Source organism: Nerophis lumbriciformis, linkage group LG21 (assembly GCF_033978685.3).
Source record: "Nerophis lumbriciformis linkage group LG21, RoL_Nlum_v2.1, whole genome shotgun sequence".
Taxonomy (NCBI): domain Eukaryota; kingdom Metazoa; phylum Chordata; class Actinopteri; order Syngnathiformes; family Syngnathidae; genus Nerophis; species Nerophis lumbriciformis.
Genome location: NC_084568.2, coordinates 101,192 through 211,396, shown reverse-complemented (window position 1 = coordinate 211,396; position 110,205 = coordinate 101,192). Strand labels below are relative to the sequence as shown.

At 39.2% G+C, this 110,205-nt stretch overlaps 2 protein-coding genes across 7 annotated transcripts; both read right to left on the bottom strand.

The window, feature by feature from the left end:
* Positions 1–4,140: 4,140 nt before the first annotated feature.
* eya3 (EYA transcriptional coactivator and phosphatase 3) lies at positions 4,141–44,129 on the bottom strand. 5 transcript variants are annotated; one of them, XM_061983300.2, is made up of 19 exons: positions 43,962–44,129; positions 35,885–35,987; positions 32,400–32,449; positions 32,205–32,299; positions 29,598–29,678; positions 28,070–28,124; positions 27,889–27,998; positions 27,541–27,678; positions 27,314–27,399; positions 21,169–21,346; positions 20,922–21,091; positions 20,768–20,851; positions 20,609–20,698; positions 16,965–17,023; positions 16,704–16,864; positions 14,555–14,669; positions 7,671–7,792; positions 6,156–6,256; positions 4,141–4,514 (listed from the first exon to the last, which is right to left on the bottom strand). In XM_061983300.2, exons 2-19 carry the CDS (start codon positions 35,930–35,932, stop codon positions 4,434–4,436), a joined length of 1,824 nt encoding a protein of 607 aa, XP_061839284.1. In that variant the 5' UTR covers positions 35,933–35,987; positions 43,962–44,129; the 3' UTR covers positions 4,141–4,433. The 5 variants fall into 5 exon arrangements, with proteins under 5 accessions (XP_061839284.1, XP_061839285.1, XP_061839286.1 ...); XM_061983301.2 differs by having other exon boundaries at positions 35,885–35,984; XM_061983302.2 differs by lacking the exon at positions 43,962–44,129 and adding an exon at positions 43,411–43,880.
* A 3,195-nt stretch (positions 44,130–47,324) lies between these two features.
* Positions 47,325–86,526, bottom strand: LOC133621278 (serine/threonine-protein kinase Sgk1). 2 transcript variants are annotated; one of them, XM_061983305.1, is made up of 13 exons: positions 86,438–86,526; positions 57,922–57,997; positions 57,340–57,415; positions 53,773–53,813; positions 53,644–53,701; positions 53,497–53,580; positions 53,282–53,413; positions 51,797–51,909; positions 51,567–51,690; positions 51,409–51,504; positions 51,181–51,336; positions 51,007–51,096; positions 47,325–48,475 (listed from the first exon to the last, which is right to left on the bottom strand). In XM_061983305.1, the coding sequence occupies exons 1-13, from the start codon at positions 86,523–86,525 to the stop codon at positions 48,311–48,313; spliced, it is 1,299 nt and encodes a 432-aa protein (XP_061839289.1). In that variant the 5' UTR covers position 86,526; the 3' UTR covers positions 47,325–48,310. The 2 variants fall into 2 exon arrangements, with proteins under 2 accessions (XP_061839289.1, XP_061839290.1); XM_061983306.2 differs by lacking the exon at positions 86,438–86,526 and adding an exon at positions 64,160–64,420.
* Between the last annotated feature and the right edge of the window lie 23,679 nt (positions 86,527–110,205).

Sequence of the window (110,205 nt, the reverse complement as noted above, 5' to 3'; positions counted from 1 at the left end):
ATATATATATATCCTGAAAATATGCAAACAAAACTGTGTTTAGATAATTGATACTTCAAACTTGCATAAATAAATATTAAGGAATATAACATAACTTGGCTTCTGAGAGCTTCAAAATGTAATGAATAAAATGTTAAAGTTGTTGATAAACAAGCAATTATTTTAATAATTAAATATGGTCATTTTAAATGAATTATTATGATCATTTAAAATTCAAATTATTATTTATTTCAAATAAAAAAAATTTTTTTTTAAATTAATATATATATTTATTTTTAGGTAAGATAAACATAATAATACAATTTATCTCTAGTCTGGATGATTTAGTTCTTGTCACCCTGTTGTCATAAAGAAAAGGCTGTCCTCACTCAGGTCCGCATGGAGCTGGAGGGGGCGTGGCCTCCAGCTCCGGCTGAAAATCGGGAGATTTTCGGGAGAATATTTGTCCCGGGAGGTTTTCGGGAGAGGCGCTGAATTTCGGGAGTCTCCCGGAAACTTCGTGAGGGTTGGCAAGTATGAAAAGAGGGTTACAATCTTTGGCCAGAGCGTGATGGAGACTGTACAAGAGTATTGCTCTCCTCAATTGAGCCAAATTGAATTCTGTCTTGTTTAATTTCTGACTTCTTGACTTGTTTAATAGATGTCATCAGTGTTTGAACCTGACATCACTAGGCACGTATTACCTACTGATTGTCTCCAAGCCAGCATGACGTGGCAGTGGCTAATGAACAGTAACACAGAGCACACCACATCATTTCTTGAGTATATTTGAAAACAAAAAGGGATTGCCACTCCGAGGTCGCCGACTTCTTAGCACAACAAAAAGTTCTGTCAAATACACTGTTTTAAGAATGAAAAAAGAAGGAATAGGATAACATAATACACGACAAAAAGAAAGGTACACATTTCCCTTTGAGATTATTATGCATACAGATGGGGGGGGGGGGGGGGGTTAAAGGCACAATATAAATATGCAAACGTCACACAAAAACACACAAATAGAACATTCTGAACGGTCCAAAAAGCTGCGAGTGTGTACGGACGACATCTTCAGGCTCATGAGAAGGTTCACCCTTTCTTCTCCAACCACAGCTAACTATTGCACGCCTTAAGTACCGCTTCAATCCTTAAAAGCAGGGGCGGGGGTGGGGGGTCCTAAACTGTATTTGGAAAAATCCAAAAAGTTGCAAGGACATACAGTACAGGCCAAAGGTTTGGACACGCCTTCTCGTTCAATACGTTTTCTTTATGTTCATGACTATTTACATTGTAGATTGTCACATCAAAACTATGAATGAACACATGTGGAGTTATGTACTTAACACTCTTGGCATTCTCTCCATGAGCTTCAAGAGGTAGTCACCCGAAATGGTTTTCACTCCACAGGTGTGTTTGAAGCTCATGAGAGAATGCCAAGCAAAGGGTGGCTATTTTGAAGAAACTAGAATAAGTTACCTTGCGTAATGACAATAAAGCTGATTCTGATTCTGATTCTAAGTTCAGTTATTTCACCTTCTTTTGTTTAGTACATAACTCCACATAGTTTTGATGTGACAATCTACAATGTAAATAGTCCTGTACTGTATTTATAGTCCTCCTTTTGTGACAAAAAACTATGTTATATAACCTCCTGAGAACTGACGTTGTTTTTGCTCTTTTTCTTCTGTTAGCAGTTTATATTTCGGGGGGAAAAAAATTCCATGTTGTAGAAAATGAGGCCCGTCAAGAGATAACGCATACGACTAATCACAAAAATGATTGCATTAATAATGTATGAACACAGAATAATCACAACATTAATGCGCCTTCACCTTAAACATAAGTGAAGCAAGGCAGACTTATTTATTCTACTTTTGACCTCATTTTTCTTGTATTCCTCCATGATTTTTTTCCCATGTTAAAAAAACCCCCCCCCATTGAATGTCCAATTCTTTCAAATGTGTCCGATTCACTGGAAGTTCATCCAAAACACCAAAGCCAAACAGGACATAAGTCCTTCTTTTTTCAAATTTTGGGTTCATTTTTTTAATATTGCTAACATCTTTCACTCAACTTCAGTCCTAAACATCCATCCATTTTCTACCACTCGTCCCTCTCGGGGTACTGAAGCCTATCAACAAAACTACCAAATATCTAATGTTTTTATTTATTTTTTGCCATTTTAACCCTTGATCAAATGATATCAGTTTTTAATATTACTATACATTTGCATAACAAGAGTTATTTTACTAATTTAAATCTGACATTTTCTGATCAAAAGGGTCAAAATAATAATATTAAAAAATACTTACATGTTTGATATTTATGTTTAGAAATGAAGTTTATTTGGAAATTTGATCAAAAAAGTAAAAAAAAACATTTTCATGCCCTTCAAAAACAAGGACTTTAACGTAAAGTTTGGCTTAGAAGATAATTAGAGCACGTAAAAACGTCTCAGGTTGCTACACAGTCAGAATAAAAGGTGTGATTATTCAACGTTTACACATAATTACGCCAGCCAATTTTTTGCAATGGGGTCAATACGTACATCAGTGCAAAGATGAATGAGACGGGACTTCAGATAAAACAAAGTTAAGAGCAAATAAATGACATATATTCAAGTGAAACATATTCCTGTATTGTATTTGTGTCAAAATATTGGGGTCTTTAAAAAAAAAGAATTTTTTTTAAAGCAAATGTAACTTAATGTAATTTCTGGACTCGACATGCTTTATACAACGCTGCTGCTAATTTAAGCATTTTCCGGGTTCACGAGCTTCAAATGGCACCAATTAATATAGAAATCTTAACAATGCCGAAGCCGTCACTGTGGACCATTAAAATCAAACGCGCTCACACAATCATTCAGTCGGCCATTTAGCACATTATGGACTCACCTTCATCGTGGAGAAGAAATGCACAAATCACAGTCCGAAGACGATTGCGTCGTGTTACAGGCATTGTATTTTGTAAATGTGTAAATAAACACAAGCGTGTAATGTAAATATTTCATGTTTCAATGACGACTTATAGACTTGTGTGGCCAATATACAGTACAGGCCAAAAGTTTGGACACACCTTCTCATTTCAATGGGTTTTCTTTATTTTCATGACTATTTACATTGTAGATTGTCACATCAAAACTATGAATGAACACATGTGGAGTTATGTACTTAACAAAAAAAGGTGAAATAACTGAAAATATGTTTTATATTCTAGTTTCTTCAAAATAGCCACCCTTTACTCCGATGACTGTTTTGCACATTCTTGGCATTCTCTTGATGAGCTTCAAGAGGTAGTCACCTGAAATGGTTTTCACTTCACAGGTGTCATAGTTGTGATGCCTTCAGTGACAATCTACAAGGTAAATAGTCATGAAAACAAAGAAAAGGCATTGAAATGAGAAGGTGTGTCTTAACTTTGTATGGACAAACCTGGTGGGTACAGTACGGTGCACTCTAGACCCCTTCTATAAATAATCACCATTAATCGGAATTGAATCAAAATTCAGAAGTGTGATAAATCTGATTCTTAAAAATAATAGTAATGGCTTGACAGCTCAATGCCAAATACATATGTCCACCAGCTCTCAGGAGGGTATATTTGAAGAAAACGTCTATTACTTTTGTCGGTGACTGAATAAAAAAAAAACTAGTCTTAAGACACCCCCGTTTTAAGTCATGTACCCAAAGTACGACGATCCGAGCACATTTATGTTTGCATTTTTTTTTTTGGACATTCCTTTGTTTTGGAGGTATAAATAAGTCATGTGACTCGCTAAGGATCGAGTTCCAGTTCAGCCGATTTTGTCCGTTGTGACGAAAGAAAAGAGAAGAAGGATGACGCCAACTAAGTGTCTACTTGTACGCGAATGGAGTCAGGCTGGGGGGGCTTATTAAAAAAAAGAAAGAAAGAAAATACAAAATGAATATTTACAAGGGTCACATTCGTCCCTACGCAACAGCAACAATTCAACATGGAAACACTCTTGAAGGACACTTGGGCTTGTGCTATATGGAAGCCAAAGGGCCAACAGGTGAGTATTGGAGGATTCCCATTTCTGTTACTCTGAAAACCTTTTAATGACTAATACTATCCATTAGAAGTACTACTTCCTCATTTCAAACCAAAGCTCCTTTATGAATGACAAGGCAAAATGAGTGCAAACAGAACGAGTGCAAATTTTTTGGGGGGGATGAAAAACAAAAACCTGCACACTTTTAGTAAAGGCCCTTTGGTAATTGCAATTTTACGAGATGTTCCTTTACGTATTCTTCTGGAGGAGGACCAGGTTTATCTGTGGCGAGATTAGCTGCCAAAGAATAGAGAGTGCTCCCTCCGTACCTTTGATCATCACATGGTACGTCACGCAGGGTGATCAGTGTCCCTCCACAAACAATGACTGGTAAGTACATCCACGCCCACCCGCATTCTAATGTGCCGCCCCTCCTCCTTTACAAGAAGTCCAGTTCCAGAGCTTGGTGCAGGGACACAAGGTCGCCATGAGTGGAGATCCGCCAGAAAGGCATGTTGTGCTACACAAGAAGACAAACATTTAGTCACACTTGCTCTTTTCCTCAGCAATCATTTGACTCATTATTGTGCAGCCCTTTGAGACACTCATGATTAAGGGCTATATAATTAAACTTTGATTGATTATAAAATGATTTGCAGCACATGTTTTTTTTTATTTTCTTGAAGTCATATGTACTTCACTTTTTATTCTCATTAGTTATGCTGTACCATTTTTTATTATCTGCATAATGTTTTACTCGTATATTATCCTTTATTCTCTACTCATGGTTTTTACTATCTTACATGTTTTATTTTTTACTTTCCAGCGTTCCTCAAAGGTCTAATGACCTCGTGGGGCTGTGATAGTGCTTTTTCACCTGGCTCCTCTGTACTCAGCCATGCATTCATCTGTATGCGTGATTGGGCATTATTTTTAAGCCTGTAAAGCACCTACGAGGACAAAGCTACGAATAATGGGAGACCGGGCTTTCTGCTCCGCCGCTCTCAGCCTGTGGAACGCTCTCCCTGACCACCTGAGGGCACCACAGACTGTGGATGCTTTTAAAAAAGGCTTAAAAACCCTTCTTTTTAAAAAAGCTTCTTTTTTTTTAGATATATGCATACTAGTTCTAGCTATTTGGCTGTTCTAGTTTTTATTTTTATTTAATTTTTATTATCTTTTTATTTTATTTTTTTAATACACTGTAGCACTTTGAGGTTGTTTACTCAATGTAAAGTGCTTTTTACAAATAAAATCTATTATTATAATTATCATTATTTGTGTTGCATTTTTTTATGTATGAAAAGCGCTTTAAAAATAAAGTTTGACTGATTATTGATCAAATTATGACTAAGGTGAAGTTTAAGTTAAGTATGTGATTGCCATTGCCGATTAATGCCGATCACAGACGCCGAATTGCCTTCTGGCTGACATTGTAGTTCTGTTTAGTCCGCTGACAGCTAATTATAAGTCTCCATACACAGTGTGGAGCCGCTCCCCTAAGGTATCAATAATCACCTCCATAGTGGCAGACAAACTGCATTTCTTAGGACGAGGCTAAAAAAGAGCGAGCCAGAAGCAGGCATGCTAATAGCAAAGCTAACTGCTAAGCTGGCTTAAAACAGCACAAGTAAATAAGTGCTTTATAAAGTTTAAGAAGTGCAGATGAAAGTGTGTTGCAGCAGAAAGTAAGCAGCTATTAACAGGAAATTAACAAGTAGATTATAAGTCTATAGCACAAGGAATCTGCAGAGATACTGCACGGGGGGGGGGCAAATCTTTTTTTAAATGTATTTTTTTAATATTTCCACTTGCAATTTCTCTGCTAATATAAATGTTTTTAAATACAGATGAACACACTGTCATGTATTTGAATGTGAATACATAACATATAGCATCAATAAATTATTAGAGCATTTAAGATAGCTAACAATTAGCGCGCTATTTGCCAGCTCGCTAGCTATTAAAAAGTGATTAATCAACAATGTTGACACGTACAAAAGTTCGATATTTCATTGATCCCGGAGGAAATTTGTGAAAAAAACAAAAATAAAATGCAAAGTGTCAAAAGTGCTGTGTCTTTCATTTAAGTTAAAGAGTTTTGTTTGACTTCGGGACTAAACTGTACCATTTTCAAGTGTAAATGTCATTAGGCGTCTACCTGTTTCGCCGCAAACTCCTCATCGCGTCCGTCACCGATGACAACATACGTCACTTTCTTCCCGAAGCGAGAGACGATCCTCTCGAAGCAACTTTCTTTACCTGCAAGACAAAACAGAGCACCAATAATCCCACTGGACATGAGCCGCCTTGCACACCTTCATGTTGCAAACCATGTCGGTTTTGGGATGGGTATGGTCATGGTGTTGGCTTATTTCCAACATGCATACAATTACAATATCATACATCATATATAGAGATGTCCGATAATATCGGACTGCCGATATTATCGGCCGATAAATACTTTAAAATGTGATATTGGAAATTATCGGTATCGGTTTCAAAAATTAAAATGTATGACTTTTTAAAACGCAGCTGTGTACACGGACGTAGGGAGACTGCCTTTGCGTGCCAGCCCAGTCACATAATATCTACGACTTTTCACACACACAAGTGAATGCCAAGCATACTTGGTCAACAGCCATACAGTCACACTGAGGGTGGCCGTATAAACAACTTTAACACTGTTACAAATATGCTTCACACGGTGAACCCACACCAAACAAGAATGACAAACACATTTCGGGAGAACATCCGCACCGTGACACAACATAAACACAACAGAACAAATACCCAGAACCCCTTGCTGGACAAACTCTTCCGGGACGGTACAATATACCCCCCACCAGATCATTATTAAGAAAAAATGACCGACAGGAAGGCGAGAAACACTTTTTATTTCAACAGACTCTCGTGGCGTACCCGCCGTCAAAACTCTGCAGTTCCTATCGTCACAATAAAAGCGCTGCTTCATCCTACCTGCGCTAACAAAATAAGAGTCTCAGAAAGCTAGCGTGCGCAAGCTATGGAGTTTTCCGCCAATGTATTTCTTGTAAAGTGTATAAAAAGGAGTATGGAAGCTGGACAAAGAAGATGGCAAAAAGCAAGCACTTTCATGTGGTATTAGACAGAAGGGAGGACTTTTTTTCTCCTCCATTTGAGAATGTGGACGTTATCATCACTACTGTCTGATTCTAATCAATGCAAGTTATTACAATCGGTAATACACCAATTTATATTCTTGTCTTCATGAAAGAAAGGAATGTTGAACATGCTTGTATTATCATTAAACACCTTTAACTTGTTGACAAAAACATCTCTTAATAAATCAATCAATATAAATGATATATATGAATGAGGTAGATCCCCTCCACTTGGTCAATTGAAAAGTGTTGGCACCACTGAATAAGAGTATCTGATTTTTCAATAAGGTTCAAGGTGTTTACCAGAATTCTTCCTTGTACTTTGTGAACACTAAGTTTGAACAGTTTTTAAACTGCATCACATTAGAACTTTGATTTCTTTGCTTAGTCCATTCCATAATTTAATTCCATTGAGGTGCAGCACGACCCCAACACTAACGTTATCTTGGTTGGAAAAAAAAATAAAAAAATAAACAGTGATCAGCTTTTTCTGCAAGGTCATTAAGGAGGAACCTTTCATTTGTGTACGGTACCTATTTTTGTGGCGCTGTAGATGTTCTCTATAGGGAAGACATCTCCCAGACCGTAGAGCAGCACTTTAGCCAGAGCTGGAACGAGCTGAGTGGTGGTGACCAAGACATTAATACACTTTCCCCTGGAAGTGAAACAAACCATTTCATAGATTAGTCAAGTGTGAGGTAAATTATATTTATATAGTGCTTTTTCTCTAGTGACTCAAAGCACTTTACATAGAGAAGACCATTCATCTGGCACTGGGAGCCAAGTGGATGAAGTGTCTTGCCCATGGACACAACGGCAGTGGCTCGGCTAGCGGACGCTGGACTCGAACCAGGAACAATTTTCTGGCCAGCCGCTCTACCATCTGTGCCCCGCCACCCAAATTAGCGTAGAAAGAACTTTATTGATCCTTTGGACGTGTGCCCTCGGGTAAATCTAGGTTCCAATAGCAGCAAAATACAGTATAGAGCAGGGGTGGCACACTTGTTTTCATCAAGGGCCACATTGCAGTTAGGGCTTCAATAGCTAGTCACCTGGAATGGTTTTCACTTCACAGGTGTGCTTGAAGCTCATTCAGAGAATGCCAAGAGTGTGCAAAGCAGTAATCAGAGCAAATAGTGGCTATTTTGAAGAAACTCGAATATAAAATATGTTTGTTAAGTACATAACTCCACATGTGTTCATTCATTATTGTGATGCCTTCAGTGACAATCTACAATGTAAATAGTCATGAAAATAAAGAAAACCCATTGAACGAGAAGGTGTGTCCAAACTTTTGGCCTGTACTGTATGTTCTTTTAAAAATGAGGAAATACTTTTATAGAATGTGCTTTTTTTGAAGATGAATGTGCCTATAGGTCATACTTGCCAACCCTCCCGAATTTTCCGGGAGACTCCCGAAATTCAGTGCCTCTCCCGAAAACCTCCCGGGACAAATATTCTCCCGAAAATCTCACGGTTTTTAGCCGGAGCTGGAGGCCACGCCCCCTCCAGCTCCATGCGGACCTGAGTGAGGACAGCCTTTTTTTCATGACGGGAGGACAACAGGGTGACAAGAACTAAATCATCCAGACTAGAGATACATTGTATTATGTTTATCTTACCTAAAAATAAATATATTTATTAATTAAAAAAAACAAAAAACTAAATACATTTTTACTATATTTTGCTAAAAACATCAAAATTAATTGTATTTGTATTTTTTCTGACTCCTTATTACATCCAGCCATAGAATTATACATTAAAATAAACATGTTTGAAATAATAAATTTTAAATTATCATAATAATTAATTTAAAATGACCATATCTAATTATTAAAATAATTGCTTGTTTATCAACAACTTTAGCATTTTATTCATTACATTTTGAAGCTCTCAGAAGCCAAGTTATGTTATATTAAGATTTATTTATGCAAGTTTGAAGTATCAATTATCTAAACACAGTTTTGTTTGCATATTTTCAGGATGTAGATATATATATATATATATATATATATATATATATATATATATATGTGTATGGAATGCTTGACTTGGTGAATTCTAGCTGTCAATATACTCCTCCCCTCTTAACCACGCCCCCACCCCACCCCCCGAAATCGGAGGTGTCAAGGTTGGCAAGTATGCTATAGGTGTTCTCATTTATCACGTTATTATTATTCTCATGGCATTCAACTGATCAGTTCTCTTAGACATTTAGCCTCTCATCCGAATAGTTTTCATCAGTTCACGCTCATAGACTTGGCGTGGACAGATCTCATTTGAGCGCTTTGTGCCAAGGTCTTAACTATTTATCCTCTAACACAGTGGTTCTCAAATGGGGGTACGCGTACCCCTGGGGGTACTTGAAGGTATGCCAAGGGGTACGTGAGATTTTTTTTTAAATATTCCAAAAATAGCAACAATTCAAAAATCCTTTATAAATATATTTATTGAATAATACTTCAACAAAATATGAATGTAAGTTCATAAACTCAGTGAAGCACAAGCTCAGGTTTCTCACTAAAAAGTCTGTCAAAAAGAAGTGTGAAAAGAAATGCAACAATGCAATATTCAGTGTTGACAGCTAGATTTTTTGTGGACATGTTCCATAAATATTGATGTTAAAGATTTCTTTTTTTGTGAAGAAATGTTTAGAATTAAGTTGATGAATCCAGATGGATCTCTATTACAATCCCCAAAGAGGGCACTTTAAGTTGATGATTACTTCTATGTGTAGAAATCTTTATTTATAATTGAATCACTTGTTTATTTTTCAACAAGTTTTTAGTTATTTTTATCTTTTTTTCCAAATAGTTCAAGAAAGACCAAATCAAATGAGCAATATTTTGCACTGTTATACAATTTAATAAATCAGAAACTGATGACATAGTGCTGTATTTTACTTCTTAATTTCTTTTTTTCAACCAAAAATGCTTTGCTCTGATTAGGGGGTACTTGAATTAAAAAAAAATTCACAGGGGGTACATCACTGGAAAAAGTTTGAGAACCACTGCTCTAACATAACATGAGGAGCGTATGTACAGAAGGAATGCTTATGTTCATCAACAAATGTTAATACATTATATCAAATTGCTCATACGCTAAATCGAATGGTAGCGTTCTGTTTTATATATTATTTGTTTATGAATCGCACCGAATGTCAATTGAATGTATCAAATTGCGAATCAAATGGTCCATCACAAAGAGGTTTACATCCCTAATAGTGGCGTTCCTCAAGGTTCCATTGTAAGTTCTCTTTTTTTCCTCATTTGGGCTATTCAACTGCTGTTGGTATTCGGATCCGTAAAAAATAAAAACAACTTGAGCGAGACTCGCATCTTTACAGTAGAGCAAGGGTGCCCATTACGTCGAATGCGAGCTACCGGTCGATCGCGGAGTGTGTGTCGGTCGATCGCCAGCCAGGCATTAAAAAAATAGACAAAAAAAATGAGCGATCATCAATCTTCACCAAGACGTCACTTTCGTCACTTGATTGACATTCACGGCACCCGAGGGTCTTGTGAGATGACGCTGGCTGCTGCCAGATCATTATTAAAGAAAAAATGACCGACAGGATGTCGAGAAACATTTTTTATTTCAACAGACTCTCGCGCCGTACCTCCCGTCAAAACTCTAAACTGCACAGTTCCTGTCTTCACAATAAAAGCGCTGCTTCCTCCGGCCTGCGTTAACAAAATAAGAGTCTCAGAAAGCTGGCGTGCACAAGCTTGCAGCTACGGAGTGTGCCGCCAATGTATTTCTTGTAAAGTGTATAAAAAGGAGTATGGAAGCTGGACAAATAAGATGGCAAAAACCAACCACTTTCATGTGGTATTAGACAGAAAGGAGGACATTTTTTTTCTTCTCCATTTGAAAATGTGGACGTTATCATCACTACTGTCTGATTCTAATCAATGCAAGTCATCACAATCAGGTAATACACCAACTTATATTCTTGTCTTCATGAAAGAAAGGAATCTATATGTGTTAAACATGCTTGTATTATCATTAAACACCCTTAATTTGTTAACAAAAACGTCTCTTTCATAAATAAATAAATATCAATTATACATATGAATGAGGTAATCCCCTTCACAAAGTAGCTCGCCTGCAGAAAAAGTGTGGGCACCCTTGCAGTAGATTCTTAAAGGGGAACATTATCACCAGACCTATGTAAGCGTCAATATATACCTTGATGTTGCAGAAAAAAGACCATATATTTTTTTAACCGATTTCCGAACTCTAAATAGGTGAATTTTGGCGAATTAAACGCCTTTCTAATATTCGCTCTCGGAGCGATGACGTCACAACGTGGCGTCACATCGGGAAGCAATCCGCCATTTTCTCAAACACTGAGTCAAATCAGCTCTGTTATTTTCCGTTTTTTCGACTGTTTTCCGTACCTTGGAGACATCATGCCTCGTCGGTGTGTTGTCGGAGGGTGTAACAACACCAACAGGGACGGATTCAAGTTGCACCAGTGGCCCAAAGATGCCAAAGTGGCAAGAAATTGGACGAAAGCTATGCTACGACAGAGATGGCAAGAATGTGTGGATATCCTGCGACACTCAAAGCAGATGCATTTCCAACCATAAAGTCAAAGAAATCTGCGGAGTGTGTGAGCAATTCAGGGACAAAGGACCTCGCTAGCACGGCAAGCAATGGCGGCAGTTTGTTCCCGCAGACGAGCGAGCTAAACCCCCTATCGACCCTAGCTTCCCTGGCCTGCTGACATCAACTCCAAAACTGGACAGATCAGCTTTCAGGAAAAGAGCGCGGGATGAGGGTATGTCTTCAGAATATATTAATTGATGAAAACTGGGCTGTCTGCACTCTCAAAGTGCATGTTGTTGCCAAATGTATTTCATATGCTGTAAACCTAGTTCATAGTTGTTAGTTTCCTTTAATGCCAAACAAACACATACCAATTGTTGGTTAGAAGAAGATCGCCAAATTCGTCCTCGCTTTCTCCCGTGTCGCTGGCTGTCGTGTCGTTTTCGTGGGTTTCGCTTGCATACGGTTCAAACCGATATGGCTCAATAGCTTCAGTTTCTTCTTCAATTTGGTTTTCGCTACCTGCCTCCACACTACAACCATCCGTTTCAATACATGCGTAATCTGTTGAATCGCTTAAGCCGCTAAAATCCGAGTCTGAATCCGAGCTAATGTCGCTATAGCTTGCTGTTCTATGCGCCATGTTTGTTTGTGTTGGCATCACTATGTGACGTCACAGGAAAATGGACGGGTGTATATAACGATGGTTAAAATCAGGCACTTTGAAGCTTTTTTTAGGGATATTGCGTGATGGGTAAAATTTTGAAAAAAACTTTGAAAAATATAATAAGCCACTGTGAACTGATTTTTAATGGTTTTAACCATTCTGAAATTGTGATAATGTTCCCCTTTAAAAACACTACAGCGCTCTCATGAGGTGATCTTTGACTAACAGCAACACGCTCCTTTAAGTCTGACAAAATAGAAAAACCAAAATCCAATGTCTATTGTAGAGGATACAGGTTCTCCGAAGTCCTTAGCTTTCTGGGAATGTGGCCTCCAAAACATTTGAGGTATTAAGGCTAGTGGCAGTAGCAGCGCAGCACGCAGAGTAAACAGGTAATGGATAAAGTAAAATAAGAGTTTGATGGCACGGAGCACAAAGGAGTTTTAAGTCTGCCCCTCACATACTCCTGCTGGCCTGATCTGCCACGGAAACAAAACTTCTCACTGCACCCGTCACCAGGAAGTCTAGAAGGAGCTTGCATTCCTAGCTCATCCAGACTCTTACAAAACTATTACCGTATTTTCCGCACTATAAGGTGCACCTAAAAACCACAAATTTTCTCAAAAGCTGACAGTGCGCCTTATAACCCGGTGCGCTTTATATATGGATAAATATTAAGATTCATTTTCATAAAGTTTAGGTCTCGCAACTACGGTAAACAGCCGCCATCTTTTTTCCCCGTAGAAGAAGCGCGCGGTGCATGCTGGGATATGTGACGTTTCATTTCCATTTGTGTGTTTATGTAAAGACCCCAAAATGGCTCCTATTAAGTGTGTTGTCTGTCTAATTATAAATAATGCAGACGAGGCGTGTTAACTGAGTTCTCAACGTTTACTCACAGCGTGCTCATAACCACATTCTAACTGCCAGCATACAACATCGCTTCTCAGGGCTACCGCGCATGCTCGTAACTATCGTTGCATGCTGGGTAGTGTAGTTGTTATATTTGCTAGCTCATAACAGCACATTGAGAGACACGCTTACGCGCTTAATTCAATACTCGCCGTCATTCCGGGTGGATTGACAAAAGACCTCCAGCCGCTAGATATTGGTGTCAACAGGGCATTCGAAGCTAGACTGCTAACTGCGTGGGAACAGTGGATGACGAAGAAGCGCGCGGTGCATGCTGGGATATGTGACGTTTCATTTCCATTTGTGTGTTTATGTAAAGACCCCAAAATGGCTCCTATTAAGTGTGTTGTCTGTCTAATTATAAATAATGCAGACAAGGCGTGTTAACTGAGTTCTCAACGTTTACTCACAGCGTGCTCATAACCACATTCTAACTGCCAGCATACAACAACGCTTCTCAGGGCTACCGCGCATGCTCGTAACTATCGTTGCATGCTGGGTAGTGTAGTTGTTATATTTGCTAGCTCATAACATCACATTAGAGACACGCTTACGCGCTTAATTCAATACTCGCCGTCATTCCGGGTGGATTGACAAAAGACCTCCAGCCGCTAGATATTGGTGTCAACAGGGCATTCGAAGCTAGACTGCTAACTGCGTGGGAACAATGGATGACAGAAGGCGAACACACCTTCACTAAGACGAGGAGGCAGCGCCAGACGACGCCAACATCTGCCAGTGGATCGTAAATTTGCCCAACTTTTCACTTCGGACACCGAAGACGAAGGATTTACGAATGAAGAATAACTTCAGAAAGTGAGCGCTATGTTTATTTTGTGTGTTGTGACATTAACGTTCGAGCAACATTATGTTGCTATTGCTCTGCACTATTTTGAATTTTACTATGTTTGTGATTGCACATTTGCGTACATTTTGGGAGTGAACAGAGTTGTTAGAACGCTGGTTTTTAATATATTATTAAAGTTTGACTGACCTATCTGACTGTTTTTTTGACATTCCCTTTAGCGCAGCGTAGGCGCGGCTTATAGTCCGGGGCGGCTTATTGGTGGACAAAGTTATGAAATATGCCATTCATTGAAGGTGCGGCTAATAATCCGGTGCGCCTTATAGTGCGGAAAATACGGTAATCCTCTCTGCTGTAAAAATGAACATATTTGATCAATATTGTCATGAACTATCTATTCCTAACACAGCGAGGTATATGGTTTGGTGTGCATGAGTGAGGGACCTTAATGAAAAACAATGAGTGTGCAAGGCCCAGACCTGGACTGGATGAGCAGCAGGGACTTGAGCGCAGTGTTGAGCCACGAGTCTGTGACGTTGTTGATGTCAGACTGCAGTCGCAAAAGCATCTCTCTCTTCATGGGACTCAACAGGCCTGCAAGAGACCAAAGCAACATTATTTATTCACAAATCAAACAGACATACTTCGTTTATCTTGGCCCCAGTCGTCATGCCGATGTTGACCAAAGTCTAATTCACTTGGCTGCTGGCTCTTTTTAATAGTCAACTAGCACAACAAACGCACTGGCCACAACATTAGGTACACGGGGATGTACTGTCACAATGTTTGTTTTTGTTGTAGTTTGCAGTGGTGAAGAACAGGGCTGTAAATCCATAAAGCAGATTCAGGGTTTGCCGTACAACAAACTACCACAGTAACTTACTCTGAACCTAACCTGTTGAGTTTTTTCATTACTCCTCCAGCTTGATAAACATGACCAAAGCGGTCAGACCTGATGTGTCTGTTTATGTGTATTACAAGTAGATGCTAAAACAGAATTCGTTCCTGAAAATTCATGAGGATTTTGAGGCCATGGTTAGTGAGATATACTAGTATTACATTAGACCAGGCCTGGGCATTTATTTTTCATTCAGGGGCCACATTTAGAGAAAAAAACATGTCTGATATATCTATCTATCTATCTATGTATATATACTGTATGTATACAGGTATATATAAATATGCACACACACACACACACCTAAGCTGTGAAAATGTGCTGTACAGTATGTGTGTTTGGGTCCTAACAAATACAAAACCTCACAATAATGTCTGATTGAATGTTAAAAATGTTATGACAGACCGCCTTAAAAAATGGGATGGAATTTTACATTTTCTACTGAATGAGACACCAAGAATGCACATGAAAATAAAGAATGTGGGATTTACAATATAACTAAGAAGCATAAAACACTGAATATTGACAACATATGAACGTCGATCCTCTTTTACTTCTCACACCCCTTCTCGATCTACATTATTTACAATCAAGCGAAACACAACAAACACGGCAAAATATGAACGTGAAGAGTAAAAAACCCCACCTACAATCTGATATAATATCACTTTTATTGCAGAACTTTGTTGTAAAAATCTCCTTCCACGTCTGTCCCTGACACCCACATTTCAGGCTCTAGAAACATTAGAAAACATGACTGCACATCATAATGGCAGCTACACTTTCCATCTTAAAGATCTAAAAAAATGATTTGGGAATGTCCGGCGGGCCAAATTGAAAAGCTCAACGGGCTGCATGTGGCCCCCGGGCCTTAGTTTGTCCAGGTCTGCATTAGACTGATAAGAAAAATATGTTTTGTTCGTCAAAAAAACAACCTTTATTTTAGATATTTTTAAAATTTAAATATACTTATTTGAATTTAAAAAACCTAGAAAAATGTACATGATTTTTTTTTCTTTCAAAAATCTATGCTATATCCTCTTAGCAAAAAAGAAGAGGTATTTATTCTGTCATACTTAAATTTCTAATATTCTTTTCAAAATAATCCTGTAACAAGAGCTGAAAATTTAGATTATTCCCATTTCAAGAATCTCCCATTTTCATACATCATATTTATGGTAAGCCAATTGGAATAACAGAGTGCATGGTTACAAAAAACGACTAAATAAATAAATAAATATGGCAATTCATATATATATATATATATATATATATATATACCGTATATAAATTGCCATAATTTATATATATTTTTGGAGAGGTGCTGCAACGAGGATTAGACAAAACTGCCCAAAGATAGGTCTGCCAAGCTTGTGGCCTCATATTCAAAAATACTTCTTTTCTGCCAAAGATAGATCAACAAAGGATTGAACAAAGGGTCTGAATACTTACATACATGTGATTATTTTTAATACGTTTGCAAAAAATGTTTTTGTTTTCTGTTTTTTTCTGTCAAGATGGGATGCTTGTACATGAATGAGAAATAAAATTAACTTATATATATATATATATATATATATATATATATATATATGCATAAAACTTGTGCATTGACTATGGCAGTCATCATCTGTCACTTCAGTCCAATTTAGTTTGACCTTTTTACTAAAACCACTACACCCATAATGGATATTAATATTCTTTTTCAAGTATAATAAAAACAAACTCACCTCCCACATTTGCCTTGTAGCCGTTGTAAATCTCTTTTAGGCGGCGGTAGCGAAAAGCCAGTTTGCGCATCCACTCCACGCCTCCCTGGACGCCAGTGGCGGCTCCTGCTGTCCCTCCACCACTGGGGCCATTAAATCCATCCGCCAAGAAATTGTAGTTACTAGTAATAAAAAACAAGGGACAAGTACAAGTCATTAGTTGGGATGACAGCATTTCCATAATATATGTTATGCTTGAGGGTCATCTGCCAAAAAATGCACCTTAGATCTTGTCCATTGTCATCAGAAGCCACATCTTCAACATGGACTTGGTCACATTCCTTTGAGAGGAAAGGGGACAATTAAAATAAACACAATTATTACAGCAACCTGATTTCAAATAAACATCACATTTCAAGCATGAACTTATAGCTAGTGATAGACATAACTTTGTTTTCCCGTTACAATAATATCTGAATGGCGGACATTTATCTATAAAAATATGGAAAAGCTGCAGATGGTGTGTTTGACTGGGAAGCAGCTGGAAGGAGATACGGTAGAAGTCCACTCTCCAAAGTAAATGCTGTACATTATAATTATATTTAAAAGAAACTACAGTAGTTGTTAGTAGTACATTTTATATTGTTTTTATACACCTTTTCGTATGTAAAAGGTATCTTCAAATGACATAACTGGGGGCGAAGCAAATTTATTTCCATGTAAGATGATTTGAGATACAAGTGTTTTGAGTTAAGAGGTTTGTCACACTTAAAATGTAAGCTACTACTGTATACAGAACTTCAATAGTTTCCATGTGGGAGAAAGTTCAGCTGCTATGAAATGGTAATAACAATAATGAAAACATTACAAATATGTGTATAATGTGTTCATTTTTAAAAACAAATCTAAAAAAAACAATACAACCCAAATACCGGTAACTTGTTTTTCAATATTTCTTTACAGCCCTAAAGCAATGAGTGCATTTAGGTAAGAGGCGGGGCTTATCAGCAAATGACCACTCATGGATTTACTGTTTACAGTTTGTCACTTAGAAACAACAATATTCATATGTAGACTTTAAAGATGACATGGTTACAGTTGGAAAGTGCAAGAAAGAGGGTTAATACCTAAACTTCACATCATTAATAAACACATGTGCACATTCACACTGTATGTACTACAATACTTCTTTATTTTAAAGGTGTAGTTGACCATTTTAGTTTTATTCTTTCAATTTGACAGATATTAACGAAGGGAATTTACACTTCAACGACTGTCGTTGGCTTTGACAGTTAGGGATGCTCGTTTGCATGACAGTTAGGGATGCTCGTTTGCATCTGAACAGTTGTTTTTTTTCTCACTACTGTAGTGCGAAACCATCCTTGCCCAGGCACACCCCCCTGGTTTTTGGAGTATACATATTTGGGGTTTTGCCACCAACCGTTGGACTAGCCCTGATCAATCTAAGTCTATGAGCACCAACTGATGAAGCCTACTCGGATGAGCGGCGAAACGTCTTCCAAGACAAACCAAGCAGTCCAGTTGCGATGGACTGAACGCCCTTAGATGTAAACCAATGTTGAAAACACAAGTTACCGTATTTTTCAGACAATAAGGCACACTTAAAATCCTTTCATTATCTCAAAAATGGACAGTGCGCCTTATAACCTGGTGCGCCTAATGTACGGAATAATTCTGATTGTGCTTACCGACCTCAAAGCTATTTTATTTTGTACATGGTGTAATGATAAGTGTGACCAGTAGATGGCAGTCACACGTGTAGACTGCAATATGACTCAAGTAAACAACACCAAAACTTTAAATGTTCCATTGAGAATATAGAACATTACACATGGCGCTCAAAAATCTGTCAAAAATGTTTTAGTACAACTTTGGTAATCTATGAAGCCACAGCGCTTGTGGATTGAGGGAGCATTACGGCAACAGTAGACAGATGAACTGTGCTTCAACATACAAGTATTATTATGGTGTGTGTGTATAAGGACCGCAAAATGGCACCTATTAGCAGACATTATCTGGCGTTTTGTCTTGCAATATTATGCAAAAACAACTTTTCCTACCTTCTGGTGCCTGCTGATCTGTATTTGGGATTTGTACAAGTCCTGAAAAATTTGCGCGAGTCCGCCATTGTAGTCCGTGCCAACCCCGTAGTCGATAAGCTTCTTCTTTTTCCTCTATCTTCTTGTTATGGGACATTCATCCTGCGCTGTTGCCATTTCTAATATAAAGTAGTGTAAAGTTCTTACTTATATCTGTCAGTAAACTCACTATGGAAGCGCTAAAAACTACCGGTGTAGTGACTTTACATTATTCACCCAAGGAACTTTAGTTATTAGAGAGTTCCGGTCGGACGGTTATTCATGGGACACATTTCCGGCGTTGTTGTTGCACTAGTGAGCCACGGATGAGGAGATGCTGCTCCGTTATTGATTGAAATAAAGTGTGAATGTCATTAAATCTCGTCTTAAGACCCACTTTTATTCTCTGGCTTTTAACACTACGTGAGTTGTGTTGTCCTCTGTGTTTTTAAAATGTTGATTTCTATTTACTGTTTTAATTGGTTTTACCCTTTGAAATTGTTTTTAATCATATTTATTTTATATTGTTTTTAATTGTGTTTAATATTGTTGTGCAGCACTTTGGAAACATTTTGTTTAAATGTGCTGTATAAATAAAGTGGATTGGATTGGATTAAAAGAGTTAGCTCCATCTTTTGACACTTCTTCCACTCCCGTCCTTGCACGCTACACCGCTACAACAAAGATGACGGGGAGAAGACGCTGTCGATTGTAGCTGAGATAGGCTCCAGCGCCCCCCGCGACCCCAAAGGGAATAAGCGGTAGAAAATGGCTGCAGGATTAGGTCTCTGCTTTTTGCAGATGATGTGGTCCTGATGGCTTCTTCCGGCCAAGATCTTCAGCTCTCACTGGATCGGTTCGCAGCCGAGTGTGAAGCGACTGGGATGAGAATCAGCACCTCCAAGTCCGAGTCCATGGTTCTCGCCCGGAAAAGGGTGGAGTGCCATCTCCGGGTTGGGGAGGAGACCCTGCTTCAAGTGGAGGAGTTCAAGTACTTCGGAGTCTTGTTCACGAGTGAGGGAAGAGTGGATGGTGAGATCGACAGGCGGATCGGTGCGGCGTCTTCAGTAATGCGGACGCTGTATCCATCCGTTGTGGTGAAGAAGGAGCTGAGCCGGAAGGCAAAGCTCTCAATTTACCGGTCGATCTACAATCCCATCCTCACCTATGGTCATGAGCTTTGGGTTATGACTGAAAGGACAAGATCACGGGTACAAGCGGCCCAAATGAGTTTCCTCCGCCGGGTGACGGGTCTCTCCCTTAGAGATAGGGTGAGAAGCTCTGCCATCCGGGGGGAGCTCAAAGTAAAGCCACTGCTCCTCCACATGGAGAGGAGCCAGATGAGGTGGTTCGGGCATCTGGTCAGGATGCCACCCGAACGCCTCCCTAGGGAGGTGTTTAGGGCACGTCCGACCGGTAGAAGGCCACGGGGAAGACCCAGGACACGTTGGGAATACTATGTCTCTTGGCTGGCCTGGGAACGCCTCGAGATCCCCCGGGAGGAGCTGGACGAAGTGGCTGGGGAGAGGGAAGTCTGGGCTTCCCTGCTTAGGCTGCTGCCCCCGCAACCCGACCTCGAATAAGCGGAAGAAGATGGATGGATGGAAAAAATTAATAATGTGACCCCTTTTATGTGCCTTATAATCCGGTGCGCCTTTTGTATGAAAATAGACTTGAATAGACCACTCATCGGCAGTGCACCTTATAATCCGGTGCACTCTATGGTACGGAAATACGGTATTTTGTTTTTTTTATTCTGGATTTTTTTGTAAAAACGAATAAACGAGTGGCATTAGATTATTATGGTTAGAACATATTCTACTGTACCTCTAAATCGTTGAAGAAAAGGTGGTTGTCGGCCAGCTCAAAGATGAACTCTTCCATCTGCAAGCCCAGGTTCAGCATGGTTGCTGGCTCCTGAATCCACACAATAATAAAGCTCATTACAATATTTTTTTAAGTTATATTCAATCATTAACAACAAACCTTGCCGAATTTTTGCGCAAAAGAGCCTGTGAGCAGTGAGTGGAATATAATAATGGTCTCGTCCAGATCCCATAAGAAGATGCGCTTAAAAAAAAAAAAAAAAAAGAATATTTAGAAAAATGAAATGAAATGACGTACCGAAGGCAGTGGTTACCTCCAGGTCAGTGTCAGCAGGTGGGGAGCTATCACACTTTTTGCCCTTTCCTTTCGCTTTTCCCACCGAGTTCCTGCGTCCGACGTCATCTTGGTCTCTAGCGCCAGCAGGATGAGCTACGCTGGTGGGCAGAGCCGCGCCTGCAGGGAGGTTCTCCGGTGGGGACGCATCTTTGAGAGAGACAGCGAGGAAAACTATTTAAGCGTCAACTGAGAAGAGATTTGAAACCTCAAGAAGTCAAAGTCACCTCTCGGGGGCAGTCCGGCTGAGGCGGCCTCCTCGGACTTGACCGCCGAGTACACTGCGCCTCCCACAGTGGCGCCGTGGTCGTCGGTGCTGGGCAGGCCGGCGGGCACGAAACTCGGAGGCAGGCTGTAGTACTGCGAGAACTGGCTTTGACCCAGAGAGTTGTAGCCGCTGAATTCCTGGGGGAAGGCGTCAACACATCCATAAACCTCATTTATGTTTAAGTTAAACCAAAAAGAGACAACTCTTTGTGCCATTTATTTCAGAATACTAAAGCTTTACCTGTTTTAACAGAGTGTAGCTCTACATTTTGCTTGGCAGAAATAGATTTGTACTGTACATTATTGAAATTGTCATACATAAACCACAGCATGCTTTATTGGACTAAGTCTGTTTTTCTGATAAGGCATTTTCCACATTGTTAGCTAAATACTTGACCAATTTTAGCAAAAACGTGTACAGTAACATACTCAGTAAATAATGCATGCATCTTAATGACAAAACGATGGCATAACTTCCACATTTTGTCATTCCACTTATTACAATCTTTTAATCTTGATGTCCGAATGTATTTTTAAAGTGAATTTGTTCGGTTTTCATGTGATTTTTTTTTCCCTCTTACCCTGTCTTTAGAGTTTTTGGAAAATGTGCTAAATAGATCAAATGTAATAATAGAATTATTACATGCAGAAATACAGTGTCTGTGATGGCGCAAAATTGGTTTCCAATACAATTATTTGTGGCGGGTACTTTTGGAAATGTAAACAGATAGCACACCCAAATTACAGTAGATCCCTGCATACATCTGCTATTTAGCATTTACGACCTTGCAAATTTGCTGATTTTTGGTGACTTTTTTTCTTTCCTAAAAAAAGAGGCATTTTCCCCCACACCCTTAATTTATAAATTTGTATTATCCATCCATCCATTTTCTACCGCTTGTCCCTTTCGGGGTCGCTGGAGCCTATCTCAGCTGCATTCGGGCGGAAGGCGGGGTACACCCTGGACAAGTCGCAACCTCATCGCAGGGATTGTAATTAATTTTTATTTTTTGAGCGATAATTTAAAAACCCAAAAAATCCAAAGGGGTCCAAAAAGGCCTACTGGTAATTCATAAACGTGTTAAAAATAAGTCAAGATTTATTTATTTATTTTTTACTTTCAACTCAGAAATCTCTTGATCAACGCCAGATCTCTCCAAAGATTATACGTTTGTACTATTTTTTTTTTACGTTTTTTGTTGGTTTAAGGGCCTTTTTGTCATAGAAAACTATGTTTTTGGTTATATCATAATAAATCGTAACAATAATGAATCAAATGTGTATATACGGCCTCAAAACCTAAAATAGGCAAACTGTGTGGATAGTATCAACCTTGCTCAAAGCACTGCTGTGATCAGAATGTGTACAAAAAAAATAAAAAATTAAAAAAAATAATGCAGGTGATTTGAAGGTATACAAATTAAAATAACTTTAGGTAAAAAAAAAGGGTGATTCGAATGTATACAAATGAAAATAACTTGGTTTAAAAAAGTAAAGAAAAAAAAAGTGGTGACTTGAACATGTATATAAATAAGACAAAATAAGGATGATTCAAATGTATACAAATAAAAGCAACTTGAGTTAAAAGAAAAAAAGGAGGTGATTCCTAAGGTACAAAAATAAATCTACATGTTGTAAAAAAAAAAGAAATAAAAGGGGCAATTCAAATGTATACGAATAATAACTTGATGTTTAACAAAAAGAAAATAAAGGGTGCTTTAAAGGTGTAAAAAATAAAAATAACTTCAGGCTTTAAAGAAAGTTGAAAAAAAGTGTGATTTGAAGGTAGAGAAAAATAACCTGAGGTTTGGAAAAAAAACAACCTAAAAAGTCAGTAGGCAAATCTAATGTAACTATTACAACCCTTCTACTAAACTGACAACACACTCTTCCTCCTATTGTGTGTCAAAAATACATTTCAATTGCCGTATCAATAACGTGTGAATTTTCACTGGCCAGAGAACGTAAGTAACCCTGTGAAGGATGGACGGGGATCTACTTCAAATGATTTGTCCCATTGACTTGTCCAGCAGCTGGCGCTGTACCACACATAGTATTAGAAAGCCTGTAGAATGGAAAATCAAGTTGCTTCTATAGTGAAGCTATTATCATATATAATCGATTTATAACTCCAAAGTTAGTGAATAAATAGATATGATCAAAATAGTATCAATCTCACTGAGATTTCCGAGCCATTTTGGGAGTTAATAAGCAAGCCAGTCACGTGATCTGTAACGTAGAGTTAGGAACCAGAGATCCCTTCCTCATCAACAACAATGCTAATCAAGCAGACTTTGTGAAAGCCAACAAGATTATCAAGAACCTTATATTTTTAAACCCAAACACAAAAAAGGATGAGCAATACGTTTTAGAAGCCGTGTGCTAAACGGATGTAGCTTTATTGAAACACTATAGCATTAGCAGGATTGCTAGGTGCTAAATATAAACCATGATAAAACAAAACATCTCACTGGGACACTCATATAATCTTATTTAGAGGAAGATTTAATCCTCACAAAGGGTTAAAAGTTTTTTTTGCCATCTCAGGGGATGTCAATGACTACCAGCCTCTTGTTCCATTGCCAAATGTGTCTACTACCAGGTGAGAGATGCATCTAGAATGTACTTTTAGCAAGTTTGAGACGAAGCAGAATCAGCCATCGGTTCAGTGTGTCAACAATAGCAGCGTAAGCTAAAACAGGCCGTTTGCGTTAGCGCTTATAATAAGAATATCATTAATATTTGGTTAATTTTCAGGTCATGACATGTGAAGGGAATATCAACAACATCTGTTGACTCCATTGATGGCTACCTATTTACAATTTGGAATACAAACAAAAAGACAAGCACGTGTTCTTGTCCTACATCAGGATTGTGAATGATAAACAGCACATCTCTTTACAATTTTTGCGCATTTCCAGTATGACTGAGGTGATAATATGGTCAGAGTGCAGAAGCGTTACTACAGTGATGTAGAATCTACAGAAATAGCCCAAGATATTCGAAGCGCGATATTCAAAATGTCCGACTGAATTTGTGGCATTTTGTAATGTTTAGACCAGATGTGTCAAAGTCGTGTTCACAGAGAGTCACATCCAAGTTAGGATTGGCCCCAGAGGGACGATTCTAACAGTGAATACTATAATTACACCATTTTTAATGCACTTTATTAGTAGATTTTTGAAAAACTAAAATGTAAAAAAGAAAAGGTAAATAGCAGTAATTTTACCTCAAAATGTAGTGTATTTTACTGTAAATGGAAAAAGTACTGCTGTGTTTATGGTAAAAAAAAGGCAGCTCAGTTGCAGGAATTTTACTGTCAAATTTACATTAGTTTTTTACTGTAAAAAAACCCTGCAATTTTACAGTAAAATTTTGGCACCTGAGCTGCCAGTTTTTTTGTTTTTTTTACCGCAAATCAACAAGTGTAGATTTTTCGATGTAGTACTGTAAATGCCAAAACGGCACCACAGTTTTACAGTAAAAAAAAGTACTGTTTTTTTTTAATTTACAGAAAAATGCTGTGAAAAACACAGTAAATTTCACAATTTGTCCATGAAATCTATTGCTACTTTTACATTGCACACTTTGATGGATAACTTGCTTTGAAATCTTTATTATTAGTATTTATTTCTATTGAAAAAATAGTTTGAATGTTTGATAATATATTTTTTGCTTAAATACACAATTTAAGTTAATATAATTTGCGATTACATGGAGTACATATTTTTTCTCTCCCCCAAAATAGAAAGAAATAATACATTTAGCAAGAAAAGTTACAGTACTTTATTGATGCATATTATTTCCAGGCTTTCAAGGGCCAAATAAAATGAAGTGGAGGCCACATCTGGCCTCCGGGCCTTGAGTTTGACACCTGTGGTTTATGACTATTACATTGTAGATTGTCACATCAAAACTATGAATGAACACATGTGGAGTTATGTACTTAACAAAAAAAAGTGAAATAACTGAAAACACATTTTATATTGTAGATTCTTCAAAATAGCCACTTTTTGCTCTGATTACCGCTTTGCACACTCTTGGCATTCTCTCCATGAGCTTAAAGAGGTAGTCACCGGAAATGGTTTTCACTAGTTTTGATGCCTTCAGTGACAATCTACAATGTAAATAGTCATGAAAATAAAGAAAACGCATCGAAATGAGAAGGTGTGTCCAAAATGTTGGCCTGTACTCTGTGCGCACGCACGCACACATATATACAAACCCCGTTTCCATATGAGTTGGGAAATTGTGTTAGATGTAAATATAAACGGAATACAATGATTTGCAAATCATTTTCAACCCATATTCAGTTGAATGCACTACAAAGACAACATATTTGATGTTCAAACTCAAACTTAATTTTGCAAATAATAATTAACTTAGAACTTCATGGCTGCAACACGTGCCAAAGTAGTTGGGAAAGGGCATGTTCACCACTGTGTTACATGGCCTTTCCTTTTAACAACACTCAGTAAAGGTTTGGGAACTGAGGAGACACATTTTTGAAGCTTCTCAGGTGGAATTCTTTCCCATTCTTGCTTGATGTACAGCTTAAGTTGTTCAACAGTCCGGGGGTCTCCGTTGTGCTATTTTAGGCTTCATAATGCGCCACACATTTTCAATGGGAGACAGGTCTGGACTACAGGCAGGCGAGTCTAGTACCCGCACTCTTTTACTATGAAGCCACGTTGATGTAACACGTGGCTTGGCATTGTCTTGCTGAAATAAGCAGGGGCGTCCATGGTAACGTTGCTTGGATGGCAACATATGTTGCTCCAAAACCTGTATGTACCTTTCAGCATTAATGGTGCCTTCACAGATGTGTAAGTTACCCATGTCTTGGGCACTAATACACCCCCATACCATCACAGATGCTGGCTTTTCAACTTTGCGCCTATAACAATCCGGATGGTTCTTTTCCTCTTTGGTCCGGAGGACACGACGTCCACAGTTTCCAGAAACAATTTGAAATGTGGATTCGTCAGACCACAGAACACTTTTCCACTTTGTATCAGTCCATCTTAGATGAGCTCAGGCCCAGCGAAGCCGACGGCGTTTCTGGGTGTTGTTGATAAATGGTTTTCGCCTTGCATAGGAGAGTTTTAACTTGCACTTACAGATGTAGCGACCAACTGTAGTTACTGACAGTGGGTTTCTGAAGTGTTCCTGAGCCCATGTGGTGATATCCTTTACACACTGATGTCGCTTATTGATGTACAGCCTGAGGGATCGAAGGTCACGGGCTTAGCTGCTTACGTGCAGTGATTTCTCCAGATTCTCTAAACCCTTTGATGATATTACGGAGCGTAGATGGTGAAATCCCTAAATTCCTTGCAATAGTTGGTTGAGAAATGTTTTTTTAAACTTTTCAACAATTTGCTCACGCATTTGTTGACAAAATGGTGACCCTCGCCCCATCCTTGTTTGTGAATCACTGAGCATTTCATGGAATCTACTTTTATACCCAATCATGGCACCCACCTGTTCCCAATTTGCCTGTTCACCTGTGGGATGTTCCAAATAAGTGTTTGATGAGCATTCCTCAACTTTATCAGTATTTATTGCCACCTTTCCCAACTTCTTTGTCACGTGTTGCTGGCATCAATTTCTAATGTTAATGATTATTTGCACAAAAAAAATGTTTATCAGTTTGAACATCAAATATGTTGTCTTTGTAGCATATTCAACTGAATATGGGCTGAAAATGATTTGCAAATCATTGTATTCCGTTTATATTTACATCTAACACAATTTCCCAACTGTATATTCCGAGCGCGATGATGTCACGTTATCGATGGGAAAATGCATTTTTAGACAATATGATTTTCCTGAGTGGCTAGGAGACACCGAGAGTAACGAGCGGTAGAAAATGGATTAGTAAGGACAGATTTTGGACGCTGGCGGGCCGTAGTTGGGGGACCCCTGGTTTAATGGATACAAAGAAACTCAATTAAGCATAGAACGTCTACTGGTGCTTTAAGTTCAAACAGAAAAACCGAAGTCCGACCAAACAAAAATAAAACAGCACAAAACCCGCTATTGGCGTCGTAACCACCTTCCTAATAACGGCCAAAAAAGCGTATAAATAAGCTCACTACTAACCTGGAGGGCCACTGTGGTGGATGCAGTTGTGGCAGCTGGAGCTGAGGGGATGTTGGAGTACACACTGGATGTTGTGAAACTTGAGCCTGCAAGAACACACACTGTCATCAGAGAGCCAGAGAGGACACAGCAACATTGACAGTGATGTCACCATAGGAGGACGCTGGAAAGTCACACTCTCCTACAGAACATTTGCTGTGTGACAGCATTGTCCTGAGCAAGCTTGCCTTGGCTGGGGTATGAGTAGTGCAGCTGACTTGGCTGGCTTGAGGTATATGTGGTGCTGAAGCTGAGAAACCCAGGCTGGCCACCAGAGGGCGCCTCTGGCGGACCTGTCTCTGTTTTTATGCCTGGCCACATAGCACCTACAGACGACAGACAGCAATGAAAGCAGAGATGGAAAGAGGCGGCAAGAGGGTTATTAGAAGGGCTTCGTGTTTTGGAGCAAGAAAACCGAAAGGAAATCCACTCCACGGGGCGAGAAGCAGAGTGATGTCGCTAAAGCGAAGTGGCGAAGTATGCAACGCTGTGTTTTAGTGGGCAAGGACAAAGATGGACAAAGAAGAAGAACTAACCAAAGGGAGGGAGGCCGTAGGTTTGTCCTGTCTGGGGGAAAGCGGAGTATCCAGTGGACTGGGCCAGCGGAGGGAAGGCCACCTGGCTGGGGTATGCCGTCACCACGGGGCTACATTACAAAAGAGTCCAGCAATGAGCACCAAAGTACATGGAGACTTTTATTTCATACTGCGTACGCACTTGCTTCCTTCATAGACTTGCTGGGTGTATCCAGGCGCTGCCGTTGTGTCTGGAGCTATTAAAAACACCACGTTAGTTCCACCTGCGTACTCCAGATAAGCAATACTTTAGGACAGGGTGTTAAACTCATTTTCACCGAGGGCCGCCTGTAACAGTGAGTGATAAATGAATATTAAGGATTTACCTCACAATTACATATGCATTTGATCATTATATATTATTAAGCATATTGCTACGAGTGCGACTGAGCAGTTGTTTCTACACCACAATCTATGGTTGTTGTTTTCATGGTTAATTACTGTACATTTGTGTCACCAAAATGTATTTCGATGCTTTTCTAAAGAAAAGGGACCACATAAAATTGCATTATTGGCTTTATTTTAACAAAAAATCTTAGGGTACATTAAACATATCTTTATTATTGCAAGTTTGTCCTTAAATAAAATAGTTAACATACAACTTGTCTTTTAGTAGTAAGTAAACAAACAAAGGCTCCTAATTAGTCTGCTGACGTATGCAGTAACATATTGTGTCATTTATACACCTATTATTTTGTACACATTATGAGGGACAAACTGCAAAAATTGATTATTAATCTACTTGTTCATTTACTGTTAATATCTGCTTACTTCCTGTTTCAACATGTTCTATCTACACTTCTGTTAAAATGTAATAATCACTTATTCTTCTGTTGTTTGGATGCTTTACATTAGTTTTGGATGATACCACAAATTTAGGTAGCGAACCGATACCAAGTAGTTACAGGATCATACATTGGTCATATTCAAAGTCCTCACATATTTCCTGAGTTTATAAACATAATATACATTTTTAAAAAACAAAAAAAGATTTTGTGACTCATAAAAAAATATGGATGTAATCATAGTAGAATCGACTAGATACGCTATTGTACTTGGTATCATTACAGTGGGTGTCAGGTGTAGATCCACCATTGGCATTTGGTATGTTTTGTTGCTTTTTACCGTAAAATCTATTGCAACTTTTACACTCTACAATTTCATGGATAACTGGCTTAGATATTTATTTTTAATTTATATAAAAAGGGTTAGGGTTAGGGTTATTAGGGTCATTAATGTTAATGAACGATAATATAATATTTGTTGCATTACCGGTATTCGGAAACATAAAACTAATAGACTAAATATTATTACAGATTACAACTACTTTCCAGGCCAAATTCAGACAAATTTAACTAATGTTCCGCTATCAACATTAACAACATTACTATTACAGATTCATGCAGAAGTACTTTCCAAACTAAATTCATACACATTTAATTATTTAATAAAATACATTATTTGGTACTAAAGATTAAATTATCATTTAATGCAGTACATGTTCTATTTTCTGTCAAAATGGAAATAATTAATATATTTAGTACTTTATTGACGCGTATTAATTCCAGGCCTTGGCGGGCCATATAAAACTATGCGGGGGGGCCAGTTCTGGCCCCTGGGCCTTCAGTTTGACACCTGTGCTCTAGGATGTCAAGAGCAATTATCCGTACCGGGATGTGCGTACGAGTTCAAGGAGTTGCCGCATGTTTGAGGCGCCGCCACTCTCTCCGCTTCAGACTGTTCCCGATCCCCTGCAATCAAAGACGTAAAAAGTCCACAATGAGCAGCTCTCCTCGGTGGTTAAAGAGGAACTGCACTTTTTGGGGAGGAATTTTGCCAATAATTCACAATCCCATGTAAGACAAGAACACGTCTTTCTTTTACTATGCATTCTAATTTGTAATATACAACAAGTACGAGGTGGCCATTCTGTATTCTGTGTCTGATGACTGACAGCGTGATCTTTGTTGTGGCGGTGTAGCGTGCAAGGACGGGAGTGGAAGAAGTGTCAAAAGATGGAGCTAACTGTTTTAATGACATTCACACTTTACTTCAATCAATAACAGAGCAGCATCTCCTCATCCGTGGCTCACTAGTGCAACAACAACACCCGGAATGTGTCCCGTGAAAAACCGTCCGACCGGAACTCTCCAATAACTAAAGTTCCTTGGGTGAATAATGTAAACTCACTACACCGGTATGTTTTAGTGCTTTCATGTCAAGTTTACTGACAGATATAAGTAAGAACTTTAGACTACTTTGTATTAGAAATGGCAACAGCGGAGGATGAATGTCCCATAACAAGACAGAGAAAAATAAGAAGCTTATCGACTACAAAGGCGGACACGCGCAAATCTTCAGGACTTATGCAGATCCCAAATACAGATCAGCAGGTACCAGAAGGTAAGAAAAGTTGCTTTTGCATACTATTGCGCAACAAAACGCCAGATAATATGTCTTACCTTATACACACACTATAATAATACAACAGCCATGTACAATACAGGCCAAAAGTTTGGACGCACCTTCTTCTCATTCAATGTGTTTTCTTTATTTTCATGACTAAAAGATCATCAGGACTCCTCTTTCTCCTATCCAGGAGATGGCAAAAAGCCGCTGCCTGACCAGGGCTCAGAAAAGTTGCAAAGACTCCTCCCACCCCCACCAAGGACTGTTTTCACTGCTGGACTCTAGAAAGAGGTTCCGCAGCCTCCGAAGCAGAACCTCTAGGTTCTGTAACAGCTTCTTCCCTCAGGCTGTAAGACTCTTGAACGCATCATAATTAAATTAAATTATCCCCTCAACTCCCCCCAAAATGGATTAACTTGCTGGAATAAAAAAGACAATATAACATACATCCATAAACGTGGATGCACGTGAAAAAGTGCAATATATTTATCTGTACAGTAATCTATTTATTTATTTATATATATTTATATATTTTTGTTTATTATATATATATATTTATATATTATTTATAATTTATATATGCACCTTATTGCTTTTTTATCCTGCACTACCATGAGCTTATGTAATGAAATTTTGTTCTTATCTGTGCTGTAAAGTTCAAATTTGAATGACAATAAAAAGGAAGTCTAAGTCTAAGTCTATTTACATTGTAGATTGTCACATCAAAACTATGAATGAACACATGTGGAGTTATGTACTTAACAAAAAAAGGTGAAATAACTGAAAACATGTTTTATATTATAATATATTATATATATTAGTGATTCCCAGAGCCCAAAAAAAAGTCTGCGGGCTATAGAGCGTTTTCTATTCAGGCTCCAGTACTCTGGAATGCACTACCGGTACCAGGGTGGACCACTCATCTATGCATCAGTTGGGGACGTCTTTGCGCTGCTGACCTGTCTCAGCTGGCCCCACTATGGACTGGACTCTCACAATATTATGTTAGATCCACTATGGACTGGACTCTCACACTATTATGTTAGATCCACTATGGACTGGACTCTCACTATTATGTTAGATCCACTATGGACTGGACTCTCACTATTATGTTAGATCCACTATGGACTGGACTCACAATATTATGTTAGATCCACTATGGACTGGACTCTCACAATATTATGCTAGATCCATTCGACGTCCATTGCACCAGTCGCCCAGGGGGCGGGGGGGCCTCCACATCTGCGGTCCCCTCCAAGGTTTCTCATTGTCATCCCATTGGGTTGAGTTTTTTCTTGCCCTAATGTGGGATCTGAGCCGAGGATGTCGTTGTGGCTTGTGCAGCCCTTTGAGACACTCGTGATTTAGGGCTATATAAGTAAACTTTGATTGATTGATTGATATTCTAGTTTCTTCAAATTAGTTTTACACACTCTTGGCATTCTCTCAATGAGCTTCAAGCACACCTGTGAAGTGAAAACCATTTCAGGTGACTACCTCTTCAAGTTGTTGTTGAAGGGAATAATGAACGTTGTGATGCTTCTGTGAAATTAATGCACTGACGCTGTATGCTTAAAATGACCAAAATATGTAAATATTACACTTTATTATGGATCTGCCTGTTACTACATTACATATATACTTACAACATGTATATAAAATGCAGATGGAGGTTTTCGGATGTTTTTAGAGCGCTTTAGATGCAGGATTGAGTGAATTGTATTACCACTATTGTTAGCTGACTTTTGCTAACGTTTATTAATGAGTTAGAATGCAAACCCCCTCCTCCCCCCAAAAAATACCGTAAATTCCCCCAGAAAGTGCAGTTCCCCTTTAAGTCTCAGTTTTCCCCATATTTTTTAACTCACCTGTGTCAAGTTGGGATATGGACAGGGTGGAGTAAGAGCTAGCCTGCTCTGATGGAGTTACTAACACACTCGGACTTCCATCATTACTCAAATGACTGCAAAGTGGAGAAACTTGGTTTTAGCCATTGTGTTGTTTTGACCCAGCAACAATTCTTTCATATGACAATGTTCAAATTAGAATTAGTAATGACAAACCTTTGGTCTTTTTCCAGTCCACGGTCCAATTCAAGCTTTGCTTTCTTTGCCTGAGCAAAAACAAACAATGTAAAAAAGGAGAATAACAGCATACGAAAAACTAAGTGACCAGGTTAGGTTACACCCGCTTAAATAAGTACCCAGTCTTTCTGAATGTAGGTCAATATTTTGTCATTGACAACTAGATGAAGCAATTCCTGAAGGAATGGCGTGTGAATGCGCCAATGCTGAAGTTGAACTGAAATGCTTTGAAAAATGTCCCATTCATTTCAATGGGAATTTCATGGACATTTTGGAATTTCGAAAATAGCGGGAATTTTTGGGAAAATGCTAAAGAAAGTGAATGTTCTTAATGAGTTTGGTTGGTTGGTGTTGGATTTTTTCAAATCGGTCAAGAAATGTTGAAGTACCGGTAGTAACATTTTTAATTGAAAAATGGTATTATGGAATACCTGGAATTTTAGCAAAAGTTCAAAAAACAACTTAGTTTTTTGTCGTGACTAAGAGGAATGTTTCAATGACAGTTGAAGTGGGTTAAAAAATGTGGAAGGAGTAGTCGACAGAAAAAAGGGTGAAAAAAAGGGTTAGAAAAAAACAGGAATTCCTGGAAGTTTTTTGAACTTGGAAAAATTTGAGTTTGAATGTTCAGGATGAGTGGAATATGTTGAAGGTGGAATGGTTTGAATCGGTTGAAAAATGTGGAAACGTTGGAAGGCTGAAAAATGGTCAATTCATTTTGAATGGGAAAAAATGTCGCGGAAAACCTGGAATTCTGGAAAATCTGGGAATCTTTTTGAATTTGTCAAGGTAAAGCCTGCGATTCCTGAATAGGCTGAACAGTTTGAAGTTCAAACTATTATACAAACATGGGGTCCGGTTGAAATATAGAGATGAGGGTTTTTAATTTGACCTGCTGATGTACTCTGTCTCAAAGTGTTAACATGTGCTCAATGTTTCCTTACCATTATTGCTATGTTGTCTATTACCATTGTTGCTATATTCATTATTCCTACATTGTTGATACAAATGATTGTTACAGTGTAGTAATTATTGTTACCTGTGGTAATGCCACTATGATACAACATTATAATCCTTGAACAAAGTAAGAGTGAAACTCATGTGAATAATCACTGAATGGAGAACCGGGGGTGGGATTAAATAAATTATCTTCTTCCCACTCCCTTTCAAACATTGTAAATTTCCAAACAAAATGAAAATAGCTAAAGTTGCACCAATTTATAAGACTGGAGACAAACACCAATTTACAAGTTATAGACCTGTTTCCTTACTTCCACAATGTTCTAAAATCATTGAAAACTGTTCAATAACAGATTAGAGAGTTTCACAAACAAAAATAAAATACTCGAAGAGAACCAGTATGGACAGAGCTAATGTTTCAACTTCAATGGCTTTAATTGAAATTACAGAAGAAATGACCAATGCAATAGATAGTAAAAATGTGCGGCAGCAGTGTTTATGGATCTAACTAAAGCATTTGACACAATTAATCACAATATTTTAATCAAAAAACTAGAACGATACGGCATCAGAGGGTTAGTCTTAAACTGGATAAGAACTTATCTAACAAACAGGAAACAATACGTGAAGCTAGGCGAACACACCTCTATAACGCTAAATATATCCTGTGGTGTACCTCAGGGATCAATACTAGGACCTAAATTATTCAATCTCTAGATAAATGACATTTGTAAAGTTAGTATTCTTTGCGGATGATACAACAGCGTTTTGTTCAGGAGAGAACACACAGAAGATAACACAAATAATAACAGAAGAAATTAACAAATTAAAAAGATGGTTTGACAAAAACAGACTATCGTTGAATCTCAGTAAAACTAAAATAATGCTATTTGGTAACAGTAGAAGAGAAAGTCAAACACAAATACAAACAGACGGAATAGAAATTGAAAGAGTAAATGAAACCAAATTTCTAAGAATAATGATTGATGATAACTTGAACTGGAAATCTCATGTAAAAAATATACAACATAAAGTAGCAAGAAACATCAATAATGAATAAAGCAAAACATGTTCTAGACCAAAAATCACTTCATATCCTCTACTGCTCACTAGTGTTACCATATCTGAGTTACTGTGTAGAAATATGGGGAAATAACTACAAAAGTACACTTCATTCATTAACGGTGCTACAAAAAAGATCACTTAGAATAATACATAATGTTGGATATAGAGAAAATACAAATCCTTTATTTATTGAATCAAAAATACTGAAATTCCACGACATGTGAATTTGCAAACAGCTAAAATTATACGTAAAGCAAACTATAACTTGCAACCCATGAATATACAACAATTCTTCTCAAAAAGAGGAAAAAATATAATCTCAGAGAAAAATGTAATTTAAAACATCTGTATGCACGTACAACACATAAGACCTTCAGTATATCAGTATGTGGAATTAAATGATGGAATGGATTAAGCAAAGCAATCAATGTACTAATATAATCCACTTCAAGAAACTCTTCAAACTTAAAGTGTTTACAAAGTACAAAGGAGAATATAGCGTAAAATCTCAAATAATATTATTGATCTCATTGACGTAAGAGACTAGACGTATAAAATTTCATGGGATTTAGCGATTAGGAGTGACAGATTGTATAGCATGTTCTATATGTTATAGTTATTTGAATGACTCTTACCATAATATGTTACGTTAACATACCAGTTGGTTATTTATGCCTCATATAACGTACACTTATTCAGCCTGTTGTTCACTATTCTTGATTTATTTTAAATTGCCTTTCAAATGTCTATTCTTGCTGTTGGCTTTTATCAAATATATTTCCCCAAAAAATGCGACTTATACTCCAGTGCGACTTATATGTTTTTTCCCTCCTTTATTATGCATTTTCGGCCGGTGCTACTTATACTCCGGAGCGACTTATACTCTGAAAAATACGGTATTTAGTTGTTTTCTTACTGTACCGAAAATGAACCGAACCGTGACCTCTAAACCGAGGTACATACCGAACCAAAATTTTTCTGTACCGTTACACCCTTAGCCAACACTGATGGGTACCGTATTTTTCGGAGTATAAGTCGCACCTGCTGAAAATGCATAATAAAGAAGGAAAAAAAACATATAAATCGCACTGGAGCCTAGCCAAACTATGAAAAAAACTGCGACTTATAGTTTGAAAAATACGGTATATATCTGATCTAAACATCCCTATTTTTTGCCAGAGTTAAACATTTTGGGACAAAAACAAAATGTCCAATGCAGGATGCTGGGTCCCAGCATGTTATCATGTGACCTGAGATTATTGTTAGTCTTTAAATGTAACATAACAAAAAACATGTAATAGCTATAACAATAAAAAAGAAAAGTGCTGTTTGGCATTTCTGTGCAGGAGCTTTTTGAGCAATGATGGGAAATATTAAGAGAAACCTGCTGGATTTGGAATCATTAGCTATTAATGTAAAATCCCTCTTGCGGGCACACTTACCGGCAGCTCCTGCGAGTCATCCATCTCTGCGGCGGAGCGACCCGACATGACGGCACGCTGTCACAGCCTACTCTCTGGACCTGGGGAGTCTGTCCGGACCCTTCTTCGCACGGTCCCAAGGGCCACAGCGGAGAAATGAAAAGTGGACTGTGAAGCGATGCCTTATGTAGGCTCTCCCCTCCTCACATAAACACACATGGACGCATCCCTCCCCTGCGGCCACGGAGGGGGCGGGGGGTTTAAAGGAAGTGGGGCGTCCTGGTAACATCTCCTGCACAAGACCTACAGGTGGAGGCAGGTGTGACTGACGTCCCCCCCCCCGCCGCTGGCCCACCACTTAACGTGCTTAGCGTGGGATTAGGGAAGCGTGCCGCCTTACATGTGACCCAACTCGTGGCGAAAGAAAACATTCTCGCTCAGGTGCAAGCTGCCGATTCAAAAGATGCCGCGAGGGATAAGATCACGATGTGGACAGAGACGGCGAAAATAGGTCAGATGGCAAATTCAACACCGCGCCGACGCGTGAGGCGAACAACACGGCACGTTCCGAGGCAAAAGTGTGCCACCGGAGAGTGGCTGGGCCCAATGGGAAGCATATGTCAATATTTATATACAGTAAGTGAACTCATAACACCTGGAGGGAAACAAGGTCACCGAAAAGATTGACACACTTTTGAAATGTTCACTAGCAGCCACTAACCAAAAAGCATATTATTTTGGTTTATACTACATTAATGCAGTCAAGATCTAGATGAAAAATGCGTACCGTATTTTTCGAAATATAAGGCGCACTTAAAATCCTTTCATTTTCTCATAACCATACTTGCCAACCCTGCCCAATTTCAGTGTCCCTCCCGAAAATCTCCCGGGGCAACCATTCTCACGAATTTCTCCCGATTTTCACCCGAACAACAATATTAAAGGCCTACTGAAATGAATTGTTTTTATTTAAACGGGGATAGCAGATCCATTCTATGTGTCATACTTGATCATTTCGCGATATTGCCATATTTTTGTTGAAAGGATTTAGTAGAGAACATTGACGATAAAGTTCGCAACTTTTGGTCGCTGATAAAAAAAAGCCTTGCCTGTAGCGGAAGTAGCGTGACGTCACAAGTTGAAAGTCTCCTCACATTGTTTACACCAGCAGCGAGAGCGATTCGGACCGAGAAAGCGGCGATTACCCCATTAATTTGAGCCAGGATGAAAGATTGGTGGATGAGGAACGTGAGAGTGAAGGACTAGAGTGTATCTTTTTTGGCTCTGACCGTAACTTAGGTACAAGGGCTCATTGGATTCCACACTCTCTCCTTTTTCTACTGTGGATCACGGATTTGTATTTTAAACCACCTGGGATACTATATGCTCTTGAAAATGAGAGTCGAGAACGCCAAATGGACATTCACAGTGACTTTTATCTCCACGACAATACATCAGCGAAGCACTTTAGCTACGGAGCTAACGTGATAGCATCGTGCAGATAGAAACAAAAGAAATAAGCCCGACTGGAAGGATAGACAGAATTAAGATCAACAATACTACCAAACTCTGGACCTGTAACCACACGGTTAATGCTGTACCGCCTGACAAAGCCTAGCAATGCTGTTGCTAACGACGCCATTGAAGCTAACTTAGCTACGGGACCTCGATAGAGCTATGCTAATAACCTTAGCTGTCCACCTACGCCAGCTCTCATCTGCTCATCAACACCGGTGCTCACCTGCGTTCCAGCGATCGACGGCGCGACGAAGGACTTCACCCGATCATCGATGCTGTCGGCGGCTAGCGTCGGCTAGCACGTCTGCTATCCAAGTCAAAGTCCTCCTGGTTGTGTTGCTGTAGCCAGACGCTAATACACCGATCCCACCTACAGCTTTCTTCTTTGCAGTCTCCATTGTTCAATAAACAAATTGCAAAAGATTCACCAACACAGATGTCTACAATACTGTGGAATTTAGCGATGAAAAAAGATGTTTAAGCTGGCGACCGACCTATTCCAAAATGTCTGATTCAACTACTGACGTCACACGCATACGTCATCATACCTAGACGTTTTCAACCGGAAGTTTCCCGGGAAATTTAAAATTGCACTTTATAAGTTAACCCGGCCGTATTGGCATGTGTTGCAATGTTAAGATTTCATCACTGAAATATAAACTCAGACTGCGTGGTCGCTAGTAGTGGCTTTCAGTAGGCCTTTAAGGGCGTGCCGTGATGGCACTGCCTTTAGCGTCCGCTTTTTCACCATACAAACAGCGTGCCGACCCAATCACACGTTGCATGCGGCTTCTGCATACACACGAAAGTGACTGCACGACATACTTGATCAACAGCCATACAGGCCACACGGAGGGTGGCCGTATAAACAACTTTAACACTGTTACAAATATGCGCCACACTGTGAACCCACACCAAACAAGAATGACAAACACATTTCGGGAGAACATCCGCACCGTAACACAACATAAACACAACAGAACAAATACCCAGAATCCCTTGCAGCACTAACTCTTACGGGCTACAATATACACCCTCGCTACCACCAAACCCCGCCCCCCCAATCTCCCGAATTCGAAGGTCTCAAGGTTGGCAAGTATGCTCACAACTCGACAATGCGCCTTATAACCCGGTGCGCCTAATCGGTGTTGGCGTTAACACACTTTTTGTGTCTTTTTACACTTTGAAATCAGAAAGGACGCGCAATTCCAGAAGCCCACACGTCCTCGGGACGCTGATTTTCTTTTCTTTCACCGCCCGGTTTGCTTGTTTTCTTTATTTGATCGATTATCACTTTCCGCCGGTGTTTTGTTTTTATTTGCCGGGTCAAATTTCCAACCCCGTTTATTGCATTTTTATTGGTCGTAAATTTTGATTCGCCGAAGGTTTTATCAATGACAAATACTGCCTCAGTTTGCACTCGGACAACTTCACCACGAGGGGCTGTCAAAAGAAAGACTTGATGGTTACACTAAGGTGAGTGTAAAGTCAACCTTTTTAACTTCATCCTGTGCCATGGCTCCAGTAAATGACTCGTTTTAGTCTTTTCCATGGAAACGTCACTTTTATCTCCCGCTGGATTGACATCGTTCGAGGATGGAGACGGGCTCCTCCACCCCAAAAACATACTTTGCAGGTCAACAAACGGGGCAAATATGTGCCCTTTGAAGTGTTAATGTACGAGGAGTGTTCAAAAGGAGTCTCTTGGAGAAGTGACTGACAAGTTAGCTAGTGACGTCATCACCGTCATTGTTTACTGAAGCAGAGATGCTGACTGTGTTATGATAAACGCTCATGCGTCGCCAGGCTCTGCTTTCTATCCATAGACTTATTAGATTTAATTTTTTATTATCTATCGCAGGGGTGTCAAAAGTGTGGCCCGGAGGCCATTTGATGCCCGCAGCTAATGTTTTAAAGGCCCACAGCACATTCTAAAAATACTATTAAAATAAACAAAAACATAAAAGTGGAATAAAAAAGCTTACAGGTGAAATGTAAGTTAGAAAAAGTTGCAATGTTGACTAATAAAACAAAGCTGTTTTTTTATTTGTATTTAAAACGCATTGCTCAAAACATAATATTGAATAACAATTATGTTTTTATGAATTATTGACCTATCCGAAGCTCCGATTACTTCACATCAATTGTTCCACTTTGAAAAATATTTTTTGTGGAGGATTTTACATATTTTGTGTGTTTTCTTTTTTTCTTTGACAAAAAGGGCAGAAAACAAACAAACAAAAAAAACATAAAAAACAAACAAATTTAGAATTGACGGATAGAGCTGAAGTTGATGTAGACACCATTATCATCATTTCATGACCGAAGCAAAACACTTTTATACTGAAATAAATACACCTACAACTTATTAAATACAAAAATAGAATAAACTACTGGCAACGGTAAAGTTTAGATCCATGAAGGAAAGAAGAAAGTGAATTAATGTTTATAACTGAATAAATGTACATAGACAATAAAATGTGTTTTCTTTTGTATTATTTTTTTAATGAACTAAGTAACGTTTATGACAACCTTTTTCCAAAATACAATATAGAATGTGAGATATAACAGGATAATGCATACATTTATCATTTGTTTTCAAAACGCTTACAAAAAAGTGGGATCTTGTGTGACATCATGCACAAAAGTGCACTTTATTTGTTTTGAACTATTGTAGTGGCGTTCTGTACAAAAAGTGCACTTTAATTGAGTGTTGTTTTGATGTCATCTTAGTGAAATCATGCACAAAAGTGCACTAATAGCTTGTTTTAAAATGTCTCTGACAATCTTGCACGTTTTGTTTTGAAATGCCATGAATGTTTGTGCCACTGCTTAATAACTGTTTAATAAATACACTTTTGCTAAATTGACTTGGTTGTGATTTCCCTCTCTGCATGAAAGTTTAAAATGAGCTGGGGCCGCAACAACTCAAGTGGAGGAGTTCAAGTACCTCGGAGTCTTGTTCACGAGTGAGGGAAGAGTGGATGGTGAGATCGACAGGCGGATCGGTGCGGCGTCTTCAGTAATGCGAACGCTGTATCGATCCATTGTGGTGAAGAAGGAGCTGAGCCGGAAGGCAAAGCTCTCGATTTACCGGTCGATCTACGTTCCCATCCTCACCTATGGTCATGAGCTTTGGGTCATGACCAAAAGGACAAGATCACGGGTACAAGCGGCCGAAATGAGTTTCCTCCGCCGGGTGGCGGGGCTCTCCCTTAGAGATAGGGTGAGAAGCTCTGTCATCCGGGGGGAGCTCAAAGTAAAGCTGCTGCTCCTCCACATGGATAGGAGCCAGATGAGGTGGTTCAGGCATCTGGTCAGGATGCCCCACGAACGCCTCCCTAGGGAGGTGTTTAGGGCACGTCCAACCGGTAGGAGGCCACGGAGAAGACCCAGGACACGTTGGGAAGACTATGGCCTGGGAACGCCTCGGGATCCCCCGAGAAGAGCTGGACGAAGTGGCTGGGGAGAGGAAAGTCTGGGCTTCCCTGCTTAGGCTGCTGCCCCCGCGACCCAACCTCGGATAAGCGGAAGAAGATGGATGGATGGATGGACTTTTTACTGTCAACTGAGTTTCGTTTTTTTTTAATGATTTCTGCTGCTGGTGTTTTTTCAGGGCAAAAAAAATGTGCCTTGGCTCAAAAAAGGTTGAAAAACTCTGCTCTAATTAATACCTGCAATTTTGGAGGCCACTGCAAACTGCACCTTTAGCTGGACACAATTAATGCCAAATGTGAACACACCTTGAAGTATTAAAGGGGAACATTATCAGCAGACCTATGTAAGCGTCAATATATACCTTGATGTTGCAGAAAAAAGACCATATATTTTTTTAACCGATTTCCGAACTCTAAATGGGTGAATTTTGGCGAATTAAACGCCTTTCTATTATTCGCTCTCGGAGCGATGACGTCACAATGTGGCGTCACATCGGGAAGCAATCCGCCATTTTCTCAAACACCGAGTCAAATCAGCTGTTATTTTCCGTTTTTTCGACTGTTTTCCGTACCTTGGAGACATCATGCCTCGTCGGTGTGTTGTCGGAGGGTGTAACAACACCAACAGGGACGGATTCAAGTTGCACCAGTGGCCCAAAGATGCCAAAGTGGCAAGAAATTGGACGTTTGTTCCGCACACTTTACCCACGAAAGCTATGCTACGACAGAGATGGCAAGAATGTGTGGATATCCTGCGACACTCAAAGCAGATGCATTTCCAACTATAAAGTCAAAGAAATCTGCCGCCAGACCCCCATTGAATCTGCCGGAGTGTGTGAGCAATTCAGGGACAAAGGACCTCGCTAGCACGGCAAGCAATGGCGGCAGTTTGTTCCCGCAGACGAGCGAGCTAAACCCCCTGGATGTCTTGGCTCACACCGTCCCTTATGCCACCGAAGATGATCAAGAGAAGAATATCCACCCTAGCTTCCCTGGCCTGCTGACATCAACTCCAAAACTGGACAGATCAGCTTTCAGGAAAAGAGCGCGGATGAGGGTATGTCTACAGAATATATTAATTGATGAAAATTGGGCTGTCTGCACTCTCAAAGTGCATGTTGTTGCCAAATGTATTTCATATGCTGTAAACCTAGTTCATAGTTGTTAGTTTCCTTTAATGCCAAACAAACACATACCAATCGTTGGTTAGAAGGCGATCGCCAAATTCGTCCTCGCTTTCTCCCGTGTCGCTGGCTGTCGTGTCGTTTTCGTGGGTTTCGCTTGCATACGGTTCAAACCGATATGGCTCAATAGCTTCAGTTTCTTCTTCAATTTGGTTTTCGCTACCTGCCTCCACACTACAACCATCCGTTTCAATACATGCGTAATCTGTTGAATCGCTTAAGCCGCTGAAATCCGAGTCTGAATCCGAGCTAATGTCGCTATAGCTTGCTGTTCTATGCGCCATGTTTGTTTGTGTTGGCATCACTATGCATACTTGCCAACCTTGAGACCTCCGATTTCGGGAGGTGGGGAGTGGGGGCGGGGGCGTGGTCGGGGGTGGGGCGGGGGGCGTGGTTAAGATATATATATATATATATATATATAAGAAATACTTGACTTTCAGTGAATTCTAGCTATATATATATATATATATATATAAATAAAATAAATACTTGAATTTCAGTGTTCATTTACAAACTACAACTCACAAACACTTTAGAGTTAGGCTCCACCATCAGAATGTGTACTTAAACTTATAAAGATCACATGGATATTATTCAGTGAGTTGATTCACCAAAACTAACCTGTTATACAGGAGAAAAAAAGCACACAGGACGTTTCAATTGTTCACAGACTGGTCGCGCTCATCAGAATGACAAGCCACTTCCGGTCTGCAGGTGATAGCATTCAATTGGGAAGAAACGCCCTACTGCCCCCTACTGACCAATGTGAATACTGATAAATGTGGAATGACAGCTCCAAAAACGAATTCAAACCACAAAATAAAATAAATAAATCAACACAAAAATGTGACACATTATGGGTGGGTCACATATGCATGTACAGTAGATGGCAGTATTGTCCTGTTTAAAAGTGTCACAACATTGCTGTTTACGGCAGACGAACTGCTTTACGGTACTGTTGTGTGTTGTCAACACGTCACTCAGGTCCGCCTGAATTTCGGGAGAAAATTTGTCCCGGGAGGTTTTCGGGAGAGGCGCTGAATTTGGTGAATGAGGGTTGGCAAGTATGTCACTATGTGACGTCACAGGAAAATGGACGGGTGTATATAACGATGGTTAAAATCAGGCACTTTGAAGCTTTTTTTTAGGGATATTGCGTGATGGGTAAACATTTGAATAAAACTTCGAAAAATAAAATACGCCACTGGGAACTGATTTTTAATGGTTTTAACCATTCTGAAAGTATGATAATGTTCCCCTTTAATGCCAAGTGTGAACACACCTTGAAGTATTAACTTGGTTCTGCAGGAACCATGCCACCAAAGAAGTGTGTAACTAGTGTTGACTTTTACTTGATTTGTTTGAATGCCATGAGTAAGTAAATGTTCATCTAGGCTGTGCCTACCGTCTTATTTTGCCAAGTTGCATTCCAAGAGACCACCGTTAGACTAGCAGGCACCAGCAAATAACCCCGGCCGAGGTGAGCACTATGAAGGTGACGCTTGACTACGGCTATTTCCTGAAAACGGCTATCATTCTTAGCGTTGACTTCTTAGTAAAAAGCGACATGTTGGACGTATTTGCCTTGACCGAACATCTTCTTTTGTCATCAGTCTGCAACGCAAACGTCGAAAGCGCGTCGTGCTATGCGCAACTGCGACGACGTTAGCTTTAAATGTCAACAACACTCTTGGAGAAGTTCAACTAGCAGGCATTCGCTTTACATTTCCCACTAAGCGCACTTTAAAGTATATTAATTCATGAGTAATGGCGCATTGTAGGCGATGAATTTGGCGTAAAAGTAGTGTGCTCCAGACATTAGCCGGGCCCGGCCGCCATAGCAGCGGGTAGTGAAATGGCAGCGTGCTAAAAAAAAATGCTAAGCTAATTGGAAAAAAAACAACAACAACAAGCAAAACGCATTTCTGCCGTACTATAATAGCAAAGCCGTCTTACCATTGAGGGAGTGAAGTCACAGCGCTTATAAGTGAAGCGTGGCGGATTTAATCAAATGTCTAGAAGCTTTGTCTGGTTGATAGGGACCACTATTTTGTCATGTGTTAAAGCTCTGGTCTGGTTGATAGGGAGCACTATTTTGCAGGAAGTTTTCGTTGCTGGGCCCGCCGCGCATGCGCGCAAGCTTTCCTGCGTCCCTCGCCAACTGGTTTGTTTATGTTTTTCAACCACTGTGCCGCGGCACACTAGTCTGCTGTGCCGTGGGAGATCATCGAATTTCACCTATTTGAGTTCAAAATATTTCTTTTGCAAACCAGTAATTATAGTCTGCAAATGATGTTCCGCAGATCCAAGAGGTTCCGCAGGCTCCGTAGCAGAACCTCCAGGTTCTGTGGCAGCTTCTTCCCTCAGGCCGTAAGACTCTTGAACGCATCATTGTAAATAATGTAAATCATTCAACGTGTATACTCTGACGTAGAGCTGCAACAACTAATCGATTACATCGATTAAAATCAATTATAAAAATAGTTGGCGGTTAATTTAGTCATCGATTCGTTGGATCTATGCTATGCACATGCGCAGAGGCAATTTTTTATTTTTTTTATTTTTAAATCTTTATTTATAAACTGCAACATGTACAAACAGCTGAGAAACAATAATCAAAATAAGTATGGTGCCAGTATGCTGTTTTTTTTCAATTAAAAACCGGAAAGGACAGAAATGTAGTTTGTCTCTTTTATCCGATTATTAATCGATTAATCAAAGTAATAATCGCATACTTGCCAACCCTCCCGAATTTTCCGGGAGACTCCCGAAATTCAGTGCCTCTCCCGAAAACCTCCCGGGACAAATATTCTCCCGAAAATCTCCCGGTTTTCAGCCGGACCTGAGTGAGGACAGCCTTTTTTCACTATGGGAAGACAACAGGGTGACAAGAACTAAATCATCCAGACTAGAGATACATTGTATTATTATGTTACCTAAAAATAAATATATTTATTAATTAAAAAAAACAAAAAACAAAATACATTTTTACTATATTTTGCTAAAAACATAAAAATTAATTGTATTTTTATTTTTATTTTTTCTGACTCCTTATTACATCCAGCCATAGAATTTTACATTAAAATAAACATTTGAAATAATTAATTTTAAATTATCATAATAATTCATTTAAAATGATCATATTTAATTATTAAAATAATTGCTTGTTTATCAACAACTTTAGCATTTTATTCATTACATTTTGAAGCTCTCAGAAGCCAAGTTATGTTATATTCCTTAATATTTATTCATGCAAGTTTGAAGTATCAATTATCCAAACACAGTTTTGTTTGCATATTTTCAGGATGTATATATATATATATATATATATATATATATATATATATATATATATATATATATATATATATATATATATATATATATATATATATATATATGAAATACTTGACTTGGTGAATTCTAGCTGTCAATATACTCCTCCCCTCTTAACCACGCCCCCAACCACGCCCCACCCCCGACCACCCCCCCCCCCCCCACCTCCCGAAATCGGAGGTCTCAAGGTTGGCAAGTATAAATAATCGACAGATTAATCGATTATCAAATTAAGCGTTAGTTGCAGCCCTACTCTGATAGTTAAGAGGGGAGGAGTATATTTACAGCTAGAATTCACCAAGTGTATATATAAGAAATACTTGACTTTCAGTGAATTCTAGCTATATATATATATATATATATATATATATATATATATATATATATATTTATTTTATTATATATATATATATATATATATATATATATATATATATATATATATATATATATATATATATATATATATATATATATATATATATATATATATATATATATATATATATAAGAGAAATACTTGAATTTCAGTGTTCATTTATTTCCACATATACACACACATAACACTCATCTACTCATTGTTGAGTTAAGGGTTGAATTGTCCATCCTTGTTCTATTCTCTGTCACTATTTTTCTAACCATGCTGAACACCCTCTCTGATGATGCATTCTGCTTCGTCTCCTTGTTGTGTGCGCAGTTGTGCACTGCACTCTCTAAAAGCCCTAGATGTTATTGTCACATATGCATGTACAGTAGATGGCAGTATTGTCCTGTTTAAGAGTGTCTCAACATTGCTGTTTACGGCAGACGAACTGCTTTACGGTAGACGAAAACGTGACTGCTGTTGTTGTGTGTTGTTGCCGTGCTGGGAGGACGTTAATGAAACTGCCTAACAATAAACACACATAAGAAACCAAGAACTCGCCCTCCATCATTCTACAGTTATGATGTGATTGGGCAGGCACGCTGTTTATATTGTGGGAAAGCGGACGTGAAAACAGGCTGTCGACACGTCACTCAGGTCCGCATGGAGCTGGAGGGGGCGTGGCCTCCAGCGCCGCCTGAATTTCGGGAGATTTTCAGGAGAAAATTTGTCCCGGGAGGTTTTCGGGAGAGGCGCCGAATTTCGGGAGTCTCCCGGAGAATCCGGGAGGGTTGGCAAGTATGGAGTAAAGACAGTTGTTTGCCAAGAAATAGCTTCACACAACCTATAAGCATGAGTGGAAGAAAGGTTTTTGTGTTATCATTCATATTCTCTGAAGAATGGCCAAGAAATCATAAATTCTCCCGGGGTATGTAAACTTATGAGCACAACTATATATATATATATATATATATATATATATATATATATATATATATATATATATATATATATATATATATATATATATATACTGTCGGAGGCAGATATTTACATATATCCGTATTTAAGTGTTACTTCTTTATTTTCATAATCATATTACAAAACAGCTAGTGTTTTTCTTCCAATTGTGGTCTTTTGGTTGTCTGCAAATACTGTGTGCTAACCTTGACTATGGAATGTAAGGAGGAGAGATAATCCTTCTCCTTATCTCTTCTTGTGTCCAGCTGCGGAGGACAATGGGCATGTGTTTGGGCTGGAAAGACAAGACAGCGAGGGTGGGAGAGAGAGAGACTTTATAGAATAGAAGGTTTCCATATTTTGGATCAGACCATCTTAGCTGCGCGATTGAATGTTCTATGCTGGACTGGTCTCATTATATTTGCAAAGCTTTGCAAATATATTACAAAAGACCTATTCTGTCTCTGGTGGTTCTTCTACTCAGCTTTAAGTGTCGTAAAGAGCTTGGGAGCGACCAGAAACTTGAATTCCCTGGGAGGAACAACAAACACTAGTTTTATTGGCTGTCTATTGGAAGTTTGTGCATTGTGAAAGTAAAAATGAATTGTGAATGCTTTCTTGCATACTATATTGTAAAAAATGACAACAGTGGTGCTGAGTCTAGTTGACAGATTTTATTTGGAATTCTTTAATTTACATTTAATTCATACAATAGATCGTGTAAATCATTTTCTTTGAACAGTAGCAACGACAGGAAAAAAAATAAATACATATAGAAATACAAAAGAGAAATAAAAAGTAACGCTTCCAAATATGGAAGAAAATGATGTAGAACTGGGCGGCGCTTTCTTTTCCCCCCCCTAGCAGGCTTGAAAATGCACCTTTTACTGTACATGCCTCTATTTCCAATATATGTACACACAATCATCCTTTTTTCAATATGCATATCAGGTTTGACCGATAATTCCTTTAAAGAACCCTATGTTGCCAAATCCCTCCCTTAATGAAGCACTTATATAAATAGGGATTCTCTACAGGAGGGAACAACAGGTGATGGAAAGCAGATATGTACTGTACATACAGTAATAGATGGGTCAGGCCTCATTGGACAGGCACAAAACAGTCACAATTCTCCTCTACATAATCCGTAAATACATGTAACATATTTAGTTGGTTGGAGTGTTGACTATAAGTCATTGTAATTGTGATGGATATTCAGTGTTATTACTGCTGTCTAGAATAAATGAGATTAGAAAAGGAGTAAATATAGTTTATATACAGTCGGAGGCTTTAATTATATGCTGCATAAAGGTAAACAGCGATGTGTTGATGAAATGATATTTGTGACGTTTTTACATTTTCAATTTGGTCCAAAGCAACGATATCAATTATGAGTCACCGTTCTTGTTTCCATACGAGCGAAAGAGCTTTGACATGCATTATGAACTCTCGCAGGTGCCGTCCGACTTGCTCAGGCACTTCTCTCCGTGTCACGTCGTAGCCGGCGAGGCCCGGTTACCCGTGGGTGACCCTCCAGTGCATCCGTTATGCAAGGCGAGGGGTCGAGTGGACCCGCCCAAACCAGCGTGTGGAAATAAGACTCCTCCGTCCAGGGGTAGTTTTCCGGGGTGGAGTTCTCGGTAATTCACATGAAGGAATGGTCTTCCGGAGGCCCGTAGGAAAAGCCCGGGAACGCCCCCGCCGCTTCTTTGACGCTGCCGGTCACCGTCAGGGTGTCGGTGCACAGGGAGGACGACACGGGCAGGTGGGTGAACTCCGTGTCGAAGTGGCGTAGGTCCGTGGGACCGCTCTGCAAAAGAAAGCAGGAGCGAACTCTCATTAGTCTTTGTTAGGGTAGCTTCAAGCACACCTGTGAAGTAAAAACCATTTCAGAGGGGACTACCTCTTGAAGCTCATGGAGAGAATGCCAAGAGTGCGCGAAAAAGTAATCAAAGCAAAGGGTGGCTATTTTGAAGAAACTAGAACATAAAACATGTTTTCAGTTATTTCACCTTTTTTTTTTTTTGTTAAGTCTATAACTCCACATGTGTTCATTCATAGTTTTGATGTGACAATCTACAATGTAAATAGTCATGAAAATAAAGAAAACTCATTGAATTAGTAGAAGGTGTGTCCACACTTTTGGCCTGTACTGTAACTTATCACATTTAGTAAATGATGTGAACCATTCAGTAAATTAAATACCTATCTACAGTATGTGAACCGTATTGATGTTTATTTATTAATTCATTGTTGTGTTTAAGATCAAAAAAAAAAAAAGTGAACAATTGTGTTAGAAATGATTTCCAGGTAGAAAAGGGGTACAATTAAATAAACTCTGCTTCTTCCTACTTCTTTTCGGACATGTTGGAATGTGATACTGTAAACATGTAAGGGGGGTGGGGCGGGGCGTGGTTGGGGGCGTGGTTAAGAGGGGAGGAGTATATTGACAGTCAGAATTCACCAAGTCAAGTATTTCATACATATATATATATATATATATATATATATATATATATATATATATATATATATATATATATATATATATATATATATCTACATCCTGAAAATATGCAAACAAAACTGTGTTTAGATAATTGATACTTCAAACTTGCATAAATAAATATTAAGGAATATAACATAACTTGGCTTCTGAGAGCTTCAAAATGTAATGAATAAAATGCTAAAGTTGTTGATAAACAAGCAATTATTTTAATAATTAAATATGGTCATTTAAAATTAATTATTTCAAATATGTTTATTTTAATGTATAATTCTATGGCTGGATGTAATAAGGAGTCAGAAAAAATACAAATAAAAATAAATAATAAAAATGTATTTATTTTATTTTATTTTTTTTAATTAAATAAATATATTTATTTTTAGGTAAGATAAACATAATAATACAATTTATCTCTACTCTGGATGATTTAGTTCTTGTCACCCTGTTGTCCTCCCATCAATAGGGAGATTTTCGGGAGAATATTTGTCCCGGGAGGTTTTCGGGAGAGGAGCTGAATTTCGGGAGTCTCCCGGAAAATTCGGGAGGGTTGGCAAGTATGATATATATATATATATATATATATATATATATATATATATATATATATATATATATATATCCATCCATCCATCCATCCATCCATGTTCTACCGCTTGTCCTTTTCGGAGTCATATAATTTTTTATTTTGAACGCCAAAATCTACTGTAAAAAAACCGAACTGATAGCGTTTTCCCATTTCCAGTAATAAACTGTAAAAACTACGATTTTACTGTAAAAAAGAAAAATGGATGTAAAATGGAAAACATTTAATTTACACTAATACACCGTGGAAACAATAACTAGATTTTATTTAAAAAAAACAAAAAAACAACTAAATGAATAAAAAGGTAACTCAGTTTCCAGAATTCTAATGTAAAAACAACAGTGGTACCGTTTTTCCATTTACAGTAATACACTGTAAAAACAACAGTAGTTCATTCCGATTTAACAAAAATTAAAAAAAACGATTTAAAAGAAAAATATATTTTTTTATACAAGAATCACTTTTTTTTTTAAATACGTTTTTATGCCATCTGCATGCAACCAGAAGGAACTTTCAAAAATAAAAAATTCAAAAATAGATATAAAAAAAAAAAAAAAAGGAATTAAAGAAATAAATAAATAAACAAATCCTGTCCAGTCACTCAGGCAAATCATATTGTCAATGTAGATGCTAGGGCTTTGAAGTTTTGGGGACCACACGATTCGATTACATTTGTGGGGGTGATCGATTCCGGATTCAAAACGATTCAAATCTGTACTTTTTAAAAAAACTCTAAAAGGCTTAGTGGCCACATGCGTGGACAGCACCTTTTAGCTCTTATTTCCAAAATTGTGCACACTACTGAATTGGGGTCTTATGGCCGCTTATGTGGACACTTATACTGCCATCTGGTGGTGTCAGAAGAGTATAACATACAATGGAATTTGGTAAAAATAAGAATTAGCATGTCACTAAACATGTACTGTTTATAAGGGTGGCTATTTTGAAGAAACAAGAATATAAAACATATTTTCAGTTATTTCACCTCTTTTTTGTTAAGTACATAACCCCACATAGTTTTGATGTGACAATCTACAATGTAAATAGTCATGAAAACAAAGAAAGAAGGTGTGTCCAAACTTTTGGTCTGTACTGTATTTAGGTGTTAAAAAAAAGCAGAGTTCTACTGCCATCTACTGTACGGAGTTGGAACGGGACACTTGCTTATATTTTTGAGCGAGGGTCAGCACACCAAATCTTTTTGTGACGGTCCGAATGTAATTGTGGCACACATACAATTGACGGAACCTACCACTGAGGGGATGAAGGGCGGCGTGATCTTCTTGGCCATCAGGTCATCCCAGTTAATTGGCGAGAAAAAGGAATGGTACTTCAGTTCGAGCTGGGGAGAGAAACAAAAACAAAAAACCGGATGTTTGTGTTATTATTGGTTCTGCAAGAGGCCGGTCTCACTTTGTGCACTTACAAAGTCCTCCTTCACCCCCAGCCTCTTGGTGCGGTCCTTCTGCAGGAGCCCCTCCAGCATCTCCCTGCCCGCATTGGACACGTTGGGTTTGTGCACGGGAGCCTTATGCAGGATGTTGTTGTACATCTCAGCTGTGTTGCGACTGTAGAACGGAGGCTGCGCCAGGCAAAAGTCATCAAATGAGTGCACGGACAGGCGAGCCAAGCCACATAAACGGGTGGTACTCACAAGTCCGTAGAGCATCTCGTAGAGCACCGATCCCAGGCACCACCAGTCAACTGTGCGGTCGTAGGCTTGCTTCTGGAGCACCTCAGGAGCCAAATACTAGGAAAACAAAACCCGAACGTTAGTCAAAGTGCGTGCACGGGTCAGTTTGGAATCTGTACCTCGGGCGTCCCGCAGAACGTTGTCGTTGTGCCGTTATCTTCCAGTCCCTCTTTGCAGAGACCGAAGTCAGTCAGGACTATGTGGCCTTGGGAGTCTAACAGGATGTTCTCAGGCTTCAGGTCCCTGGGAAGAAGGCAAAAAAAAAAAAAGATGAACAAAAAAAAAAAAAAAAGAACCCAGCTGTTATACAGCAAGAGTCCACTAGGGGGCGCTGTAGGGTTGTCATTACCTGTAGACAATATGCAGGGAGTGGAGGTAGCCAAGTGCACTTGCAATTTCAGCAGAGTAGAATCTGGCTCGGGGCTCTAAGAAGATCCTTTCTCTTTGAAGATGGTAGAAGAGCTAAAAATATATATTATATTATAAAAAATATATTAAAAATTAAAAAACAAAAAATAACACACAAAAAAAGAAAAAAAAATTATATATATATATATATATATATATATATATATATAGATAGTCGAGGTTTCTGTGGTTTATTTTTTGTGGGGCGGTATAGCTCGGTTGATAGAGTGGCCGTGCCAGCAACTTGAGGGTTGCAGGTTCAATCCCCGCACCCGCCATCCTAGTTACTGCCGTTGTGTCCTTGGGCAAGACACTTTACCCACCTGCTCCCAGTGCCACCCACACTGCTTTAAATGTAACTTAGATATTGGGTTTCACTATGTAAAGCGCTTTGAGTCACTAGAGAAAAGCGCTATATAATTCACTTCACTTATTTGTTTTACAGTGCTCAATGCCGGGGTAGAGCGGAATATACGTTAGGTCAGGAAAAAACACAGAGGCTATTTCATCCCTACAAGCCTGACGAGAAGGGAAACCTGCGAAACAGGCTTGTAGGGATGAAATAGCCTCCGTTTTTTCTGTTTAACAAATAAACCACAGAAATCTCGACTATATATATATATATATATATATATATATATATATTGCGAAACGGGGTGTTGCCAGGACCGGCCTCGAAGACAGCGACAGGTGCGTAGATGGCCCAGGGGGGGCCCTGTTATCTAATCACCTGTCGCCTTTATTAGCAGCAGCCGTGATGAGACGAGGAGTCGGGGTTGGAGGTGCTGCTGAGCGGAAGCAGCAGACAAAGACACTTTGCTGAAAAGCAAAAGCCTCTGCACCTTTTTATGAAAATAAAATAATGTTATGCCCTGAAATTCCTGGCTCTCCTGGCAGTGTGTGGTGGTCCGAAGAACCCACTAGAGGTTGCCCTCTAGTGGGTTGCCTCTATATTTGCAAATGTAGAGGTTCTTCGGACCACCACACACTGCCAAGATAGCCAGGAATTTCAGGGTTTAACACTGTTTTATTTCCATAAAAAGGTGCAGAGGCTTTAGCTTTTCAGCAAAGTGTCTTTGTCTGCTGCGTTCGCTCAGCAGCACCTCCAACCCCGACTCCTCGTCTCATCACGGCTGCTGCTAATAAAGGCAACAGGTGCTTAGATAACAAGACCCACCTGGGCCATCTATGTACCTGTCGCTGTCTTTGAGGCCGGTCCTGGCAACACCCCGTTCCGCGGCAGGCCGGCAGGCCACGCCCCCCTCCACATATATATATATATATATATATATATATATATATATACACATATAGATTTTTAAATTTTTTCAAAAATTATGTTTTTTTGAAATAAAATGATAAATACCAACAAAAAAACGGTAGATTTTCATCTGCAATAGTTAGTGGCGAGCCTTTTTAAACGTACCTCTCCGCCGTTAACGTAGTCGAGTACAAAGTAAAGTTTGTCAGTAGTCTGGAAGGAGTAGTGCAGCCCCACCAGGAAAGGATGTTTGATGTTTTTCATCAGCACACTGCGTTCAGCCATGATATGGTTTTGCTGGAAGGAAGGGTAGAAGAATGAGTTTTATCAATGGTTATTTTAATACTGCAACCAACACTGTTCATGTGTAGAAAGCACACCTCTTTCTTCTTGAGGATAATTTTCTTCTGTAGCACTTTGACGGCGTAATATGTGGTGGACTCCTTGTGTCGTGCGAGCAGAACCTGAAGCAAAAAGGACGTTAGCGAAGAAAACAGGCGACAGAGGTCCCAGGAAGAAATAGGCACCTTTCCGAAGCTGCCTTTGCCTATGATCTTGAGGTAGTCGAAGTCACACGGTTTGATCCTGCAGAAGCACAATAATTAGGATTTGGCAGAATTTTTTTCGCGTTGAAAAAGTATGTGCAGGGTACTTACTGAGTGTCCTCAGCTAGGGACATTTGCGAAGTTAGGAACATCTGAAAGACAAGAATAAGGAAAGCTATGAGTAAACTGCAATATACATACTATGTGATCATATAAACATTAAGCCTCCACATACATACTATGTGATCATATAAACATTAACCCTCCACATACATACTATGTGATCATATAAACATTAACCCTCCACATACATACTATGTGATCATATAAACATTAACCCTCCACATACATACTATGTGATCATATAAACATTAAGCCTCCACATACATACTATGTGATCATATAAACATTAAGCCTCCACCAAGCATTAAGATCAGCCTGATAGTCATTTTGCATTTTTCCCGAAATGTGTAACTCTGACAAAAGAAATAGACTATTTACATTGTAGATTGTCACATCAAAACTATGAATGAACACATGTGGAGTTATGTACTTAACAAAAAAAGGTGAAATAACTGAAAACTTGTTTTATAATCTAGTTTCTTCAAAATAGCCACCCTTTACTCTGATTGTTGCCTTGCACACTCTTGGCATTCTCTCCATGAGCTTCAAGCACACCTGTGAAGTGAAAACCATTTCAGGTGACTACCTCTTGAAGCTCATCGAGAGAATGCCAAGAGTGTGCAAAGCAGTAATCAGAGCAAAGGGTGGCTAATTTGAAGAAACTAGAATATAAAACATGTTTTCAGTTATTTCACCTTTTTTTTGTTAAGTACATAACTCCACATGTGTTCATTCATAGTTTTGATGTGACAATCTACAATGTAAATAGTCATGAAAATAAAGAAAACGCATAGAATGAGGAGAAGGTGTGTCCAAACTTTTGGCCTGTACTGTATATATATATATATATATATATATGTATGTGTGGGAAAAAAAATCACAAGACTACTTCATCTCTACAGGCCTGTTTCATGAGGGGGTTCCCTCAATCATCAGGAGATCTCCTGATGATTGAGGGAACCCCCTCATGAAACAGGCCTGTAGAGATGAAGTAGTCTTGTGATTTTTTTCCCCACACATACATATATTGCGCTCTACTACGGTATTGAGCACTATTTTTTGGATAACCTTATTAAGACATATATATATATATATATATATATATACACACATATATATATATATATATATATATATATATATTTTTTTTTTCAATGCCAAAATCTACTGTAAAAAACCCCGAACTGAGAGCATTTTCCCATTTCCAGTAATAAACTGTAAAAACTACGATTTTACCGTAAAAAAAAATATGGATGGAAAATGGAAAAAATTGAATTTATACTGTAAAAAAAAGTTGGACCGTTTTTACATTTACACTAATACACCGTGGAAACAATAACAGTAGATTTATGGTAAAAAAATAAATAAATAAATGATTAAAAAGGTAAGTCAGTTTCCAGAATTCTAATGCAAGAAAAAAACAGTGGTACTGTTTTTCCATTTACAGTAACATATTGTGAAACAACGATTTTACAAAACAAAACAAAAAAAAAGGAAGCACAGTCGCCAGATTTATTCTGTAAAAAAAAGTTGGACCGTTTTTCCATTTACACTAATACACTGTGGAAACAATAACCGTATATTTTATTGTAAAAATAAATAAATAAAAAGGTAACTCAGTTGACAGAATTCTACCGGATTCTGTTTTTCCCATTTACAGTATTAAACTGTAAAAACAATAACCGTAGATTATACAGTTAAAAAAACAACCCTGAATTTTACTGTAAAAAAAACAACAGTGGCCCCTATTTCCGTTGACCTTAATATGCTGTAAAAACAACAGTAGATTTGACAGTAAAAAACAAAGAAACTGGCAGCTCAGTCGCCAGGATTATACTGTAAAAAAACAAACAGTGGTACTGTTTTTCCATTAATGCTGTAAAAACCACCAGACATTTTATGGTAACATTTTGGCAAATTTTTACCACATATATACAAAATATGTAATAATCAAATACAGTACAGGCCAAAAGTTTGGACACACCTTCTCATTCAATCTTTATTTTCATGACTATTTACATTGTAGATTGTCACATCAAAACTATGAATGAACACATGTGGAGTTATGTACTTAACAAAAAAAGGTGAAATAACTGAAAACATGTTTTATGTTCTAGTTTCTTCAAAATAGCCACCCTTTGCTCTGATTACGGCTTTGCACACTCTTGGCATTCTCTCCATGGGCTTCAAGAGGTAGTCACCTGAAATGGTTTTCACTTCACAGGTGTCATAGTTTTGATGCCTTCAGTGACAAACTAATAGGTAAATAAATAGTCATGAAAATGAAAGAAAATGCATTGAATGAGAAGGTGTGTCCAAACTTTACACTGTGTATTGTGTAACAATATCCATCCATCTTCTTCCGCTTATCCGAGGTCGGGTCGCGGGGGCAGCAGCCTAAGCAGGGAAGCCCAGACTTTCCTCTCCCCAGCCACTTCGTCCAGCTCCTCCCGGGGGATCCCGAGGCGTTCCCAGGCCAGCCGGGAGACATAGTCTTCCCAACGTGTCCTGGGTCTTCCCCGTGGCTTCCTACCGGTCGGACGTGCCCTAAACACCTCCCTAGGGAGGCGTTCGGGTGGCATCCTGACCGGATGCCCGAACCACCTCATCTGGCTCCTCTCGATGTGGAGGAGCAGCGGCTTTACTTTGAGCTCCTCCCGGATGACAGAGCTTCTCACCCTATCTCTAAGGGAGAGACCCGCCACCCGGCGGAGGAAACTCATTTGGGCCGCTTGTACCCGTGATCTTGTCCTTTCGGTCATAACCCAAAGCTCATGACCATAGGTGAGGATGGGAACGTAGATCGACCGCTAAATTGAGAGCTTTGCCTTCCGGCTCAGCTCCTTCTTCACCACAACGGATCGATACAGCGTCCGCATTACTGAAGATGCCGCACCGATCCGCCTGTCGATCTCACCATCCACTCTTTCCTCACTCGTGAACAAGACTCCGAGGTACTTGAACGCCTCCACTTGGGGCAGGGTCTCCTCCCCAACCCGAGGATGGCATTCCACCCTTTTCCGGGCGAGAACCATGGACTCGGACTTGGAGGTGCTGATTCTCATCCCAGTCGCTTCACACTCGGCTGCGAACCGATCCAGCGAGAGCTGAAGATCCTGGACAGATGAAGCCATCAGGACCACACCATCTGCAAAAAGCAGAGACCTAATCCTGCAGCCACCAAACCAGATCCCCTCAACGCCTTGACTGCGCCTCGAAATTCTGTCCATAAAGGTTATGAACAGAATGGGTGACAAAGGGCAGCCTTGGCGGAGTCCAACCCTCACTGGAAACGTGTCCGACTTACTGCCGGCAATGCGGACCAAGCTCTGACACTGATCATACAGGGAGCGGACTGCCACAATCAGACAGTCCGATACCCCATACTCTCTGAGCACTCCCCACAGGACTTCCCGAGGGACACGGTTGAATGCCTTCTCCAAGTGTAACAATATCATAAAGGGAATTTATACATTTAGATATGCCTTAATGTGGTCTTGAATGAAAACAAGTTTGACAGCCTGTATTTAATATTCTGATTCAGCCTCTGCTTACCCTATCAGGAAGTTGGCCGTCTTCAACGTCTTGGTTCTGATTCTCATCAATCTTCAGGAAGTTGTTGACTTCAACACTGCGAAGAGACAAGATGGCTTCATTGGAACGGACTCCTCCACACTCTGAACTCAACGCCCGTGGAGGGATTCCACGCCGTCTACAACATCCAGACAGGTCAGGTTTACGCCATTAACCCGTCTGAGAAAAAGCTTAAGCGGCTGACCCGTGACAAGGCGGCTCTCCGAGCACTCGGAGGACGCCGATGAAAGATATTTGGTTATTGTTACAATATCAGCCGCTAAGTGACTGCCCAAGGCATATGAGGTTCTAACTGAATGACTGGGGTTTAACGTAAAAGGTGAGGATTAAGCACAGTGGCGAGGTTGCTAAGCGCTCATCATGAAAGGCCTATTCTTACCCTGGCTTCTTGGACCCAGATTAAGCTTTTCACAGAATGTTCTCCCCACCAAGCTCAGGTGGCAGATTAGATTAGTTGGGGCGAGCAGTCAGAAAATAACCACCCGATGATCCCCATTGTGCTTAATCCTCATTTGGAGCATTGTCCATGGAGATTGTACTCACTGTTGACAGATATGAGGGGTGGACACCAGCTTCTGGATGAAGTCATTCAAGCCCATTTTTCTCTCTTTGATGAAAGCTGAAAGGAGAAGAAAAGGCATTGAAGTTGGCAAAGAGCACAAACGGGTCCAAATGTATCCTCCTGAGAACCAGCGCCCTCTGCAGTTACGTATTAGGGAGGGATAGCCATTGTATGCAAAATTCACATTTCTAAAAAAGCTAAAATTGTCTCCCTTCACTATTATTTGGAAGAACCAACACCCTCTGTAGTGGACATTTAGCTACGTTTCTAAAGACAATACTTCTGTTGGTGGAAAAAAACAAGTGTCCACTGTGGTGAAGGAGGTTAAAAGGTCAATGCGAGGGTCTTCCAATGTGTTCACACTGGTCCATGTTCCTCTATATTCATTGTTTTGGGGGCCACATTTCCAGAAAGCGAAGGATCTTCACTATTAGTCGAATTTTGTATATTCCAGAGAACCAGTGTCCTCTACAGTAGACATTGGATCTTGGTCTATTTATTTTTTGTCAGAGTTACAGAAGTGTTCTGCATGTTTTTAAGGACCTTCTGCAAAAATGTGAATATCTCAGGTTTTTTTTCGCCCAAATGATGAGGACCTAAAATGGAACCTTGAGGAACACCACGAGATGAACTAAAGAGGTTGAACAAATGACTACTGACTGTATCTAAAGTCAACAAGGGGTGTCACATTTTTTTTTATTATTATTTTTGAATAAATCGCAATTCTTATTTGTAACGGTTCTTTATCAATTTAAAAAAACAAAAAACAAATATATATATATATATATATATATATATATATATATATATATATATATATATATATATATATATACATTATATATGTACATACACATATATACATATGCATATATACTGTACATATATACACATACATATATATATATATATATATATATATATATATATATATATATATATATATATACACATATATACATATGTATATATTGTTGCGTTTGGACCAGATGTTCCTCCCAGGGAATTTAAGTTGCTGGTCACTCCCAAGTTCTTTTTATGACACATAAGCTGAGTTCAATTTGACCACCAGACAGAATGGGTATTTTGTGATTTATTTTCAAGGCTTTGAAAATAAACGTGAGACCAATCCAGTACAGCAAGCGTTCACTAGCGCAGCTAAAATGATCTAATCTAAAATACGGAAACCTTCTCTTCTATATGTTTCTCGCTCCCATCCTCGTTGTCCCTCCCTCCAGCCCGAACACATGCCCATTTTCTCCCTCAGCTGGACACAGGAACAGATAAGGAAAGGGGTATCTGTCCTCCTCACATTCCTAAAGTCAAGGTAACTCACAGTGGACTTGCGGACAACCAGGAAGAAAACAAATGGAAAAACACTAGCTGTTTTCTAATAAGACTATGAATAAAGAAGTAACTCTTAAATATGGATATATGTAGATATATACACACACATATATATACACACACACACACACATATATAATCTGTCCTGTCCAGCCACTCAGGCAAATCCTATTGTTGATATAGATGTTGTTTGGATACTTCTCTTGTTGCCTTATTTGTATTTGACTTTATTCAATGTTTGGGTAGAATTTGATGAAACAAAACCTGTTTTCTTTGAAGTCAATTTATCCGAGCTGTTCGTCTATTTTATGGAGGAATGTAGTTAATCATAGAAATGACACCCAATGTTATCAAAAAAAAAGTATAGATTTTGAATTGAGGATGGCTTTTAATCGAGAATCTATCCTGAATGGAATCGTTACCCCCAAGAAAGGAATGGAATCGTGCGGTATTCACAGCTCTATACGCTATAGCAACACATTAGTCACATTAATCACATTTCCAAAACAAAACCCCATGTAACTGCCAAAAAGGGGAGGATTAAAAAGAGAGCCTTGAGGAACACCTCAAATAGGTCAATCAAAAGTTTGGACCCCAGTGTTTGCTAGCAAGGATCCGTGGCCCAAGTTCCTCTATACAACAGGAGCATGATAGTGTTTTTAGGAATTTGCTACATAAATGTTTGTCTCCCAAGTTTTGGTATTGTGGCCAGATTTGGCCCCCGGGTTACCAGTTGAAACAACAAGAGCACTCTTGTGTTTTTGGAAATTTTCTGCACGAATCTTCCAAATTTTGAACTGAACGAATATCACTACTATATCGGCATGAATTCAACGCTGTCTATTATTGTGGTAATGATGGTGAATGCAAGATGATTCAAGTAACCTAAACTTCAGAATAGAATATATCATATGCAGCTTCAAACTACACCCATTCATCAATTTTATACCGCTTGTCCCTCTGGGGGCTATCCCAGCTGCCTTCAGGCAGAAGGCAGGTACACCACCATGGACAAGGGCCAACACAGATAGACATACTTGCCAACCCTCCCCGATTTTCCGGGAGACTCCCGAAATTCAGCGCCTCTCCCGAAAACCCCCCGGGACAAATTTTCTCCCGAAAATCCCCCGAAATTCAGGCACACAATATAAAGTTAAAAAGTTAAAGTACCAATGATTGTCACACACACACTAGGTGTGGCGAAATTATTCTCTGCATTTGACCCATCACCCTTGACGTACAACGTACCTGCCCAATCATGTTATAACTGTAGAATGATGGAGGGCGAGTTCTTGGTTTCTTATGTGGGTTTATTGTTAGGCAGTTTCATTAACGTCCTCCCAGCACGGCAACAACACACAACAACAGCAGTCACGTTTTTCGTCTACCGTAAAGCAGTTCGTCTGCCGTAAACAGCAATGTTGTGACACTCTTAAACAGGACAATACTGCCATCTAGTGCATTTGATGAAAGCACTTTTTGCGTGCCACACAGCAATGCATCATCAGAGAGGGTGTTCAGCATGGTTAGAAAAATAGTGACAAATAGAACAAGGATGGACAATTCAACCCTTAACTCAACAATGAGTAGATGAGTGTTATGTGTGTGTATATGTGTAAATAAATGAACACTGAAATTCAAGTATTTCTTTTATATATATATATATATGAAATACTTGACTTGGTGAATCCTAGCTGTAAATATACTCCTCCCCTCTTAACCACGCCCCCAACCACGCCCCCCACCCTCCACCTCCCAAAATCGGAGGTCTCAAGGTTGGCAAGTATGCAGATAGACAACATTCACACACTAGGGCCCATTTTTAGTGTTGCCAGGTGCATGTCTTTGGAGGTGGGAGGAAGCCGGAGTTCCCTTTTCATTGAGGGCCACATCGCAGTTATGGTTGCCCTCAGAGGGCCGCTTTTAACAGTGAATAATATACAGTATGAATATAAATGTGTGTATATAAAACATGTGTATAATTGTCTGTCTATTTTTACTCACGCTGTACAAAACTAAATGTATAAAACTAGCAGCTCAGACGCCACAATTTTATCGTAATATTTGCAGGTTTTCTTTTCTTTTTTTACAGCATATAAAATAAAAAAATAAGCGGTAGAAAATGGATGAATTAATAAAATAAAAAAATACATGGAATTAAATGAAATGGAATGGAAAAACGGTACCGCTGTTTTTTTTATTGTAAAAATCCATGCAGGTTTTTTATACTGTAAAATCTATGGTTGTTTTATAGTGTATTATTACTCTACTCTATATTGAAAGTGGATTTTACTGTACATTTTTTTTTTAACTAAAATATTTACAGGAACAGTTTGTTGGATTACTTGCTTTGAAATCATAAGTATAAAAAACATGTGTATCATTTTTTTATGTATGCAGTACAAAACCAAATCTTTAGATTGTACTGTATAAAACTGGCAGCTCAGTCGCCACAATTTTACCGTAATATTTGCAGGTTTTCTTTTTTTTTTACAGCATATAAAAAAAAAAAAATACATTGAATTAAATTAAATGGAATGGAAAAACGGTACCGCTGTTTTTTTTAACGTAAAAATCCATGCAAGTTTTTTATACTGTAAAATCTACGGTTGTTTTATAGTGTATTATTACTCTCTATTGAAAGTGGATTTTACTGTAAAAATGCCTTTACTGTAAAATATTTACAGGAACAGTTTGTTGGATTACTTTCTTTGAAATCATAAGTATATAAAACATGTGTATAATTTTTTTATGTATGCGATACAACACCAAATCATGAGATTGTAGTGTATAAAACTGGCAGCTCAGTTGCCACAATTTTACCGTAATATTTGCAGGTTTTTTTTTTACAGCAAATAACAAAAAAATACATGGAATTAAATTAAATGGAATGGAAAAACGTTACCACTGTTTTTTTTTCAAAGTAAAAATTCATACAAGTTTTTTATACTGTAAAATCTACGGTTGTTGTGTTTTATAGTGGATTATAACTTTATATTGAAAGTGGATATTACTGTAAAAAATGTTTTTTACTGTAAAATTTTGACATGAACAGTTTGTTGGATTACTTGCTGTGAAATAAGTCAAGCAGATATTTAAGTATTTGTCTTTATTTGAACAATAACATGGTTTTGAAATGTACGACGACATAATATTTAGTTTTATTATTAGAGATGATTAAAGTGTAAATATATGTAATTGTACGCGGTACATTTATTTTTGTAATATATTTATATTTATAATGCTAAAAACATTATGACAGACCGCCTTAAAAAACGGAATGCACATTTTTTTTTTACTGAATGAGACACCCAGAATGTACATGAAAATAAAGAATGTGGGATTTACAATATTAACTATGAACGATAAAACACTGAATATTGACAACATATGAATATTACACCCCCTCTCCATCGAAATGTGTGGCGTTTGCATGTTTTCTTCCTGTGAGTGTTACACTCAAACTCCACACAGAAAGACGAAAGAACGAACCCATGACCTTATCGTGAGGCACACATACTAACCCCTGTTCCACCGTGCTAATATTTTATTTTATTATTAGAGATGAATACAGTGTAAATATACGTAATTGTACGCGGTACGTTTATTTTTGTAATACATTTAGTAAGAAAATATACTTTATTTACACATAAGCTCCAGCATCCCCGCAACCCTGAAAGGGACAAGCGGTAGAAAATGGACGGATGAATATTATTTCCACGCTTTCAGGGGCCACACAAATTGATGTGGCGGGCCAGATCTATTTTTAGGAACACTCATACAAAACCTCACAATAATGTCTGATTGCTGAGATAGGCTCCAGCGACCCCGAAAGGGACAAACGGTAGAAAATGGATGGATGAATGCTAAAAACGTTATGACAGACCGCCTTAAAAAACATAATGGAATTTTAATTTTTTTTACGGAATGAGACACCCGGAATGTACATGAAAATAAAGAATGTGGGATTTACAACATTAACTATGAAGGATAAAACACTGAATATTGACAACATATGAACGACACACCCCCTCTCACACAGAAAGACGAAGGAACAAACCCATGACCTTCCTATTGTGAGGCACACCTGCTAACCCCTGTTCCACCGTACTAATATTTAGTTTTATTATTAGAGATGATTACAGTGTAAAATACGTTTATTTTTGTAATACATTTATTAAGAAAATATACTTCATTTACACACAGGCTGCAGCATCCCCGCAACCCTGAAAGGGACAAGCGGTAGAAAATGGATGGATGAATGCTAAAAACGTTATGACAGACCGCCTTAAAAAACGGAATGGAATTTTAAATTTTTTTACGGAATGAGACACCCAGAATGTACATGAAAATAAAGAATGTGGGATATACAATATTAACTATGAAGGATACAACACTGAATATTGACAACATATGAACGTCACACCCCCTCTCCATCGACATGTTTGCATGCCCCGCACAGAAAGACCAAGGAACGAGCCCATGACCTTCTTAGTGCGAGGCACACGCACTTAAAACCCCTGTTCCACTGTGCTGCATCAACAACACCCGCTGGGTCTAACACACTGTTAATCTAATGAAGTCAAAACCAATTTAGCATGTAAAAAAATGTTGTGTTATAATGCGTGCAAGGTCCAAATACCAGATTTGCGCTGTTGCGTGCGCCTCTTAATGCTGCGGGCTTACAGGTTACGCAACCACTTGGGTCACCCATTCACGCACCATGAAGCATTTTCCATTCAAAAGTCGTGAACTCCAACACCGATAGCTAATAATCACCCACGTGATGTGTTAGTATTATACAAGTACATAGTTGAAATAATAATAATATATACTTTTTGAATAATGAATGGTAATAATTGTCTCGCTCACCGGTGAGAACAGTAACAATGCCCCTCATTTTGCAGTAAGTCAGCTCGCATCCAGCTTCAGTCACAGCCATGTTGGGGAAAAAAACGGTAAAAAAAAATAAATATATATATATATAAAAATGTATATATTTCCTCCAAGTCCGACGGTTGATTTATGTTCCGCGCTGAGCTCTGACTCGCCGCCTCCAGCCAGCTGCTGGTTTTATACAGAGCACGTGGTCGCGCCGGTGCCGCCCATTGACGTCACGGGTGTCGCCCTTGGCAACCGAACGGGGTGTGACGTCACGGGATTCCGCTGCACCCATAGCTTGCCCTGCAAGAAGATGCGCGATGCAGAGGAGGAGGAGGAGGAGGAGGAGGAGGAGGAGGAGGAGGAGGAGGTGGAGGAGGAGGAGGAGGAGGTGGAGAAGGTGGAGGAGGAGGAGGAGGAGGTGGAGAAGGTGGAGGAGGAGGAGGAGGAGGAGGAGGAGGAGGAGGAGGAGGTGGAGAAGGTGGAGGAGGAGGAGGAGGAGGTGGAGAAGGAGGAGGAGGAGGACGAGGAGGAGGAGGAGGAGGAGGTGGAGGTGGAGGAGGAGGAGGAGGAGGTGGAGGAGGAGGAGGAGGAGGAGGTGGAGAAGGTGGAGGAGGAGGAGGAGGAGGCGGAGAAGGTGGAGGAGGAGGAGGAGGAGGAGGAGGAGGAGGTGGAGAAGGTGGAGGAGGAGGAGGAGGAGGTGGAGAAGGAGGAGGAGGAGGAGGAGGAGGAGGAGGTGGAGGAGGAGGAGGAGGAGGAGGAGGAGGAGGAGGAGGAGGAGGTGGAGGAGGAGGAGGAGGAGGTGGAGGAGGAGGAGGAGGAGGAGGAGGAGGAGGTGGGAGCCTCCAACTCACTTTTTCTGCAGGCGAGCTACTTTTCAACTGACCACCTCATTCATATTTATCATTTATAAAAGAGAGGTTTTTGTTAAGAAGTTAAAGGTGTTGAATGATAAGACAAGCATGCTTAACATTCCTTTCTTTCATGAAGACAATAATATAAGTTGGTGTATCACACTGTAAAAAAAAAAATCCTATTTTTATGGTTAATTCATACGTGCCAACCCTCACGAATTTTCCGGGAGACTCCCGAAATTCAGCGCCTCTCCCGAAAACCTCCCGGGACAAATATTCTCCCGAAAATCTCCCGGTTTTCAGCCGGAGCTGGAGGCCACGCCCCCTCCAGCTCCATGCGGACCTGAGTGAGGACAGCCTTTTTTCATGACGGGAGGACAACAGGGTGACAAGAACTAAATCATCCAGACTACAAATAAATTGTATTATTATGTTTATCTTACCTAAAAATAAATATATATATTAATAAAAAAATAAATATTTTTTTTTTTACTATACTTAGCTAAAAACCATCAAAATTAATTATATTTTTATTTGTATTTTTTCTGACTCCTTATTACACTCAGCCATAGAATTAAACATTAAAATAAGCATATTTGAAATAATTAATTTTAAATGATCATAATAATTAATTTAAAATGACCATATTTAATTATTAAAATAATTGCTTGTTTATCAACAACTTTAACATTTTATTCATTACATTTTGAAGCTCTCAGAAGCCAAGTTATGTTATATTCCTTAATATTTATTTATGCAAGTTTGAAGTATCAATTATCCAAACACAGTTTTGTTTGCATATTTTCAGGATGTAGATATATATATATATATATATATATATATATATATATATATATATATATATATATATATATATATAATGAAATACTTGACTTGGTGAATTCTAGCTGTCAATATACTCCTCCCCTCTTAACCACGCCCCCAACCACGCCCCCCACCCTCCACCTCCCGAAATCGGAGGTCTCAAGGTTGGCAAGTATGCAGATAGACAACATTCACACACTAGGGCCCATTTTTAGTGTTGCCAGGTGCATGTCTTTGGAGGTGGGAGGAAGCCGGAGTTCCCTTTTCATTGAGGGCCACATCACAGTTATGGTTGCCCTCAGAAGGCCGCTTTTAACAGTGAATAATATACAGTATGAATATAAATGTGTGTATAATTGTACTGACAACTTGTCTTTTAGTAGTAAGTAAACAAACAAAGACTCCTAATTAGTCTATGCAGTAACATATTGTGTCATTTATACACCTATTATTTTATACACATTATGAAGGACAAGCTGTAAAAAAATATTATTAATCTACTTGTTCATTTACTGTTAATATCTCCTTACTTCCTGTTTCAACATGTTCTATCTACACTTCAAAAAATGTAATAATCACTTATTCTTCTCTTCTTTGATACTTGACATTAGTTTTGGATGATACCACACATTTAGGTATGGATGTGATACCAAGTAGTTACAGGATCATACATTGGTCATATTCAAAGTCCTCAGGTGTCCAGGGACATATTTCCTGACTTTATAAACATAATATACATTTTTTTTAAATTAAAGAAGATGTTGTGATGCCCAAAAATATCGACGTAATCATAGTATTATTGACTCGATATGTGCTTGTACTTGGTATCATTACAGTGGATGTTAGGTGTCGATCCACCAATGGCGTTTGTTTACATTTTGATGCAGCTGAGCTACGGTGTGTAGTGAAGCATGTTTAGCTATTCCTCGTCCTGCAGTGATAATGATACTTGTAAGAAACTGACTTTATTTGTCGCCATGGAGACGAGGATTAGTGATTTAGAAGTAGCTAAAACACGGCAGACTGCGGATGGATGTTAGCCGCTAGCTAGCCATGTCTTAAAGCACCTCTTCCTGAGGGCGCTTCAGTGTTATAACTTCACTTTTATCCTCAGTTTTTAAGCCAAAATGCGTCCATTCTCCCTTTTCTGTCTACACACTGTGTCTGCTTGTAAGTACTCTGTGATTGTGCGCTGCCGAACATGCTCCTCTGCTCGTAAAACCAGCAATGTCACGACGTGACTTCTATGTGGGCTTCCAAAATGTGTGTCCTCAGTTCCCAAACGTTTATTGAGTGTTGTTAAAAGGAAAGGCCATGTAACACAGTGGTAAAAATGCCCCTGTGACAACTTGTTTGCAATGTGTTGCTGCCATTAAATTCTAAGTTAATGATTATTTGCATTAATTTGTCAGTGTGAACATGAAATATCTTGTCTTTGCAGTCTATTCAATTGAATATAAGTTGAAAAGGATTTGTTGTATTCTCTTTTTATTGACCATTTACACAACGTGACAACTTCACCGCTTTCGGGTTTTGTATGGTAGTATATTATTTATTGCATTATTAGATCATTTTAAAGTTTAGAAGCTCATGCTGTACGTGTATTTTTATCTTGTCAAAATGGAAATATGTGAAGTGAATTATATTTATATAGCGCTTTTCTCTAGTGACTCAAAGCGCTTTTACATAGTGAAACTCAATATCTAAGTTACATTTAAACCAGTGTGGGTGGCACTGGGAGTGAAGTGTCTTGCTCAAGGACACAACGGCAGTGACTAGGATGGCGGAAGCGGGGATCGAACCTGGAACCTTCAAATTCCTGGCACGGCCACTCTACCAACCGAGCAATACTGTTTTGTATTTGTAACAAAGCCAAAAATAATTGAATTAAATGTAATTAAATTAAATTAAATTAAATTTAATTTAATAAAATAAAATAACATTTATTTTAATTTAATTTAATTAAACTTAATTACATTTAATTTAAATGTTATGTTTTTTATGCATCTCCAAATGTGAGTTTTGTATTTGTAACGGCGCCAAAAAAAATTGAATTAAATATAATACAATTAAATTTAATTCAATTTAATAAAATACAATTACATTTATTTAAATGTATTAAATTAAACTTAATTACATTTAATTTAACTTTTATGGTTTTTATGTTTAGTGACTCAAAGCGCTTTTACATAGTGAAACCCAATGTCTGAGTTACATTTAAAGCAGTGTGGGTGGCACTGGGAGCAGGTGGGTAAAGTGTCTTGCCCAAGGACACAACGGCAGTGACTAGGATGGCGGAAACAGGGATCGAACCTGGAACCTTCAGGTTCTTGGCACAGCCACTCTACCAACCGAGCAATACTGTTTTGTATTTGTAACAAAGCCAAAAATAATTGAATTAAATGTAATTAAATTAAATTAAATTTAATTTAATTTAATAAAATAAAATTACATCTATTTTAATTTAATTTAATTAAACTTAATTACATTTAATTTAAATTTTATGTTTTTTATGCATCTCCAAATGTGAGTTTTGTATTTGTAACGGCGCCAAAAAGAATTGAATTAAATATAATTAAATTAAATTTAATTCAATTTAATAAAATAAAATTACATTTATTTTAATTAAATTAAATTAAACTTAATTACATTTAATTTAACTTTTATGGTTTTTATGTTTAGTGACCGCCCGATTGTAGCTGAGATAGTCTCCAGTGCCCCCCGCGACCCCAAAAGGGAATAAGCGGTAGAAAATGGATGGATGGATGGACTCAAAGCCCTTTTACATAGTGAAACCCAATGTCTGAGTTACATTTAAAGCAGTGTGGGTGGCACTGGGAGCAGGTGGGTAAAGTGTCTTGCCCAAGGACACAACGGCAGTGACTAGGATGGCGGAAGCGGGGATCGAACCTGGAACCTTCAAATTCTTGGCACGGCCACTCTACCAACCGAGCAATATTGTTTTGTTTTTGTAACAAAGCCAAAAATAATTGAATTAAATGTAATTAAATTAAATAAAATTAAATAAAATTACATTTATTTTAATTGAATTGAATTAAACTTAATTACATTTAATTTAACTTTTATGTTTTTTATGCATCTCCAAATGTGAGTTTTGTTTTTGTAACGGCGCCAAAAAGAATTTAATTAAATGTAATTCAATTAAATTTAATTCAATTTAATAAAATCAAATTTATTTAAATTAAATTAAATTAAACTTAATTACATTTAATTGAACTTTTATGGTTTTTATGTTTAGTGACTCAAAGCGCTTTTACATAGTGAAACCCAATGTCTGAGTTACATTTAAAGCAGTGTGGGTGGCACTGGGAGCAGGTGGGTCAAGTGTCTTGCCCAAGGACACAACGGCAGTGACTAGGAGGGCGGAAGCGGGGATCGAACCTGGAACCTTCAAATTCCTGGCACGGCCACTCTACCAACTGAGCAATATTGTATTGTATTTGTAACAAAGCCAAAAATAATTGAATTAAATGTAATTAAATTAAATTAAATGTAATTTAATTAAATAAAATAAAATTTATTTTAATTAAATTTAATCAAACTTAATTACATTTAATTTAACTTTTAGGTTTTTTATGCATCTCCAAATGTGAGTTTTGTATTTGTAACGGCGCCAAAAAGAATTGAATTAAATATAATTAAATTTAATTCAATTTAATAAAATAAAATGTATTTAAATTAAATTAAATTAAACTTAATTACATTTAATTGAACTTGTATGTTTTTTATGTTTAGTGACTCAAAACGCTTTTACATAGTGAAACCCAATGTCTGAGTTACATTTAAAGCAGTGTGGGTGGCACTGGGAGCAGGTGGGTAAAGTGTCTTGCCCAAGGACACAACGGCAGTGACTAGGATGGCGGAAGCGGGGATCGAACCTGGAACCCTCAAGTTGCTCTACCACTCTACCAACCCGGTATATATAAAATATAAAAAGTACTTTGTTGACACATATAAAATGAGGTGGAGGGCCAGATGTGGTTTGACTGCAACACCTAATATATATTTATTCATCACAATCACCTTCCATCATGAGGTCAAGGTGGCTTATATCAATTCAGAGAAATCACAGGATGACGCCGTGCTCCTCTAAGCCGAGGCAGTCCAGCTGCTGTGGATGTGGTCCGCTAACCTTGCAAGTTACATAAGTGTGCCGTGATGCCCATCACTATTTCCCCTGAGTGGAGACACATATTTGCATATAGCAACAAGCCAGTGAATGATGCGGCTTTTTTAAACCTTTCATTTAGGGATGTCTGATAATGGCTTTTTGCCGATATCCGATATTGTCCTACTCTTAATTACCGATACCGATATCAAGCGATACCGATATATGCAGTCGTGGAATTAACACATTATTATGCCTAATTTGGACAACCAGGTATGGTGAAGATAAGGTCCTTTTTAAAAATGTTTATAAAATAAAATAAGATAAATAAATTTAAAACATTTTCTTGAATAAAAAAGAAAGTAAAACAATATAAAAACAGTTACATGGAAACTAGTAATGAATGAAAATGAGTCAAATGAAGTGTTAAAGGTTAGTACTATTAGTGGACCAATCATGTGTGCTTACGGACTGTATCCCTGCAGACTGTATTGATATATATTGATATATAATGTAGGAACCAATCATGTGTGCTTACGGACTGTATCCCTTGCAGACTGTATTGATATATATTGATATATAATGTAGGAACCAATCATGTGTGCTTACGGACTGTATCCCTTGCAGACTGTATTGATATATATTGATATATAATGTAGGAACCAATCATGTGTGCTTACGGACTGTATCCCTGCAGACTGTATTGATATATATAGATATATAATGTAGGAACCAATCATGTGTGCTTACGGACTGTATCCCTTGCAGACTGTATTGATATATATTGATATATAATGTAGGAACCAATCATGTGTGCTTACGGACTGTATCCCTGCAGACTGCATTGATATATATTGATATATAATGTAGGAACCAATCATGTGTGCTTACGGACTGTATCCCTGCACACTGTATTGATATATATTGATATATAATGTAGGAACCAATCATGTGTGCTTACGGACTGTATCCCTGCAGACTGTATTGATATATATTGATATATAATGTAGGAACCAATCATGTGTGCTTACGGACTGTATCCCTGCAGACTGTATTGATATATATTGATATATAATGTAGGAACCAATCATGTGTGCTTACAGACTGTATCCCTTGCAGACTGTATTGATATATATTGATATATAATGTAGGAACCAATCATGTGTGCTTACAGACTGTATCCCTGCACACTGTATTGATATATATTGATATATAATGTAGGAACCAATCATGTGTGCTTACAGACTGTATCCCTTGCAGACTGTATTGATATATATTGATATATAATGTAGGAACCAATCATGTGTGCTTACGGACTGTATCCCTTGCAGACTGTATTGATATACCGTATTTTTCGGACAATAAGTCGCAGTTTTTTTCGTAGTTTGGCCGGGCTCCAGTGCGACTTATAAAAGTTTTTTTTCTTCATTATTATGCATTTTCGGCAGGTGCGACTTATACTCCGAAAAATACGGTGTATTGATATATAATGTAGGAAGCAGAATATTAATAACAGAAAGAAACAAGCCTTTTGTGTGAATGAGTGTAAATGGGGGAGGGAGGTTTTTTGGGTTGGTGCAGATATTTACATATATCCGTATTTAAGTGTTACTTCTTTTAAACCGTTAATCATATTACAAAACAGCTAGAGTTTTTCTTCCAATTGTGGTTGTCTGCAAATACTGTGTGCTTAACCTTGAGTGAGGAATGTAAGAAAGAGAGATACTCCTTTCTCTTATCTAGCCTTATGTCCAGGCGCGGAGGACAATGGGCATGTGTTTTGGGCTGGAGGGACAGGACTGCGAGGGTGGGAGGGAGAGAGACTTGATAGGGGAGAGGGTTTTTCATGGGAGGGGGGCAGACCATTCTTAGCGGCGCGATTGAATGTTCTATGCTGGACTGGTCTCAGTATGTTTGCAAAGCTTTGCAAATATATTACAAAAGACCTATTCTGTCTCTGGTGGTTTTTCTACTCAGCTTTAAGTGTCGTAAAGAGCTTGGGAGCGACTTGAATTCCCTGGGAGGAACAACTGGTCCAAATGCAACAGTGCACTAATTGTAAGTGTATCTTGTGTTTTTTATGTTGATTTAATAAAAAAAACGAAAAACAAAAAAAAAACCCCATACCGATAATAAAAAAAACGATACCGATATTTTCCGATATGACATTTTAAAGCATCGATAATATCTCTAGTTTCATTCATCTTCAAGTTGAAAACCCTCTTCTTTGTGTTTGCATGGTGCTTCTTTTGTCGTGCATGTGATGGTATCAAACGTGAAAGGAAGTGAGACTTGTGAAATGCACCGTGGGACAAACGGTCCGATACTGGCAGGTGCAGCAGAGCTGAAAGGCTGAGCAAGCAAACACTCGGCTCGGTTTACACCAAAGAAACACGTCCGATCCCACAACATGAAACCGAGCCCCCTCTCTTGGAATTATTCATGTGTGCAATGTTGTCGTCGTCGTTGTTATGTGTTAAGACACGCCTCTTTGCTTTTTTCCATTCGCATTGTTTGTTGGAGTGGCATTCCCCGATTAAGGATTGCAATGACCGCGAAAGGTATTTTTCCTGTTAACGTCAAAACACAACACGCAAGTGCAGGGCTGACGCACAAAACACAAGCAAAGGCCAAAAACACACTACTCATTACATCAGTAGAGCTACTGATGTAACCGTGTAATACTCTTCCTTTCCTTTCTTACTTTACCATCAATTGATTAACGTGGACTCTGACTCAAACAAGTTGAAAACCTTATTGGGGTCTTACTATTACTGGTCAATTGTACGGAATATCTACTGTACTGTGCGATCTCTAATAAAAGTCACAATCAATCAATCAATTCCGTATCAGTTGGTGGCAGCAGGTAGCTAATTGCTTTGTAGATGTCGGAAACAGCGGGAGGCAGTGTGCAGGTAAAAAGGTATCTAATGCTTGAACCAAAAATAAACAAAAGGTGAGTGCCCCTAAGGAAAGGCATTGAAGCTTAGGGAAGGCTATGCAGAACAAAACTAAAACTGAACTGGCTACAAAGTCAACAAAAACAAAATGCTGGACGACAGCAAAGACTTACTGTGGAGCAAAGACTGCGTCCACAATGTACATCCGAACATGACATGACAATCAACAATGTCCCCACAAAGAAGGATAAAAACAACTGCAATATTATTGATTGCTAAAACAAAGTAGATGCGGGAAATATCGCTCAAAGGAAGACATGAAACTGCTACAAGAAAATTCCCCCAAAAGAGAAAAAGCCACCAAAATAGGAGCGCAAGACAAGAAGTAAAACACTGCACACAGGAAAACAGCAAAAAAACTCAAAGTAAGTCAGGGTGTGATGTGACAGGTGGTGACAGTACACCTACTTTGAGACAAGAGCTATATTGATGCATGCTTGGTTATGCTTTAAAGTCATATCCACAACTTTTTATTGTCTACTGAGTTTCGCTTTTTGAATGATTTCTGCTGGTGGTGTGCCTACGCATTTTTTCAGCTCAAAAAAGGTTGAAAAACAGTGCATTAAACAGTGTAACAAGGTTTACCAAAATAAATGAAGTCAAGTTTGTCAGGACTAGGACTATGGCTAGGTTTGTTCTCCCGTGGTGCAAATGATTTGGACCAGACATGGCGTGAAGGTGAATACATTTGAAGTCTAACTCCAAAAAATACAAAAAAGGTATAAACAAAAGGCGCTCACAGCGGAGGTAAAACAACTTGGCTATGAAAACAAATAGTTGCACGTGGGCAAAAAAACTAAGGACATGAAGAAAAGTGGCTAACTGTGGCATGAATAGAAACAACTGCATGAAGTGCGCAGAGGTAAACAAAGTGTGAAGCAGAGAGTCAGGGGTGTGATGTCGCCAGGCAGACTTCCTGGCAACAATGGGTTGAAATAATAGTGACATGATTAAAGACAGGTGTGTGAGTCGTGAGGGCAGGTGAAAACTAATGGGTTGCTATGGTGACAAACGAGAGTGCACAATGAGTCCAAACGTGGAACAGGTGAAACTAATGGGTAACCATGGGAACAAGACAAGGGAGTGAAAAGCCAGAAACTAAAGAGTCCAATAACGAAATAAAACAAAACATGATTACATAGACATGACAAACATGGCACTGCCATATTTATTATTGAAGTCACAAAGTGCATTATTTTTGTTCAACATGCCTCAAAACAGCAGCTTGGAATTTGGGACATGCTCTCCCTGAGAGAGCATGAGGAGGTTGAGGCGGGCGGGGTTGGGGGACGGGGGGGACGGGGGGTTGAGATGGAGGTGCTAGGGGGGTGTATATTGTAGCGTCCCGGAAGAGTTAGTGCTGCAAGGGGTTTCTGGGTATTTGTTCTGTTGTGTTTATGTTGTGTTACGGTGCGGATGTTCTCCCGGAATGTGTTTGTCATTCTTTTTTGGTGTGGGTTCACAGTGTGGCGCATATTTGTAACAGTGTTAAAGTTGTTTATACGGCCACCCTCCGTGTGACCTGTATGGCTGTTGACCAAGTATGCGTTTGCATTCACTTGTGCGTGTGAAAAGCTGTAGATATTATGTGATTGGTTTATTTGCCCTACGCCCGTGTACCACTCCGCACAGCGGCGTTTTAAAAAGTCATACATGAAACCGATACCGATCATTTCCAATATTACATTTTAAAGCATTTATCGGCCGATAATATCGGCAGTCCCATATTATCGGACATCTCTATATAGTGCCGTTTTTGATTTATTAGTACCGCGATACTATACTAGTATCGGTATACCGTACAAGCCTACTACCTAGTTACGAATCGTTGATGTACCAGTCTGTGATTTGACAGTGTCTATGTGAAGTTACCAGGGACTTATGGTACCTTGTCAAATGTCCCTGCACCTGCAGGACAGTCGTTTGTCACATCGCTTCTGTTTCCTGCCACCCTTTGCTGTCTTGCGACTGATGCGTGAAAGACTCTCACTTTGTGACGAGCAGTTAAGGATAACGAGGATCCTCTGAAAGCTCTTCAACTGTCACACGTTAATTATCACGGTGCAGCTGGCGCCTTCTTGCTCATTTCGCCTCGTTTGTGCCAGTTTTACCCGTGAAACTAAAAAGGGATTTCCCTTGCACGAGTACGCAATCAGTAATAGCAGCCACTCTAATAAAAAGCCAAAACCACTAAAGTTGTTGTGTAAATGGTAAATAAAAACAATGATTTGCAAATCCTTTTCAACTTATATTCAATTGAATAGACTGCAAAGACAAGATATTTCATGTTCACACTAATAAACCTTGTTATTTTTTGCAAATATTAGCTCTTTTGGAATTTGACGCCTGCAGCATGCTTCAAAAAAAGCTGGCACAAGTGTCAAAAAAGACTGAGAAAGTTGAGGAATGCTCATTAAACTCTTATTTGGAACATCCCACAGGTGAACATGCTAATTGGGAACAGGTGGGTGCCATGATTGGGTATAAAAGCAGCTTCCATGAAATGCTCAGTCATTCACAAACAAGGAAGGGACGAGGGTCACCACTTTGTCAACAAATGCGTGAGCAAATTGTTTAAGAACAACATTTCTCGACCAGCTATTGCAAGGAATTTAGGGATTTCACCATCTATGGTCCGTAATTTCATCAAAAGGTTCAGAGAATCTGGAGAAAGGACGAAAACCAACATTGAATGACCTTCGATCCCTGCATCAAAAAGCGATATCAGTGTGTAAAGGATATCACCACATGGGCTCAGGAACACTTCAGAAAACCACTGTCAGTAACTACAGTTGGTCGCTACATCTGTAAGTGCAAGTTAAAACTCTACTATGCAAAGCCAAAGCCATTTATCAACAACACCCAGAAACGCCGCCGGCTTCGCTGAGCCCGAGCTCATCTAAGATGGACTGATTAAAAGTGGAAAAGTGTTCTGTGTTCTGACGAGTCCACATTTCAAATTGTTTTTGGAAACTGTGGACGTCGTGTCCTCTGGACCAAAGAGGAAAAGAACCATCTGGATTGTTATAGGCGCAAAGTGTAAAAGGCAGCATGTGTGATGGTATGGGGGTGTATTAGTGCCCAAGACATGGGTAACTTACACATCTGTGAAGGCACCATTAATGCTGAAAGGTACATACAAGTTTTGGAGCAATATATGTAACATTATCATGGACGCCCCTGCTTATTTCAGCAAGACAATGCCAAGCCACATCCTGAATAAAAACAGAATACAATGATTTGCAAATCCTTTTCAACTTATATTCAATTGAATAGACTGCAAAGACAAGATATTAATGTTCGAACTGCTAAACTTTGTTATTTTTGGCAAATATTAGCTCATTTTGGAATTTGATGCCTGCAACATGTTTAAAAAAAGCTAGCACAAGTGGCAAAAAAGACTGAGAAAGTTGAGGAATGCTCAACAAACGCTTATATGGAACATCCCACATAACACCATCCGGACTGTTCTAGGAGCAAAGTGTAAAAGGCAGCATGTGTGATGGTATGGGGGTGTATTAGTGCCCAAGACATGGGTAACTTACACATCTGTGAAGGCACCATTAATGCTGAAAGGTACATACAGGTTTTGGAGCAACATATGTTGCCATCCAAGCAACGTTTATTTGCTTATTTCAGCAAGACAATGCCAAGCCACGTGTTACAACAGCATGGCTTTATAGTAAAAGAGTGTGGGTACTAGACTGGCCTGCCTGTAGTCCAGACCTGTCTCCCATTGAAAATGTGTGGCGCATTATGAAGCCTAAAATAGCACAACGGAGACCCCCGGACTGTTGAACAACTTAAGCTGTACATCAAGCAAGAATGGGAAAGAATTCCACTTCAAAAATGTGTCTCCTCAGTTCCCAAACCTTTACTGAGTGTTGTTAAAAGGAAAGGCCATGTAACACAGTGGTAAAAATGCCCCTGTGACAACTTTTTTGCAATGTGTTGCTGCCATTAAATTCTAAGTCATGATTATTTGCAAAAACAAATGAAGTTTCTCAGTGTGAACATGAAATATCTTGTCTTTGCAGTCTATTCAATTGAATATAAGTTGAAAAGGATTTGCAAATCTTTGTTTTTATTTACCATTTACACATGGTTTTGGGTTTTGTACTTGTCCACAGAATAGCACCGACAACCTATGTAAAAGCTTATCCAGGTCTGCTGATTTTGTTCATAGAGCCAGTTAGCACGTAGGACACACAAAATGGGATTGATCTCCTCCGAGGAGACTTTAATATGTATGGTGGGCCCAGTGTTGTGGGTATGTATGGTGTAGTATGGTGGGCCCAGTGTTGTGGGTATGTATGGTGTAGTATGGTGGGCCCAGTGTTGTGGGTATGTATGGTGTAGTATGGTGGGCCCAGTGTTGTGGGTATGTATGGTGTAGTATGGTGGGCCCAGTGTTGTGGGTATGTATGGTGTAGTATGGTGGGCCCAGTGTTGTGGGTATGTATGGTGTAGTATGTTGGGCCCAGTGTTGTGGTATGTATGGTGTAGTATGGTGGGCCCAGTGTTGTGGGTATGTATGGTGTAGTATGTTGGGCCCAGTGTTGTGGGTATGTATGGTGTAGTATGGTGGGCCCAGTGTTGTGGGTATGTATGGTGTAGTATGGTGGGCCCAGTGTTGTGGGTATGTATGGTGTAGTATGGTGGGCCCAGTGTTGTGGGTATGTATGGTGTAGTATGGTGGGCCCAGTGTTGTGGGTATGTATGGTGTAGTATGGTGGGCCCAGTGTTGTGGGTATGTATGGTGTAGTATGGTGGGCCCAGTGTTGTGGGTATGTATGGTGTAGTATGTTGGGCCCAGTGTTGTGGTATGTATGGTGTAGTATGGTGGGCCCAGTGTTGTGGGTATGTATGGTGTAGTATGTTGGGCCCAGTGTTGTGGGTATGTATGGTGTAGTATGGTGGGCCCAGTGTTGTGGGTATGTATGGTGTAGTATGGTGGGCCCACAGTGTTGTGGGTATGTATGGTGTAGTATGGTGGGCCCAGTGTTGTGGGTATGTATGGTGTAGTATGGTGGGCCCAGTGTTGTGAGTATGTATGGTGTAGTATGGTGGGCCCAGTGTTGTGGGTATGTATGGTGTAGTATGGTGGGCCCAGTGTTGTGGGTATGTATGGTGTATTATGGTGGGCCCAGTGTTGTGGGTATGTATGGTGTAGTATGGTGGGCCCAGTGTTGTGGGTATGTATGGTGTAGTATGTTGGGCCCAGTGTTGTGGGTATGAGACTTTAATGGTGGGCCCAGTGTTGTGGGTATGTATGGTGTAGTATGGTGGGCCCAGTGTTGTGAGTATGTATGGTGTAGTATTGTGGGCCCAGTGTTGTGGGTATGAGACGACAGAAGGTAGAGGAATGAGTCACGCGGGCGGAGCCGACTGCATGCTGAGCAGAAGGGCTGCCGGCTAATGACCGTGTTGGTCATTTAATAGTCTGTTTTGGAAGGTGCGGGGGAGATCGTGAGCCTTCCGCCTCACACCCACGCAGTCACGACAGCTCTGCGCTATACTCGCCTGCAAAAGAATCCTCTTTCTTTCTCTATTGGCTCTGCGCATCCCTCTTACATACGCACGCCTAACTAGAGGCACAGTGCCATCACATTTGGCCGTGCAAGAATAACACTGCACGGATTTGCCAAATAAATCAGTTTCTTACGTTTTCACGCATGTTTGTTTAGCAGTGAGGTGCGGTGAGGTTGATGGCTGGTGAGGCACTGACTTCATCACAGTCACATTTACAAACATAAAGAGTATCTTATTCACCATTTGATTGGCAGCAGTTAACGGGTTATGTTTAAAAGCTCATACCAGCATTCTTCCCTGCTTGGCACTCAGCATCAAGGCTTGGAATTGGGGGTTAAATCACCAACAATTATTCCCGGGCGCGGCGCCGCTGCTGCCCACTGCTCCCCTCACCTCCCAGGGGGTGATCAAGGGACGGGTCAAATACAGAGGACAAATTTCATTACACCTAGTGTGTGTGTGACAATCATTGCTACTTTAACTTAACTTTAACTTTACACATACAAACTGTAGCACACAAAAAAGCACATTTAATAATAAAAAACTTTATTATGGTCTTACCTTTATGTAATATATTGAGTTGGAGGCAATAACCAGGTGAGGTGATGAAGTACGTCTCTTTACTGTAGACTTCAGAACAGACTCACACACTTGACGTCAGGTGCACAACACCACGTAAATCGTTGGCCAACCAAAAAGTAACCCCAGTACGCTATAGCCAACATTCACCAGGAGATGGCAACAGACAAACATAGATCACTCTATTACATTCCTCCCCTTTTAGAAATGTAGAAGTTGTCAGGATTTGTAGGTGCCGAACCCCAAGACGCAGAGAAGGCGGAAGGCATTGTGCAAGAAAACATGATTTAATTCAACACTAAGGCAAAACAACAAATGAAAGGGTAACAACAAAAGGCGCGCACAAGGCGGAGAACAAACTTGGTTATGAACTAAAATAGCACAGAGGCTAACTTTGGACAAGGAACAAAAACACTTACTGTGACACGAAGGAACTAGGACATGAGCAGAGTGAAACAAAAGTAGACAGAGCTACAACGACAAGTATTAAGACAGGTAGTAATGACAATGACAGTGACAATAATCCAGCACTGACTGGAGGGGAAGGCAGGTTTAAATAGCAGCTGGCTGATTGACACCAGGTGTGGCCAGGTGCCAATCAGCCACAGCTGAGGGGACACAGCACTCAGGGAGACAAGTAGGAAATAACCAAAATAAGAGCGTTGACAGGAAATGGCAGAGGAAAAACTAAAACTTGACCAAACTGTCAGGGACAAGCCTGACAGAAGTACGTTACTCAAAAGAAATAAACAACCCAATCAAAAAAATGCAGCAGCTCAATAAGAAGCCAAAAAGTGCAAAAACAATAATGTTGGTGTTGGAGGAGTTGTGAATGAATGAAATATGAAATCCGTGCTGCAGTCTGCAGGTGTACCTAATGTTGTGGCCCTGCAGTCATTCACAACTCCTCCAACACGAACATTATTGTTTTTGCACTTTCTGGCTTCTTATGAAATAACTTTTTTAAATAGATTCAATCTTGCACGTGGAAAGTTTAAGTGTGGGCTTTAGTTGATATAACACCCCCGTCGGGGGGTGCATTCTACGGCGGGAGTGCATTCTCTACCACCAGGAGGCGGGATTACTGCGAGCCTCACACAGTGCATCTTCGCAGCAGTTTTATGATTGCTCAGCACAAGAAATACGTTACACACATACAGTTGTTGACAAAATACACTGTACATTATATACCTCAGCTAACTAAACTATGGAAATGTATAATATAATTCATATAGCAATACAGTCTCACTGCACAGCAGGCCAGCAGTTAGCCGAGTCCATCCATGTTGAGGCACTGAGTGACGTGCCTCAACTGGCTGCTGTTCACCGCACCGTCTCTTCTCAGTATTTGAACGGCAAATGTGAAAATTCAGCGATTTTGAATAAAAAATAATCTAAAACTGGTGAAGTTAAATGGAAAATAACTTTATAGTATAATCACTGGATACATTCAACAATTTAATTATTTTTTTTTCTTTTTACATTTTTTTTCTTTCCATGATGGCAGGTGAGGCGGGGCCTAACCTGCCTCTAGTGACTGCACGTCACTGTTGTTTACATCTTGAATCGACCTATCCTTTGCTTTGGGTTGATTGATGTCCTTTCAGATCATTTAGCTTTGTAGGATTGTGGGTAAAGCAAGAGAATGCTACATGCTAATAACATAGAGTTAGTAGCTGTCAGGATTACATTTCAACATCAATGGCATTAATGGAAATAACGGAAGAGACGACCATTGCAATGGATAGCAAAAACATTTGCTAAAAAGCATTCTCTACATGAGCTTCAAGCACACCTGTGAAGTGAAAACCATTTCAGGTGACTACCTCTTGAAGCTCATGGAGAGAATGCCAAGAGTGTGCGAAAAAGTAATCAGAGCGAAGGGTGGCTGTTTTGAAGAAACTAGAATATAAAACATGTTTTCAGTTATTTCACCTTTTTTTTGTGAAGTACATAACTCCACATGTGTTCATTCATAGTTTTCATGTGACAATCTACAATGTAAATAGTCATGAAAATAAAGAAAAGGCTTTGAAATGGGAAGGTGTCCAAACTTATGGCCTGTACTGTGTGTATATATATATGCATGTATATATGTATGTATGTATATATATATATATACAAACCCCATTTCCATATGAGTTGGGAAATTGTGTTAGATGTAAATATAAACAGAATACAATGATTTGCAAATCATTTTCAAGCCATATTCAGTTGAATATGCTACAAAGACAACATATTTGATGTTCAAACTCATAAACATTTTGCAAATAATCATTAACTTTAGAATTTGATGGCAGCAACACATGACAAAGAAGTTGGGAAAGGTGGCAATAAATACTGATAAAGTTGAGGAATGCTCATCAAACACTTATTTGGAACATCCCACAGGTGTGCAGGCTAATTGGGAACAGGTGGGTGCCATGATTGGGTATAAAAGTAGATTCCATGAAATGCTCAGTCATTCACAAACAAGGATGGGGCGAGGGTCACCACTTTGTCAACAAATGCGTGAGCAAATTGTTGAACAGTTTAAGAAAAACCTTTCTCAACCAGCTATTGCAAGGAATTTAGGGATTTCACCATCTACGCTCCGTAATATCATCAAAAGGTTCAGAGAATGTGGAGAAATCACTGCACGTAAGCAGCTAAGCCCGTGACCTTCCATCCCTCAGGCTGTACTGCATCAACAAGCGACATCAGTGTGTAAAGGATATCACCACATGGGCTCAGGAACACTTCAGAAACCCACTGTCAGTAACTACAGTTGGTCGCTACATCTGTAAGTGCAAGTTAAAACTCTCCTATGCAAGGCGAAAACCGTTTATCAACAACACCCAGAAACGCCGTCGGCTTCGCTGGGCCTGAGCTCATCTTAGATGGACTGATACAAAGTGGAAAAGTGTTCTGTGGTCTGATGAGTCCACATTTCAAATTGTTTTTGGAAACTGTGGACGTCGTGTCTTCCGGACCAAAGAGGAAAATAACAATTTTTGGCGCAAAGTGTAAAAGGCAGCATGTGTGATGGTATGGGGGTGTATTAGTGGCCAAGACATGGGTAACTTACACATCTGTGAAGGCACCATTAATGCTGAAAGGTACATACAGGTTTTGGAGCAACATATGTTGCCATCCAAGCAACGTTACCATGGACGCCCCTGCTTATTTCAGCAAGACAATGCCAAGCCACGTGTTACATCAACGTGGCTTCATAGTACTAGACTGGCCTGCCTGTAGTCCAGACCTGTCTCCCATTGAACATGTGTGGCGCATTATGAAGCCTAAAATAGCAGAAGGGAGACCCCCGGACTGTTGAACAACTTAAGCTGTACATCAAGCAAGAATGGGAAAGAATTCCACCTGAGAAGCTTCAAAAATGTGTCTCCTCAGTTCCCAAACCTTTACTGAGTGTTGTTAAAAGGAAAGGCCATGTAACACAGTGGTGAACATGCCCTTTCCCAACTACTTTGGCACGTGTTGCAGCCATCAAATTCTAAGTTAATTATTATTTGCAAAAAAAAAAAAAAAAGTTTATGAGTTTGAACATGAAATATGTTGTCTTTGTAGCATATTCAACTGAATATGGCTTGAAAAGGATTTGCAAATCATTGTATTCCGTTTTTATTTACATCTGGAAAGGGGGTTTGTATAAAAAGTGAAAGTCAATGACAGCATGTTCTGATGAAGCCTCCTCGGATGAGCGACAAAACGTCTTCCAAGATGACTTATCTTCATTTCCCGCATTTCCGGAAAATATTTCTTTGATGAGATAATGAAGGCTGGGGATGTTTTATTTCTTACGTGACGTCTCAGACACACATCGCATCAGACGCCTGACTTCAGTCTGAAAGAGGAACATGTGACTGGGCATGTGCTTAATCTGCTGTAAAACAAGTAATAATAACTAACCCAATATAGCATATCAGCATATTTCATCAGCAGTCAATCCAGTCTGCGGTCAGCTGAGGGTTAAATCTATCATAATGGACAAGAGCTGAGACAAAAAGTGGAACAAGTAAATGCAATGAAGATTGAATGCCAAATTATACCAAGTCAAGCAATTATACATTCACATTCAATACCAGTTGGTTTGTAATAGGACTGATGGAACAACATGATTTACATCTCATATTGTAATGATGGGTGTGCTCATTTTCAGCCCTGGAGTTGCCTTTTCGTCCCGCTAGCTCATCTCGATGACAGTGTAGAATAGCACATTATACAAAATCAGTTAGCAACGCTTTACTTTGAAAACAAAAAGCCTTTTCATCGCCCTCCTGGCTCTTTTTACAACCCATTTGATTTTCTTTGTTTGCGTCCACATCGGACGTGGCGTGCGTGTTGGTTTGGACTCCAGGTTGCAGAGCAAGGAAGGCAAAGTACAGGCAAGAAGTTCATTCAATTAAAAATACACCGGTTGTGCAAAACAAATCTAGTGCAGCACGGGAGTGCACGGACAAAAAAAACCAACCTTGTCAGGGTATAAAGCAAAAGAGCAAAAGGTGAAACAAAATAGGCTAGATCAGAGGTGTCAAAGTTGTTTTCACTGAGGGCCACATCGCAGTTATGTTTCTTTATATATATATATATATATATATACACCAGAGGGCAGTGAATGCTATTATTACACCATTTTTTGAATACATTTTATTAGTAGATTTTTTTTAAACTAAAATGTAAAAACAATTTGGTAAATTGCAATAATTTCACCTCTTAATGTCGTGTATATTACTGTAAATGGAAAAAACAGAACTACTGTTTTTATGGTAAAGAAAAGGCAGCTCATTTGCCAGAATTTTATTATAAAATGTAAATTTTTTTTTTTTTACTGTAAATACAAAAACCTCCAATTTTACAATAAAATGTTGGCACCTGAGCTGCCAGTTTTTATTTTTATTTTTTTTTATACTGCAAATTAACAACTGTAGATGTGTAAAATGTGTTGCTGCCATTAAATGTTCCAAATAAGTGTTTGATGAGCATTCCTCAACTTTCTCCGTCTTTTTTGCCACTTGTGCCAGCTTTTAAAAAAAAAAATGTTGCAGGCATCAAATTCCAAATGAGCTTAACATTTGCAAAAAAATAACAAAGTTCACCAGTTGGAACGTTAAGTATCTTGTCTTTGCAGTCTATTCAACTGAATATAAGTTGAGGAGAGGCCGACTTTGAAGCAATGGATGGAAATCACAATGGACATATATCAAATGGAGAAGATAACTGCCTTTATTAATTACAAATTGGAGACATTTACTTCATACTGGGAAAACTGGGTCAATTATGTCACGCCCCATAAGCCTGACTTTAATTTTTTGAATTAGTGATTGTAATGCTTAAAAAAAAAAAAAAAAGGATTACTCTGCTCTAAATGTCAAAATATTTTTTGTTTATATCCCAACCATACCACCCCCCCAAAAAAATAAAAGAAAGAAACAGCAAAAAAACTAAATAGTATCTACAAATACATCAATTAAATAAACAAAAAGGAAATAATAATACTTTAATGATAATAATCAGAAATAAAATAAACCAATATAAACACATACATATATGTATATATATGTTTATATTGTTCTATTTTATTTTTGATTATTATCATTAATGTATTATTATTATGTATAAACACATATATATATATATATATATATATATATATATATATATATATATATATGTTTGTACTGCTTTATTTTATTTCTGATTATCATCATTAATGTATTATTATTTCTTTTTTTTTTGCCCAAAAAATATTTTGACATTTAGAGCAGACAACAGATATATGATGTATGTGAATATGATGTAATGGATAGGAATGTCTGATGCTGCACTGCAAAAAGTCAGTGTTCAAAAAGAAGAAAAAAAAAATACAAAAAAGAGGGGTATTTTATTTTGAACTAAGCAAAATTATCTGCCAATAGAACAAGAACATTTGGCTTGTCAAGACTTTCCAAAACAAGTAAAATCACCTAACCTCAATGTACCCCAAAATACCTTCAAATAAGTATATTCTCACTAATAACAAGTGTACTACTATATGAGTACGTATTTTCTATTGTTTCATTGAAAATAAAACATCAAAGTCCATTTGGCTGTCATCTGTTTTAATTATGAGACACAATTGTGTCAAAGTCATGATTGTTTTTTTCATGCTTGAAATAAGAAATGATGACTTTAAAAAAGTAGTTTTATACTTGTGAGTGTTGATGACACAACACTTGATATTCTAGTTTCAAGCATGTTTTACTCAATATAGCTCATCACATCTCAGCAACAAGCTGTAATATCTTACTGACATCATTTAGGACCAAAACCCTTAAAACAAGTAAAACACTCTAACATCAAATCTGCTTAGTGAGAAGAATGATCTTATCAGACAGAAAATAAGCAAATATCACCCTTATTTGACATATTTCATCTTACTTAGATTTCACTTTTTGCAGTGTGGATGTCAATAAAAAGAAAAAGAAAAAGAAAAGAAAAGAAAATGATTTTCAAATCATTGTGTTCTGTTTTCATTTACCTTGAAAATAATGAAATGCGCTACATGATATTACAACGTGCCAACTTCACTGGTTTTGGGTTTTGTATTTTGTTTAGAGTTCAAAATTGCATTTTATTTTGTGCGCAGCATAGATTTGCTAAATTGCGCACTGCTCACGTCTCTCAGAGTATTTTCCCCCGGTCACATCTCACATTCGTGCAGCCACTTGTTGCCGGGCAGAGTTCACAGGGCTCGCTTCTAACTGCCCCTTTTTGCAAAAACACTCCTCAATACATTTAAAGGGTTTTAGTCAAGAAATGAGCTCCTTCTTTGAAAAAAAAAATCCCGCGTTCTTTGCTAAAGCCTCAGGTGAGGAATGGTGTAGGACAAGAGGACTTGTACTGAGGCTAAAGCAAGTCAGGTGAGGAATGGTGTAGGACAAGAGGACTTGTGAGGAATGGTGTAGGACAAGAGGACTTGTGAGGAATGGTGTAGGACAAGAGGACTTGTGAGGAATGGTGTAGGACAAGAGGACTTGTGAGGAATGGTGTAGGACAAGAGGACTTGCACTGAGGCTAAAGCAAGTCAGGTGAGGAATGGTGTAGGACAAGAGGACTTGTGAGGAATGGTGTAGGACAAGAGGACTTGTGAGGAATGGTGTAGGACAAGAGGACTTGTGAGGAATGGTGTAGGACAAGAGGACTTGTGAGGAATGGTGTAGGACAAGAGGACTTGTGAGGAATGGTGTCGGACAAGAGGACTTGCAAGTGGAGGAAGGCCTTTGAATGCAGTCCCTTATGTAACTGACTCCCACGCAGGCTAAACATGCCTGGGCCGGTCTCAAGGTGCATGCGTGTATTCCAGCACCCACACAATCTCATTACACGGACGACGACTCAAAGGTGCACCTACCTATGATGGATTTCTTGCCCGTCTTCATCTCTCCTCCGTCATATATTTCCAATCTGCGACGGGAGACTATTTGTCTGCAGCCCAGCATCCAGATATCTGCCACCGCAGCCTGGGCACACACCTCTCTCTCTTCCTTTTCCACTTAAAGGCAAACAACTTTGCCTCGCCGTGGTTCCTCCCCCCCCCCTTTATTCCGATTCGACAATGTCGCTGAAACCGAAGATCTGCGACGCACCCGCCTCGCCTCGCAAAACAAAAAGGCAGGTGTTTGGTTACCCGACGGCACGGGTGTCCCGTGGGGACCCCCTGGTCTCCATGATGAAGGAACCACAGGAGGCAAAGGGAGAACAGTCAGCTTTTAAGTGTCTACTTTAACACCTCCAATGCCACTCAGGTGTTTAATGGACAAAACGATGCCATCAGCAAACCACAAAAATGTTCAAGTTAAAGTAGCAATGATTGTCACACACACACTCGGTGTGGTGAAATTTGTCCTCTGCATTTGACCCATCCCCTTGTTCATCCCCCTGGGAGGTGAGGGGAGCAGTGAGCAGAATAATTTTTGGTGATTTAACCCCCAATTCCAACCCTTGATGCTGAGTGCCAAGCAGGGAGGTAATGGCTCCCATTTTTATAGTCTTTGGTATGACTCGGCCGGGGTTTCAACTCACGACCTAACGATCTCAGGGCGGACACTCTAACCCAGGCCTGGGCAATTATTTTGACTCGGGGGCCACATTTAGAGACACAAATGTGTCTGGGGGCCGGTATATCTATTTTTAGGAACACTAATACAAAACCTCACAATAATGTCTGATTGAATGCTAAAAACGTTATGACAGACCGCCTTAAAAGACGCAATGGAATTTTAATTTGATCTATGAACGATAAAACACTGAATATTGACAAAATGTGAATGTCACACCCCCTTTCGATCGGCATATTTTACAATCAAGTGAAACGCAACAAAAATGCAACAAACAGTGAAATATGAACGCGAAGGGTACAAAATAAACCCCACCTACAATCTGATACATCACTAAGCTTTAGAACTTTGTTGTGAAAATCTCCTTCCGCGTCTGTGGAAACGCTTCCCACCCACACTGCTTGGTGCCTCGTCTGAGCTGCTGTGACTTAGATGACCATAGTAACTAATTAGCTTACCATATTAATTAATTAGATTACCATAGTAACTAGTATATCATCCAAAAGCGCAGATTCCAACCATTGAAATACTTTGTATTAGGGATGTCCGATAATATCGGACTGCCGATATTATCAGCCGATAAATTCTTTAAAATGTAATATCGGAAATTATCGGTGTCGGTTTCAAAATTATGGGTATCGGTTTCAAAAAGTAACATTTGTGACTTTTTAAAAGGCCGCTGTGTACACGGACGTAGGGAGAAGTACAGAGCGCCAATAAACCTTAAAGGCACTGCCTTGGCGTGCCGGCCCAGTCACATAATATCTACGGCTTTTGATACACTCACAATTGAATGCAACGCATACTTGGTCAACAGCCATACAGGTCACACTGAGAGTGGCCGTATAAACAACTTTAACACTGTTACAAATATGCGCCACACTGTGAACCCACACCAAACAAGAATGACAAACACATTTCGGGAGAACATCCGCACCGTAACACAACATAACAACAACAGAAAAAATACCCAGAACCCCTTGCAACACTAACTCTTGCGGGACGCTACAATATACACCCCCCCATGTTGACATTTTTTTCCATTACTTGAGTTGATTTATTTTGGACAACCTTGTTACATTGTTTAATGCATCCAGCGGGGCATCACAACAAAATTAGGCATAATAATGTGTTGATTCCACCACTGTATATATCGGTATCGCTTGATATCGGAATCGGTAATTAAGAGTTGGACAATATCGGAATATCGGCAAAAAAGCCATTATCGGACATCTCTACTTTGTATAGTTGAAGACTTACGGTCATTAGAAAACATGACTGCACATTCCATCTTAAAGATCTAAAAAAAAATATTTGGGAATGTCCGGCGGGTCAGATTGAAAAGCTGCATGTGGCCCCCGGGCCTTCATTTGTCCAGGTCTGATCTAACCACTAGGCCACTTTTGAAGGAGCCGTTTTATGGCATCACTCGTGGAAAAGGGCTTCTTCATAGAAGAAGAAAAAAGAAAAGAAAAAAGGCTTCGCTACATATCTTAAAATACGACCTATAGTTCTGCCGACTTTTAACGAAAATTGATAATGATCCGTGGCCGATCGATCAGCACATCCCGAGTCAAGACAGCTGACAGACACCATCTGAGTGATAAGGAGAACATTTACGTCCAATTTTTGCATCGTTCCAGTTTGACGGATCTGATACATGGTCAGAGTGCACAAGCGATACGACCGTGACGGAAATTGCCGAAGATATTCGAAGCGGAATATTCAAAATGAGACTGAGTTTGTGGCATTCTGTGACGTTAAGACAATATTTTGTGGATTTGGTTTAATGCAGTGTTTTTCAACCACTGAGATACAGTTTTTCAACCACTGAGATACAGTTTTTCAACCACTGAGATACAGTCTGGTGTGCCGTGGGAGATCATCTAATTTCACCTATTTGGGGTAAAACATATTTTTTGCAAAGCAGTAATTATAGTCTGCAAATGATGTGTTGTTGTTGAGTGTCGGTGCTGTCTAGAGCTCGGCAGAGTAACCGTGTAATACTCTTCCATATCAGTAGGTGGCAGCCGGTAGCTAATTGCTTTGTAGATGTCGGAAACAGCGGGAGGCAGCGTGCAGGTAAAAGGGTATCTAATGCTTAAACAAAAAGTAAACAAAAGGTGAGTGCCCCTAAGAAAAGGCATTGAAGCTTAGGGTAGGCTATGTAGAACGAAATTAAAACTGAACTGGCTACAAAGTAAACAAAAACAGAATGCTGGACGACAGCAAAGACTTACTGTGGAGCAAAGACGGCGTCCACAATGTACATCCGAACATGACGTGACAATCAACAATGTCCCCACAAAGAAGGATAAAAACAAAGTAGATGCGGGAAATATCGCTCAAAGGAAGACATGAAACTGCTACCGAAAAACACCAAAAAAAGAGAAAAAGCCACCAAAATAGGAGCACGAGACAAGAACTAAAACACTACACACCAAAAAACTCCAAATAAGTCAGGGTGTGATGCGACAGGTGGTGACAGTACACCTGCTTTGAGACAAGAGCTATAGTGATGCATGCTTGGTTATGGTTTGAAGTCATATCCAACAACGACTTTTTACTGTCAACTGAGTTTAGTTTTTTAATGATTTCTGCTGGTGGTGTGCCTCCGCATTTTTTTCAACGCAAAAAATGTGCGTCGGCTCAAAAAAGGTTGAAAAACACTGCTTTAATGGATGCAATGAAACACAATTAAGCATATAAAGTCAGCTCGTGTTTCCACTCCGCTGGTACCGTGAAAACATTCTCCTGTGGCACAATGAGATGTAAACATGGGATAAAGTCCTCATTCCTGTAGCATTGTGTCTGTAGAATATATCCTTTTTATTAACATTCCAGACACCGCCTGAGGCCATATATTAGTTTTAAAAGCCTCCTTTAGAACGTTATTGCGAACAACATGCACAACTGGCGGGTGTTTACGGACCAGGTCACGTCCAAATGAGGCAGAATCGGAGCCAGAGTAGATCCCGGAGAATTGCACTTGACCTCCTTCAGGAGGTGTGGGAGCTTATTCAAAATGTTTAGCATGCCTTGCACACAACAATGACTTCATTGCTACCAAAGTTGCCTCCGGTTGTGATAGTAGAATATGTATACAATACAAAAGTATTTCTTAGGTTATTTTTGTCCATGGGGTGTATTTTGTGCAGCACTTCCTGTTCTGTGGTCGGTAATCTTCCTCCGTAATAATTTTCTGAATTGTAAAGTCTAAAGTTGTGTTATTGACACACTCATTGAGTAAGTTGAATGAAAAGTGTGTTTCCTGGCCTGCTGATAAAGTGTTACCTCAGAGCAACTTCTTCCCATCAATGAGCAGCGAGTGTCTTTAATCCATGGCTAAAACAACCAACACTTGAATGAAACAGAGCACTTGTTATTTCACACAGTTTGTTTTGCTTTTTGTTTTGTGGTCTTTAATGCAATTTCCCCTGGAGGTGAAATGAAAGATCATAGAACTTCAATTGAGCGACGCTTGGTTTTTGCAAAAAGAACCTTGGCTCTGGCGTCACTTTCCATGACTTGATCAACTGGTAAATTAGTCCGACACTAGCAGATGACATGGCACCCCAAACCATCACCCAACCATGCAAATTTTGCATTTCCTTTGGAAATCGAGGTCCCAGAGTCTGGAGGAAGACAGGAGAGGCACAGGATCCACGTTGCCTGATGTCTAGTGTAAAGTTTCCACCATCAGTGATGGTTTGGGGTGCCATGTCATCTGCTGGTGTCGGTCCACTCTGTTTCCTGAGATCCAGGGTCAACGCAGCCGTCTACCAGCAAGTTTTAGAGCACTTCATGCTTCCTGCTGCTGACCTGCTCTATGGAGATGGAGATTTCAAGTTCCAACAGGACTTGGCGCCTGCACACAGCGCAAAATCTACCCGTGCCTGGTTTACGGACCATGGTATTTCTGTTCTAAATTGGCCCGCCAACTCCCCTGACCTTAGCCCCATAGAAAATCTGTGGGGTATTGTGAAAAGGAAGATGCAGAATGCCAGACCCAAAAACGCAGAAGAGTTGAAGGCCACTATCAGAGCAACCTGGGCTCTCATAACACCTGAGCAGTGCCAGAAACTCATGGACTCCATGCCACGCCGCATTAACGCAGTAATTGAGGCAAAAGGAGCTCCAACCAAGTATTGAGTATTGTACATGCTCATATTTTTCATTTTCATACTTTTCAGTTGGCCAACATTTCTAAAAATCCCTTTTTTGTATTAGCCTTAAGTAATATTCTAATTTTGTGACACACGGAATTTTGGATTTTCATTTGTTGCCACTTCAAATCATCAAAATTAAATGAAATAAACATTTGAATGCATCAGTCTGTGTGCAATGAATAAATATAATGTACAAGTTACACCTTTTGAATGCAATTACTGAAATAAATCAAGTTTTTCAAAATATTCTAATTTACTGGCTTTTACCTGTGTATATATATATTTGACAAACTTGCTTTGGTTTTTGGCTGAGACTAGGGATCTTAGGCTGGAAAATCATTGTTGTAAGCCCTTTTTTCGACATTATTTTGTTTGTGCATTCGAACCAAATGTGACATGTAGCGTTAATATTGTTAAGGTGGTAACTGTGTGACTGGTAGGAAAAAGAGAGCTATTGACGGTATCCGTGTCTGAATGAGAGATGGTTTATATGATGGTTTGTGGACATGTTTGCTCAATATTAAGTCTGTTTCTTTACATTGAATAAGTCGTCCTGCTCCCTAACCCCAATGGCGGGTTGGGACATACCACTTTTACACCCCAATGGCGGGTCGGGACATACCACTTTGACACCACAATGGCGGGTCGGGACATACCACTTTTACACCCCAATGGCGGGTCGGGACATACCACTTTTACACCCCAATGGCGGGTCGGGACATACCACTTTTACACCCCAATGGCGGGTCGGGACATACCACTTTTACACCCCAATGGCGGGTCGGGACATACCACTTTTACACCCCAATGGCGGGTTGGGACATACCACTTTGACAACACAATGGCGGGTTGGGACATACCACTTTGACAACACAATGGCGGGTCGGGACATACCACTTTTACACCCCAATGGCGGGTCGGGACATACCACTTTTACACCCCAATGGCGGGTCGGGACATACCACTTTTACACCCCAATGGCGGGTCGGGACATACCACTTTTACACCCCAATGGCGGGTCGGGACATACCACTTTGACACCACAATGGCGGGTCGGGACATACCACTTTGACACCACAGATTTGCATGCAATTGAAATGTGTAAGAAGCACATGATGGCGGGTGTGTGGATGTGACTCGCTGACAACCTTTGGCGTCATCGCACGGCCTGCTCCTTGCACATAAACAACCAGTCGTTATCTTTGTTTGCACTATGGAGGTTTGTGTTCATAGAGTGTTTATCTTTGTTTGCACTATGGAGGTTTGTGTTCACAGAGTGTTTATCTTTGTTTGCACTATGGAGGTTTGTGTTCACATTAGTTGATTTGTCTACTTCAAATGCGTGGAAGCTGCCTCATGCAGGACTAATTACAGCGATCGGGCTGAAGGGGTTCAGTCACGATTGTCAAATACAACAAACACTTTTCAAATGTCAACATGGCTCTATGTTTGTATTCGGGCTGTCATATTTAACGTGATTCATCAAATTAATCCATCATCGATTGTTTTCTCAATTAACCCAAATAACACAGAATGACCCAAAATGTGGGAAATTTGAGGACAAAAAAAAAAGGACGAAACAGTATGCTGACAAAAAGTATTATATATTTTTATATGTATATATAAATATATACGTATACAGTACAGGTCAAAAGTGTGGACACGCCTTCTCCTCATTCAATGAGTTTTCTTTATTTTCATGACTATTTACATTGTAGATTGTCACATCAAAACTATGAATGAACACATGTTTTATATTCTAGTTTCTTCAAAATAGCCACCCTTGGCTCCGATTACTGCTTTGCACACTCTTGGCATTCTCTCCATGAGCTTCAAGAGGTAGTCACCTGAAATGGTTTTCACTTCACAGGTGTGCTTGAAGCTCATGAAGAGAATGCCAAGAGCTATGGACTGGACTCTCTCACTATTATGTTAGATCCACTATGGACTGGACTCTCACACTATTATGTTAGATCCACTATGGACTGGACTCTCACACTATTATGTTAGATCCACTATGGACTGGACTCTCACACTATTATGTTAGATCCACTATGGACTGGACTCTCACACTATTATGTTAGATCCACTATGGACTGGACTCACACTATTATGTTAGATCCACTATGGACTGGACTCTCACACTATTATGTTAGATCCACTATGGACTGGACTCTCACTATTATGTTAGATCCACTATGGACTGGACTCTCACACTATTATGTTAGCTCCACTATGGACTGGACTCTCACTATTATGTTAGATCCACTATGGACTGGACTCTCACACTATTATGTTCGATCCACTATGGACTGGACTCTCACACTATTATGTTAGATCCACTATGGACTGGACTCTCACACTATTATGTTAGATCCACTATGGACTGGACTCTCACTATTATGTTAGATCCACTATGGACTGGACTCTCACAATATTATGTTAGATCCACTATGGACTGGACTCTCACTATTATGTTAGATCCACTATGGACTGGACTCTCACACTATTATGTTAGATCCACTATGGACTGGACTCTCACACTATTATGTTAGATCCACTATGGACTGGACTCTCACTATTATGTTAGATCCACTATGGACTGGACTCTCATACTATTATGTTAGATCCACTATGGACTGGACTCTCACACTATTATGTTAGATCCACTATGGACTGGACTCTCACTATTATGTTAGATCCACTATGGACTGGACTCTCACACTATTATGTTAGATCCACTATGGACTGGACTCTCACTATTATGTTAGATCCACTATGGACTGGACTCACACTATTATGTTAGATCCACTATGGACTGGACTCTCACACTATTATGTTAGATCCACTATGGACTGGACTCTCACACTATTATGTTAGATCCACTATGGACTGGACTCTCTCACTATTATGTTAGATCCACTATGGACTGGACTCACACTATTATGTTAGATCCACTATGGACTGGACTCTCACAATATTATGCTAGATCCACTTGACGTCCATTGCACCGGTCGCCTGGGATGTGTGTGTGTGCGTGTGTGTGTGTGTGTGTGTGTGTGTGTGTGTGTGTGTGTGTGTGTCAGCAATCAAGGCCAGTCAGGTGAGGGATTGAGTTCTTGCTGTCTGTACAGTCGGTCACTAAGCCAGCTATCTTGAAGCTGATTAGCTGGCTCTAGATGTGTCAGGTGTGTGCTGACATTTACTCTCCGGGTCTTGAAGTGATGTCCGTCTTTTCTTCCGTCACGTGATCCTTAAGGGACGGTGTAAGTGTTGAGTCACTTCTTCTCCAGGTGTTTGATTAGTTCTTGTGCATCTCAGCACAAAACTCCACCCCCTTTTCATTCAATTATTACGCAAGCAGCCCATATTATTATTGCTCATAATTCAACTTTTATTATAGTTTAATACGAGACCAACCGGCCGACGAACCCCCACATATGTTATACCGTCGGAAATGTCTCGGTCGTGCCGGAGAAGGTACTTTAAGGTGGGAACATTTCGTGTTACCATGGCGACGAATTAAAAAAAAAAAAAAAATGAGCCGTTTGAATGGGTACGCACCTTTTATAATGGCGCATTATTCCAGCAGAACCGAGAGATGACCTCCTCTTGGACCCACATCTGTGGTCCTCTCCAAGGTTTCTCATAGTCATTCACATCAACGTCCCATTGGGGTTGTGAGTTTTTCCTTGCCCTTATGTCGTTGTGGCTTGTGCAGCCCTTTGAGACACTTGTGATTTAGGGCTATATAAATAATCATTGATTGATTGATCTTATCATGTGCTCAAATACCATTATTTACTTCAACTTAGCTTTCTCCAAGATGAGTATGAACATTCACCACATGCAAAATAGAATATGACTTCATTCATTCACTTCAAATGCTAACTGTTAGCATTTCAGTTCAATTTCATGTTTTTAGCATTCACACAGAATTTCTAATGAAATGTCTTTTCCTGGTTTCTGCTACTCTTCATTACGTACACGCACAAATTATGCTTATTTTGCAATCGGTGTACAAACCCCGTTTCCATATGAGTTGGGAAATTGTGTTAGATGTAAATATAAACGGAATACAATGATTTGCAAATCATTTTCAAGCCATATTCAGTTGAATATGCTACAAAGACAACATATTTGATGTTCAAACTCATAAACATTTTTTTTTTTTGCAAATAATAATTAACTTTAGAATTTGATGGCAGCAACACATGACAAAGAAGTTAGGAAAGGTGGCAATAAATACTGATAAAGTTGAGGAATGCTCATCAAACACTTATTTGGAACATCCCACAGGTGTGCAGGCTAATTGGGAACAGGTGGGTGCCATGATTGGGTATAAAAGCAGCTTCCATGAAATGCTCAGTCATTCACAAACAAGGATGGGGCGAGGGTCACCACTTTGTCAACAAATGCGTGAGCAAATTGTTGAACAGTTTAAGAAAAACCTTTCTCAAGCAGCTATTGCAAGGAATATAGGGATTTCACCATCTACGGTCCGTAATTTCATCAAAAGGTTCAGAGAATCTGGAGAAAGGACGAAAACCAACATTGAATGACCTTCGATCCCTGCATCAAAAAGCGATATCAGTGTGTAAAGGATATCACCACATGGGCTCAGGAACACTTCAGAAACCCACTGTCAGTAACTACAGTTGGTTGCTACATCTGTAAGTGCAAGTTAAAACTCTCCTATGGAAGGCGAAAACCGTTTATCAACAACACCCAGAAACGCTGTCGGCTTCGCTGGGCCTGAGCTCATCTAAGATGGACTGATACAAAGTGGAAAAGTGTTCTGTGGTCTGACGAGTCCACATTTCAAATTGTTTTTGGAAACTGTGGACGTCGTGTCCTCCGGACCAAAGAGGAAAAGAACCATCCGGATTGTTATAGGCGCAAAGTGTAAAAGGCAGCATGTGTGATGGTATGGGGGTGTATTAGTGGCCAAGACATGGGTAACTTACACATCTGTGAAGGCACCATTAATGCTGAAAGGTACATACAGCTTTTGGAGCAACATATGTTGCCATCCAAGCAACGTTACCATGGACGCCCCTGCTTATTTCAGCAAGACAATGCCAAGCTACGTGTTACATCAACGTGCCTTCATAGTAAAAGAGTGCGGGTACTAGACTGGCCTGTCTGTAGTCCAGACCTGTCTCCCATTATGAAGCCTAAAATAGCACAAGGGACTGTTGAACAACTTAAGCTGTACATCAAGCAAGAATGGGAAAGAATTCCACCTGAGAAGCTTCAAAAATGTGTCTCCTCAGTTCCCAAACCTTTACTGAGTGTTGTTAAAAGGAAAGGCCATGTAACACAGTGGTGAACATGCCCTTTTGCAGCCATGAAATTCTAAGTTAATGATTATTTGCAAAAAAAAAATAAAGTTTATGAGTTTGAACATCAAATATGTTGTCTTTGTAGTGCGAGCGACATCATATCTTTCCCTTCTTACGTTCGGTGTTGCAGGAACTTAGGCGTGGTGGAGTTAATATAAGAAAGGAGTTGCTGTTTGATGTGCTGACAAAGGAGTGGAAAGCAAGTTGTAGAAATGAGGTCACTTCCTTTGAGGACACACACTTAGGGACGGGTGGATCGTTGTCGGGCGTCCGGCCAGTCAAGGACAGAGCGGAATGGAAAATGTATTGCACAAAAATAGCCCACTCATATGCGCTTCATTCTCGGAAGCCCCTCCCCCCCCCGTGGTATTAGGGATTGTAGAAAATGGTAATGACTCATATTCATGTCACCTTGCAGTCGTCACCCTTATTTGGAATGTCAGCGGACATAATGTCACCATCTGACAATTTCTTAATGAAAGTTCATTTTATAGGAGTGACTCAGGGTTGATACTATAAGTACAGTAAGTACTCTGTGATTGTGCGCTGCCGAACATGCTCCTCTGTTGGTAAAAGCAGCAATAATGCTGTAATGCCTGTAAAAAACAAATATGGCGAACTGGTACTTTTCAAACAGAGTATAGTACCGTTTTTGATTCATTAGTACCGCGATACTATACTAGTAGCGGTATACCGTACAACCCTTTGATGCAGATATACAGTGGTTAGCACTACTCCCTCTCAGTAATAGGACCAGGGTTTGAATCCCTGACCAGGGTTTGAATCCCTGACGGGTCAATGGGGACCTCACAGCTATTACAGGTTACTTAGAGAACTCTATGAATCAGCGCAATCCTATCTGAAAAAGACCTAGAATCAGTCGGGAACTTACAAAGCTGAGGCTGAAGGAGTCGGCGTTTTGTTCCGCCTCTATACTGAGCCAGGGGTCCTCCATTAGGTTTGTGTATTCTTGCAACCAGACCTAGAGTACTGTACTAAGTACTATAAGACCCACTTAAAATCCTTTCATTTTCTCAAATGTATTTATTTATTTATTTTCATAAAGAAATACAATCATGTATCCCTGCAGACTGTATTGATCTATATTGATATTTAATGTATATATTGTGTTTTTTATGTTGATTTAATACAAATAAAAAGAATAAAAATTTTTTTTTAATTTATTAATTTTTTTCTTAAATTTCTTGTGCCGCCCGGTACCAATCGGTCCGGTGGTTGAGGACCACTGATGTACACCACAAGGAAGTATATTACATTTAGAAAAAAATAAACAAAAGTATGACTCCTTTAATGCGCCTTATAATCCGGTGCGCCTTTTGTATGAAAATAGACCTGACTAGACCCACTCCGGAAAATACCGTACTGTCTGTGTGTGTGTGTTCTTGTATTTCTACCCTTCTTGAGACATCAACAAGAAAAAGTAGCTTCCATATGAGGACCGGTGAACAAGAGAATGTCTCATTTGCACCCCTAGTGGTGAAATCTATCCATCAAAATGAGGGTGGCCCCAAAAAGGAGGGATTTTTCAAATTGAACGTGTGTGGGTTATAAAAGTGCTCCCCCTCTGGCCAACATATGAAATAACAAGTGTGTGTAAACATTTGAAGTGTTCCCCCTCTGGCCAACATATGAAATAACAAGTGTGTGTAAACATTTGAAGTGTTCCCCCTCTGGCCAACATATGAAATAACAAGTGTGTGTAAACATTTGAAGTGTTCCCCCTCCGGTCAACATATGTAATAACAAGCGTGCGTAAGAAATTGAAATGCGCCCCCTTTGGCCAAAATTTAAATAAAAAGAAAAAAAAAAATGTATATTGAGACATACTGTAATAACTTGAAGTAAATTACAAAACAATTACAAACAAAAAATTCTGAATAAAAAAAAACAACTAAAATCAGTCTTTTTCTCACAATGTGTCGACTTTTTCTTATAAAACTGGGAACAATTTCTCATATTATTTTTGTTTCTGTAATAATGCAATATTTTCGTGTAAAATTATTACTTTTTAATTTAAAATTATTACTTTTTAATGTAAAGTTATTACTTTTTAATGCAAAATGGTGACATCTGTCATATAATATTCGTTCTTTTATCACAATATTGCCAATTCTTTGGTTGTTCTTGTAAAATAGTGGAGTAAAATTACAACTTTTATTATAATGCTGCCAAAATTCTAAATTTTTCTTGTGAAATTGTGACCTTTTTCTTGTGAAATTCCAACTCATTTTTCACAACAAGCTTTTATATGTCTGCATAGTATGTATATATTATTAATGTTGTAAATACACATCTTTATATATCTAGAAAGGGTGATCCTAAAGAGGCGGGCATTTTTCGGAGGTCTCAAGAAGGTAATAAATACAAGAATGTGTGTGTGTGTGTGTGTGTGTGTGTGTGTGTGTGTTCTTGTATTTCTACCCTTCTTGAGACATCAACAAGGAAAAGTAGCTTCCATATGAGGACCGGTGAACAAGAGAATGTCTCATTTGCACCCCTAGTGGTGAAATCTATCCATCAAAATGAGGGTGGTCCCAAAAAGGAGGGATTTTTCAAATTGACCGTGCGTGGGTTATAAAAGTGCTCCCCCTCTGGCCAACATATGAAATAACAAGTGTGTGTAAACATTTGAAGTGCTCCCCCTCTGGCCAACATATGTATTAACAAGTGTGCGTAAGAAATTGATTTAAAAAAAAAAAAAATGTATATAGAGACATACTGTAATAACTTGAAGTAAATAATGAAGATTAGAAAACAATTACAAATAAAAAATTCTGAATTTAAAAAAACCAACTAAAATCAGTCTTTTTCTCACAATGTGTCGACTTTTTCTTATAAAACTGGAAACAATTTCTCATATTCTTTCTGTTTCTGTAATATTGCAATATTTTCGTGTAAAATTAATACTTTTTAATTTCAAATTATTACTTTTTAATGTAAAGTTATTACTTTTTAATGCAAAATGGTGACATCTGTCGTATAAAATTCGGACTTTCATCACAATATTGCCAATTCTTTGGTTGTTCTTGTAAAATAGTGGAGTAAAATTACAACTTTTATTATAATGCTGCCAAAATTCTAAATTTTTCTTGTGAAATTGTGACCTTTTTCTTGTGAAATTCCAACTCATTTTTCACAACAAGCTTTTTTATGTCTGCATAGTATGTATATATTATTAATGTTGTAAATACACATCTTTATATATCTAGAAAGGCTGGTCCTAAAGAGGTGGGCATTTTTCGGAGGTCTCAAGAAGGTAATAAATACAAGAATGTGTGTGTGTGTGTGTGTGTGTGTGTGTGTGTGTGTGTGCACTGTCACAGACCAGTGAGCAGTGAGAGTTGAAACATCCAACCGGCATGTATCATCAGAAGTTACACAACACCTCATCTTACCTAACGGAATCATTAGCGAGGGGGTTTAGGGGGAATAAAGAGCGTGGAGCTCAGAGGGGGGGGGGGGGGGGGGGGAATTAAGCGCAAATTCTGTCATGTATCATCACATGCAGCACATGCAGAAGGCCAATAATCAGCCTAAAGGAGCTTTTCCCAGAACGCTGCGGATTACTTGATTTTTTTCCCTTGCAACAGTATTTAGCTGAGTATGGAATAATATCACTACAAATGCACAGAATCGGTTAATATAGACAAAAAACTAAAATAACAGTGATGAGTGCACAAAGAGTCCAAAAACAAAACCGAACATGACTAAAACAAAACATAAACATAAAACATAACTTGTAGTATTGTTTAAAAATTGTTATCACAACATTTACGAAGCAAAATGGTATGAAACAAGGAGGTTTTGGTGTATAAATGTGGCTAACAATATATTTGGGAAATGGATCATTTATCCCATTATGCTTTTTTAAATAATTCAACACAAAAATGACATGAACTCGCTTTTAATGACAATAAAATAAAGTATTTTGTTGCAGTGTTTTGTAGGGAAACAGACTTGATATTCATGCTGTAGGAGCACTTGCATTCCGAGGAGGAGCTACTTTTCCATGTTTAGATGTCACGACGGGGGCGGGGGGGGTTGGCATCTTACTGCAAGGTCGTTCTTCCAGGATGCAGACGGACAACTCCGGACAAGGCGTTCAGGTAGGAACATGATTTATTTTGTCGAAATCAAACAAGTACCAAAAACGGAAAACAAGCCAGAGGAAAAACGTGCCGATCGCACTGGACGCTAAAGCTAACACTTGGCGTAGACTAGAGATAAGGAATACTCACGTAACTGTGGCAAGAAGCAAACAATGAAGCTAGGACTGAGCGTGGCGAGCAAGGTGATTAAATAGCTCTCTGATTAGTGGTTGACAGCAGCTGAGCGTGCCGACCACTAACTGGAGGCAGGTGAACCCAATTAATCCACATGGAAACCGAAACAAAACCCAGATGTGCACAAACAGGAACTCCAAAACTAACAGAACATAACAAACATTAGATACGTTTCACGCATTAACAACACAAAATGTGTCATGTCTGTGTGATCATGTTTTGTTTTAGTCATGTTCGGTTTTGTTTTTGGACTCTTTGTGCACTTTTGTTTGTTTGTCACCATAGCAACCCATTAGTTTTCACCTGTCATGTCACGCACCTGTTTCGCGTTTTGAGTCAGGCACCTGTTTTCACTGATCATGTCACTGCTATTTAAGCCTGTCTGTTTCTGTTGTTGGTCCTGGTGACATTATCCGTTCATACCATGCTATCTATCTATCCATCCATGCTACCCTTGTTATTCAGGCTTCATGCCATGCAACAGTAAGTGTTTTTGTTTCGTGTTCTTAGTTAATTGCCTTTGTGCTCGTCTTTTGTTTTCATAGCCAAGTTTTTTTGTACTTCCGCGCGCCTTTTGTTTGATTCCTTTTTTGAGCGTTAACAATAAATATGTACTCACATTCACGCCTTGCCCGCGCCAACTTTCCTTTGCATTCCGGGAAAACACAACCCAAGGACCACGTTTTGACAAAATGTGAATTATCATGTTTTGATTGTCAAAGATGTTTGGTAATGTAATCGGTGATATTTCTACCTGAATAAATGCTTCTGATATTCTGTAAAGTACTTACAGTAATTTAATGTTGTTTTGTGGCCCGCTTTTCATCAAAAGCATAGAATATAGAATAGAATAGAAAGTACTTTATTGATCCCTGGGGGAAATTCAGCACCACAGTTCGCTCACAATAAACAATAAACACTTAGGTATTTTTTTTTTACATGTGAATAATATAAATACAGTCTATTATACAGCATTATTCACATGTGAATAATATAAATACAGTCTATTATACAGCATTATTCACATGTGAATAATATAAATATAGTCTATTATACAGCATTATTCACATGTGAATAATATAAATACAGTCTATTATACAGCATTATTCACATGTGAATAATATAAATACAGTCTATTATACAGCATTATTCACATGTGAATAATATAAATATAGTCTATTATACAGCATTATTCACATGTGAATAATATAAATACAGTCTATTATACAGCATTATTCACATGTGAATAATATAAATATAGTCTATTATACAGCATTATTCACATGTGAATAATATAAATACAGTCTATTATACAGCATTATTCACATGTGAATAATATAAATACAGTCTATTATACAGCATTATTCACATGTGAATAATATAAATACAGTCTATTATACAGAATTATTCACATGTGAATAATATAAATACAGTCTATTATACAGCATTATTCACATGTGAATAATATAAATATAGTCCATTATACAGCATTATTCACATGTGAATAATATAAATACAGTCTATTATACAGCATTATTCACATGTGAATAATATAAATATAGTCCATTATACAGCATTATTCACATGTGAATAATATAAATACAGTCTATTATACATTTAAGTACAGTTAAAAAGGAACATATGCATTAATGATACAGTCTGATGGCTGTCGGAATGAAGGACTTCCTGTGTCGTTCCGTGTTGCATTTTGCATTCAGGCCCTTGTTTGGGGGGCAGTTGCACCATTTTAAAATATTATATGAAGTATTACTTGTTCCAAACACAAAGTATTTTCTGAAAGGATACGGCAATTATACACAGAGGGCTATGGAGGAATGACAACAACATGGTTGAATAGGCCATCTACTTGTTAGACATAAATAGCAAGCCATCTAAAATAATACACATACAGACATAATAGATGGAGGCACACATACAGTATATTTATAAAGACATAATAGATGGAGGCACACATACAGTATATTTATAAAGACATAATAGATGGAGGCACACATACAGTATATTTATAAAGACATAATAGATGGAGGCACACATACAGTATATTTATAAAGACATAATAGATCAATCAATCAATCAATCTTTATTTATATAGCCCTAAATCACAAGTGTCTCAAAGGGCTGCACAAGCCACAACGACATCCTCGGTACAAAGCCCACATACGGGCAAGGAAAAACTCACCCCAGTGGGACGTCGATGTGAATGACTATGAGAAACCTTGGAGAGGACCGCATATGTGGGTAACCCCCCCCCTCTAGGGGAGACCGAAAGCAATAGATGTCGAGTGGGTCTGACATAATATTGTGAGAGTCCAGTCCATAGTGGATCCAACATAATAGTAAGAGTCCAGTCCATAGTGGATCTAACATAATAGTAAGAGTCCAGTCCATAGTGGGGCCAGCAGGACACCATCCCGAGCGGAGACGGGTCAGCAGCGTAGAGATGTTCCCAGCCGATGCACAGGCGAGCGGTCCACCCCGGGTCCCGACTCTGGACAGCCAGCACTTCATCCATGGCCACCGGACCTGTGTGTCTCCCCCCCTCAAGGAAAAGGGGAGCAGAGGAGAAAAGAAAAGAAACGGCAGATCAACTGGTCTAACAGGGGGGCTATTTAAAGGCTAGAGTATACAAATGAGTTTTAAGATGGGACTTAAATGTTTCTACTGAGGTAGCATCTCTAATTGTTACCGGGAGGGCATTCCATAGTACTGGAGCCCCAATAGAAAACGCTCTATAGCCCGCAGACTTTTTTTGGGCTCTGGGAATCACTAATAAGCCGGAGTTCTTTGAACGCAGATTTCTTGCCGGGACATATGGTACAATGCAATCGACAAGATAGGACGGAGCTAGACCGTGTAGTATTTTATACGTAAGTAGTAAAACCTTAAAGTCACATCTTAAGTGCACAGGAAGCCAGTGCAGGTGAGCCAGTATAGGTATATATATATATATATATAAAGGTATATACAGTATAGGCGTAATATGATCAAACTTTCTTGTTCTTGTCAAAAGTCTAGCAGCCGCATTTTGTACCAATTGTAATTTTTTAATGCTAGACATAGGGAGACCCCAAAATAATACGTTACAATAGTCGAGACGAGACGTAACGAACGCATGAATAATGATCTCAACGTCGCTAGTGGATAAAATAGAACGAATTTTAGCGATATTACGGAGATGAAAGAAGGCCGTTTTAGTAACACTCTTAATGTGTGACTCAGACGAGAGAATTGGGTGGAAGATAATACCCAGATTCTTTACTGATTCGCCTTGTGTAATTGTTTGGTTGTCAAATGTTAAGGTGGTATTATTAAATAAATGGAGGCATTGGTTACGTAACAAGCAGGAACGAGAGAAACCAGTGAGCTGCAGGTGCAGGTCCTGTAGGAGAACTGACTGCTTTTAACTGGCTGACCTTGCAAATAAGCTCAGCTTTGTACCCAAATACACTCAAGTCACGCAGAGAAAAGACGAGTGGAACGAGAGGAAATGTTTGAGCTTGTTTTATTTCAAGCTCAATGGCTTCTTTTTTTTTCTAATCAACTCAATGCTTACTGATTTTCCACTGGACAAAAATCTCTTGATGTTCCGGCTGGTCGGCCACTGATCAGTATCGGCTCATTTTTTCGTGAAAAATTTGCTTTTTTATACAATTAAGGACACTTTCGTCTAGCTTGTGTGCTATTGTGTGCTTAGCTGTTGGGTAGCTGCCCTCTGTGTTGTTTACCTATAATAAATAACTGCTAAAATACGAGAAAAGACCAACCTTGTTAATGGTCTGAGCGTTCTTGGGATTCTCAAACTGTAGTCCAAAGAATCACTTGATTATGGTACACCGTTTTATTCAAACATGGTGTTACTGTTCAAACTGTGTGTAAGGCCTACCACGCTACTGTATCTTAATGTTCGTCCTAATGGTGGTACTTGGAGAGACATGGTTTTTTTTTCTGAAGTGGTAGTTGGTGAAACAAGTTCGAGAACCACTGATCTAGGCCAAGGGTTCTTAACCTTTTTAGACCTCGGGGCCCCAATTTTTCCACTATAAAGGGGCCCGGATCCCACTTTTAAATATTAATAATCTTACCCTTCATTTGAATCCTATTGAATAATTATATCTAAACTTCTTAAAGTATACAACCTCGTCAAATGATATGAAATGTTGTGTTAATCACAAAGATTATTATTTATTTAACACACAAACTTTAGGCTTAGGTCAGGCTGATGAGAAAAATAGGTATTATGCATAAGAAGGAACTTGTAAATAACTGACAGAAAATACATTTACATGCAACTATTGTGCTAAAATAAAGTACGTTAATAATGAATATGTCGTTTAACTAAACTGTCAATCAAATTGAAGTGTAACAGCTTCACCACTTTAGTCATAATTTTTGCGCTTAAGAAACTTGTCTATGATTTTAGCTGCAGGCTGTCTGTGTTGGTCACCTGCGATGAGGTGGCTAATTGTCCAGGGTGTACCCCGCCTTCCGCCCGAATGTCCCGAGAGGGACAAGCAGTAGAAAATGGACGGGTGGATTGTCATTACTGCCACAAGTGGTGAAAACGTGTATTACAACTGAGTCCTGCATGCGGCACAACAATGGGCCTCGGCCCTATGGTTAAGAAACACTGATCTATACTAAAGGGCCTATAATGGACATGTATCCATTTAATTGCTTTTATAAATGAAATCATGGTCAATGTAATTTAGCTTTTTTTTTTTTTTAATTATTAAAAAATGCATATTTAATGTCAAAGTGAAAACAGATTTTTTTTTTAATACAAAAGCCAAAAGCAGTGAAGTTGTCACGTTGTGTAAATGGTCAATAAAAAGAGAATACAACAAATCCTTTTCAACTTATATTCAATTGAATAGACTGCAAAGACAAGATATTTAACGTTCTAACTGGTAAATTTTGTTATTTTTTGCAAATATTAGCTCATTTGGTATTTGATGCCTTGCAACATGTTCCAAAAAAGCTGGCACAGGTGGCAAAAAAGACTGATAAAGTTGAGGAATGCTCATCAAAGACTTATTTGGAACATCCCACGGGTGAACGGGCTAATTGGGAACAGGTGGGTGCCATGATTGGCTATAAAAGTAAATGCTCAGTCATTCACAAACAAGGACGGGGTGAGGGTCACCACTTGGTCAACAAATGCCTGAGCAAATTGTCAAACAGTTTAAGAACAACATTTTTCAACAAACTATTGCAAGGAATTTAGGAGAATCTGGAGAAATCACTGCACGTCAGCGAAACTATTACGGACCTTCGATCCCTCAGACGATACTGCAACAAAAAGTGACATCAGTGTGTAAAGGTTATCACCACATGGGCTCAGGAAGACTTCAGAAAACCACTGTCAGTAACTACAGTGCGTCGTTGCATCTGTAAGTGCGTGTTAAAACTCTACTATGCAAAGCCAAAGCCATTTATCAACAACACCCAGAAATGCCGCCGGCTTTGCTTTGAAAAAAAAAATTGAGTTTCTCAATTTTAACATTGAATATCTTGTCTTTGCAGTCTATTCAATTGAATATAAGTTGAAAAGGATTTGTTGTATTCTCTTTTTATTTACCATTTACACAACGTGACAACTTCACTGCTTTTGGCTTTTGTACATTTATGTTAATTTATTAAAAACATGGTAAACATAATGACTACATGCAAAGATCACATGACTGAGTTTGTGTGGATATGTCTCAATCAGGCTAGATTTTCATAGGCGAGGTTTTAGGTTTGATTCCCGAAGAGGGTTGTGTTTGGTAGGGCGCCCAAAACCAGCCATACCCCCCTGAGGCGAGTCCTGATCTTCTGCACCGGATAATAACAATCAGTCAAAACATGTACCAGCAAATCATGTTTTCCTTCGGTCTAACCACGTGGTCACGGCAGACCGGAACATTCGTTAAATGGTGGCGCTCGCCGGAAACGAGGACCCTGTGACGACAGTCCCACTTCCTTCAAATGAGAGGGAAATGCTGACAAGGACAACGACGTATGGGTGTCTCGGGACGTAAACAAAGCGTGGGTCGGCCTTCTGAGCGCACGCCACATCTCATGTGGTTCTTCTGAGCGCACGCCACATCTCATGTGGTTCCTGCGGAGGCAGCAAGTTGAGTCCTGTTACTGCTGCACCATGCATGAAGGAGGTCTGCATTCCTCAACTCTGCAGAATTGCTCTTTTGTTCACCCTTAATGAACTGTCTGAATGTAATGTCAACAAGTCGACTGCACCAACCAGCTGCTGTAGAACAGTTAGTACTTATCTACCAAAAACACCACCTGGATCTGACTAACCAGTTAGTACTGATCTACTAAAAACACCACCTGGATCTGACTAATGTTGCGTCGGACAAGTTCTTCTTCCCAGGGAATCTAAGTTACTGGTCAATCCCAAGCTCTTTCGGTGACATATATGCTGAGTAAGAAGGACCATCAAGACAGAATTGGAATATTTTCAAGTTTTACTAAAGCTTAAGGAGATCAGTTTAACCAATACATTCATATCGGCTACTCTAGTGGCGAAGTTGGCAGAGTGGCCGTGCCAGCAATCGGAGGGTTGCTGGTTACTGGGGTTCAATCCCCACCTTCTACCATCCTAGTCACGCCCGTTGTGTCCTTGGGCAAGACACTTCACCCTTGCTCCTGATGGCTGCTGGTTAGCGCCTTGCATGGCAGCTCCCGCCATCAGTGTGTGAATGTGTGTGTGAATGGGTGAATGTGGATATACTGTCAAAGCGCTTTGAGTACCTTGAAGGTAGAAAAGCACTATACGAGTATAACCCATTTATCATTTATTTATTTATCTGACATTCAAACGGAAAAGCCCACTCTTTTCACACAAAGAAAGCCCCCATCTCCCCCCTCGCAACACTGATAAAGAGAGAGACGTGGGGGTTGTCTTCACATTCCGATGGTTTATGACACTAAACAGACATCTGAAGACAAAAGAGACTAAAGTTTTATACAAAGGAAAAGTACTATCTACTCTAAACATGGCTATGTAAAAAAGAAAGAACTCTTAAACATATATGCATCCTCCACACTAACCAGTTAGTACCGATCTACCAAAAACACCATCTGGATCTGACTAACCAGTTAGTACTGATCTACCAAAAAACACCACCTGGATCTGACTAACCAGTTAGTACTGATCTACCAAAAACACCACCTGCATCTGACTAACCAGTTAGTACTGATCTACCGAAAACACCACCTGGATCTGACTAACCAGTTAGTACTGATCTAGCGAAAACACCACCTGGATCTGACTAACCAGTTAGGACTGATCTACCGAAAACACCACCTGGATCTGACTAACCAGTTAGTACTGATCTACCGAAAATACCACCTGGATCTGACTAACCAGTTAGTACTGATCTACCAAAAAACACCACCTGGATCTGACTAACTAGTTAGTACTGATCTACCGAAAACACCACCTGGATCTGACTAACCAGTTAGTACTGATCTACCAAAAAACACCACCTGGATCTGACTAACTAGTTAGTACTGATCTACCGAAAACACCACCTGGATCTGACTAACCAGTTAGTACTGATCTACTGAAAATACCACCTGGATCTGACTAACCAGTTAGTACTGATCTACTGAAAATACCACCTGGATCTGACTAACCAGTTAGTACTGATCTACCAAAAACACCACCTGGATCTGACTAACCAGTTAGTACTGCTCTACCGAAAACACCACCTGGATCTGACTAACCAGTTAGTACTGATCTACCAAAAACACCACCTGGATCTGACTAACCAGTCAGTACTGATCTACCAAAAACACCACCTGGATCTGACTAACCAGTTAGTACTGAGCTACCAAAAACACCACCTGGATCTGACTAACCAGTTAGTACTGATCTACCGAAAACACCACCTGGATCTGACTAACCAGTTAGTACTGATCTACCAAAAACACCACCTGGATCTGACTAACCAGTTAGTACTGATCTACTGAAAATACCACCTGGATATGACTAATCAGTTAGTACTGATCTACCAAAAACACCACCTGGATCTGACTAACCAGTCAGTACTGATCTACCAAAAACACCACCTGGATCTGACTAACCAGTTAGTACTGATCTACCAAAAACACCACCTGGATCTGACTAACCAGTTAGTACTGATCTACCGAAAACACCATCTGGATCTGACTAACCAGTTAGTACTGATCTACCAAAACACCACCTGGATCTGACTAAGCAAATAGCATATTTGGTAATTAGACCGTACTCACGCTAGACTAGGTGTGTCACAGGACCACACGGCAATGTTGACGTATGATAGCCACAACTGTTTTGGATGATTGTATGTAGGGCTGTCCCTGTTATCATCCGCTGCCCGGATCATAGTTTGTTTATATTTTCTTGTCACTTGTGTTTTCAGCACCTCTTGATTTTGTTTGTTTTCAGTTGCCATGTCGACAGATTACATTCACCTGCCTCTGGTTAGTGTTCGGGACGCGCACCTGTTGCCCGGGCACTAATCAGAGGGCTATTTAGTCTTTGCCCTGGCCTCACTTGGGCTGGCTTCCTAGTTTGTTTTACACAACTGATGACGACGTTTATTTCTTGTTCTTTAGCTGCTAGTTTTCACGCTAGGCTATTTTGGCTTGCTAGCTCCCATGCTAGTCCTTTTGTTTTTACCTTTTGTGCCATGTCTTTTGTTTGTTCATTGTATGATTTATATTTTAAATAAATCATTTTCCTACCTGCAAGCTGTGTCCGAAGCCGTCTGCATCCCTGGGAGAACAAGCACGCATCACCATGCGACCAGGTCGTTTCAGTAGGAAGCCAGGCCGAGTGAGGCCAGGGCAAAGACTAAATAGCCCTCTGATTAGTGCCCGGGCAACAGGTGCACGTCCCGAACACTAACCAGAGGCAGGTCGACATGGCAACTGAAAACAAACAAAATCAAGAGGTGCTGAAAACACAAGTGACAAGACAACATAAACAAACTATGATCCGGGCAGCGGATCATAACAGTCCCGATACCAATATTTTAGTACTGGTACCAAAATGTATTTCGATACTTTTCTAAATAAAAGGGACCATAAAAAATGGCATTATTGGCTTTATTTGAACAAAAAATCTTAGTGTACATGAAACATATGTTTATTATTGTAATTTAGTCCTTAAATAAAATAGACAACTTGTCTTTTAGTAGTAAGTAAACAAACAAAGGCTCCTAATTAGTCTGCT

What these genes read in the sequence shown, in the direction of transcription:
- eya3 (XM_061983300.2), bottom strand. Translation starts at nt 35,932, where the DNA reads ATGTCGGGTCGCTCCGCCGCAGAGATGGATGACTCGCAGGAGCTGCCG. An exon ending in GAACTCGTACGCACATCCCG is followed by an intron (nt 28,125 to 29,597) that starts GTACGGATAATT and finishes TGTTTTTAATAG; the next exon opens with CTCCAGACACAACGGCAGCG. An exon ending in CCACCACAGTGGCCCTCCAG is followed by an intron (nt 21,347 to 27,313) that starts GTTAGTAGTGAG and finishes GCCTTCCCCCAG; the next exon opens with GAATTCAGCGGCTACAACTC.
- LOC133621278 (XM_061983305.1), bottom strand. Translation starts at nt 86,525, where the DNA reads ATGCTGGGCTGCAGACAAATAGTCTCCCGTCGCAGATTGGAAATATAT. An exon ending in GGGCAAGAAATCCATCATAG is followed by an intron (nt 57,998 to 86,437) that starts GTAGGTGCACCT and finishes TTCTCCTTTCAG; the next exon opens with CTTTCATCAAAGAGAGAAAA. An exon ending in CGTTCTGCGGGACGCCCGAG is followed by an intron (nt 51,505 to 51,566) that starts GTACAGATTCCA and finishes TTGTTTTCCTAG; the next exon opens with TATTTGGCTCCTGAGGTGCT.